The sequence below is a fragment of the Notolepis coatsorum genome, assembly GCF_963971535.1.
Source record: "Notolepis coatsorum genome assembly, chromosome: 3".
NCBI classification, from domain to species: domain Eukaryota; kingdom Metazoa; phylum Chordata; class Actinopteri; order Aulopiformes; family Paralepididae; genus Notolepis; species Notolepis coatsorum.
The window spans coordinates 92,397,409-92,541,587 of NC_140167.1; the positions used below are offsets into that span (position 1 = coordinate 92,397,409).

A 144,179-nucleotide genomic window follows, 5' to 3' on the forward strand; every position below is an offset into this window, starting at 1 on the left:
CCGCTCAACAGCGGACGATTCCCCGGAAGCAGAGGAACCAGAGCCAGGACCAGGCCATCGCAGAGGCGACGGCACCGGTGCACCAGCTCCTTGGAGAGGCAAACTACCCATCGGACGCCTACCGGGCGTGGCTGCCACGAGAGAGGCAACAGCCCTGCACCAGAACGCACGACGGAGGCGGAAATGGAGAACCGCTGGTGGAGAGTGGCTCTGCGACTCTCCGAAGTAGACATTATGACTTAGATTTTTCTATCGAATATTTATGAGAGAAGAAAAAAATAAGCACAATGTAAACACGTCTCAACTTTCTTCAGCTAACAACCTTGTCAAGTGGGGATCTACCGAAGGCACTTCCTTGTGGTGAAAGTGAAGAAGGAGGCGAGTAGGTGACCACACACCTGCTTATGAAGGTAAGCGGAAGGGGGTGTGGTCAGACGGATGTTGGGATGTAAAGGTACATTTTGGAATTTTTTATTCAGTGCATGTGCACGAAGTGAAGTACAGTGCAGACAGGTGCTGAGCAAGCCATTAACGACATAGAACTGTTCACTACATTTCACTGGAGCATTGCCAAACAACATGCCAAAATGAAATGAAAGCTGCATGATTCCATACAGAGGACATCAACCTTGTTTTCATAACATGCATATTTATTAGGACATTTCAGTTTACTTAGTTTGATTGATTGATTGATTGATTGATTGATTGATTGAAAACTTTATTAACAGATTGCAGAATGGGTACAGTACAGTACAGCTCAATAATGCAGACCAGAGAAAGACTTTCGTCTTGTTTACATCAGGGTCCCCCATTTTCAATTCATCATAACATATACACACGACATACAGATAGACAGTACTGCTACATCTATACATTTTTGACATACCAGATTTGCAAATACAGTACTGTTTGTGATACAAAAAGAGTCCAGAAAAGAGAGTATATACATTTGACGTAGAAACTGTACATTGGAGGAGGTTGGGTAGATGGGGTGGGGGGGGGGGGGGGGGACTGTACATTGGAGGAGGTTGGGTGGGGTTGGGTGGGTGGGGGGGGCACTGTACATTGGAGGTGGTTGGGTGGGTGGGGGGGGGGTGGGGTAGGAGGGGTGGGTGGGTGGGAGACACTGTACAACTGTACAAGCAAAACTGTACATTGGAATATTGACAAAACCATACTTGGTCATTTACTGTACATTGGAGCGTAGTTGTTCTTTGAGAGTGGTTTTGAAAGTGGGTAGTGATTCACATTCCTTTACAGCTTTGGGTAGGGCGTTCCACATTGATGTGGCATAATTGCGAAACGTGTTTAGTCCCTTGTTTGAGCCGAATCTGGGTTTAACATGATTTGTGGAGCTCCCTCTGGTGTTGTGATTGTGACTGACCTTTGGGAAGTATTTTGACATGTACATGGGTACCTTGGTCGTGTAGTGTATCTTGTAGATCAGGCCCATTGCAAGTTGCTGTACTCTGTTGTCTACTCTAAGCCATCCTAGGTTGTCAAAGTGGGCAGGGGTGAGGTGGGTTCTAGGAGTAAGGTCAAGCAGTAGTCTGACCAGTTTGTTACTTCTGCCAAGAAGGTAATGTTTTCCTCCCTGTCTGTTTGTGCACTGATCAGTGCACTGATGCACTACCCATCAACAGTTAAAATAGCCCTTACACAAACATTAAATAACAGACCTTTCATTATAATACTATAATAACAGTAGCCACTGCCAGAATAGTGACACATGTATCGCGTGTGGTGAGCACACGCATGCATGCACAACGAAGACAGAAGATTGCGTTGTCTCAATCATTTTAACTATAAAATGAGCTCAAAGTATGAGCTCACTGACTTAAATTTCCAACAAAAAGCATCAATTGTCAAATAATATTGATCACATTAACTAGACTAGATGTTTTTGAGGAAATTAGAAAGGGAACAACAACTTAACCCTTGTGTCTGATCAGATTCAAATTTTTTTGATAACTTTGCAGTGATTATGTTTGTAGCCAATGTGGCAAAGGTGTGTAATCTTTGAATTATCTTGGAATTATTTTGACTTTCTCTTTCATAAATTGTTTATTCAACTTCAGCCCCAATAATAACCACCACATATTGTTTTTTGTAATGTCAGATTTAACAACTCCTTTCAGAAAAGTGGGAGTGTGCCATCTGCCATTCCATTCGCCGCCTCCGCTGTCAATCAGTTGTATCGCCTGGTCCCGCCTCCACCAATCACAAGTGGCAGCACGGCTCCATTGTGTGTGTGTGATCCGCGTGAGGGAGAGAGTCAGATACAGTAGTTCTCCAACTCTGTCACAGACAGTGAAATCCTGGTTGTTCCCCACCCACCTAGGTTATCTAACTATCGCGCCGCGCCGCCACCACAACTAGAAACAATGACCTGGCAAAAAATAATAAAAAAAAAACAATAAAAAGAATATATACATTTTTTTTTAATATATATATAATTTTTTTTTGTATCTGTGCAGGCCAGGCCACCGGTGGGCACCTTTCCTTTTATAGTTGCCATAACGTAGAATACCTGGGTGGCTCCGCCTAGAGCGCCCTCCAGTGGGGACAGATATATATGCAACTAAGCAATCACTGGTGGAGACAATTGTCTACGCAGGTAAACAGTTACTAGTGTAAACAGTCATATGTGCAGTTAGACAGTTATAATAATATAATGCAGGACCTGCTCAGAGGTCTTTAATTGGCATGCAAGCAATTATCCTCAACACACACACCGGAACACACGCATGCATTGTCTCTGTAGGATCGCCGATGCGATTCGTCTCTGCGATTAACCCATCCCGTCGTCCTTCCCCCCCAAGGGCAGCCGGGAGCAGACAGTCGTCAACGTGAGCCGCGCCAGGGGACCAATCCAAGTGCTCCTGTCCGTCTTCGTCAAGGACGCCACAGCGTTAGCGATCTGTTGTTGTGCATGTTTTTCCATTGGGTTTATCTTATCGGGGGGAAACCCTTGCGAGCACAGGGAGAACATGCAAACTCCACACAGAAAGGCCTGGGAGATACCCCACCTGAGTACCTGGCATCATGGAAACCTGGTCCCCAAGCGGGAATCGAACCCTGGACCTTCTTGCTGTGAGGCGACAGTGTTAACCACTACACCACCGTGCCGCTGTTACTAACAATCCTATACAGAGTCTCTGATCTCAACACTCCCACTTTTTAGCATACTGGCTTACTTCCTGGAAAAACATTTTAACAAAGGAAATAATATATATAAACTCAAAAGCATCCATAGGGTATGACATTCAATACTTTCATGTTAAACATGACCTTTACAAATCACGTCAGTTTTAATTTGAAAACAGGCTCCCTCATAGTATCTATTACTCTGTTGTCCGTTGGACAGTAAACCGGTGTCATTCTTTCTTATCTGATGGCATATCTGATGAGATGATATTATTTATAATGACATGTTTACATCTATATTGACACCTTAGGTTCCTAGTAATCACAATGGTCCCCTGGTTGTCCTTATAAACAACAGTATCCATATATACACAATGTTCATCATTTAAACGGTTTAGACAGAACGCCCATTCTTCAAAAACACCATATTTGGTAGAGAGGATATATTTCAATTACCTACTGCATCTTGAACAATGCATTCATAACCTTTTCTTCATCACTTCGAGCAGTTGCTCTAGATAAACACATTTTAGAATAGAATAGAATAGAAATACTTTTATTATCCCGTGGGAAATTAGACACTGCAAATCGCTCAACATTTAAACATTTAGACAGGACAGGTCACAAATTAGAATAATAACACAAATCAAATCAAGTTGCCTAGGATAAGAGTAGAGTAAAATAAAATAGGATAAAATGAAATGAAATAAAATATACAGAAATAAATACAGTAAGAATATACTGAGCATACTGAGCATGGGGTAAACAATTTGGTCAATATAATTATAATTTAAATCTAACTAAATGAAATATGAAATATATATTCCAGTATTCAGTGTAACTAGGTGCAGTATGCTTTAGGTAGTGTATTGTCCTCCTTGGGTTCCAATAAGACTTAGATCAATGTCTGGCAGCCGTCGCTGCCCCCTGTTGTGCAGCCTGGAGGCCGCTAGTCGCGTCCTCCTGCCACTATTGAGCTGCCGCTCTGTGCTCAGTGATGCAGTGAGGCACAGTGATGCATTATATAGTCTGATGGCTGTTGGAATGAAGGACTTCCTGTGCCGTTCAGTGCTGCATTTGGGTAGTGTGAGCCTAGCACTGAACATGCTCCTCCTGTCAGCCAAGTCTGTGTATAGTGGGTGCGTGGGGTTTTCCCTGATGGCCTGGAGCTTAGCGAGGCTCCTCCTCTCCGACACCCTCGCTAGAGAGTCCAGCTCAACCCCAACCACGCTGCTGGCCTTCCTGACCAGCTTATCCAGCCTGGTTGTGTCCACTGCTCTCAGTCCGCTGCCCCAGCAGGTCACAGCGTATTTTCATCGTCATAGCTAGAGATATATACTCAGCTTCACAGGCTGATAGTTCAACACCATAGTCCCCAGTTTGTTACTTCTGCCAAGAAGGTAATGTTTTCCTCCCTGTCTGTTTGTGCACTGATCAGTGCACTGATGCACTACCCATCAACAGTTAAAATAGCCCTTACACAAACATTAAATAACAGACCTTTCATTATAATACTATAATAACAGTAGCCACTGCCAGAATAGTGACACATGTATCGCGTGTGGTGAGCACACGCATGCATGCACAACGAAGACAGAAGATTGCGTTGTCTCAATCATTTTAACTATAAAATGAGCTCAAAGTATGAGCTCACTGACTTAAATTTCCAACAAAAAGCATCAATTGTCAAATAATATTGATCACATTAACTAGACTAGATGTTTTTGAGGAAATTAGAAAGGGAACAACAACTTAACCCTTGTGTCTGATCAGATTCAAATTTTTTTGATAACTTTGCAGTGATTATGTTTGTAGCCAATGTGGCAAAGGTGTGTAATCTTTGAATTATCTTGGAATTATTTTGACTTTCTCTTTCATAAATTGTTTATTCAACTTCAGCCCCAATAATAACCACCACATATTGTTTTTTGTAATGTCAGATTTAACAACTCCTTTCAGAAAAGTGGGAGTGTGCCATCTGCCATTCCATTCGCCGCCTCCGCTGTCAATCAGTTGTATCGCCTGGTCCCGCCTCCACCAATCACAAGTGGCAGCACGGCTCCATTGTGTGTGTGTGATCCGCGTGAGGGAGAGAGTCAGATACAGTAGTTCTCCAACTCTGTCACAGACAGTGAAATCCTGGTTGTTCCCCACCCACCTAGGTTATCTAACTATCGCGCCGCGCCGCCACCACAACTAGAAACAATGACCTGGCAAAAAATAATAAAAAAAAAACAATAAAAAGAATATATACATTTTTTTTTAATATATATATAATTTTTTTTTGTATCTGTGCAGGCCAGGCCACCGGTGGGCACCTTTCCTTTTATAGTTGCCATAACGTAGAATACCTGGGTGGCTCCGCCTAGAGCGCCCTCCAGTGGGGACAGATATATATGCAACTAAGCAATCACTGGTGGAGACAATTGTCTACGCAGGTAAACAGTTACTAGTGTAAACAGTCATATGTGCAGTTAGACAGTTATAATAATATAATGCAGGACCTGCTCAGAGGTCTTTAATTGGCATGCAAGCAATTATCCTCAACACACACACCGGAACACACGCATGCATTGTCTCTGTAGGATCGCCGATGCGATTCGTCTCTGCGATTAACCCATCCCGTCGTCCTTCCCCCCCAAGGGCAGCCGGGAGCAGACAGTCGTCAACGTGAGCCGCGCCAGGGGACCAATCCAAGTGCTCCTGTCCGTCTTCGTCAAGGACGCCACAGCGTTAGCGATCTGTTGTTGTGCATGTTTTTCCATTGGGTTTATCTTATCGGGGGGAAACCCTTGCGAGCACAGGGAGAACATGCAAACTCCACACAGAAAGGCCTGGGAGATACCCCACCTGAGTACCTGGCATCATGGAAACCTGGTCCCCAAGCGGGAATCGAACCCTGGACCTTCTTGCTGTGAGGCGACAGTGTTAACCACTACACCACCGTGCCGCTGTTACTAACAATCCTATACAGAGTCTCTGATCTCAACACTCCCACTTTTTAGCATACTGGCTTACTTCCTGGAAAAACATTTTAACAAAGGAAATAATATATATAAACTCAAAAGCATCCATAGGGTATGACATTCAATACTTTCATGTTAAACATGACCTTTACAAATCACGTCAGTTTTAATTTGAAAACAGGCTCCCTCATAGTATCTATTACTCTGTTGTCCGTTGGACAGTAAACCGGTGTCATTCTTTCTTATCTGATGGCATATCTGATGAGATGATATTATTTATAATGACATGTTTACATCTATATTGACACCTTAGGTTCCTAGTAATCACAATGGTCCCCTGGTTGTCCTTATAAACAACAGTATCCATATATACACAATGTTCATCATTTAAACGGTTTAGACAGAACGCCCATTCTTCAAAAACACCATATTTGGTAGAGAGGATATATTTCAATTACCTACTGCATCTTGAACAATGCATTCATAACCTTTTCTTCATCACTTCGAGCAGTTGCTCTAGATAAACACATTTTAGAATAGAATAGAATAGAAATACTTTTATTATCCCGTGGGAAATTAGACACTGCAAATCGCTCAACATTTAAACATTTAGACAGGACAGGTCACAAATTAGAATAATAACACAAATCAAATCAAGTTGCCTAGGATAAGAGTAGAGTAAAATAAAATAGGATAAAATGAAATGAAATAAAATATACAGAAATAAATACAGTAAGAATATACTGAGCATACTGAGCATGGGGTAAACAATTTGGTCAATATAATTATAATTTAAATCTAACTAAATGAAATATGAAATATATATTCCAGTATTCAGTGTAACTAGGTGCAGTATGCTTTAGGTAGTGTATTGTCCTCCTTGGGTTCCAATAAGACTTAGATCAATGTCTGGCAGCCGTCGCTGCCCCCTGTTGTGCAGCCTGGAGGCCGCTAGTCGCGTCCTCCTGCCACTATTGAGCTGCCGCTCTGTGCTCAGTGATGCAGTGAGGCACAGTGATGCATTATATAGTCTGATGGCTGTTGGAATGAAGGACTTCCTGTGCCGTTCAGTGCTGCATTTGGGTAGTGTGAGCCTAGCACTGAACATGCTCCTCCTGTCAGCCAAGTCTGTGTATAGTGGGTGCGTGGGGTTTTCCCTGATGGCCTGGAGCTTAGCGAGGCTCCTCCTCTCCGACACCCTCGCTAGAGAGTCCAGCTCAACCCCAACCACGCTGCTGGCCTTCCTGACCAGCTTATCCAGCCTGGTTGTGTCCACTGCTCTCAGTCCGCTGCCCCAGCAGGTCACAGCGTATTTTCATCGTCATAGCTAGAGATATATACTCAGCTTCACAGGCTGATAGTTCAACACCATAGTCCCCAGTTTGTTACTTCTGCCAAGAAGGTAATGTTTTCCTCCCTGTCTGTTTGTGCACTGATCAGTGCACTGATGCACTACCCATCAACAGTTAAAATAGCCCTTACACAAACATTAAATAACAGACCTTTCATTATAATACTATAATAACAGTAGCCACTGCCAGAATAGTGACACATGTATCGCGTGTGGTGAGCACACGCATGCATGCACAACGAAGACAGAAGATTGCGTTGTCTCAATCATTTTAACTATAAAATGAGCTCAAAGTATGAGCTCACTGACTTAAATTTCCAACAAAAAGCATCAATTGTCAAATAATATTGATCACATTAACTAGACTAGATGTTTTTGAGGAAATTAGAAAGGGAACAACAACTTAACCCTTGTGTCTGATCAGATTCAAATTTTTTTGATAACTTTGCAGTGATTATGTTTGTAGCCAATGTGGCAAAGGTGTGTAATCTTTGAATTATCTTGGAATTATTTTGACTTTCTCTTTCATAAATTGTTTATTCAACTTCAGCCCCAATAATAACCACCACATATTGTTTTTTGTAATGTCAGATTTAACAACTCCTTTCAGAAAAGTGGGAGTGTGCCATCTGCCATTCCATTCGCCGCCTCCGCTGTCAATCAGTTGTATCGCCTGGTCCCGCCTCCACCAATCACAAGTGGCAGCACGGCTCCATTGTGTGTGTGTGATCTGCGTGAGGGAGAGAGTCAGATACAGTAGTTCTCCAACTCTGTCGCAGACAGTGAAATCCTGGTTGTTCCCCACCCACCTAGGTTATCTAACTATCGCGCTGCGCCGCCGCCACAACTAGAAACAATGACCTGGCAAAAAATAATAAAAAAAAAACAATAAAAAGAATATATAAATTTTTTTTTAATATATATATAATTTTTTTTTGTATCTGTGCAGGCCAGGCCACCGGTGGGCACCTTTCCTTTTATAGTTGCCATAACGTAGAATACCTGGGTGGCTCCGCCTAGAGCGCCCTCCAGTGGGGACAGATATATATGCAACTAAGCAATCACTGGTGGAGACAATTGTCTACGCAGGTAAACAGTTACTAGTGTAAACAGTCATATGTGCAGTTAGACAGTTATAATAATATAATGCAGGACCTGCTCAGAGGTCTTTAATTGGCATGCAAGCAATTATCCTCAACACACACACCGGAACACACACGCATGCATTGTCTCTGTAGGATCGCCGATGCGATTCGTCTCTGCGATTAACCCATCCCGTCGTCCTTCCCCCCCAAGGGCAGCCGGGAGCAGACAGTCGTCAACGTGAGCCGCGCCAGGGGACCAATCCAAGTGCTCCTGTCCGTCTTCGTCAAGGACGCCACAGCGTTAGCGATCTGTTGTTGTGCATGTTTTTCCATTGGGTTTATCTTATCGGGGGGAAACCCTTGCGAGCACAGGGAGAACATGCAAACTCCACACAGAAAGGCCTGGGAGATACCCCACCTGAGTACCTGGCATCATGGAAACCTGGTCCCCAAGCGGGAATCGAACCCTGGACCTTCTTGCTGTGAGGCGACAGTGTTAACCACTACACCACCGTGCCGCTGTTACTAACAATCCTATACAGAGTCTCTGATCTCAACACTCCCACTTTTTAGCATACTGGCTTACTTCCTGGAAAAACATTTTAACAAAGGAAATAATATATATAAACTCAAAAGCATCCATAGGGTATGACATTCAATACTTTCATGTTAAACATGACCTTTACAAATCACGTCAGTTTTAATTTGAAAACAGGCTCCCTCATAGTATCTATTACTCTGTTGTCCGTTGGACAGTAAACCGGTGTCATTCTTTCTTATCTGATGGCATATCTGATGAGATGATATTATTTATAATGACATGTTTACATCTATATTGACACCTTAGGTTCCTAGTAATCACAATGGTCCCCTGGTTGTCCTTATAAACAACAGTATCCACATATACACAATGTTCATCATTTAAACGGTTTAGACAGAACGCCCATTCTTCAAAAACACCATATTTGGTAGAGAGGATATATTTCAATTACCTACTGCATCTTGAACAATGCATTCATAACCTTTTCTTCATCACTTCGAGCGGTTGCTCTAGATAAACACATTTTAGAATAGAATAGAATAGGATAGAATAGAATAGAAATACTTTTATTATCCCGTGGGAAATTAGACACTGCAAATCGCTCAACATTTAAACATTTAGACAGGACAGGTCACAAATTAGAATAATAACACAAATCAAATCAAGTTGCCTAGGATAAGAGTAGAGTAAAATAAAATAGGATAAAATGAAATGAAATAAAATATACAGAAATAAATACAGTAAGAATATACTGAGCATACTGAGCATGGGGTAAACAATTTGGTCAATATAATTATAATTTAAATCTAACTAAATGAAATATGAAATATATATTCCAGTATTCAGTGTAACTAGGTGCAGTATGCTTTAGGTAGTGTATTGTCCTCCTTGGGTTCCAATAAGACGATCAATGTCTGGCAGCCGTCGCTGCCCCCTGTTGTGGAGCCTGGAGGCCGCTAGTCGCGTCCTCCTGCCACTATTGAGCTGCCGCTCTGTGCTCAGTGATGCAGTGAGGCACAGTGATGCATTATATAGTCTGATGGCTGTTGGAATGAAGGACTTCCTGTGCCGTTCAGTGCTGCATTTGGGTAGTGTGAGCCTAGCACTGAACATGCTCCTCCTGTCAGCCAAGTCTGTGTATAGTGGATGGGTGGGGTTTTCCCTGATGGCCTGGAGCTTAGCGAGGCTCCTCCTCTCCGACACCCTCGCTAGAGAGTCCAGCTCAACCCCAACCACGCTGCTGGCCTTCCTGACCAGCTTATCCAGCCTGGTTGTGTCCACTGCTCTCAGTCCGCTGCCCCAGCAGGTCACAGCGTATTTTCATCGTCATAGCTAGAGATATATACTCAGCTTCACAGGCTGATAGTTCAACACCATAGTCCCCACCAGACTGGTGGACAAGCTGATCGAGCTGGGTCTGAGCTCCGCCCTGAGCGCCTGGGTACTGGACTTTCTGAGTGAAAGACCCCAGGCGGTCAGGGTGGGGGGTCAGACCTCCAACACCATCACCCTGAGCATCGGGTCCCCCCAGGGCTGTGTTCTGAGCCCCCTGCTGTACTCACTCTATACACACGATTGTGTGGCCAAGTTCAGCTCCAACTCCATAGTGAAGTTCGCAGACGACACAGTGGTGGTGGGGCTGATCTCGGACAACGACGAGAAGGCCTACCGGGAGGAGGTTGAGGTACTGGAACGCTGGTGCCAGGACAACAGCCTGCTCCTGAACATTGGTAAAACCAAGGAGCTGATCGTGGATTATAGGAGAGGACAGCAGGAGACACACACACCACTGATGATTAACAGGGCTACCGTGGACAGGGTGAGCAGCTTTAAGTACCTGGGGGTCCACATCTCAGAGGATCTGACATGGTCAACACACATAGACACAGTAGTAAAGAAGGCGAAACAGCGCCTCTACCACCTGAGACAGTTAAGGAAGTTCAGAGTATCGGGGAAGATACTCCAGTCCTACTCAGGAGCTGTAGAGAGCATCTTGACCGGAAACATCACTGCCTGGTATGGAAACAGCACGGCACAGGACAAGAAGGCCCTACAGAGAGTGGTGCGCTCAGCCGAGCGTACCACGGGTATTGCACTACCTCCCCTGCAGGTTCTATACAACAAGAGGTGCAAATCCAGAGCCTGCAGAATAATGAAAGACCCCCACCACCCCAATAACAGCCTGTTTCAGCTGCTGAGGTCAGGCAGACGCCTGCGAACCCCAGCTACTAGGACAGAGAGGCTTAGGCTCAGCTTCTTCCCCCAGGCCATCAGAGTCTTGAACAATGAACATTGAGTACCACAGAACACTGAACTATCCACACATAAGCACACATGAGCACACACACGACACGCACGCTGTGCACGCTCACACACTAGCAGCCACTTTAACACTTTAACATGAGCGGGCACACACTCATGCCGCACACACCCACACTTATTGCCAAAAGGAAAGGCCACTTTAATTTAGTATTAGCAACAGTAACAGTGTATTGCCCTACCAAAGCTACCTAGCATGTCCTATATGCTCTGTAAATAACTATGTACAAATACCGAGATGTCACACCATGTTACCTGTGGCTGTTACCTGTTACCTGTTATTGCACAATGTTTTTGTATTGGATTCTATTATATGTTGTACCACTGTATTGCACATCGTTGCGGGCAAGACCACCCGCATTTCATTGTATACTCGTATGCCGTGACAAATAAAACTCTTGACTTGACTAGGCTCTTCTAAGCCCTTAAGCCTTTGCTGTCTTTTCTGAAAACACAGCTGTCCGTCTGTAGCACCTCTGGGATAACGAAAAACATATTTTTGACGTAGTTCAATGATTCTCTGTGGGATCAACAAAAATACTATGACATTCTTACTCACTACAGAACATAGGTCAGGGCAAGTACAGGTTGTCCAACAGAATGAAGTTACCCACAGTTTATCTATGCATTTCTTACTTCAGTCAAAACATCTCAGGACCTTCTCCCACATATCTCTTCTGGGATATTTTTACACAGTTGACAGACTGTTCGAAGTCCATACCTATAAAATGGTTTAACCTGCCTACGTCTTTCTTTTGTGGTCTGGAGCGATGATCAAATCCTCCACCTCTGTATTTTAAACATAGATCACCTCTGTACTTTAACATTGTAAATCACCCACCCTTGTACTTAAACATGGGATTAAACATATGATCCATTTCAGCATTCAATCAATTCTCCATGAACCATACTTTGTATTTACCGTGGTCTTCAATACCTTCCTGGATCGGATACCCCCATTTCCCTCCCACTGACTGCCTGCCCTCTTCGGGGGACATTGTGGCCTCTTTAAAGGTTGGGTTTACCCCACTGACTACCCTGTAGTAGTACTCAACGGGGGTAGGTGTATCGTCCTCCTCGTCACTCCCTTTCCTGGCATAGCCTGTCAGACATTCTGTTTTTTTTTTGTTCCCTTGTGGAATACCTCACTGCTTGAGGCACTTGACGTCACCCTCAGGTGCTTCTCGTCATCGCCCTCTGGTGGTTGCTGACTGTCTGTCTGCACAACTGTACTAAGTACACTGGGGTGATGTGTTTCTATTTCTACACACCTTGCTCTGGAGTCCAGCTCTGGCTCCTCTGTCTGTGTCCTCGCTCTCACAGGTTGCCTTCGTGACAAACTTGACTAGCATGTGTTTCTGCACTATCCCTTTACCGGGATGATAAACTAGGAGAGCAGGACTTCCTCTGTTCTACTGTAACTCTCTGGATAGTTACTCATCCCTACTGTTCCTCATACTACTGTAACTCTCTGGATAGTTACTCATCCCTACTGTTCCTCATACTACTGTAACTCTCTGGATAGTTACTCATCCCTACTGTTCCTCATACTACTGTAACTCTCTGGATAGTTACTCATCCCTACTGTTCCTCATACTACTGTAACTCTCTATTTGCGAACTCGGTTTCGTGGTCGGATCTCAAACATCTTACTGTACCATAAGGGGCTACGTCTGCCAGGAATTTTTCTGTGGCCTGGAGTTCTTTGATAAAGTAAACAAACACTGCCCCTGTACACACGTCTGTTAAAGACTGTACATATCTGAAACCTCCTATGGACTCGTTGCTTACTGGGCCGGCTAGGTCCATGTCAACTAGTGCAAGTGGTACCCCTACTCTGTCTGTGGGATTTCTGTATCTCGGTTGGGTAAACTTCCCCGTTTTGCACATTGCACAATTTTTGTCAGGTCTACGCTTCTCCCCCTCAATGTGCATACCCTCTGACACTACTTGCAGTTTCAGTAAATCCTCGTAATTACAATGACCCATAATCTCGTGCCATGTCTGAATATCGTGACTGGCCGTCCCGCTACACACATCATCATTATCGTTACACTGGTCGTAGTCATTACACTCCGTTTTCAGATAAAATACTCTCTGGTACATCTTTATGTCAAGGCGGGTAGGCCTCCCGTCAGGTTCTACAATATATTCTCTGGTACAGCTCTATATCAAATCGGGTACCGTCAGGTTCTACAAGAACATTTTTACCTTTATCGAAGAATACCTTGGCGCTGCTTGCAGTAGCAGCTATTACAGAGAATAGTCCTTGTAAGAACGATGGTCTGTATAGAGCGACCTTTAGCGTCACCGCACGCCGGCGCCCCCCACTGTCCGTGGGCACACCTGTGCGTCTCCCCTCTCCTGCGCCAATCCGTAGGTGCATCTCCCACCCGCTAGCTCCACGCAGTGCCTCTCTGGGTGGAAAGTGTCGTCAAAGTTCTTGAACCGACTCCTGTCGTTGATGTCATGGGACGACGCACCTGTGTCCAGCCCACGATCAGACCCGCTGTGGCTGGGCCGGTCCGGCGATGCCCGCCATCTGCACTCCAAAAGCACAGTCTTCTTGTCCCGTTATCCTCCGGGCGTCGTCTCGACTCGCCTCACGTCGATCGTCGTCGCCGTCGTGTCCGCTGTTGTCATCCTGTCCACAGCCGTCATCTTGTCCGTAGTCGCCATTTTGTCCGTGGCCTCCGACTCGTCTGTAGCCGCCATTTTGTCCATGCGCGTATCACGCGCTCTGGTCGAGTTTCTTCATGCACGCTCTGTCTGTGTGCCCCGTGGATTTGCAGAAGCCACACCAGACAGTCTCTGTGCATTCGCCTCTCCGATGGCTCCTATCTCTGCATCGCCAACACGCCAGTTCCGTCGTGGTCCTGGTTCTCTCTCTTGGCGTCGCTCGGGCCCTCAGCACCCTCTCCCCCTCCTCCGTGGCGGCTGGGTGGGTGTCTTCCGAGGCCTCGAAGTTCCTTAACTCAGCCTTGGACTGTCCCAACGTAATGTCCGTTGAACCGTGTGTTATCAGGAGTGTGAACGGTCTGTACAGCTCCGGTAGTCCTCTCACCATCATCGTCACCATTAGCCCGTCGCTTGGTGCTTCTCCGGCACCCCTCAATGGCGTCGTGATTTGCTCCGTTCTGTTGACGTATTCGGTCACAGTTTCGACGGTCCCCTTCCTCAGGCCCGTTAGTGCTGTGTAAAGGGCCACGACTCTGGGTCTTCCTCGCCCGATGAAATGCTCTCTCAGTACCGCCAGGCTTTCTCGGCCTGGCCCGTGCATGCAGCACAGCATGCGCTCTCCCCAGAGCTCACAGTTCTCTGCTTTTCCATCGAATGTCGGCCACTTGTCTCTTCTCCTGTTTTCCATCCTCTTCGTTAATGGTATGCTTAGCTTTTGCTCTTGTTGGCCTAGCGACTAGCCACATGGTGCTCCCGGTGCTATCCTAGCCTCTAACTTCAGCTAAGCTTGATACAGTACCTCCACTATTTCGCCCCGGCGTTATCTGGGCCCATAACCTGTTAACAGAACTCAGTTTAGGGCGACAATAATGTAGTCAAGGCATGGTTTCTATCTTGTGCCTGAACTGGCGTGGCTTCTTTTATTCACATGTCAGCAGCAGTAGTAGTACAACTCTTCTCTCTCTGAGAGACATTGGGGGAGAGAACAAAATGGGTGGGCACCTTTCCTTTTATAGTTGCCATAAGGTAGAATACCTGGGTGGCTCCACCTAGAGCGCCCTCCAGTGGGGACAGATATATATGCAACTAAGCAATCACTGGTGGAGACAATTGTCTACGCAGGTAAACAGTTACTAGTGTAAACAGTCATATGTACAGTTAGACAGTTACTAACAATCCTATACAGAGTCTCTGATCTGAGTTGTCTGTACTGTACGTGGCACCAAGACAAATCCCAATCAACAGTGTTGAAATGGCAATAAAGTTTCTATCTATCTATCTCAACATCCCTTAAACAAGGCTTTTACTGACATCATTGACTCTGTCGGTCTCATTCAAACCGTTCACCAACCCACTGACACCCTTGACTTAGTCCTAGCCTGCGGTCTCACTGTGTCAGACTCCGACTTGACCGTTCCTGCCATTTCAGACCATTACCTCATCAAATTTCAAATAGATTTGACGGCTTCTCGCCCAGATAGTGTAGAATCCTACATGAGCCGTCGTATTAACGCATCCACTGTCTCAACTCTTGTTAAATGCCTACCGGACACCCTCTCTCCCTTCCTCTCTTACTCTGGCCCCATTGATCTGTTCACAGATAAGCTTAACGCCGCCGCATGCTTGACACTGTTGCTCCTCTTAAAGGAACACGCCAACATTTTGGGAAATTTGCTTACCGTCTTCTCCAGAGACAGACAAGAAGATGGATACCAGTTTCCTCTCTGTGCCTTTAGTAGAAATCCATCTGGCTGCATGTTAGCCTAGCTTAGCACAATGAATGGAAGCGGACAGTGACGGGTAGCCTTCGGGAGAGGTGTTAGTTGGACAATGCCTAGGCTACCCGTCACTGTCCGCTTCCATTCATTGTGCTAAGCTAGGCTAACGTGCAGCCAGATAGCTTTCTACTGAAGGCACAGAGAGGAAACTGGTATCCATCTTCTTGTCTCTCTCTGCAGAAGACGATAAGCTCATTTCGGGTGAGGGGGACGAGGTGAGGAAGGGGGAGGGGGAGTTAGGAGATGGGGTGGGGGGCATGGTTTGGGGGGCGGGGGTTGAAGGTGAGAGACGAAAGGTGAATGGATGGGGGAGGGTAATGGGGTGGAGGGGGTTTACTATTCTGCCACAGTACCCCAGTTACTATTGCATATACATACTTGTGTTTTATTACACGTATACTATTCACCGGCTTTATTCTCCAGTCCACCCTGTTAGATCCTGATCAATCTGGCCAGTATCACGTCTTCTTGTGTTATCCTCCCTCCATCCAAATCCTCTGCGTTGTGTAATTTTAATGGTCCTGACGTCTCCGACACTGGCTGATAAGATCCTTATCTCTCCCCGTTAGTACAATCCGCAAACCATAATAATTCTCCACCTCCGTAAGAATTCGACACTTCGACAACGTGAAATACCTTACAAGGAAAAGCCTGGTTTATTTGATAAACAGAAACCTCAGCTCAGATGTTAACAGATTGTATTGTCCTTGAAGAGTCTATTCTAATGATCTTTCGGTGTGTTCAGTCTATTGTCCTTTTGCTTCTATTCCGTCCACTGGTGGTCAGGCCTGGTCGTCAGCCAAGACCATCCTCGTGGTAGCCGAAGCTAATAATGATGTGGCATTCTTCCCCCCCCCCCCCCCCCCTCCGTGATGAGAGGAGAGAGAGTCTCTTCTGGTTTCTTCCCTCTTAGTCTCAGTCAGATTTGAGTCTGCCTTACACCCGGAAACACCGTTCGACTTATAGATCTTCGTCGTAGCAACGACGGCCCACCCCTTTCTGGTTGTCATGTGCCGCGTTGTCATGACAACTGCGTTTAACCTTTACACACATTTCACGTTTCATTAAGATGAACCTCTCTCCCTCCTGCTCTGGGCCTACAGTACACTCGCTCTTATCAATGTTTTGTTACAAGGAATTCAAAACATTCTCTCGCTGGCAGTGTGCCTCACAACAATCACCCTGCTCTACTGAACCACCGTCTCCTGCTTCCACCGTCAGCATGCACTACGACCTCTCTGACCCGGCACCGTTTTAGCTGTGGTCATCTCCCCCCAATCTATACATCACATACATTGAAAAAGCACCCCAAATCCTTCATTCCCCCCTTTGATTCTTAATCAACCTTAAGAATCAACAGACTCCTTGGTTTTTCAATTAATTATACCCAAAAATAGACTCATTACAATGAGGGCCCCGCCATCTGCCAGTCTGTCTATTGTCGTCTCCACCGTGGTCGGTGTCTCCCCCCGCTGAAAGCAGAAACACAACACCAGCAGTCGTCTGTACATTCGACTTCCCTTGTTTTGCTATTAGTCTACCACCTTCTCCACACCTATTATCCATCTTACAGGGCGGTTCCCTGTTTGTTGTCTTCCGGCGTGACACCAGCAGCTAACCGATACCCACTCCGCGCAACTCTATCTCTTCGTCCCACGGGTGACCCCCAGCGCGCGCCAGTTCTTTCTGGTGACGTGTTTTCTATAGACCCTGCCTATCTATCAGGTGTGAGAAGGCCCCACTGGAGATCAAACTCCCTCTTATTTCATAATTAAACTTAATTAACTGCACCGCATCTCTCTGTGCAATTCTTATTTAACCCATTGTCTAATTAAACTCTATTTAATTAACCTGTATATCAATATTATAATAGATCTACTCCCTGTGCTCATTAGATTCTCTAACTTGAATCACTCCCCCAATCCGCCACTAGATGGTAGTACAGACCTATATCTAAATATTCCCCTATGGGTAATGAAAACTCCCCAGCACTACCCCCCCTCCGCCACTAGGTGGCGACCTACTCCTCCTCTATGGTGTTTTAGTTGACGTGTCACTTCCTGGTTCTTATCTGTTGTTATCTCCTCGTGGCTCTGCGGCCATCTTGTCTACATCCTCCTCGTGGCCCTTTGCGGCCAACTTGTCTCGGTGCAAATGGCTACTCTCTCAAACAAACGGCCGCTGCCCTTCCTTCCAAGGCCTAAAAACACTGCTGTTTTCCTCTCTTTCCTATCCATATCAGGGGACGCTTTCTCAGACTAATACTCTTGCCTGATCGGACATAATACACACTGGTACAATCTCCTTTCGACTTTCCTTCTGTCATGATGACAGTCCCGCCATAACAATTATTTTGATCTGGTTCAAGCGTTCCCCCCCCCCCTTTCCTCATCTCGCATTTACCCTCCTTAAACCAAAACTGTGCAGCCTGCCTCGTTTGCTTTTCATTCTCTGTAGATAACACCCTCGATTTTCACCATGGCTCTCTGCTCATATTATTACAGCTGGCATTCTCTCTTTGTCAAACTAGAAATGTTTACGGATGCACTATCTGTTCGTTTTTATTTGGCTTAAAAGATCAAAACAACCGTGTGTGCACAGTGAACTCACATCTTTCTCCTAAGCGCTGTTTCTCCTACAGCGCTGGTTCGCCTCATGACCGCTCGACTCGACGCTCTCTCCCAGGGCTGGCCGGCCTTGCTCGATCATGATTCTCCCACACACGATGACTGTTGTCCACTGTCGCCCCATTATTGAAAAAGTCTTTATCCCTTGTTCTTATCTCTTGCAAATCCGGCTGTCATCATCGGCAACCAACTGTTCCCGTTGTTTTTATCTCTTGCAAATCCGGCTGTCATCGGCAACCAACTGTTAGATCCTGATCAATCTGGCCAGTATCACGTCTTCTTGTGTTATCCTCCCTCCATCCAAATCCTCTGCGTTGTGTAATTTTAATGGTCCTGACGTCTCCGACATTGGCTGATAAGATCCTTATCTCTCCCCGTTAGTACAATCCGCAAACCATAATAATTCTCCACCTCCGTAAGAATTCGACACTTCGACAACGTGAAATACCTTACAAGGAAAAGCCTGGTTTATTTGATAAACAGAAACCTCAGCTCAGATGTTAACAGGTTGTATTGTCCTTGAAGATTCGAATGATCTTTCGGTGTGTTCAGTCTATTGTCCTTTTGCTTCTATTCCGTCCACTGGTGGTCAGGCCTGGTCGTCAGCCAAGACCATCCTCGTGGTAGCCGAAGCTAATAATGATGTGGCATTCTTCCCCCCCCCCCCTCCGTGATGAGAGGAGAGAGAGTCTCTTCTGGTTTCTTCCCTCTTAGTCTCAGTCAGATTTGAGTCTGCCTTACACCCGGAAACACCGCTCGACTTATAGATCTTCGTCGTAGCAACGACGGCCCACCCCTTTCTGGTTGTCATGTGCCGCGTTGTCATGACAACTGCGTTTAACCTTTACACACATTTCACGTTTCATTAAGATGAACCTCTCTCCCTCCTGCTCTGGGCCTACAGTACACTCGCTCTTATCAATGTTTTGTTACAAGGAATTCAAAACATTCTCTCGCTGGCAGTGTGCCTCACAACAATCACCCTGCTCTACTGAACCACCGTCTCCTGCTTCCACCGTCAGCATGCACTTCGACCTCTCTGACCCGGCACCGTTTTAGCTGTGGTCATCTCCCCCCAATCTATACATCACATACATTGAAAAAGCACCCCAAATCCTTCAACCCATAGCAACACTATATTATCACCGACATCCAAGTAGGGGGATCCCCCTTTGAACGGCCCTTCTAAGGTTTCTCTCCTCCACGTCGCATGTGGTGCTTTTTTCCTTCGTTTTTCCCTTACCTTCGCTGGGGTACGTCTGGGAGAGGATTTTATGGTGGTTTTTGTTTTTGATTTATTGGGATGTTTCTTCTTGACGTGTCCGGCCCATGGGGACATTACCTTGTTATTTCGGGCTTTTACAGATAAATTGTATTTGATTAGATTTGACCTCACAACTAATGGAACGCACCCATAATTAATGTTATTAATTACACCTGTGTTTACCCTGTGATGATATGACAAAGTGGCTGCTGTGAAAAGGGCCTATTGGTTTTGGTGACCTTTTGGACATTCTGTGACCTCATGACCTTTCCTCTAAAGCAGACCTGGGCATGATACGGCCCGCGGGATGATTCTGACCGGCCCGCGAAAGATTACATGATAATTAGATTTTTTTTTTTATGTCAACGTTCACACGCACAATATACGCTTACCTAGGATTTGACTTGATTCAACAACAAAGCAGTCGGGGCAAGCCGAAAACGGTCGAAAGTGTGGTTATTTGAAGTTTTGATTCTTTTTTCACAACTGAGGTAGGTAGATTACATTTTTAGAGAGTTAAGTACAAAAAAAAGGTACCGTTGGGTACCGGTATCGATTCACAGGTACCGGTACCGTATCGGTTCAAATGTGAACGGTACCCATCCCTATTGAACACACAACTGCAGCAAGGGCATTTTTGCTCATGAAATGCATAGCCATGTGAAAGCCTTCATGACAAAGTTGCAATTAATTTCAAGGCAACTAGGCAGCAACAATCTCAAACACATGAAAACCCTGAAAGAAGTCAAACCATCAGCTGATCACCGGCACAGGTACTCATCCATGTTGGGAGCACTGCATGATGAATTTTCAAGGCGTTTTCAAGATTTCAAAAAGGTTGAAGATGAAATGCAGCTGGTTTCCTCTCCCTTTACCTGCAGTGTTGATAGTTGTTCAGCTTGAACTCATTGACCTGCAGTCTGATTCACTACTGAAAGAGCACTTTAAGTCAGCATCACTGCTAGAGTTCTACTCTGCTCTCAAGGAGGAGAACTTTCCAAACACGAGGAGACATGCTCAGAAGATGTTGGTTCTCTTTGGATCCACCTACTGTGAACAGACATTCTCAGTCATGATGTTTACCAAGTCCAGGTACAGATCCTCTCTCACTGATGAACATCTGGCAGCTGTGCTTCACATCTCCACCTCAGACATGCAACCTGACTTTGATGGACTTGTTAAAGCTCAACAGAGACTGGATTTCTCACACTGAATGAAAAAAAAGAACTGAAGAACACTAAAATGTGGAAATATAACAAGTGAAATGGGACACTTGATATTTTTTTTCTTTTTTTTGCACAGTTCTGAAAACATTAAATGTTTAATAGTAGGCATGTAAAGTAAAAAAGGCTACAAAACTGGGACACTTTTCTTTACACAGTTCAGTGACATGTCTTGTTTATTTTGGCTATAAGATGATGTGATGTCTTTAGAAAGCTAAGAAAATCCTTGTTTCAATAGTATATGAAACTCAAAATGCCCTTTGTTATTAATGTTTCACATTTTGTTTATCATTTTGGAAATAAATTCTATTTGAATATATTATATTTTTGAAAGCTAACCTCACCTTTTAATTGCCAAATAATAACATACACTCTTACCAGGGGTCAAAACAATGCCATTTACTGCTTTTTATATAGAAATAAAATGTATATTATGCATAATTGAGTTTGGAATTTTGGCCCGGCCCTCCAACATATTTTCAGTTGCTCATTCGGCCCCCTGGGAAAAATAATTGCCCACCCCTGCTCTAAAGCCACCATCAGGCCAAACTTAAATTTTTTAAATTTTTTTATTATCTTTTTCCGTTTTTCTCCCATCCCAATGTCGTTATGCCAATTCCCAATCCCCTTCCCGGTCGTTGCGCACTATACCCCCTACCGTCGGTCTGGGAGGGCAGAGACTATCACATGCTTCCTCCGGCTCCAACACATGTGTAGCCAGCCCACCGCTTCTTTTCACCTGGCAGCGCGGACTCTCACTGGGAGAGTGTAACGTGTGGAAGGTCACACTACCTCTCCCAGATCCTTCCCTTGCTGTGCAGGCGCCCCGACCGCGTGAATATTTTCCCTAACGGGGTTGCACTTCCGCGTTCGGTTTGCGCCACTGACGTTTCTGGTCATGTGACATGTGCGCCAATCGTGTGACACCTGTTTCTATCACCGGTTAAGCTTAGGCACTCTTTCGAAGTTGGTTAAGGTTAGAGTTTGTCTTAGAACAGGGCGATAGAACACCAGCCCTGATTCCAAACTGTAACCTTAACCAACTTCGAAAGAGTCACCTAAGCTTAAAGAGGAACTCCAACATTTTGGGAAATTAGCTTATTTAACATCTTCCCTGGAGTTAGACAAGAAGATACATACATTTTTTGTCTCTGTGCATGCATTTTAGCTTTGGGAATAGACGCTCCGTTAGCATAGCTTAGCTTCATCACTGGAAGTGAGGCAGGACAGTAGCCTTACAGTGCCTTACAGTGTATTGCAAGGTCTGACATTGACCAAACTTGATATGCATGACCTTGGTGGGCTCTAGGTCAACTCCTGAAAAGGGGGTCAATGTCAGACTTTGCAATCAAAAGTTAGGGGGCTAATAACCCTTGCCATAATTTCAGTGCGCCCCCTAACTTTTGATTGCAAGGTCTGACATTGACCCCCTTTTCAGGAGTTGACCTAGAGCCCACCAAGGTCATGCATATCAAATTTGGTCAATGTCAGACCTTGCAATACACTGTAAGGCTACTGTCCTGCCTCACTTCCAGTGATGAAGCTAAGCTATGCTAACGGAGCGTCTATTCCCAAAGCTAAAATGCACGCACAGAGACAAAAAAGGTATGTATCTTCTTGTCTAACTCCAGGGAAGATGTTAAATAAGCTAATTTCCCAAAATGTTGGAGTTCCCCTTTAACCAGTGATAAACTAGGCGTTAGGTAGTTTGCAGGCTGTTCGCGGCGGAAATAGTCACAGAAACAGGCGTCACGCGATTGGCGCACATGTCACATGACCAGAAACGTCAGTGGCCAATCAGATTGTGCAAACCGAACGCGGAAGTGCAACCCCGTTAGGGAAAATATTCACGCGCCCCGACCAAACTGTAGGAGTCGCTGTTTACAACAACCAGGACCCACCACGCCGGCTTCCCACCCGCTAACACTGCCAATTGTGTTAGTATGGACGGTCGGCCAAGCCGGATTAGATCCCACTGGCTCTGTGGTGGTGGACAGACGCTTAGTCCGCTGCGCTACCCGGCCGCCCAAACTTTACATTTTCAAATGAACACATCTGACCCGTTTAGACATACATTACAGTCACACAATTTGCTGTGAATATTCATGACCCCTAGACTAGAGGAAGAAACCTATTAATCTTGGTGACCCCTCTGGCCAATCAGGCCACGCTTTCAAGTTTCAAAATTATGTTTACATGGTTGACAGGCCAAACAAAGATAAACTAGTCCATAAACAGGGCTACATGCAACACAACAACTAACAACAAAGACAAAGATATAAAAACACCACATGGACTCAATCACAACCAATATAAGATAAGATAAGATAAGATATTCCTTTATTGATCCCATTCATCAATCAGGGGGGACAGTTGCTCGGGAGGTAGAGCAGTCGTCTGCGTTCCCGGTTCGATTCCCGCTCCTCCTGGACAGCGTCCCGGGCAACCTGTCGAAGTGTCCTTGAGCAAGACACTTAACCCCTAACTGCTCCCAATGAGCAGGTTGGCACCTTGCATGGTTGTCTCCGCCGTCGGTGTGTGAATGAACGGGTAAAAATGTGAGGAACAAATTGTAAAATGTGCAATTTCTGATTGATTGGCGACCCCATTGAGGAGAAGAATGGATGCAGATGGAGGGACAGAGTTTTCCCCATTTTATAGTGAATAGTAAATTCTTTGATTACTCTGCATAGGAAGCGTATGGGTAGTCTGGTGTAAGAAAGGCTATCCTGTGAATATGTGACATGACAAATTCTGAATTACAGAGTGGCAATCTGATGATCTAAATTCCAAAATAAATGTTTTAACCTTTATCTACCCATGGTAGATTTGCTGAGCATGTATGCTCTTTTTCAGCAGTGCCCTGCTATGCAGTCATATATAGTTACTCACACGTATCCCTGAAGATTATGCAGTACTACAACCCCATACTGTATGTATTATTTAGGGTTAAGTGCCTTGCTCAAGGGCACCTCGTGATGGTGGGTGTTGAGGAAGGGGAGAGTATTGTTCACTTACTGCACTTCCCCTTATGGTCCAGGGATCAAACCGGCATCCTACCGATCACAAGTGTGTTTTTCTTACATTTAATTAAGTCACTGCTTCTCCAGATTATTGACAAACTTTAGTTTAGACCCACCAGCCAGGAAGCAATGAATGAATTGATGTATATATGTTGTGTGTGTGTGTGTGTGCGAGTGTGTATGCGCGTGCGTGTGTGTGTGTGTATGTATGTGCGTGCGGGGGGGGGTCATAATGTTATGATATACAGAACATATTTGACCAGATAGTTGGTCATTTCAGAATCTTTGGCTTGTATCCAACTAGTGAATGTAGACACCGTCTTCACTTTTACTGGACATCCCGTTGGCTGTGGATCTTAATGACTGCACGTGTTTTAGTCACCATATAAACGGATGGCCTATTGTTTCTAAGATAAGATCTTGGGCGGTAATGTAAACCATGTTCCCAGCAGCGTAAGGTGTGAGCTGCAGGAAGACACTAACTTCTTGTTGAGGAAATGGGAGTTAATTACAGCTTTAATGTTTCTCCTCCAGATTTGGGCTATTCCTGTTGACACTAATTCCAGTATACACTTGCATTAGGGGGGAAACGTCAACTACAATAATAATACAAATCAAAATTTTTAACTAAAATGAGATGCCTTCCCATCATAACGTTCATACAACGTGACGCCACTTGACATGGTTGACAATGGAACGTCGTTCAACTCTCTGCATAGGAGTGTGTGGTGACAGTTCATCTCCTGTCCAGTCAAAAGCTATATAATATACTATCTTCAGTACCTACAATATATTTGGTGGGACAGGAGATCAACTTTGAAGTAATTCTTCTCAGTTTCACAACATATTATGCAGGTATACCAGTACAGCTCCCTTTTTTTCTTTTTTTTTTTAACAGTACAATCCCTTTGGCTGGGTTTTAATTTTAAACGTTTCTTTATGTTAGTCTAAAAAAAAAGAAAACAGAAATGCTTGCTAGTCAATGGACACCTGCCAGAGTGTGAAGAGAAAGACAAAACACTGGGATGACACACCAGCTAAAACCTACGGGCTCAAAATGACCTCTAACACTTATAGGTATAGAAATACTGAGAACTGTTTTGTGGTTTATAAATTGAATCTAAAAACCACGTTAGACTAAAATATTCACATATTTAGTAAATGTACCCGCATGGCTTTTATTTCGACAAAGCTATAACGTTTCTAAATTCAACAACAGTCAAAATGAGTCTTTCTATAAGCAGGAAGGTAACTTCTAGTTTAGGAAACAGGAGGGAATTAGCTTTAATATTTCTCCCTATTATAATAATGATAATGATAATATAATAATAATAATGATGATCATAATGATAATGATGATCATAATAATAATGATAATTATTATAATAATGACTACTAATAATTAGGGATGGCCGATATTATCGGCCGACCGATATTATCGGCCGATATCGGCAGTAAAATGTGATATCGGAAAATATCGGTATCGGTAAAAAGATAAAAAAAAAAACAATAACAATATTGCATCCAGTGAAATTATTAGTTACCTGAAATTATTCCGTTTTTTTGGGGGGGAAACCCTGCATATATCGGTATCGGTTGATATCGGTTGATATCGGTATCGGAAATTAAGAGTTGGACAATATCGGAATATCGGTATCGGTAAAAAAGCCAATATCGAGCATCCCTACTAATAATAATAATAGTAATTCTTGTGACACTAATTCCAGTACACTTGCATTTGAGGGAAATGTCAACAATACATTAATAATAACAATATACATTTCAAAATGAGTAAGTAGATAATCATCTGAGATGACTTCCCATTATTACAGTTCTACAGCGTGATGCCATGTTGTTTCTATCATCTAATTGGTTGCATCGTGATGCATTGATATGGATGTGGAAGTCGGATCATATTGATCTGTAAAATTGGAATTTAATTTAAATTAATAGAAAATAACAATAACAAGAATTTATTAAACGTATTTTCTTTTTAATCCACTTTTTCTCCCCATTTTTCTATTTTTCTCCCATCCCAATTTCGTGTTTCCAATTCTTCCCTCCCCTGTCTTGAACGTTGCTAGACTATGCCTCCCACTGGTCGGCTGTAGTGAGGATAGAAGCCTTGCATCACGTGTCCCCTCCGGTACACGAGGAGGCAGTCTGTCGCATCTTTTCACCGCAACAGCTCGAACTCTCAGTGGCGAGGAGTAACGCGTGGGAGGCTCACGCTGCCCCCGATACTTCCTGTTTCCGCCGTACCGGCGCCACCCAACCGACCTGTAGGAGTCGCTGTCCACAATATCCAATCCCCACCCACCGGCTTTCCCACCCTCTAACACTGCCAATTGTGTTAGTATGACGGCCGGCCAAGCCGGTAGCAACGCAGAGAGCTGGGCTCGATACCAGCATCTCCTGCGTTAGTGGCGAGCGCCTTGCCCACTGCGCCACTCAGCCACCCTGAATTTATTAAACGTTTTTAAAATAAAGTGTGGATTGGCTTCTCCTCCTTTGTCTGGTTTCATCAACCTCAAGTCTGCCTCAACCAGGAATACTAGAGGTGCGGCAAGGGGGGACTGTACAATCCCTTTAAAAAAAAAAAGTGCATTTGGCCATGCCGTCTTTTCATATAGAGCATTCCACCAATGGAACTCAATACCTCAAACAATTAGAGTGTCCACATCATATCACTCATTCAAGTGCAGGGTTAAGGAATGGCTCATTGAAAACCAGCACTGTCAACACTGAGGTGTCTGTGTGTGTATATGTATGTGTGTGTGTGTGTGTGTGTGTGTGTGTGTGTGTGTGTGTGTGCGTGTGTGTGTGTGGATATGGTGCATTTGTCTATCTCTGGGTCTTCTAATATGTCATGGTGTGCTGTTTGTGTCCATGACTGTGTGCCCTGTATCCTATCATGTGCTTTTGTTGTGTTTTTATTCTAATGTTATTTATCTTGATTTTATTCTGTTTTTATTGCTAACCCTTTTTCCCACAGGATTTTAGCCTGTACCTTCTGGCAGGGGGACTGCCAATGGAAATTGGGTGCATTTACATTTGTAAAAGGTTTTATTAATGTACGCTGTCCCCCTTGATCAAATAAAGTAAACCTAAACCTATACATAATACTAGTATGAACTAATAACTTTTATTTGCATATATTCTGTTGCTGCCGAGTCCATAATTTCCATCACATTTATCATAACTACTAAATAGTACAATTAATCTAATTGAACCAAACTGAAATGCAAGTAAGTTACACCCCTACATAAAATCAAGTTTCTTTATTGTCGCCAAGAGACAGATTCTTGAGATCCAATTCAATAAAAAATAATTCTCTGCTATCTGGGACCCATTTCCTGCTTATGTGGATGAGGCCGGGAGAGGATGATTAACTCATCCTGCTAACATTCTCATACTGTAAGTACTTTGTACAATTGGTAGCCTTTTACTATAGTTTTATTTTATGTTGTTATTATACATTTTTTCTGCACATGTCTGACTGTTTTTGTTGTTTTGTAAAAACTTAAAAAAGAAAAAAGAAAATAACCATTAGCCAGATGTGAGGATTTCAGCAGAGTATGGGTGGGAATGTGTTTAAATTATCTTATCTCTACAGTTCATGGGCTGAAAAATGACTTTATTTTGACTTGTGAATAATAATGGACTCTAATTACAAACTACTTCTCTGTAAATAGTGCACAGCGCTTTCCGAGAACATGAGACCTTCTTCCTCTGCCAACTGACCTTCATCGCTGCAAATAATAGAAAGGTTATCAGGACATGAGAGCCTCTAGTTTTATGGAAAGCGGACGGAAGATGTTTTTCTTTTTTTTTGCCAACAGTAACCTGCCAGAATGTAATGTGACCATTACAACCATCCTCTATAAAAAGAAAAAATTGTTTCTTTCATCTGATTGCCCACATGAAGTCCACCACACTATGCATCTGAGCATACAGTACAATTAATTATCACTTTCATTGCATTTTAAGTGTTAATATGGTAAATGGTGCATTTATATAGCATTTTATTCAAAGCGCTTTACAATTTTGTTCCTCACCCATTCACTCACACATTCACACACCGACGGCGGAGGCAACCATGTAAGGTGCCAACCGGCTCACCGGGAGCAGTTAGGGGTTAATTAAGTGTCTTGCTCAAGGACCTTCTGATTACCAGACGACCTATACCTTCTGAACCACTGTCGCCCCTAATCTCTGGTGTTTCCAGTCAAATCTGACCAAATAGGAAATTAATGGGTGAGACTGTAATAAAGCATACAGCACTACAACTCTTAAAAAAATAAAAAGGGAAAAAAGCCTTTAAGGGTCAAGGGCTGCCGCTCTATCTCCTCTCGGCAGGGCGTCCCCTTTTTGAGTCGATGACCAAATTTGGTAACGGGAAGCTGCTGAAATTAGAGAGAGAAGGAAAGAAATAGCAAGAGCAGAGAAAGAGAGAGAGAAAAAGAGTCAGAGCCAGAGAGAGACCGAGACAGAAAGCAGAGAGACAGACAGAGAGAGAGAGAGAGAGAGAGAGAGAGAGAGAGAGAGAGAGAGAGAGAGAGAGAGAGAGAGAGAGAGAGAGAGAGAGAGAGAGAGAGAGAGAGAGAGAGAGAGAGAGAGAGAGAGAGAGAGAGAGAGAGAGACTGAAGGCTTGGCAGGAGTGGAGATGATGAGGGCTTGGCAGGAGTGGAGATTGCGCACTGATTTAATGTACTGACTGAGTGAAGACCCTATTTTCATATAAGTTGCATCGTTCTGAAATTACTATAATACTACATCCTATACATGTGCGTATGTATACGCACCACCAGACTCAAAGACAGTTTTTACAAACCGGGCCGTCAGGCTTCTCAACTCATAAACCTGCAATGTTTACAATGTTTACATACAAATGCACCATCAAACCACACCTGCTGCTATTAAACCAATGTGCAATACTGTTGTATACACTCATCTTTCATTCCTTTCTCCCATTCATATGTAAATGATGTATATTATATAGCGCTCTTATCCAAAGAGCTTTACAATTTTGTTCCTCACATTCACTCACACATTCCCACACCGATGACGGAGGCGACCATGCAAGGTGCCAACTTGCACCTCGGGAGCAATTAGGGGTTAAGTGTCTTGCTCAAGGACACTTCGACATGCTGCCCGGGAGGAGTGGGAAACTAACCTATATACATAGTGTTGTACTTTATATTTTACTTGTGTTACTTATAATTTTTTACTTAATGGCACATTTACTTATGCCATTTTTGTATATATATATATATATATATATATATATATATATATACAAAAAGCGATATATATCTTTTCTTTATGTTTCTATCTTTATATGACAAACACTCTATTGTGGCTAGTGCTTACTGCTGAGCCCGTTTCTCTTATTTTGACAAATTAAGTAAACGTAAAAAAAAAAGTGAAACTGAACTCCCTCTGAGAAACAGGATATGTTTTTGTCGTTTCAGATTGATCACACTTTCCTGTTTCAGTTTGCTTGCACATGGCCCATGACCTTGGATTCCTAAACATCTTGCTGTATTTTTAGTTACATGGGGGAAATTCCAGCCTTTAGGAATTCTTACCTCCACTACTCAGTGCTACATTTAGTATATTTTACATAAAATAAAAAGATAAATGGTACATTTATATTTTTTGTAGATGACACAACGGTGGCGGGCCTCATCAAAAACAATGAACAGGAAGACTAGAGCCGGTGTGCACACCCCCGTCCATATCAACGTGACAGAGGTTGAACGTGTCTCCGGCTTCTAATTCCTGGGAATCCACATCTCAGAGGACCTCAGCGCTGGTAAAGAAGGCTCACGAGCACCTCTTCTTCCTGAGGAGACTGATCCCACCTGTCTCCTCAGATTCTGGTGAACTTCTACCGATGCACCATAGAAAGCAACTGCAACTACCAACAGTCTGGTACGGCAACTGCACTGCCTCTCACCGGAAAGCACTGTAGAGGGTGGTGAAAACCTTGCAACGTATCACTGGTATACATGACTCCCTGCAATTGAGTCTATCCATCACAAACGGTGTCTGAGGAAGGCACGCAGCATTGTCAAGGACACCTCTCATCCCAATCATGGACCGTTTGCCCTCCCCCCAGCATGCCACAGCATAGAAGAGGACGCTGACCACTACAGACTGGTCATTTAGCAGTCTATTGCAAACATTGAAGGACCTGAGTCTCCTCTGGAAGAACAGCCTGCTCTGTCCCTTCCTGTAGAGGGCCTGTGTTGTCCGACCAGTGCAGTTTATTGTTCAGGTGTACCCCAAGGAACTTATATGACTCCACCACCTCCACAAAGCTCTGACTCCATTGCCTATCCCCTAGGCTAGGCTCTGTTACCCATACTGTATGAACTTTGAACGGTGTTGCCTAAACTCAATTTATACCTGCATACTACTTTCACTGTCTACAACTGCCCTACACGGTAATCATAGTAATCATAACTACCTACTTCAAACTATACCCATATAACTCTGTATGATAGCATATAGTGCATTTATATTTACTGCATATATGTCTGAATATACCTGCATATAATCCTTCTATATACACCTGTATATAACCCATATAACTCTTATGTATATAATGCTGTATATACCATATATATTTATTTATTCTTACCGTATATATATCTATTCACATCTTTCTGTACATACCTGGATATAATCCTTTTTACACCTGTAGATACTATATCTATATATGTACATATCCCTTACCTAGTTACACTGCTGGCCAGTATGACTTACTACCATAGTGTCTGAAATGTAATTGAGTAAAAGTACAAGTATACAAACCTAATAATAATACTTGAGTAAAGTACAAATCCCCAAAAACAGTACTTAAGTATTGAAACGAAGTACAATTACTCAAGTACTTTACACCCCTGCTAACCACTGTGTACAGTATTAGTCTGTAACCATTTTAGCTGAACTTTGTTTGTTTTTATCTTCGTTTTCTATCTTGTATTTTAGATGATTTCCCTTGTTTTTATCTTATTGTCTCATGTTGTCTCATTTATGTTAAATGTTTGTTTAGTCGTCATCATTGTATGTTTCACTGTGTAGCCTATTGTATTGTCTAATGGAATCTAGGCTGCCATGAAAATGAGGGCCCACCCTCAATTCCATTTCTGAGGCCTAAATAAAGGTTGATGTTGATAAGTGCCCCACAACTCAAGGCAAGTCTCTGTGGCATAGAAACCCTTTTTGTAGCCTATAGGTAACAACATCCTCTTGTGAAAGATGAAAAGTAACATAAGAGTAACAGCTTTAAAGGAAAACTCCAACATTTTGGGAAATTAGCTTATTTGCCATCTACCCTGGAGTTAGACAAGAAGATACATACCTTTTTCTTCTCTGTGCATGCAGTAGGAGTAGGAAGACGCGCACCGTTAGCCTAGCTTAGCGTCAGTCACTGGAAGTAGGTTCCATTAGCCTAGTTCCCAACGTCTTCCTACTCCTACTGCATGCACAGAGAAGAAAAGGTATGTATCTTCTTGTCTAACTCCAGGGTAGATGGCAAATAAGCAAATTTCCCAAAATGTTGGAGTGTTCCTTTAAGGAGGATACAGGGCACAGTTTCTGAGGTGGAATCAGCTAAATGCTATGTTTTTATGACCCAAAGTAATTAACTACTGGAAAGTACTACGATGAAAATGTATTTTAATTACAGTACCACCCAACTACTGTGAAATTTAGTTAAAACTAGTAATTTAACTATATGTAGTTCACGATTCCCAGTCCCCTTCCTGGTCGCTGCGCACTTACCCCCCACAGTCGGTCTGGGAGAGTGGAGGCTATCACATGCTTCCTCCGACACACGTCCAGCCAATCAACCGCTTCTTTTCACCTGGCAGCGCGGATTCTCATTGAGAGGGCGTAGCGTGTGGAAGGATCACATCCCACTCAAGTCCTATCCGCGCTTAGCAGGCGCCCCGACCGAACTGTAGGAGTCGCTGTTTACAACGACCCGGACCCACCCCGCCAGCTTCTCCCACCCTCTAATACAGCCAATTGTATTAGTGTGAACGGCCAGCCAAGCTGGTGACAACCCCGGAGCTGTGAGCTGGAGCTGTGAGCTGGAGGCGAATCCTAGCGTCTCCGGGGTTGGTGACGAACGCAATCTCCGCTACGCCACCTAACCGCCCCTTGACAAGTTTATTTTAACAATTTACATCTTCAGAAAGGCCAATACATGATATTTAAGTGACCCAGGGTCATCTTGGTCAGGACCCCTCATGATGCCATTAACTAACACATTCGACTCATATTCACACATTTAGTGAATAAACCTTTTAATCGAGATGAACATTTTCAAATAGGCTCTCCGCTCTATTTCTTGTCATCAGACCAGGTGATCTCATAGTCACTGAAGGCACTCTTGAGCTTCTCCACGGAGACAGAATGCTCTGCTTTACCAAAGCCCTGAAACATGGAGGGAAACAATGACCCAGTAAGTGCATTAAAATCAAATCTGTATGTATGTAAAGATGGTAAACTATTAATATATTGTATTCATGTACTTACAGTTGATTCCCCAAACACCCTTAGTTTTTTGTCTTTGCTGTTGTGCTCTATCTTCCCTCCTCCCAGGCATTTACACTCCAATCCCAACGCTTCAACTGCAGGACCAACCTTCTCAAATATATGAGCTAAAAGAAAACAATAACAAACAAACAACCAGAAGCTTGATAGTTAATGAATGTCCATCTGATCCAGATTCTATTTAAACCCAATCAAGACTAGATCCGTGTAGTTTTAAACTGAATTGGCTATAAGTGCAGTCAAGCCTACGTCAAATGTATATACACTCTTTTCTGGACACTTTTTGTATCACAAACAGTACTGTATTTGCAAATCTGGTATGTCATAAATGTACAGATGTAGCAGTACTGTCTATCTGTATATGTCATGTATGGTGTATGTCATATATGTTATGATGAATTGAAAATGGGGGACCCTGATGTAAACAAGACGAAAGTCTTTCTCTGGTCTGCATCCCCTTAACAATTGTGTGTATTGAGCTGTACTGTACCCATTCTGCAATCTGTTAATAAACTTTTCAATCAATCAATCAATCAATCAAGTACTGTACTGTTCATTCATTCATACCCATTCTGCAATCTGTTAATAAAGTTTTCAATCAGTCAATCAATCACCGTAGTGAGAAGCTTGATAAGACATTATGCAGAGTTTTGCAGACCTTATAACTTATAAGTTATAAATAAGGGTTCAGATATGGTACATGCTGCGCCTGCAACATGATGAAGCCTATGCGTTATCTTTCTTCTTGATGTTTGGTATTATTTTGCCAGTACAAAACAGAAGTGAGCCAGGCTAATAAAGCCCACACTATGGAGCAGCGCACGTCATTCACTTACTGTGATATTCAGCACTTTTTGTGCCTCGGACTATATCTTTGTGCGCATCTCCATCTTTTACCTTCACTCTCACTAATATATACTTAAAGGTTCCCTCGGGATCGATCTCTACATCGGCGACGTTAGCCAGAGCGTCTGCCATTGCAACGGAAAGGGAAAGGGACAGGTTATTAGCGCCGTCGAGACAGACAACATGGTGAAGACCGGGACCACAAAATGCCCTTATATGGATGAGGGCGGATGTTGAATCCGAGCCGATGGGATCTCAAAGCCTTTGGATCTTAAAGCGCCAGCGTTATATTATACTGTAATGTAAACGTTTAAATTTTTTTCAGATACTGCCTAGTCCTGGACGCGTCTATTCGAATCCTAACGCATTTATGCTTCCAAGTTCGCGTTTTGCGAATCTGATTGGCCACTGCCGTTTCTGGTGCGATCTGATTGGCCACTGACGTTTCTGGTCATGTGACATGTGCGCCCAATCGTGTGACGCGCCCATTTCCGCCTCGACCAGCAGCAAACTACCTAACGCTTATTTTATCACTGATTAAGCTTAGGCGATTCTTTCGAAGTTGGTTAAGGTTAGAGTTTGGAATCAGGGCTGGCGTTCTATCGCAATGCTCTAAGACAAACTCTAACCTTAACCAACTTCGAAAGAGTGCCTAAGCTTAACCGGCGAAAGAACTTGCCGTCACACGATTGGTGCGACCAGAAACATCAGTGGCCAATCAGAGCGCAAAACGCGAACGTGGAAGCATGAACCGGTTAGGCTTCGAATAGACACGTCCCGGACTCTAAAGGAAGGAAGGCCCTAAAAGGAAGCCTATTATTATAATGGCCAAATTTCACATCCATAAATGTACATTTACAGGTAAGAGACCGTGCTTTATTGCATTTAGCAATGAGTTCAATCATTCAATTCAACACAAATAAAACTGTAACAGCTTGTACTGTATTTTAATGTATATCCCCCCTAGCTAGTTAAACCAATAAGCTGGCTTGTTTTAGAACCAATAAGCTGGCTTGTTTTAGAACCAATAACCTGACTTGTTTTAGAACCAATAAGCTGGCTTGTTTTAGAACCAATAAGCTGGCTTGTTTTAGAACCAATACTGTTTTAGAACCAATAAGATGGCTTGTTTTAGAACCAATAAGCTGGCTTGTTTTAGAACCAATGCTGTTTTAGAACCAATAAACTGGCTTGTTTTAGAACCAATAAGATGGCTTGTTTTAGAACCAATAAGCTGGCTTGTTTTAGAACCAATAAGATGGCTTGTTTTAGAACCAATAAGCTGGCTTGTTTTAGAACCAATACGCTGGCTTGTTTTAGAACCAATAAGCTGGCTTGTTTTAGAACCAATAAGCTGGCTTGTTTTAGAACCAATAAGCTGGCTTGTTTTTTTTAGGAGATAGCTTTACCTGATGTCTTAACATTCTGTATACTCCCTTTGTCCTCAGGGTCAATGGTGACCCACCCTCACTAAATTCCTAAAATAATGCAGCTTCATTTCATTTTAAAACAGTCATTTAAAAACAGGCATCTGGCACACAACTTCTACTTCAGTGTGTTCAAACCTCTGTTACCAGGCGCCATCGGGAAATTCGGGAATGTTCCCGGTGGGCCGGACCAGTCCATCTCCACTTGTGAGGGCCGCCCAACCTCTCGTGTGTTTTTATGTCTATATCAGGGGTTCCCTAGGCATTTTAAATTGGCCCAGCAAAGTTCTATTAATCAAACACGAAATATATACTATATGTTTCTCCTATGACAATTTATTATGAAACAGGAAACACCTCCACCCATGCCTCCGCCTCGCCAGTGCACATCAACACACCCACCACAAGGGAAGCAGATGAGATTTGGTCACTTTAATCCAAAAACCTTACCTTGTATTTGATTGTGCTCTTGTAACTGATTGGAAATATATTCTGTGTTTTTGTGTGAAGAGCTATCATTGTATTGCATGGGTGGAACCGTAACCGTAACTAATGCTTATACTATAATGATCACAACGCTGTTATTGTAATGCCTTTTTTTTAGTAACAATACGTTTGTTTAAAGCATTTAGTAAAGCAGTCTGTTCTGTGATTTGAAGAGGTTGTTGCCCAGTAAATGGACTTGAGCTCAACCTAAACGTCTGCATTATTTGTCAAACCGAGAGGAGTTACACTGTGACTGAGTGTCATGTAACGTTTGTTGTTACATTACATGCAATATGATATGTGGACTCCAGTTTAATGAATCCAAACATAGACGATGTGGTTGAATTTATTCCACCACTTTGTAACACTTTCTTTTGTAACACTTTCTTTGAGCTTTGTTTGTGAAATTATGCCGCAATCGGCCTTATAGCATAACGGTCCCATATTGCAATGGGTTGTAAATCTAATAACGCATTATCAAAAAAATATATATGCAATTTAAACCAACAGGTGAACCAGAGGCAGAGAAAGACAGGGAAAGGTTCGAGGAGGGAGAAGCCTTTGCAGGGACTAGTATGGAAACAGGTGTGTGTGTGATGACCAACCAGTGCCACTGCACAACAGAGTTTAAAAGTAATTGCAGCATACAGTAGATATGTTCTGCACGCACAAATATATGAAAGAAAACCATTTGAAAATGAGACCCATTGTTTTGCATATTAACTTGACATAAAGGTAAATTAGCGGATTGTGTTTTGTTATTTGATGATTCGTTGATTGATTGATTGATTGATTGATTGATTGATTGATTGATTGATTGATATCTCGGACAAATGGGGGCCGCTTGACCCCAAATTCCCGGGCTGCTTTTTGTTGCCAGTCCGCCCCTGTCTGTTACTCTATTTTCATTAGCACTCAAAGTGATTTTTCTTTATTGTGTTAGCAACTTCAGAATGTTACCTTTCAAAAGAGACCTGACTCATGCATGCGCTATAAGTATAAAGTATAAAGTAAAGATTTGCAAAAAAAGGTATGTAATCGTTAAAAACAAAAATGGCCTCGTTTTTGCCTGATGCTTAGGAGGTTAACATAATAAACTGTTTTATTAACAGAGTTTCCTTTCCTTTTCAGTTTCCTGTGGAATAGAGTGGCTTTGATATATCATCATCATCATCATCATCCACTTTTTTCTCAGAATTTACAGCCACTGTCGTAGTTGATGGAGATGATATTATGCGTGTAAAGCATTATAATAACACAAGTGGTACTTTGATATAATTAAATGTATGGATAATATGGTTGCTATCCCTCAAGCTGCCATTGTTCATCACTGACACATTGTATTCAGAGTCCATTTGCAATGTCCTAATGAAATGATGTCCTAATGAAATGATGCCCTAATGAAATGCCTGTTGAAACTTGGGAGTTTTGTGTGTAATATTCAAGGGAAGTGTACCTTATTGTCGTCCACTTTCTAGGGTCAAGCCGGAAGGATATGAGGCATCACTTCTGGAAATGCTGGCAGCCAACAGGCGCCTCTGCCGCCATGTCCAAACCAATTGTCCTTCCTTCAGATGAGACGCTAAACCGAGGTCCTGGCTGAATCTCGGTCGTTAAAGAACCCAGGACGCCTATCGCAAAGAGTAGGGGGTTCCCAGACATTCCTGGCCAAATTCCCAATCAGTTCTCTGACATCAAGGCCACCTAATCATCCATTCCCCTTAATTGGCTGGTATCAATCCCTGTCTCCTGAGCCGTTCAGCCATTGTGTAGTAGTGTGATGTGTGCCTGGTGCCAGTGTATGGCAGCCATTGAGCCTGCATAGCCCAAGGTTGGGTGCTACCAGTGGTGGTGGTGAAGGAGGCAATTTCCCTAACCCTACGTTGTAAAGCACGTTGAGTCTGAGAAAAGCGCTATATAAATGTAATGAATTATTATTATAAGGATACCAGTGAAATGCGTTAATTGTCTTTGCATCGTTTACTTTTCCTAATTATTTTGCAGAGTGCATCCTTTGTCGAGAGGAAGATTTGTTTCACAGGGGTTAGAGTTATGGAAAGAAATGATCTGTGTTGTGGACTGTCAATCACCACTGACCACAGGAACTCCCTGAAGGCATCTTATGTCAAACTCACTCAAAGGATCTATCACTCTTGCTTATGGACCATAATTAATGACCTCACAAATGCAATGAAGGACCATTAATTAATTAATGAATTAATTATACGTTAACAAATATATTGATTGATTAATTAATTAATTCATTTGAAGTAGTTCCCTCTTTCTCTGTCTCTCTCCCTCTTCCACACTCAATCCACAATCAGCTCACATACAAGATGCCTTCCCAGTGAGTTAGTAGTTAATGACTATTTCCTATAAATGGTATAGTGACCCCCTTGCAGCACTGAACACCACAGGATGAAGCCCAGCCACAACAAGTGAAAGGGGTTGATTACCGGTTTTAAGGGAAGGAATTTCCACTGAAACTTCCACTGAAATGTGGCGAAAATGTGGGCGGAGCCCTGGAGGACCACAGCAGTATATAAGGAAGGGGAGCAGTGGGGATGGTATACTCTCCTCCTCAATCGGGTTAAGACTGGAACTATAATAGAGGATTACTTGCTGCGGAATATCTCACATACTGTAGACTAATAATGGTGAGTATGGGGAACACTTCATACAATAGCAACTAAAGACTTGTTGCTGCAATCTCTCTGTTTTTAATTCAATGCCTTTATTTCTCTGTGCTTAGTATAAGGTGTGTTCTTTTACGATGACTTTTATTCTTCATACAGACTTTGTATTTGTATTCCACAGGACGTTGGCTTTGGATCCCATCAATCCTGCAGATCAAAGATCTCGTGGATCACCCTCCTCTTTCTTTACTCAAGTATGCAGATCTGATATCAGATAAAAAACCTTTATAGCATTCCACTCACATTGTTTCCTTTATTTCTTTAATTTATGATTATTACTCGACTGACCCTGAAACGCGTCTGTCCTTCCTCAGTGCTGTGCAGGTGGAGTGTAGAATGCTGGTCCTACCATTATTCTGACGACACGATGAACTGGGACGAAGCCAGAGAATGGTGCCAGAAGAACTACACTGACATGGTGGCCATCCAGAACCAGGGGGAGATCTCCCATCTCAACAGTGTGCTTCCCAGGAAGAGCGGTTACTACTGGATAGGGATCCGCAAGGTCAACGATGTCTGGACCTGGGTCGGGACCAACAAGACTCTGACCGCAGAAGCAACCAACTGGGCAACGGACGAACCTAACAATCGCCGTGGAAAGAAAGAGGGGAAAAACGAGGATTGTGTGGAGATGTATATCAAGAGGGAAGCAGAGGCCGGCAAGTGGAACGATGAGCGGTGCATGAAGAAGAAGACAGCCCTATGTTACACAGGTTGGTGTCATCAATCTGTCTAAATCATCTTGGCTGATTTTGATATCCAAATCCTAGTCTATTAGGTTTTAATAGAAAATCTCTTAGATTCATCATTTCAAAATGTTGATTGGTGGTCTTAAAAAATTAAAAAAAATCAGAGACCAGTGAAGCTTTGGATTTCATACAGGTTGTTAAAATGTAATTGTCCTCTGCTCTCCCTATAGCCTCCTGTAAGCACGACTCGTGTCTCCATGGAGAATGTGTGGAGGAAATACACAGCCACAGTTGTGAGTGTTTCCACGGGTTCTACGGAGAGACGTGTGAACACGGTAAGAGATCACAGAGAATTGTACTGTTTTTAAGTATCAATTGTATAGCAAAGGACCGCCATATCTAATGGTCTGTTTTCTTTTTGTCCGCAGTTGTCCAATGTGATGGAAACGAGGTGACCGTTGCTGCAAAAGCCAGCGTCGTTTGCTCTCATCCATATGGGAACGACTCCTACGGCTCTGAGTGCCAGTATTCCTGTGAGGAGGAGGGCTATCAGCTGAGTGTATCAGAGGCCATGAGATGCACTGGCTCTGGGAACTGGTCACAGCAGCCTCCTACTTGTGAATGTAAGTTGAGACAAAAAATCAGTCCCAAAAGTACTTCGTATCTCAAATGCAACCTGTATAATATCTGGAGTGTGTGTTTATTTCATTGCCGTAACAATGGCTGTGTCGTTTTGATTGCTCTCCCCCTGCTCAGTGGTTCAATGTGAGGAGCTCGCTGGGCCAGAGAGAGGTGCTGTGAAGTGCTCCGACCCCCTGGCGTCCTCCAGCTTCCTGTCCGTCTGTGTGTTCTCCTGTGAGGAGGGCTCTGAGCTGCGAGGCTCCCAGTCAGGCAGCCTGGAGTGTGGAGCCTCCGGATCCTGGAACGACTCTGCGCCTTTCTGTGTCGGTAAGAAGACCCCACTGGATATGTTTTGAAACTGACTGACTGACTGTTATGCCATTATTAAGTCTGCACGTTTACATTGCACTACTTTCATTGTCTTTTATACCTATTCTTATGTATGCAATTTATGCATTGTTTTTTTAGTCTGTCAATCTGTGTGCTGAATGCATCCATTGTATTGTTTTGAAACTGCATACTTTTTTTTAAACAATCTGAATGCATTGTATTGTATTGTGAGGCCCATTGTGGTAATGAAACATATATTATGGTATGTACACTTGCCAAGTACTGAGATCTCTGCTCCTCTGTCTTCCAGCTGTGCGATGCCCTGCTCTCCAGGACCCAGAGAATGGAGTGGTCCAGTGTGGCGAGGAGGACCAGGACACGGTGTTCAGCTATAAGACCAGCTGCAGCTTCAGCTGTGCCCAGGGCCACCGTCTGCTGGGGGCTGCAAGCACAGTGACCTGCAAGTCAACGGCTGAGTGGAGTGAAGCGCTGCCACGCTGTGAAGGTGAGGACTTTCAACATCTTCCAAAGAGCTTTGATGAAAATGTCCTTTTGACGTGCCTTTGAGCTAAGCATGATACAAGGAGGAGTAAGTAACCCATCTCCATTTGGTCTGTTTCTCTTTCTCCCCTAGCCATCACCTGCCAGAGACCAGGGGGAGATAATCACCAGCTGCTCACTGAATGCAGCCACAACACGAACAAACTACGGCCAGATTCCACCTGCAGCTTCAGCTGTAATGCAGGTTTTGAACTGCAGGGGGCGCCTAGTATCCAGTGCTCTGAAGAGGGAGAGTGGAGTGCGCACTTGCCTACTTGCAAAGGTACGGCGAACCATACTAGAAATCAGTGCCAGTAACATTTACCCTGATCATTTTATTTGTATTTTTTTTTTTTTAACATTTTTGGTCCACTTTTTCTCCTTATTTTTATTTTTTTCTCCCATCCCAATTTCGCCTCGCCAATTATCCCTTCAATTCACCCCTCCCCTGTCTCGAACATTGCCAGACCATGCCTCCCACTGGTTGGCTGCAGTGAGGACCAAGCCTTGCATCACTTGTCCCCTCCGGTACACGAGGAGGCAGCCGTCGCATCTTTTCACCTGTACAGCGCGATCTCTCAGTGGCGAGGAGTAACGCGTGGGAGGCTCACGCTGCCCCCGATACTTCCTGATTCTGCTGCACAGGCGCACCAACCGACCTGTAGGAGTCGCCGTCCACAACGTCCGATCCCCACCCACCAGCTTTCCCACCCCTAACACTGCCAATTGTGTTAGTATGAACGACCAGCCGAGCTGGTAGCAACGCAGAGAGCTGGGCTCGAACCCAGCATCTCCTGCGTTAGTGGCGAGCGCCTTGCCCACTGCGCCACTTAGCCGCCCTTTACTCTGATCATTTAACAGTACATGGCTTCATGTCCTTCTACCAGAACCTATTGTCGGGTGAGTCTGATTTTGTGCTGCATACTAATTTTGGAATCTAAAATGTTCCTTTCAGCTTTGCAGTGTCCCTCTCCTGTTGTGCCTGCACGCGGCCGAGTCAGATGTGTGGCCCCTTCCCTCCCGTCCCCTGTTTCTGCCGGAGCCTCCCAGCCTGCGGGCTCCGTCTGTGTGTTCTCCTGTGAGGAGGGCTCTGAGCTGCGAGGCTCCCAGTCAGGCAGCCTGGAGTGTGGAGCCTCCGGATCCTGGAACGACTCTGCGCCTTTCTGTGTCGGTAAGAAGACCCCGTACTCACTGGATACGTTTTGAAACTGCATCGTTTTTCTTTTCTTTTCTTTGATTTGATTTGATCTTTATTTATCTCTAACATTTTCAACCATAAACACACACATTTGTAATAACAAAAAATTACTAAAACAAAACAAAAAATGGGGAAAAAAGTGATATAAAATACAAATAAAATTTAATATTTCTTCCTAGACATGGAAGCAATGATCAACACAGCTCAAGACAAATGGTTTTGTTCGAGAAGGGACAGAAAGAAGCAAAGCTTATCTGGTCCTGCCCCTTCCTTACAATATCATATTAATATGTAATAAATTATCTTATCAATATAAAAAAAAAATATACCTATCCACTACAGCAAAATATAAATAAATAATTACAAAAATACTAGTTCACGTTATTTTCTAGCTCCTCTAACTTATACTTGTCCAAGAATTCCTGTTTATATCTGGATTTAAACATTTCAATACTATTACCTTTTTTTTTATTGCTACATCAAGGCCATTCCAAATGGATACCCCACAAACTGAGATGCGCTTGCTTTTGAGAGTTGTACGGACAATCTGAATGTATTGTTTTGTATTGATGTAAAGCCTCACTTCAGGCCCATTGTGGTAATGAAACCTATATTATGGTATGTACACTTGCCAAGTACTGAGATCTCTGCTCCTCTGTCTTCCAGCTGTGCGATGCCCTGCTCTCCAGGACCCAGAGAATGGAGTGGTCCAGTGTGGCGAGGAGGACCAGGACATGGTGTTCAGCTATAAGACCAGCTGCAGCTTCAGCTGTGCCCAGGGCCACCGTCTGCTGGGGGCTGCAAGCACAGTGACCTGCAAGTCAACGGCTGAGTGGAGTGAAGCGCTGCCACGCTGTGAAGGTGAGGACTTTCAACATCTTCCAAAGAGCTTTGATGAAAATGTCCTTTTGACGTGCCTTTGAGCTAAGCATGATACAAGGAGGAGTAAGTAACCCATCTCCATTTGGTCTGTTTCTCTTTCTCCCCTAGCCATCACCTGCCAGAGACCAGGGGGAGATAATCACCAGCTGCTCACTGAATGCAGCCACAACACGAACAAACTACGGCCAGATTCCACCTGCAGCTTCAGCTGTAATGCAGGTTTTGAACTGCAGGGGGCGCCTAGTATCCAGTGCTCTGAAGAGGGAGAGTGGAGTGCGCACTTGCCTACTTGCAAAGGTACGGCGAACCATACTAGAAATCAGTGCCAGTAACATTTACTCTGATCATTTAACAGTACGTGGCTTCATGTCCTTCTACCAGATTCATATGCTGGATGGACACATCTCACGTCTCTGAAATAGGATATGTTTGAACCCTTTCACTGCCACACGACAGAAGGTTAACCCAATTACTATCTATACTATAGTAAAGGATTAACCTTCTGTCGTGTGGCAGTGAAAGGGTTAACCTGCTGTCGTGTGGCAGTGAAAGGGTTAACCTTCTGTGTATTGTCGCAGTGAAAGGGTTAACCGTTTGGTAGTGCGGCAGTGAAAGGGTTAACATGCTATATACTCTAGGTTGCTAAACATCCTCATGCCCTCTCTCTTATCTGACAGCGGTGAGATGCCCCTCGCCCGAGGCTCCTGTTAATGGCGACGTCAATTGTTCCGACTCCCTTGTATACAACACACAGTGCTACTTCACCTGTGACCAGGACCATTCCTTACAAGGACACGAGCTCATCACCTGTGATCGTCACGGCAACTGGACAGGAGAGACACCCATTTGCCAAGGTACACAGGATGGAACAAGAAAGGAGGTTGAATAAGACCTGAATGTTTTGACGTGTGTTTCATGTAGTTACACTACACCTCTAACATGTCCACCATTGGATGGTTGTTTCCACAGCTGAGCCTGTGCTGACGCAGGCTGCTACTGTAGGTCTGGCCGTCGGGGGCTCGTTGTCTTTATCCGCCTTGTCCTTGGCTGCTTGGCTGCTCAAGAGACTCAAGCGAAGAGGAAACAAGTTTGAGCTCAACAGGTGAGTTAATAAGCACCTGTTCACCTTTATGATGAATATAATTTTTTATTTATTTTTTTTGTTGGATATTGTGCTCAACTGCTTCTTCTCTTCTTCTCTTCTGTCTTTCAGTAGCGCAGAGTCAGAGGACCCTCCACAGTCGTACAGAAACAGTGTTGAAAGCCTCATTTAAAGGACGACCTGCAGGTAAACGTCCAGAATACTTCAGGGATGTGCCTGTGATAAGAGGGAAGCACGGGGCGACGTGTTTTACATGAGCAAACTGTATAACTGCTTAAAACGCACCTCTTTTCCCTGCAGGCCTTTGACCTGCCACCTGTACACTATACGTTTGCTGTTACTCCTGACTTTCTATCTATTTTCTTGTCTCTTTTATATTGCACCTTGCTCTTGTTTTCTTAGTGTACTATACCTTTTTTCATTTTCATTTTCATTTCAGTCATTTTAGTGTATTTTATTTGTTACTGCATTGTATGTGTTTTTTTTTTATCATGTCCCACCTGTAAAGCACTTTGGTTGGCTTTTAGTCGTTGTAAATGTGCTATATAAATAAAGCTGACTTGACTTGACTTGTAACAACGTGATGTTTACACACCTTCCCCAAAGGGACAATCCACGTCTTATCTGATCTCACCAGCTCATGTGCTCCATGTGTTCTATCTTTGCAGAAATCTCCTGAATCAACGTTTTGAGGTGGAATGAAAACTGCAATATTTGGAGCAGCTGGTTCTGTTTTCGGGGAAAGGAGGAGATTGCTATTTTATAATTTCCTGGCCTGTGATCCACCATTCGTAGTATATAGTGTTCTGGCCAATGTGACTGTGAACGAGTCAGAGATTGTTATGATAGAACCCTCTCTATGTCAGGGCTGGATCTGTATTGTTAGACACATTTTAATGCTGGAAAAGAAAAAAATAATAAAATATGTTTCCTCCCAAAGGGAGTTCAGTATGGAACACATTGTTCTACAGTAATAATGGGCAGATGATGTCTAGTTGTGTTTTATATTATATTTATTGAAGTAATATTCTATTGCTTGTGTAAACAGGAAATGTTAAATATGATTTGATATGTGAAATAATAATATTAGAAATGATATAATTCAGTAGTTTATATATTATTATTATTATTATTTGTTGGAAATATGATATACCATTTGATATGTGAAATCATATTTCTGTTGGTGTTATATATAACATTGTCTTATCATTACAAAACTAAATTATATCATATTTATATCATTGTTATTTACATACTATTTATTCTATAACTGTCATATTTATGTTGTTAAATCTTGAATTGTATATAATACAAGTTCAAAAGACTATTTTCTATGTGTCACTATTTAATGTCCATGCAGTGTTGCTGTACAATGAAGACAGTAGGCTATATCTACTGTAATTTCATGATACACCCACAGTTCAAAGTGGGAAGTATTTTAAGTTATCAATATTTTCAATATATTGTTATGGACAGAACACTTGTGGTGTATATCCCTCAACACCATCCATGATGGTGGCCTCCACCCACACATAGAACACTGACAACACCATCCATGATGGTGGCCTCCACCCACACGTAGAACACTGACAACACCCTCCATGATGGAGGCCTCCACCCACACGTAGAACACTGACAACACCATCCATGATGGAGGCCTCCACCCACACATGGAACACTGACAACACCCTCCATGATGGAGGCCTCCACCCACACATAGAACACTGACAACACCCTCCATGATGGAGGCCTCCACCCACACGTAGAACACTGACAACACCATCCATGATGGAGGCCTCCACCCACACGTAGAACACTGACAACACCATCCATGATGGTGGCCTCCACCCACACATAGAACACTGACAACACCCTCCATGATGGAGGCCTCCACCCACACATAGAACACTGACAACACCATCCATGATGGAGGCCTCCACCCACACATAGAACACTAACAACACCATCCATGATGGAGGCCTCCACCCACACATAGAACACTGACAACACCCTCCATGATGGAGGCCTCCACCCACACATGGAACACTGACAACACCCTCCATGATGGAGGCCTCCACCCACACGTAGAACACTGACAACACCATCCATGATGGAGGCCTCCACCCACACATAGAACACTGACAACACCATCCATGATGGAGGCCTCCACCCACACATAGAACACTAACAACACCATCCATGATGGAGGCCTCCACCCACACATGGAACACTGACAACACCCTCCATGATGGAGGCCTCCACCCACACATAGAACACTGACAACACCATCCATTATGGTGGCCTCCACCCACACGTAGAACACTGACAACACCATCCATGATGGTGGCCTCCACCCACACATGGAACACTGACAACACCATCCATGATGGTGGCCTACACCCACACATGGAACACTGACAACACCCTCCATGATGGAGGCCTCCACCCACACATAGAACACTGACAACACCCTCCATGATGGAGGCCTCCACCCACACATAGAACACTGACAACACCCTTCATGATGGAGGCCTCCACCCACACGTAGAACACTGACAACACCATCCATGATGGTGGCCTCCACCCACACGTAGAACACTGACAACACCCTCCATGATGGAGGCCTCCACCCACACATAGAACACTGACAACACCCTCCATGATGGAGGCCTCCACCCACACATAGAACACTGACAACACCATCCATTATGGTGGCCTCCACCCACACGTAGAACACTGACAACACCATCCATGATGGTGGCCTCCACCCACACATGGAACACTGACAACACCATCCATGATGGTGGCCTACACCCACACATAGAACACTGACAACACCCTCCATGATGGTGGCCTACACCCACACATAGAACACTGACAACACCATCCATGATGGAGGCCTCCACCCACACGTAGAACACTGACAACACCATCCATTATGGTGGCCTCCACCCACACGTAGAACACTGACAACACCATCCATGATGGAGGCCTACACCCACAACACTGCCATCTGTCTTGACCTGTCAGAACACAGGACTGTTTTGATGACTAAGGTCTTCTCAGGGGTCTAGTCTGGAACATCCATATCCTGTCTCTCTCTGTCACGACCCTGTCCAGGGGTCAAGACATGTTCTGAATGGTTGTATAACAGCAGGAGTTATGTGGTAGTCTTTCAAGACATGTTGCATTTGGTAATATGTCTCTTACACAGATAAAGGGAGACCTTGGCGTCGATCCCAGAAGGCCCGGTGTTGTGAGGTGGACATTGATCATCTTTCTTTGTGGGCGTTAGGTTTGTCTTGTCCATTCATGTAAACCTGTCATAGTAGTAACTAATAATATGTACATTGAGCTATACAGCTGGTTTACTCTTAAGAAAGCTATCCTTTTTGTGCCTATATGAAGCCTATTGTTTCAAGTTTGTTTTATTTGTCACATATAAGGTACAGTACATGTACATGCTTGGTTCTGTATGAGCCTCCTAAGATTGTGCTTCATACAGTAAAAAAGTAAAAGAATAAAGACCAACACTATACAAAATATAAAATATACAAAACCAAAATGTACAAAATGCTAAAAGAAAAAAAGATAAGAGTTTAGAAAAGGTCCCTGCAGCAGCATGCAGCCTGTGTGCGTCAGCTCTTCGTTCGCAGGATATTTATGAGTTCTCTCTACTTGACGTTTGTTATTATAGCGCCTGCCGTGTCCCTTTGGTTTTAACGACAGCTCATTAGATTGTTGTGTTTTTAACCAAACAAGGCCAGATTTATGACAGCTATACAACATGGGTCGGGAGCCGTGCTTCAAGAAAACAACAAAAGCTATAGCCTCTGTGTGCCCCCCCTACCCTCACTCCACCCACCCACCCAGCCACCTAAACTAAACCACCACTCACTCCTGTGTGTGCGTCTGCCCATACACAACAGAAGCAGGTAAGAAACCATCCTTTAGCAATGAGTCCAAACATTGAATTCAACACAATTAAAACTGTAACAGCTTGTACTGTGTAAAACATTTGTATATAGATCTTTATCCCCCCCCCTAGCGTTAAACTATAGTGTTAAAAAGTGTCTTTTACTATGTGTATCCTTTAGTACTTCTCATATAATACAAGTAATATGTTTAGTTAATACAAAAATAAATAAACAAACAAACCCCTCCCCATCTATTTGGTATCAGTTAAAATGATGTCACTTCTACGGGCGACGTCTGAAAGAGAACGCTATTTAAATCAAATGACCTCTTCAAACAGTCATTTAATATAATAGTGGAAAAGTTTCATTAACAGAGTGTAGAAGGGTGGATTATCCCTGCTTATGGGAGTAGTAGTACACAGCCACCTGGTAGCAGGATACTATAGAATTGGATCTATAAGTACCCCCGTCTTTGGCCCGGAACGTCGTTCTGGAGGGCGTGCAGCAGGAGTGGATGGGGCCCAGGATTTACTAACCTGGGGGGGGTGGTACTCTGGTCTCCCTCGCCTTCCAAGGCGGTCAGCAGTAGCTCCCCACACACCCTCACTTCCCCCAGTACCTCCGACAGCCCTCCCACACCCGGTGACTGTCAGTTCAATAGTGTTATTATTGGGCTTCCCTTTAAGCAGTACCCTTCCTTGACCACCTGTATAGACCCTTTAATTAATATGCTGTGAATGGGGTGGAAGGGTTAAATAGTAATACCAGTCACAAGTATTTACCCAGGGGTTAGGTTAGCATATGTAGAAGAAACAGACACACACACAGTGCTCCCAATTACGTCTACTTTATGTAAAGCCTGGTCAGTTTATCAGTTACAAGTTGTACTTCAGATTATTCATATAGCACGTATTCATAAACGGCACCGGGTGCTCTCACTGGTAATGTAGGGGAACACTATTCCCATCATAGGCACCGCATGCTCAATACATTAATAATAACCCCGCTTGGATTAGGGGAGACCCAGGTACAAAGTAGGTAGTTCATTGGGAATTCAAATAACAATACAATAATACAAAAATACAAAAGAAACCAGTTAAATGTGGGCCCACGTTACCAAATAAAACCTACACTAAAGCCGGCTTATATTGTTTGGGGTACCCCTTAGACACTGGTCGTTAGCGTTCGCTTGAATGGACATTGCTGTGGGCACACAAGGTACCGTTCGTACTTAGCCAAGATGGCGGACCCACTCTTATCACCTCTCGTCCAGGTGACAAGATGGCGTTGGGCGATCCCGCGAGCACAGCCAGCGGGCTGGGGTGAACAGCATGGGCAGTGGTGAAACTGGAGGAGCGTGCTGTGATGGCGACCTCTGCTGGTGGGAGGAGACGTCCACTGCTGGCTGCTGTTTGATGCTGGCGCGCGTGCTAATACTGTTTGGCTACCCTAAACACAGCTAAACTGCGGGTCTGAGTGCACCCTCCTGCTATCGTTTGTACTACTAACGCAACGTGGCTGACTGTACCACCGGTCTTCAGCGCTGCGCGCCCGGTAGTCTACTGGAGTCAAATGGAGCCGTTAGCAGCATGCTAATACACCGCACACTTATTACTATAACCCGTTAACTATGGACGTTAGTCCTTCTTTCCGTATCGCTTACTCACACACTATCGCTGGTACTTCTAGGATAACACGTCAACTAGCAAGTACTTCTTATCACCCGTCGCTCTCCAACGGGGCTCTTCAACATCACTCCTTCAACGGGGCTCGTTTGAACACACGCCCGTTGCAACTGTTCACGGTCGAGTTCACTGTCGAAGAGAGCTTCCTGGTGCTCCTGCTCCCAGGTAATCCTCTCTTCCTCGTTGCTTCCCTCTCTCCACCGCTCCACCTGCCACCACTGCCACCACTGCCCCCTGCTGGCAACCGCAACTGATCCCACTATAGGACCACTCCAGAAAGGGAGAAAGATGCTTCAATGTTATGTTAGTGATCCATAATGAAGCCGGAGAAGAGTAGCACCTCACCTCGTTATTAGACCGGGCGAGATATCAAAAGGAACACTGTTTATCACACTTTATACACACACAGGGAAAGTAACAGTTAGTCAGCACTTCTGAATACTTAGCAGAATATTCAGGATGCTACAAGAGTATGTATGGTTTTCCTTTCCTTTTCAGTTTCCTGTGGAATAGAGTGGCTTTGATATATCATCATCATCATCATCATCATCATTAGCTTTTTTCTCATTTTCTCATAGTTGATGGGCATGATATTATGCGTGTAATGCATTATAATAACACAAGTGTTACTTTGTTATAATTAAATGTATGGATAAGATGGTTGCTATCCCTCAAGCTGCCATTGTTCATCACTGACACATTGTATTCAGAGTTCTGTGTGTAATACTCCAGGGAAGTGTACCTTGTTTCAAGCCGGAAGGACATGAGGCATCACTTCTGGAAATGCTGGCAGCCAACAGGCGCCTCTGTTTTCAAACCTCTGCCCCCCTGGTCCCATAAGCATACCAGTAAAACTGTCTTTGCAATGTTTACTTTTCTTTCTTCTTTTGATGAGCACATCCTTTGTCATGAGACGGAGATTTGATTTATAAGTCAGAGTTTTGGAAAGAAATGATCTGTGTTCACTAGTTGACTGACACCCATTACCTTGACACTTTGTACAGTACATGCTGTCAATCACCAAGGACTCACTAAAGGTTTATTAAGATTTCACTTAATGTCTTAACTTAAAAATCTTAACTTAAGATGCTTCATGCAAAAGGCCACAGGCATCTAACCTTAACTTAACCCTAACCTTAAACTCACGCCCCAACTTAACTGACCGACTTGGCGGTACATGACACGGTACGTGATAAGCCTGTGAATCCCAAATCACAACACAAACTCGCTCAGGATCTTTTACTCATTATGCTTATGGACCATAATTAATTACCTCAGAAATGCAATGAAGGGCTATTAGCAGCGCTATCAAAGTAATTGAATATGTCACTGTTCCTACCTGGCTTCTCTCTCTCTCTCTCTCTCTCTCTCTCTCTCTCTCTCTCTCTCTCTCTCTCTCTCTCTCTCTCTCTCTCTTTCTCTCCCTCTCTCGTTAAGTCAGGTGGAGAGTACAGCTGCCAAGTAACAATATCTCAGAATATTGTAAGTTATAGTCTATTATGAGTCTGCTGCCCATTCCAGTAACAGATCAAATTGAAACGTGTGTTATTCTTCTAAAATGTCATACATTCATATATCCAATGAATGAGGGATTGTCTGGAATGGGTAGAATTTCCCAGACGTTATTCTGAAAGTTATTTCAGTAGTAATTGTAACAAGTCAGTCAGCTATAGTCAGTCTGTCATCACACCCATTAACTTTTCTGTACAGTAAACTCCACAGCATCCAGGTATTCTATGATAATTTGGAACTGAATGCACAAAAAAATAATATAAAAAGCCAAGCCTAACACGTAGTCCCTACCTGCAGCACAGAATACCTCTTACAACCATGGTGAGAACAACTTTCATAAACACCATCGACACTCTTGTTTCAACCAGTGAGGAAAATGTTTTCTTAGTATGTTAAGATTATGATTTTTCTTTTTAAAATGATGATACTATCTAATATTTTAATGTGTTATGTTTGTATGTCTCTTGCACAGATACAGGAGGTCCACAGTGCCCACCTCGGGAAGCCCATGCCAGGTGTTATGAGGACATTGATCCTCTTGCTTGGTGTGTATTAGCTTTTGAGCTTGCATGTCTTATTCATTCATGTGAACTTAGTAACTGAGTAAAGTAATAGTAAGGAACGAGGAAAATAAAGGTCACTATAAGGAAAGAACTGATGTGGTTCTTGTATATAGTATACTTTAGAAATAGCAAGTATAGCATAAGGATATAGAGTAAAAACTGTATAGTGTATAGTAGTGTACATAGGACCCAGTGCCTTAATCCGTAGCTAACATCTTAGGACTTGCATGTCTATTTTATCATGCCTATTTTATGCCTATTTTATTACCTGTTTATTATGTCTATTTTATTATTTAGTATTATTGCATTATTGCACATCAAAGCGGGCAATCATCAGTGCTCTCATACTATTTAACAGGTGCTTTGCTGGTCGAAGGCGCCATGGGCTGGAGGTACAATTACACCCATCAGATCATGAACTGGAGCAAGGCCAGACAGTGGTGCCAGCGGTACCACACGGACCTGGCAGCCATCCAGAACCAGGAGGAGAACGATTACCTGGTCTCCCTGCTGCCTGATCGAGCGGGCTCTCCATACTATTGGATCGGAATCACAAAGGTCCACGGGACCTGGACCTGGATTGGGAACAACAGCACGTGGATCGGTAACCAGTCTTGGGCAGCGAACGAACCCAACAATAACCACGAGACGGAGTACTGCGTCGAGATCTACGTGAACAGCGGCGGCAACCGAGGGAAGTGGAACGATGAGAAGTGCAACAGTAGAAAATACCCCGTGTGCTACCAAGGTGAGAGGTGATGATGATGATGATGATGATGATGATGATGATGATGATGATGATGATGATGATGATGATGATGATGATGATGATGAAACGTAACAGTAGAGAATACCCCGTGTGCTACCAAGGTGAGAGGTGATGATGATGATGATGATGATGATGGAGGTTGATGATAGATGATCACAGGACAAATATATCAACTAAAAATATCAACAAATAATACAAATGATAAAATCATGCTACGTTGATTTACGAATATATCACGTATTGCAGTATGTATTCTGTAATCATTTAATAAAGTGCCAATTATAGTTAAAAAAAAATCCCGGTTAGATTCCCGCTCCTCCCTTGAGCAAGCCACTTAACCCCTAATTGCTCCCGATGAGCAGGTTGGCACCTTGCATGGTTGCCTCCTTCGGTGTGGGAATGTTAAATTGTAAAGCGCTTTGTATAAAAGCTGTTATATAAATGCAATCCATGTTACGATAAATCAAATCAAATCAAATCAAATTTATTTATAAGGCCCGACAACACACGTTAATGTCCCCATGGGCCGTACAGGTCTTCTTTAAACAAGTCAAGAAGAAAACATAACAATAATTCAAGAACAGAACAAGAACACCATAAGGTCCAAAACATTTAAGATAAATGCAAATATAAAGAAATACACGGTACTTGAGGTGAATGTGTGCAACTCATTTTATTGCAAGGGAATCTTAATTTTTGAGAGAAAACTCAAATGAAGGTGCTTCATGCAAAAGGCCACAGGCATCTCATGTAAAATGTCATGTAAACCCATCCCTTAACTTAACCCTATAACCTTAACCTCACGCCTCAACTTAACCGTCCGACCGTGAATGTGTGAGTGAATGAGTGAATGTAAGGCATAAGTTGTAAAGCGCTTTGGATAAAAGCTGTTATAAACATGCAGTCCATTTACCATTTATATGTATACTGTATGTATACTGTATAATATAATATATTATATTACTCCGAAAGCAGGTAAAAATAAATAATATATGTATTCCCCGACAGCTCAATGCAACCCCACTATATGCAATAGAGGAGAGTGCTTGGAGACCATCAACAACATCACGTGTGACTGTGAACCAGGATTTGAGGGCGACAGGTGTCAAACAGGTGAGGAGAGCGAGACCACTGCTATACCTTTCAACTACAAGCAGCCAGAAGCAGTATTGTTCTTTTATGGATAGTAGGCCTTATAACTCCACATACTAGTAGGCTATGTACCTCAATGTCTTGTGTTTGTTGTTTTGTTTTGTTAATTGTGTAATTATGTCAGTATGGGGATAGACATTTGATACACATTTGCTCTTTGATGCACATACTCTGATCTGCATCTCTGTCAAACGTGAACGTGTGCATTTGAAATCAAATGTGTGATTTATTAGTACTTTTTGCATGTTTTATTCCACTGTATTTGACCTTTTATTTTATGTTATCCAACTGCATGTGCCTATTTTGTGCATCTTCTGTTGTATTTGTGCATGTCTTTACTTATTTTTCTTTATTTTTTTTTAATGTATTTTCTATATTTATATTCCTTGTGCTTTTCTTACTCTGCCATTTGCTGCTGCTGACAAAGCACTTTGCTCGCGCTGCTAAATGAAAAGGTCTCGTCTCTACAGCGGTGGAATGCGGGGAGCCGACCCCACCGCAGAATAGCGTTGTGCTGAGATGCATCGGTCCCCATGGAAACCATTCCTTTGACTCCGCCTGCAGCTTCCTGTGTGAGGAGGGATATGAATTGTCGGGACCGGCAAAGGTCAGGTGTAATTCCTCAGGACTCTGGGATAACAAAGAGACGGCCTGTAAAAGTAGGTACTGGATCTACCCCCCTGCACACATACACAATACATATTATTATCTGATGATAAGGTGTTCTGTGTGAACTTCCATGCCGTGACCTCTGCATAGCTCATCAACCCATACATCCTCTCAACACTCAAATCTTTTCGTTTGCCTTCCGCAGAGTGTTTCCATTGTTGATGGAGGCTTTAGGGTTCTGAGACCAGGGCCTGAGAGAATTATTCATGTTTTTGTGTTTGCACAATGTCTTGGTCCTGCTCCTGCTTTTTATTATTATTATTATAATTTTTTTATTCAGTTTAGTTTCAGTTAATTTCCAGAGTAGGTTTTGCTAGTTTCAGTTTAGTTTGTATGGTTTAAAAATGTTTAGTTTTAGTTGAGCTTTTATTAGTTTCAGTATTTCTTTTATTTATTTATTTTGATTTATAACAGAGTTATTTGTCAGGGGCAACATTTAAGAAGTTCAGAATAGGTCTTGTGTAACATCACTTTGTGAAGGCAGTTGACTCTGTCATGTAGACATTATGCACCGATACCTCCCCACACTGCGTTGACCAAATGGACAAAGACTAAAACTAAAGACATTTTCTGTACATTTGTATTTTTATTTTTGTTCATTTTGTATGCACACAATATAGTTTCAGTTAGTTTTGTGAGCACACAATATAGTTTAAGTTAGTTTTGTAAGCACACTACAGTATATAGTTTCAGTTCGTTTTATTTATTTCAGATAACAAAAGCTTTTCACACTTTAGTTGAATTTTATAGTTAAAGGTTCACTATGCAGTGCCAGGGGAGGGGGATTTGTTTACATTTGCATAAGCTGCAATTAGTGTACAAAAAATATTTACTATACATGTAATCCTTAGAATTATTGTATTTTATGTCATCATGAATCTAAACCATCATTTTTGAGGCTCTGTGAACCAAACGTAAGCCTTCTTTGAATGTTTGTAAACAGACGTGCAGGCCTCTGCCTTCGTAAACAACTGCAGTGAAACAACTCATCAGGCAGATTTGTAGCTTCAGTGTTCCTCTGTCTCTCCCAAAGCTGCACAGTAGGGGTGTAACGATGCATCGATTAATCGAAATGCATCGATTCTAATGTGACGATTCAACTGCATCGATTTGAAAATGTTAGAACCGATTATAATCGAAATTAATCGAAATAATTTTTTTTTTAAAGAAATCTTTTTTTTTTAATGTTTTTTTTTGTGTGTGTTGTTTTTATTGACCTATAGTCCATTCATGCTGAGTGAATCAGTTCCCCCAGCCACATTTGTGTATTCAAAATGTTTTGGGGAATTAACTGATTAATCGAATTATTTATAATTCGAATTGAATCGAATCGTGGTCAAATGAAGAGATTTCACGATGCATTGAATCGCCGCCTGAATAATCGTAATCGAAATTAATCGTTGTGAGGTCGCATCGCTACACCCCTATACTGCACACACAGTGCACCTTTAACAATAATACTCCTGACTCGCATGCCACCCTCATCCTGCACCTCCGAGGGGGTCATGTTGGTCCCACAGCATCTGCTTCCTCTGCTTCCCGGGCTCAGATCCAGAACACAAGTCAGTGTACTGGAGGCTATATTCCTGTGGAGTAAAGCACCTCCGGTGAGCCTCTGTGCAGTGGGAAGGTTTCATGACACACACGTTATATATATCACAGCTATGGGTGACAGACAGTGGGGAGACAAGGAGGTAGAGCAGTCCGGTTCGATTCCCGCTCCTCCCGGGACAGCGTGTCGAAGTGTCCTTGAGCAAGACACTTAACCCCTAAACTGCTCCTGATGAGCAGGTTGCCACCTTGCATGGTTGGTTGGATAAAAGAGATATATATATAAATGCACCATTTACCACAGCTAAACTTCAACCTGTGTGTGTGTGTGCGTGTGTGTGTGTGTGTGCGTGTGTGTGCGTGTGTGTGTGTGTGTGTGTGCGTGTGTGTGTGCATGTGTGTGTGTGCATGCATGTGTGTGTGTGCGTGTGTGTGTGTGTGCGCGTGTGTGTGTGTGTGTGTGTGTGTGTGTGTGTGTGTGCGTGTGTGCGCGTGTGTGTGTGTGTGTGTGTGTGCGTGCGTGTGTGTGTGTGTGTGTGTGTGTGTGTGTGTGTGTGTGTGTGTCTCCAGGTGTGGAGTGTCCCCCCCTGTCTCAGCCCCAGGTCGGGCTCCTGGAGGACGGGCTGCTGGACCTGGGCTGCTCAGGAGTGATGACCCACCGCCGTGTGTTCGGTGCCGCCTGTCGGCTCGGCTGCCCGCCGGGCTCCTGGCTGCTGGGGTCACCAGAGGTCACCTGCAGCAGCGCCGGAGTGTGGAGCGGGCCGAGGCCCACGTGTGCAAGTAATTAAAGTCCTGTTGTCCTCCCTCGTCATGCAGTCACTGTTGTTCGTTCTGTGTTAACCCTTTCACTGCCACACGGTCGCCGTTGGTTGTGTGATAGTAAATGGGTTAACCTTCTGTATCGTGTGGCAGTGAAAGGGTTAACCGGCTGTTGTGAGGCAGTGAAAGGGTTCTTAACCGGCTGTTGTGTGGCAGTGAAAGGGTTAACCGGCTGTTGTGTGGCAGTGAAAGGGTTAACCTTCTGTGAATTGTCGCAGTGAAAGGGTTAACCGTTTGGTAGTGTGGCAGTGAAAGGGTTAAGATGAGATAAGATATTCCTTTATTGATTGGGGAAATTCTGGCATCATAGCAGCATGGGGGGGGGGGGGGGGTACAGGTATGGGCATGTTAATAGTAGAAGACATAAATATAGGCAATACAATTATAGTACAGTAGAAAGGTAAACATAGGCAGTGAACAATATAATTAACTCTGAATATAAGAATATGAGCAAGTAGGCAGTGTGATCAAAGGTGCAGATGAGGGTCTGTATGCCCTATCAGCTATATTATATGTTACAATACATGGTCAATAACACTTAGAATCTGAATATATACTATGAGTAAGTAAAGTATACAGTATACACAGGTGCAGTATACTGTACATAAGGTACCCTAACTGGCATGATATATACATCATACTTTATACGTTGTAATCTGTGCAGTTTAGGTGGTTAAGTTAAGAGTCAGACACACACTCAGTGATCAGACATTCCTAGTAGTTCTTGAGTTCTGCTGCCGTTAGTCCTCCGGCTGCTGGCAGCGGTCCCGGCCCACTGTTGTGGAGCCTGATGGCCGCTGGTACGAAGGACTGGCCGAGGCAGTTAGGTGCTTTGTTTTGGAGATTTGGAGACCCTACACGCAGACCCTATTAGGTTCTGTCCAACAAAGTAGGTGCTGTGTGTGAACTGAGATTTAGCTTGTAATCAATTAATCGTTAATTGTTCTTGAAAATGAGTCATCATCATTTTGTGCTCAAGTGGTGTTATGAGACAAATATAATATTGCTACCGGTAACAAATTTGAAAATGATTTTGTTTTGTTTTCTCAGACTATAAACACGTTCTAATGGCCGTGGCTGGGTGTGGAGCCTTCTCCACCATATGCTGCGTCTGCTTTTGTTGTATAAAACACAGAAGACGTGAGTCTTATCGGTTACATTATTTGAAGAAATCGCTACCAATGTTATGCAACAGTCCTAAATCAATCTGTTCTTGTTTTTCTCACAGGAAAGAAACTTGCTCAACCAAGGTAAAGAAGTGTTGAAATGTAGCACCATACTACTGTAGCTCCACCCATGTCTTCTGCACGGATTTCAACATGTTTGTCAATCTGGTCCTACTTTATATCAGGCAACCAGAAGAGGCGTCAACTCCACCCAGAGACACGCAGGAGAACTGAGGGGCAGCTGCAACCTCACTTGTGTATTTAATATGGAGCCACAGTCGTGTTAAATATCCAAATATGCTTGTTGTTATACTGAACAAAAAATCGAAACGTAACACTTTTGTTTTTGCTCCAATTTCTCACGAGTTGAAATCAAAGATCTAAGACACAAAAGGCCTACTTCTCAAACATTCTGTTCACAGGCTTGTTTAAATCTGTGCTAGTGAGCACCTCTCCTTTGCCGAGATAATCCATCCACCTGACAGGTCTGGCACATCGAGATGCTGATTAGAGACAGCATGATTATTGCACAGGTGTGCCTTAGGCTGGTCACAATAAAAGGCCACTCTGAAATGTGCAGTTTGATCACACAGCACAATGCCACAGATGGTGCAAGTCTTGAGGGAGTGTGCACTTGGCATTCTGAATTGAATGTTCATTTCTCTACAATAAGCCGTCTCCAAATTTGTTTCTGAGAACCGGCCTCACAACCGCAGACCACGTGTAAACAGGCCAGCTGCAGGACCTCTACATCTGGCATCTTCACCAGGCCAGCCCAGGACCTCTACATCTGGCATCTTCACCAGGCCAGCTGCAGGTCCTCTACATCTGGCATCTTCACCAGGCCAGCTGCAGGTCCTCTACATCTGGCATCTTCACCAGGCCAGCCCAGGACCTCTACATCATCTTCACCAGGCCAGCCCAGGACCTCTACATCATCTTCACCAGGCCAGCTGCAGGACCTCTACACCATCTTCACCAGGCCAGCTGCAGGACCTCTACACCATCTTCACCAGGCCAGCTGCAGGACCTCTACACCATCTTCACCAGGCCAGCCCAGGACCTCTACATCATCTTCACCAGGCCAGCTGCAGGACCTCTACACCATCTTCACCAGGCCAGCCCAGGACCTCTACATCATCTTCACCAGGCCAGCCCAGGACCTCTACACCATCTTCACCAGGCCAGCCCAGGACCTCTACATCATCTTCACCAGGCCAGCCCAGGACCTCTACACCATCTTCACCAGGCCAGCCCAGGACCTCTACACCATCTTCACCAGGCCAGCCCAGGACCTCTACATCATCTTCACCAGGCCAGCCCAGGACCTCTACACCATCTTCACCAGGCCAGCTGCAGGACCTCTACACCATCTTCACCTGCAAGATCGTCTGAGACCAGCCACCCAAACAGCTGATGCAACATATTGGTTTGCATAACCAAAGACCTTCTGCACAAACGGTCAGAAACCGTCTCAGGGAAGCACATCTGCATGCTCATCATCGTCCTCACCGGCGTCTTGACCTGACTGCAGTTCGTCGTCGTAACCGACCAACTTGAGTGGGCAAATGCTCACCTTCGATGGCGTCTGGCACTTCGGAGACGTGTTCTCTTCACGGAGAGGCATCCCGGTTTTCACTGTACCGGGCAGATGGCAGACAGCGTGTGTGTGTGTGGTGCCATGTGGGTGAGCGGTTTGCTGATGTCAACGCTGTGAATAGAGTGGCCCGTGGTGGCGGTGGGGTTTACGGTATGGGGGCAGGCATTATGCTATGGACAGCGAACACAGGTGCATTTTAATGATGGCATTGTGAATATGCACGGAGATACGGTGCCGAGATCCTGAGGCCCATTGTTGTGCCCTTCATCCACCACCATCACCTCATGTTGCAGCGTGATGCTGCTCGGCCCCATGTTGCAAGGATCTGTGCACAATTCCTGGAAGCTGAAAACATCCCAGTTCTCGCATGGCCTGCATTCTCCCTGGACACGGCACCTACTCCCTGGACATGATGGTCCCCAGGATGCTCTGGATCGATGTATTGGCGTGTTCCAGTTCCTGCCAATATCCAGCAGCTTCGCACAGCCATTGAAGAGGAGTGGACCAACACTCCACAGCCATTGAAGAGGAGTGGACCAACACTCCACAGCCATTGAAGAGAAGTGGACCAACACTCCACAGCCATTGAAGAGGAGTGGACCAACACTCCACAGCCATTGAAGAGGAGTGGACCAACACTCCACAGCCATTGAAGAGGAGTGGACCAACACTCCACAGCCATTGAAGAGGAGTGGACCAACACTCCACAGCCATTGAAGAGGAGTGGACCAACACTCCACAGCCATTGAAGAGGAGTGGACCAACACTCCACAGCCATTGAAGAGGAGTGGACCAACACTCCACAGCCATTGAAGAGGAGTGGACCAACACTCCACAGCCATTGAAGAGGGGCGGTACATGTTTTTTTAAATAGGCCTTTTGTGTACATAGAAAAAGTAAAAGTCTTAGATCTTTGATTTGTCTTCTTGTTTACTTTTTATTTTTCTCTGTTTTTAATGTTGTTATCTGTTCTATGTGGACAATGACAATACAATAATGCATATACTTTGACTTGTATGTCCGTAGAAAAGTATAATAAACAAAAAAGTGGGGAAAAAATATCTTTGATTTCAACTGTTGAAAAATGTTTGCAAAAAGAAAAGTGTTGCGTTTATATTTTTGTTCAGTGTATATGTAATATAACACACTATATACCTACAGTATGTGTTAGGCTACTGGATGTATTTTCTGCTCACCATCACTTATTAGTGGATGGATTGTAGTTTCCATAGACCTGTACCTGATTTAGAATGCAACAGGTTAACATGGACCCTCCCTCCTTCCCACAAAAGGCCTTTGCTTTTTGGACAGGCTGCTTTTGTATATAATAATTTGTTCTTAATTGCTTGCCTGGATAAATAAAGGTTAAATAATTTTTTTCTGTTAGTTAGATATTTATGTGTTAGTTAAGAAATATATACAGTCGTAGCTGTAGTGGAATAATAAAGAAATAAAAAGAGTGAACATGTTTTGTATTGGAGCCAATATTACATAACAGCGGGTGAATCCTTTGTGATCAAAGGAAGACAAATACATACATTTAGTCTTTTGTCCCCTAGTAGGTTACTGGGCAGGTTTGTCCGTGAAAGTGAAATAAAACCTTTGTTTAAATTCTTATATTAATAAAAGGATGTATGTGTGCACACGTGTGTGTGTGTGTGTGTGTGTGTGTGTGTGTGTGTGTGTGTGTGTGTGTGTGTGTGTGTGTGTGTGTGTGTGTGTGTGTGTGTCTGTGTTTATATCAGTGTGTTAGGCGTGGCATAGTAATACTCTACTGAGAAAGGAAGTTATGGTCAAATACTGTAGATATTGCAAAATTGGGCATTGACTCACCCCCTGAAGGACACGTGAACGTGACTGACTCTCCATTGCTGTGAGTGGAAGGCGTGCAATGACAGCAGAGCATCTCTGTTCCATCAAGGATTAATGCAACGGTAAGACTATGACATTTCAATTCATATCATGCATTCATACAGTACTTCACGAGTAATTCACAGTGAGGCTGTTTCTCCCCAGATGTTCCAGGAACAGATCCATATCAGATGCCTGTGTCGTGGGCTGATGGTCGTTGTACTGGTGGCACTCACCCAAGGTAAATTTACAGAATCCTTTCAGCCAGAAAAGTCCTTGGGAGACTTTTAGCCTTTAGCTATTTTTTCCACACATTAACCATCACATAGTCAATGGGTCCTGTTGTTCAGCCTCACAATGCTATTGGATAGTAAATGTGTTTATAGGTCCCACCCTCTGGCCTCTGAAGTTGTTAATGTCTTTTTTATTTGGGCCTCAGGGTTAATTCACAAATCCCAATTAATTAATCGGAATTAGAAACAATTTAATTCGCTAAATAGGCTACAATGAATGTACAGGGATCTGTCTTGGTGACAATGGTGTTATGGTTTGTAACCGACCCCAATCGCACAACACAAGACAGGTATGATGGTTTGCCAAGAAACAGATATTTATTGAGAGACAGGGGAAAAAGGGCACTGTCCCTTTAAGGGAGAACACAAATACAGGAAATATAACAAGAGGGGAAAAACTAGGTGCCTTTAAGAGGCGGGCAGGAAAAGGGAACACTAAGGGAAGGTTAATGAACGCTAGGGGAAACATTAAAGGAATGCTAGGGGAAGGTTAAAGGAACAGAGGAACTAGAGACTAGGACAAGTCGGGACAAGGAGAGCTAGGGAACAGGAGAACTGGGGACTAGGAGAACTAGGGACAAGGAACTAGGTGGAACTAGAAGGGGAGAACTTGGGACCAGGAACTAGGTGGAACTAGAAAGGGGAGAACTAGGGACAGAGGGGACTGAGGCCCGCGGAGGCGGGCTGGGGACAGGGAGGAACTGGGGACTGGTGGGAAAACATCTGGGCCGCTCTGCAGAACAGAGGAGAGGGTTAATATTCAAAAGGGAACAAACAGAGCAGATGCAGAACAGTCCAAATAAACAAAGTAACAAGGTAATAATATCTTCGTGTGACAAACACACAGGGGGAGATGTAATGTCCAAAAATACTATCTAAGTGAGAACAAAAACAGAGTGGGAGAAGAAATGTCCAAACTACTAACTAAGTGAGAACAAAAAGGAGGCATTACGCTGGGTGAGTGACTTAACAATCAAAACTCACCCAAGCGTATGCGTAATGGTACAGGAACAGCAGCGGGACGAGGGCAAGAGGCATTACGCTGGGTGAGTGACATCACAATCAAAACTCACCCAGGCGTATGCGTAATGGTACAGGAACAGCAGCGGGACGAGGGCAAGAGGCATTACGCTGGGTGAGTGACATCACAATCAAAACTCACCCAGGCGTATGCGTAATGGTACAGGAACAGCAGCGGGACGAGGGCAAGAGGCATTACGCTGGGTGAGTGACATCACAATCAAAACTCACCCAGGCGTATGCGTAATGGTACAGGAACAGCAGCGGGACGAGGGCAAGAGGCATTACGCTGGGTGAGTGACATCACAATCAAAACTCACCCAGGCGTCACAACGCTGGGTGAGTGACTTAACAATCAAAACGCACCCAGGAGGCAACACGCTGGATGAGTGACTTAACAATCAAAACTCACCCAGGCGTATGCGTAATGGTGCAGGAACAGCAGCGGCGGCGAGGGTGTCGCCACCGGGTAGCTGGCTGTCCGAGCCGAGGAACAGAGTGCTGGAACAGCGGCGGTGGCGAGGGTGTCGTCACCGGGTAGCCGACTGTCGGAGCCGAGGAACTGAGTGCTGGAACAGCGGCGGTGGCGAGGGTGTCGTCACCGGGTAGCCGACTGTCGGAGCCGAGGAACAGAGTGCTGGAACAGCGGCGGTGGCGAGGGTGTCGTCACCGGGTAGCCGACTGTCGGAGCCGAGGAACAGAGTGCTGGAACAGGCGGCGGTGGCGAGGGTGTCGTCACCGGGTAGCCGACTGTCGGAGCCGAGGAACAGAGTGCTGGAACAGGCGGCGGTGGCGAGGGTGTCGTCACCGGGTAGCCGACTGTCGGAGCCGAGGAACAGAGTGCTGGAACAGGCGGCGGTGGCGAGGGTGTCGTCACCGGGTAGCCGACTGTCGGAGCCGAGGAACAGAGTGGTGCTGGAACAGGCGGCGGTGGCGAGGGTGTCGCCACCGGGTAGCCGGCTGTCCGAGCCGAGGACAGAGTGGTGCTGGAACAGGCGGCGGTGGCGAGGGTGTCGCCACCGGGTAGCCGGCTGTCCGAGCCGAGGACAGAGTGGTGCGCCACTGCTTGAGTGCGCGCCGGAACCGAGAGACGCATCTGGGTGCGTCTGCGTGGAGGAGTGTGCCAAGCACGAAGGTCTGGAAGATGCGCGTCTGCGCGCTGAGGTCTGGAGAGCGTGCCAAGCTCGAAGGTCTGGAAGATGCGCGTCTGCGCGCTGGTCCGGAGAGCGTGCCAAGCTCGAAGGTCTGGAAGATGCGCGTCTGCGCGCTGAGGTCTGGAGAGCGTGCCAAGCTCGAAGGTCTGGAAGATGCGCGGCTGCGCGCTGGTCTGGAGAGCGTGCCAAGCTCGAAGGTCTGGAAGATGCGCGGCTGCGCGCTGGTCTGGAGAGCGTGCCAAGCTCGAAGGTCTGGAAGATGCGCGGCTGCGCGCTGGTCTGGAGAGCGTCAGGACGAACAGCTGCGCGGGGGTCTGCAGTGGAACGCTGGGGTGCCTCCCGTGGAATGACAGGGAGCGCAGACCAGTCTCCCCCACAGGCAACGGCGACAGCTGGCGAAGGCTGGAGCAAACATCTCGACGCCGGAGAATGGAACAGCATAGGCAGACAGAGGATCTCCCGAAAGAGTCTAGATGTTTAGAGAATATGACTCGGCAAGTATACAACACGACCCCACGCCGAAACGAGGGGAAGCGCCCTGGTATTTAAAGCCCACAGGGGGACTAATTAGCCTGCCACCACAGGTGCGAGAGATAATAGATAATCGAACAGGTGTGGCCACTGAGGGTAAGGAACGAGAGGGTGGGGGCTAGGGAGAGTGAGTGAGAAGGGAAAATAAACAGTATAGGCTTAAAGAAACAGAGAAAAGGCGGTGAGCAGCGGGCAAAACCTCACAGTACCCCCCCCTCAACGGGAGCCACCCGGCGACCCAAAACAAATACAGACAGAGTGGCAGGGGGCAAAACAAGAGGTACTGGCCAAGCCAGCAGGGGAAGCCACCACAAGAGTGGGGCTAGCAAAAGAAACAGGGTCGCCGAGGGGTAACTAGGGTAGCAGAGGGGCAACTGGGGGAACTGGTCTAGAGGAACTGGGTCTAGAGAACTAGTCTAGCGAACTGGGCAAGAGAACTGGTCTAGAGAACTGGTTTAGAGAACTGGTCTAGAGAACCGGTCTAGAGAACTGGTCTAGAGGAACTGGTCTAGAGGAACTGAGGGGCAAGCAGGGTAGCTAAGGGGTAACCATGGTAGCACCGGGAAAGGGCTAGCAGAGGGAAGGTTAGCTGCCAGGGCACTGATAGCTACAGGGCCTATGCTAGCTGTACTGCTACATCAACATAGAGGCTGCGCAAGCTGCCGGAGCCAGGCTAGCAGAGGGAAAGGGTAGCTGCCAGGGCACTGATAGCTACAGGGCCTATGCTAGCTGTACTGCTACATCAACATAGAGGCTGCGCTAGCTGCCGGAGCTAGGCTGGCAGACAGGGCTGGACCAGCATGAGAGCACAAGCTAGCTGGAAGGACAGTCCTAGCTGTGTGAGATAAACTGACCTTGCTAGCTGAAAGGGCAGTCCTAGCAGTGGGATAAACTACACAAAAAAGTGGAGGCCATGCAGAGGGACCGGGTTAGCTGCTTGGGCCTGGCTAGCTACAGGGCCTATGCCAGCTGCAAGGCTGCATTAACATAGAGGCTGTGCTAACAGCCGGGGCCAAGCTAGCAGACCGGGGCCATGCAGAGGGAAACTGGGTTAGCTGCCAGGGCATGGCTAGCTACAGGGCCCATGCCAGCAGCAAGGGCTGCATAAACATAGAGGCTGTGCTAGCAGCCGGGGCTAAGCTAGCAGACAGGGGCTCTGCTGAGGGACTGGGTTAGCTGCCAGGGCATGGCTAGCTACAGGGGGGTCAAACAGGGCAAAACGGGAAGCAAACAGGGGAGCTAACCGGGGAGACTAACAAGCTAAACAGGGGAGTAACAGGCTAACAAGGGAGCTAAACAGGACTAACAAGGAAGCTAAACTGGGCTAACAGGGAAGCTAACAGGGCTAACAGGGGAGCTAGAGGGAACAAGAAAAAAAAAAGGCAAACTCAACATACACCGCCTGTGCTGGCTGGGGTCGTCGATTTGGTGGGGTCGTACTGTTATGGTTTGTAACCGACCCCAATCGCACAACACAAGACAGGTATGATGGTTTGCCAAGAAACAGATATTTATTGAGAGACAGGGAAAAAAGGGCACTGTCCCTTTAAGGGAGAACACAAATACAGGAAATATAACAAGAGGGGAAAAACTAGGTGCCTTTAAGAGGCGGGCAGGAAAAGGGAACACTAAGGGAAGGTTAATGAACGCTAGGGGAAACATTAAAGGAATGCTAGGGGAAGGTTAAAGGAACAGAGGAACTAGAGACTAGGACAAGTCGGGACAAGGAGAGCTAGGGAACAGGAGAACTGGGGACTAGGAGAACTAGGGACAAGGAACTAGGTGGAACTAGAAGGGGAGAACTTGGGACCAGGAACTAGGTGGAACTAGAAAGGGGAGAACTAGGGACAGAGGGGACTGAGGCCCGTGGAGGCGGGCTGGGGACAGGGAGGAACTGGGGACTGGTGGGAAAACATCTGGGCCGCTCTGCAGAACAGAGGAGAGGGTTAATATTCAAAAGGGAACAAACAGAGCAGATGCAGAACAGTCCAAATAAACAAAGTAACAAGGTAATAATATCTTCGTGTGACAAACACACAGGGGGAGATGTAATGTCCAAAAATACTATCTAAGTGAGAACAAAAACAGAGTGGGAGAAGAAATGTCCAAACTACTAACTAAGTGAGAACAAAAAGGAGGCATTACGCTGGGTGAGTGACTTAACAATCAAAACTCACCCAAGCGTATGCGTAATGGTACAGGAACAGCAGCGGGACGAGGGCAAGAGGCATTACGCTGGGTGAGTGACATCACAATCAAAACTCACCCAGGCGTATGCGTAATGGTACAGGAACAGCAGCGGGACGAGGGCAAGAGGCATTACGCTGGGTGAGTGACATCACAATCAAAACTCACCCAGGCGTATGCGTAATGGTACAGGAACAGCAGCGGGACGAGGGCAAGAGGCATTACGCTGGGTGAGTGACATCACAATCAAAACTCACCCAGGCGTATGCGTAATGGTACAGGAACAGCAGCGGGACGAGGGCAAGAGGCATTACGCTGGGTGAGTGACATCACAATCAAAACTCACCCAGGCGTCACAACGCTGGGTGAGTGACTTAACAATCAAAACTCACCCAGGAGGCAACACGCTGGATGAGTGACTTAACAATCAAAACTCACCCAGGCGTATGCGTAATGGTGCAGGAACAGCAGCGGCGGCGAGGGTGTCGCCACCGGGTAGCTGGCTGTCCGAGCCGAGGAACAGAGTGCTGGAACAGCGGCGGTGGCGAGGGTGTCGTCACCGGGTAGCCGACTGTCGGAGCCGAGGAACTGAGTGCTGGAACAGCGGCGGTGGCGAGGGTGTCGTCACCGGGTAGCCGACTGTCGGAGCCGAGGAACAGAGTGCTGGAACAGCGGCGGTGGCGAGGGTGTCGTCACCGGATAGCCGACTGTCGGAGCCGAGGAACAGAGTGCTGGAACAGGCGGCGGTGGCGAGGGTGTCGTCACCGGGTAGCCGACTGTCGGAGCCGAGGAACAGAGTGCTGGAACAGGCGGCGGTGGCGAGGGTGTCGTCACCGGGTAGCCGACTGTCGGAGCCGAGGAACAGAGTGCTGGAACAGGCGGCGGTGGCGAGGGTGTCGTCACCGGGTAGCCGACTGTCGGAGCCGAGGAACAGAGTGGTGCTGGAACAGGCGGCGGTGGCGAGGGTGTCGCCACCGGGTAGCCGGCTGTCCGAGCCGAGGACAGAGTGGTGCTGGAACAGGCGGCGGTGGCGAGGGTGTTGCCACCGGGTAGCCGGCTGTCCGAGCCGAGGACAGGGTGGTGCTGGAACAGGCGGCGGTGGCGAGGGTGTCGCCACCGGGTAGCCGGCTGTCCGAGCCGAGGACAGAGTGGTGCGCCACTGCTTGAGTGCGCGCCGGAACCGAGAGACGCATCTGGGTGCGTCTGCGTGGAGGAGTGTGCCAAGCACGAAGGTCTGGAAGATGCGCGTCTGCGCGCTGAGGTCTGGAGAGCGTGCCAAGCTCGAAGGTCTGGAAGATGCGCGTCTGCGCGCTGGTCCGGAGAGCGTGCCAAGCTCGAAGGTCTGGAAGATGCGCGTCTGCGCGCTGAGGTCTGGAGAGCGTGCCAAGCTCGAAGGTCTGGAAGATGCGCGGCTGCGCGCTGGTCTGGAGAGCGTGCCAAGCTCGAAGGTCTGGAAGATGCGCGGCTGCGCGCTGGTCTGGAGAGCGTGCCAAGCTCGAAGGTCTGGAAGATGCGCGGCTGCACGCTGGTCTGGAGAGCGTCAGGACGAACAGCTGCGCGGGGGTCTGCAGTGGAACGCTGGGGTGCCTCCCGTGGAATGACAGGGAGCGCAGACCAGTCTCCCCCACAGGCAACGGCGACAGCTGGCGAAGGCTGGAGCAAACATCTCGACGCCGGAGAATGGAACAGCATAGGCAGACAGAGGATCTCCCGAAAGAGTCTAGATGTTTAGAGAATATGACTCGGCAAGTATACAACACGACCCCACGCCGAAACGAGGGGAAGCGCCCTGGTATTTAAAGCCCACAGGGGGACTAATTAGCCTGCCACCACAGGTGCGAGAGATAATAGATAATCGAACAGGTGTGGCCACTGAGGGTAAGGAACGAGAGGGTGGGGGCTAGGGAGAGTGAGTGAGAAGGGAAAATAAACAGTATAGGCTTAAAGAAACAGAGAAAAGGCGGTGAGCAGCGGGCAAAACCTCACAGTACCCCCCCTCAACGGGAGCCACCCGGCGACCCAAAACAAATACAGACAGAGTGGCAGGGGGCAAAACAAGAGGTACTGGCCAAGCCAGCAGGGGAAGCCACCACAAGAGTGGGGCTAGCAAAAGAAACAGGGTCGCCGAGGGGTAACTAGGGTAGCAGAGGGGCAACTGGGGGAACTGGTCTAGAGGAACTGGGTCTAGAGAACTAGTCTAGCGAACTGGGCAAGAGAACTGGTCTAGAGAACTGGTTTAGAGAACTGGTCTAGAGAACCGGTCTAGAGAACTGGTCTAGAGGAACTGGTCTAGAGGAACTGAGGGGCAAGCAGGGTAGCTAAGGGGTAACCATGGTAGCACCGGGAAAGGGCTAGCAGAGGGAAGGTTAGCTGCCAGGGCACTGATAGCTACAGGGCCTATGCTAGCTGTACTGCTACATCAACATAGAGGCTGCGCAAGCTGCCGGAGCCAGGCTAGCAGAGGGAAAGGGTAGCTGCCAGGGCACTGATAGCTACAGGGCCTATGCTAGCTGTACTGCTACATCAACATAGAGGCTGCGCTAGCTGCCGGAGCTAGGCTGGCAGACAGGGCTGGACCAGCATGAGAGCACAAGCTAGCTGGAAGGACAGTCCTAGCTGTGTGAGATAAACTGACCTTGCTAGCTGAAAGGGCAGTCCTAGCAGTGGGATAAACTACACAAAAAAGTGGAGGCCATGCAGAGGGACCGGGTTAGCTGCTTGGGCCTGGCTAGCTACAGGGCCTATGCCAGCTGCAAGGCTGCATTAACATAGAGGCTGTGCTAACAGCCGGGGCCAAGCTAGCAGACCGGGGCCATGCAGAGGGAAACTGGGTTAGCTGCCAGGGCATGGCTAGCTACAGGGCCCATGCCAGCAGCAAGGGCTGCATAAACATAGAGGCTGTGCTAGCAGCCGGGGCTAAGCTAGCAGACAGGGGCTCTGCTGAGGGACTGGGTTAGCTGCCAGGGCATGGCTAGCTACAGGGGGGTCAAACAGGGCAAAACGGGAAGCAAACAGGGGAGCTAACCGGGGAGACTAACAAGCTAAACAGGGGAGTAACAGGCTAACAAGGGAGCTAAACAGGACTAACAAGGAAGCTAAACTGGGCTAACAGGGAAGCTAACAGGGCTAACAGGGGAGCTAGAGGGAACAAGAAAAAAAAAAGGCAAACTCAACATACACCGTCTGTGCTGGCTGGGGTCGTCGATTTGGTGGGGTCGTACTGTTATGGTTTGTAACCGACCCCAATCGCACAACACAAGACAGGTATGATGGTTTGCCAAGAAACAGATATTTATTGAGAGACAGGGAAAAAAGGGCACTGTCCCTTTAAGGGAGAACACAAATACAGGAAATATAACAAGAGGGGAAAAACTAGGTGCCTTTAAGAGGCGGGCAGGAAAAGGGAACACTAAGGGAAGGTTAATGAACGCTAGGGGAAACATTAAAGGAATGCTAGGGGAAGGTTAAAGGAACAGAGGAACTAGAGACTAGGACAAGTCGGGACAAGGAGAGCTAGGGAACAGGAGAACTGGGGACTAGGAGAACTAGGGACAAGGAACTAGGTGGAACTAGAAGGGGAGAACTTGGGACCAGGAACTAGGTGGAACTAGAAAGGGGAGAACTAGGGACAGAGGGGACTGAGGCCCGCGGAGGCGGGCTGGGGACAGGGAGGAACTGGGGACTGGTGGGAAAACATCTGGGCCGCTCTGCAGAACAGAGGAGAGGGTTAATATTCAAAAGGGAACAAACAGAGCAGATGCAGAACAGTCCAAATAAACAAAGTAACAAGGTAATAATATCTTCGTGTGACAAACACACAGGGGGAGATGTAATGTCCAAAAATACTATCTAAGTGAGAACAAAAACAGAGTGGGAGAAGAAATGTCCAAACTACTAACTAAGTGAGAACAAAAAGGAGGCATTACGCTGGGTGAGTGACTTAACAATCAAAACTCACCCAAGCGTATGCGTAATGGTACAGGAACAGCAGCGGGACGAGGGCAAGAGGCATTACGCTGGGTGAGTGACATCACAATCAAAACTCACCCAGGCGTATGCGTAATGGTACAGGAACAGCAGCGGGACGAGGGCAAGAGGCATTACGCTGGGTGAGTGACATCACAATCAAAACTCACCCAGGCGTATGCGTAATGGTACAGGAACAGCAGCGGGACGAGGGCAAGAGGCATTACGCTGGGTGAGTGACATCACAATCAAAACTCACCCAGGCGTATGCGTAATGGTACAGGAACAGCAGCGGGACGAGGGCAAGAGGCATTACGCTGGGTGAGTGACATCACAATCAAAACTCACCCAGGCGTCACAACGCTGGGTGAGTGACTTAACAATCAAAACTCACCCAGGAGGCAACACGCTGGATGAGTGACTTAACAATCAAAACTCACCCAGGCGTATGCGTAATGGTGCAGGAACAGCAGCGGCGGCGAGGGTGTCGCCACCGGGTAGCTGGCTGTCCGAGCCGAGGAACAGAGTGCTGGAACAGCGGCGGTGGCGAGGGTGTCGTCACCGGGTAGCCGACTGTCGGAGCCGAGGAACTGAGTGCTGGAACAGCGGCGGTGGCGAGGGTGTCGTCACCGGGTAGCCGACTGTCGGAGCCGAGGAACAGAGTGCTGGGACTGGAGAGCTGGTCTGGAGAGCGTCAGGACGAACAGCTGCGCGGGGGTCTGCAGTGGAACGCTGGGGTGCCTCCCGTGGAATGACAGGGAGCGCAGACCAGTCTCCCCCACAGGCAACGGCGACAGCTGGCGAAGGCTGGAGCAAACATCTCGACGCCGGAGAATGGAACAGCATAGGCAGACAGAGGATCTCCCGAAAGAGTCTAGATGTTTAGAGAATATGACTCGGCAAGTATACAACACGACCCCACGCCGAAACGAGGGGAAGCGCCCTGGTATTTAAAGCCCACAGGGGGACTAATTAGCCTGCCACCACAGGTGCGAGAGATAATAGATAATCGAACAGGTGTGGCCACTGAGGGTAAGGAACGAGAGGGTGGGGGCTAGGGAGAGTGAGTGAGAAGGGAAAATAAACAGTATAGGCTTAAAGAAACAGAGAAAAGGTGGTGAGCAGCGGGCAAAACCTCACAAATGGTGTATGAAGGCATATTAACTCGGACGATTCTACTGTATGATGGACACACGAGGCAGGCAATGGGACAGCATGAAAATAAATATCTGCCATTGAGAGTGTCATAGAGGCCTGACTCAATCCCCAAGTTCAAAGTGGCAAATAACAGTTTGGTACAGCAGTCTGGACATTCACTCCAAAAACAAACTGCAAAGAATACTCAATAAATCCTCCAAAATAATCCGCACCCCCCTCCCGTCACACCGCAAAAAGAACAATAAGAAGAGCAAGAAAAATCATCTCTGACCCCACTCACCCAGCACACCATGTGTTCCAGCTGTTGCCCTCCGGGAGGCGCTACAGATCTCTGACCACCAAAACATCCCGCTTTAAAAATAGTTTCTTCCCCACTGCCATAGATACGGACACTGAACTCTCTATAACAACCCCCCTACTTCTGCTGTTACGGACATAAATTGTGATATTGTGGTTTTTGTATTTATGTATCTATGTATTTAACTGCATGTAGTATGTATTGTAAGTGATGTTCTATGTTTGAACAATGTTATATGCACTGAAAACAAATTCCACCAGCCTGGCTCTGTGTGGTCATTAAAGAACCTAATCTAATCTAATAAACCCATTCTATTGAACTCAGACCTGAGCAGAGGAGGCGGATCCCAGGCGTGGACCTACCACTACAGCACAAGCCCGAGACGCAACTGGGTCTCGGCCCGCCAGTGGTGCAGAGAGCACTACACGGACATGGTGGCTATCCAGAACCAGGGGGAGATAGCCTTCCTCAACCGGCTGCTGCCCCTCAACCCCACCTACTACTGGATCGGCATCCGCAAGGTGGCTGGGGTCTGGACCTGGGTGGGCACCAACAAGACCCTGTCTAAGGAGGCGGAGAACTGGGCGAAAGGGGAACCTAATAACGCACACGATGAACAGGACTGCGTGGAGATCTACATCAAGAGGTCAAAGGACACGGCCCAGTGGAACGATGAGAGCTGCTTCAAGGGCAAGGGGGCTCTGTGCTATACAGGTAGCCACTGTCAGCATTCTACCAGCTGCCTCTAATCGTAGAATAGACTAGACTACTAGAGTGTCTAGTAGAGGAGAAATTTGTCAAAGTGTCTAATAGAGGTTCAAGTTTTATTTTATTTGTCACAGGCTACATGTACATTATAGTGAAATGCTTGGTTCTGTATGAGCCCCCTGAGGTTGCGCTCCATACAGTAAAAGAGTAAAAGACCAAACACTAAAATGTACAAAATGCAAAATTCCCTTTGACCGGCAAAAGTGCCAAAGACAGCCAAAAGTGTCTAGTAGAGTAGATGAATTCACCAGCCACCACAGTCAGAATCTACCAGCCGGTGTGCATCTCCCACCCTGTTCCTGCAGCCATAGATATATTCTATATAGATATCTATGCCTGCAGCTGAATCCTTCTTCTGCTCTCGTTGTACCTCCAGCCTCTTGTTCAGAGCGATCCTGCAGCGCCCATGCAGAGTGTGTGGAGACCATAGGGAACTACACCTGCCAATGTCAACCTGGCTTCCGAGGGCCTCACTGCGAAGAGGGTGAGTACTGTCTAGATCAGGGGTTCCCAAACTTTTCAGGCCAGGGCCCAGAAAATAAGGCGTCAGAGAGCCGCGGCCCAATGCACATCGTCTGGCTTTTTTTTTTTTTTTTTTGCCAGGCGACCGATTTTTTAAGCCAAATATCACTTCAATCCTATTAAGTTAGTTCAAGTTAGTTATTCATTTATATGTGCTATTTATGAGAGGGCTAACTTGTTGCAAAATAATAATGATAATAATAATAGCCTCATTAAAATACTATTGTTGCTTCGGTTGTTTTCAGCGTTTTATGTGCATGTTATTTAGTTTGAAATGTTCGTTGAAATAAGTAGATTTTTCGTTTTTGTTTATTTATTAAGTTAATATAAAACCATATAGGTAGTCACATTTTAGAATACAATAGAATAGAATTTTAGAATACAACTAGAAACACTGTCCTGGCCTGCTTCTAAGTTCAGTGGCCTGACAAAAAAAAATAATAAAAAAATATATATATATATATATTTTTTATTTTTTTTTAATCATCTCGCGGCCCACGCGTGGCTGCTCGCGGCCCACCTTTGGGTCGCGACCCCGACTTTGGGAACCACTGGTCTAGATGACATGATGGAAACCATTACGTCCGTGAACCTCATGGAAGATATAGAAGACACAAATCATCAGTAGCTAGCTGCACTATTCTTATTCTGCCTATTTGTATGCACTTCCTGTCAAATTCATGTGTCAGTTATATGCTAATTTCATCTGACTACCTCTTGTGCACTGTGCCACCTAAATTCATTACTCACAACTGTGATTATTGTATTGTAACTGAGGGCTATTTTATTTTATTGATTTATTTTACTGTAAATGAGAGTATTGTAGATTTTAGGTACAGTTTTATTGCACTATTGCATAATTCTACTTGTGACAATCTGCTCCTCACGTCCATCCAAAGACTCCTTTTGAACTGTCCTCTACCCCCATCCAGTGGACATCTGCCTGTACTGTCGCTGCTTGTGTTTTTCCTGATTGATTGATTGATTGATTGATTGATTGATTGAAAAGTTTATTAACAGATTGCAGAATGGGTACAATACAGTACAGCTCAATACATACAATTGTTAAGGGGATGCAGACCAGAGAAAGACTTTCGTCTTGTTTACATCAGGGTCCCCCATTTTCAATTCATCATAACATATATGACATACATGACATACAGATAGACAGTACTGCTACATCTATACATTTATGACATATCAGATTTGCAAATACAGTACTGTTTGTGATACAAAAGTGTCCAGAAAAAGAGTGTATATACATTTGACGTAGAAACTGTACATTGGAGGAGGTTGGGTGGGTGGGGTGGGGTTGGGTGGGTGGGTGAGGGCTGTATATTGGAGGTGGGGGGGGGGGGGGGGGATGGGTAGGGGACACACACACATTTTACACTGTACATTGGAATACTGACAAAGCCTTACTTGGTCATTTACTGTACAACTAGGTTAGGACATTTGTAGGGGCCAGTTTCGAATTGCAGTCTCACGTAGGTGTCCCTTGAGAGAGGTTTTGAAAGTGGGTAGTTGTTACAAAGGGTCAGATTAAACCGAATGTATATGTTTGTTGCCTGAGATCCCATGTGTGGTATTTGTATGTCGTTTGATATTCCCTGTATATTCCTTGTACAATGTGCACTGAATATCCCTTTGGTCTAGCAGGACAGACCATGGTATTCGTTCCCCTGTTGGAAGCGATCCTCTGGCGCCAGGTACCGAGTAAAGCCTTGCCCCCTCGAGCTGACTTGAAAGCTGCCGCCGGGACTTGTCTCAACATGCCCGCTTTCGCCCACGGCTACGAGACCGAGAGGCGACAGAAATGAGATAGGCACTATTTGTCCGCCGTGGATATAAATATGGCGCAAGAATACAGAACCCCCCTTGCAGTTCCCGTTCAGTTCGCCTTCAGTTCAGTCTGGTTCAGTTACCGAGTAAAGCCTCACCCACTACGCAACGTGTGGTGCAGAGTAGGGCTCGTATCGCCCAAGATAGAATCGTGTTATCCTAATACCTTTGTTCAAGGTACCGTTCGCTATTTACTAGTAAAAGCCTTCATTACGAGTCAAAGACCACGTGAAGGGAGTAATTGTGCGTCTATACAGAGCACTTATAGCCGCGTGCAAATAGGAGAAACCAACGTCAAGTTCAACTCTGAACCACCGCGCACTACCGCGCAACACGGAGGATTTACCCCGCCAGCAGAGCCACTTTTCCGGCAAGGATTATTCTTCAGTGCTTTGACTGTGGCGGCTGGAGCAGAACCGTCTGCCCCGCTGCTGCTGTGGGAACTACACATCTACCGTGAGGACCTCCACTCGAGCCCGTCTCTGCCGGAGCAGAGACTCCACGGCTCTCACCTACACAGCACGCATCCTGGGACCAGGTTGCCTATCCCCACTGCTCCAGGGGTGATATTGCCCCCGTGAACCATTGACTTGCATAGAGCTTTGGCCCCCTCTGCTGGCTTACAACCGGTAGTACCCCCCTTTCCCAGAGCACCATAGAGATCATCCTTAATATTTACTATTGATTACCTATGCACATTCTATTTGCCTTATAAGCGCAATTGACCAAAGTGATGTAATCTAATATCTCCCTTTTATGTAATAAATATTCTAACCGAGTATTTTGTGTGGAAAACCTGTTATTGTGCGAGTGTCGTCATCTAGAATACCTTTGTACGGTGTTGGCCAGTAATGTACAAGTCGGTAGTGATTCAATGATATCAGTACTTGATTAATACAGTCAGGGAATTGTACCCCTCAGTTACAATTGGTCCTTCGAGCCGGATAATAATTAGCGTAATATTAATATAATATTAATATGGAATTGGCCGATGACGAACACTCCACAAACGGTTCTCCTAAGCTAGATCGCCCGCAGCGCAGACGACAGCCACCTCCCTACCTAGAGGCATACTCTGTCAGTCCAATACCTAGCTTTAAAGGGAAGTTAAACGCGGAAAAAGTAGAAAGTAAAATTATGTCCGACCCTAGCAACCAGGTTACCCCGACCACAGAGGCCCTAGTGGGTGCTAATGTAACTGACCAAGCTCACGGTGGGGACCAGGAGGGAACTGACACGACTTTACCCCCAGACAATACCGAAGAAATAGTCCCCGATCAGCTCCGGGAGGAAGACAACCCTAAAGAGACGCGCACCCAGGAGACGGATCTCCTCGGTACGCAACAGGAGAATGGATCTCCAACCAGTACTGCCGGGAGCCGATCGCCCCGAACGGCGTCTTCCCCCAGCGAGGCGGACAAGATGCTGGCGCAAGCACTCATCGCCACCCTGGCAGCCTCCACCGAACGCGATCGACTTCAAGCGCAACAGACGTGCGAGCACGAACATTATGCAGGCGAGCGAGAGCGCTTCCAGGCGCAACAAAGGAGCGAAGACGACCGAATAAGACTGGAGACCAGACGCCTCCAGACAGAAGAGAACATCGAGCGAAGCTGCGCCGACGTCGCAAATGCACAGCTCCACGCCGCCCATGACAGCGCCAATGCCCAGCGCGACGTCGCCAACGCACAGCGCGACGCTGCCCAGACCAGCGCCAACGCCCAGCGCGACGCCGCCAATGCCCAGCGCGAAGCAGCGCGCGACGCAGCCCATGCCCGGCGCGAGGCAGAGCGCGACCGGATGCAGGCGGAGCTGATGGACAAACTGGTTGCCATGGCGACACCCCCTCACTCCGCACGGAGCTCTCAGAGGTCGTCAAGACATGGGTCTAGGACACATTCCCCTACCCGACGAAGCGACCCGGGACCCCGCCTACAGGAGGATCCTGTCCACGTCTCCGAACCCCGCCTACAGGAGGATCCTGTCCACGTCTCCGAACCCCGCCTACAGGAGGAGCCTGTCCACGTCTCCGAACCCCCTCCCCAGCCGGTCCATACGAGACCCAGCAACCGGGTAACGGAACCGAACCACGCCGAGAGACTGAACAGACGACTCCAGGTCCTAGCAGAGGGAGATGAGGAGGAAGAGGAGGAGTGTCAAGCCGACCAGCAGCAACGTGCTCTGGCCCAGGAGGCCCAGTACAGCCCCGACCCGCAGCAACGTACCCAGGACCAGGAGGTCCAGTACAGCCCAGAAGTCAGCCCCGAGGCCCTGCGCTACAAACCCCCGACTCAACTCACGGGTGAGTTTGACGCACCGCCAGCCCCGAGGAACAGCACCTGGGTACCCGACCTTCGGTACCCACCAAGTACCAGCCCAAGACGACACGCAAGAGGAGACTCGCCTAGGAGGCCTCTCCCCCAACGCTCACCGATGTATCAGTCACCCACAGCGTCATACATCGCCACGCCGTCAATTCCAGACTTCATCCATGAGAATCGAGCACAGTACACGGAGCTCCGGATGTGCTTAGAGACAATGATGGTGGATGTCGCTGATGAACGCCACAAGTATGCAATATTACTGAAGCACCTGAAAGTACCGCGAGCGCACAATATAGCGCTGGCCTACGCCTCCTCTTCGACACCATACACAGCGGCCCTTGCAGCGCTGGACCAGATATATGGACGTATATGGGATTACGTGATAGAAGAGATAAGGCATATTGACCGCCTACCCCCAGCCACAGACAATCGAGCACTGGACGACCTGTCCATCAGAGTGCAGTCCCTGGTAGGGATGCTGGGAGCGCAGAGGGAAAAGGGTAGGCATGAACTATACGCCAACTCAAATGTAGAGAGGATCTTGGAGAAGCTACCGCCCGCCCGACAGGAGCGCTTTAGGCGTCAGAGAGACCACAGAGACCCTAATGGCCCCGAACCGAACCTCCTCGATCTAGCCGACTTCCTGGCGAGAGAAGTCAGCAGCTTACGGCTAGATACATTCGGACGGAGCACCCCTGGCTCCAGAGAAGGAACCAGGAGAATAAATGATGGAAGAAGATCGGTGACTGTCATGCACCAATCAGAGTCAGTACCGCAGCACTCCAACCACAACACCCCCTCGACGAAAGAGGACCAGTGGAAGATTGAGTGCCAGTACTGTGCGGGAGAACATCGGCTCCATCAGTGCGAAGATTTCAAGAAGCTGACCACGGATGATGTGAGCCAGTGGGTCAAAGACCACCGCCGCTGCTTCCGCTGCGCGCGCAGCCACCTAGCAGCTGAGTGCCACCTGAAGAAAAAGTGCAGCAGGTGCGGTGGCACCCACCTGGAGGTCCTGCACGACATCAACAAGCGTCACCCAGGACAACAGAGTGGGCCCGTCGCGGTCATGTACCACGCCGAGGCGGTGGCACCAGAACCAAAGTTCCACCAGACCGCTCCCTTCTGTCCCGACTGCTACGGCAGACACTGGGAGACAAGGTGCGACTCGTACCACATAGAGTCTACGTCACCACCCACAGGAGTGCTCCACATTGACCAGCACAGCGAGACCCCCTGAGTGCTCCTCAAAGTGGTCAGAGTGCTCCTGAGCCACGGGGACAAAGTCATGGACACTTACGCCGTCCTTGATGACGGGTCAGAGAAGACCCTTCTGCTCGCGTCCGCTGCGGCCCAGCTGGGACTGCGGGGGAGCGAGAACCAAATGACGATTCGGACAATAAGAAGAGATTTAAAGACGATAAAGGGCGAGAATGTCTCCTTCACTATCGCAGCAAGCGGGCAGCCAGAGCGACGGTACAAGATCACAAATGCTTTCACCAGCCAAGAAATAGGACTATCACAGTACACCTACCCCATCCCACAGCTGATGGATAAGTGTGCGCACCTGCGTCAACTACCTATCCCGCTCATAGACGGCGCGACCCCGACCCTGCTGATAGGCTCCGACCATGCAGACCTCATCGTCCCGATAGACCGGGTCCATACCGGAACTAGAGGCTGTCCTGCAGCAGTCGAGACCCGCCTAGGATGGACATTGCAAGGCCCCCTCGCTAAATCTCTCAACCGAACAGCAGCCACTAGCGGCCTCCACTCCAGAGCGACAGAAGAAGACACCGGCCTCTCCCCCATACAGCAGAGGCTATTGACATTAAGCGAGAGGCCCGTGAGAGAACCGTGGGTACCAGAGGGAGTTCGGAACTCCACCCCCCTCAGCTGCGCCCCAGACGTAGCTAACCTCGAACCCAGCACCCCAAGCGACTCCTTGACGGGGCGGCCGGGACCGGCCCCTCCTCACACGGGGTACAGAGCGAACAAGAGAAACAGACGGAGGAGGAGAAAGCACAGCCAAGCCCAGATCAAAGCAGTCTCAGGCCCGCTTCCTCCTAAGCCCCCCTTCATCCCGTCCAGTCGTCATGACCATAGACCAGTCACCACCCCGAGTTGCGTGGCCGGCCGGCCGCGTAAGCAAAGTGACCACTGGTACCGACGGAAAGGTCAGAGTGGCAGAAGTGCTCGGCCAAGGGCGGATCTACAACCGACCCGTGGCGAGGCTGATCGAGCCGCCAAGGCTCCCCGACTTGCCTAATGACGACCATGACCCCTGACTTTGTGAACTGACCGACCCCTCACAGACATTGAGTGGTGGACAGTGCGGTTAATCTGTCCCTGCTTAGCTAATTAGGTGGGACTAATTAGGGGGCGGCTGTTACAAAGGGTCAGATTAAACCGAATGTATATGTTTGTTGCCTGAGATCCCATGTGTGGTATTTGTATGTCGTTTGATATTCCCTGTATATTCCTTGTACAATGTGCACTGAATATCCCTTTGGTCTAGCAGGACAGACCATGGTATTCGTTCCCCTGTTGGAAGCGATCCCCTGGCGCCAGGTACCGAGTAAAGCCTTGCCCCCTCGAGCTGACTTGAAAGCTGCCGCCGGGACTTGTCTCAACATGCCCGCTTTTGCCCACGGCTACGAGACCGAGAGGCGACAGAAATGAGATAGGCACTATTTGTCCGCCGTGGATATAAATATGGCGCAAGAATACAGAACCCCCCTTGCAGTTCCCGTTCAGTTCGCCTTCAGTTCAGTCTGGTTCAGTTACCGAGTAAAGCCTCACCCACTACGCAACGTGTGGTGCAGAGTAGGGCTCGTATCGCCCAAGATAGAATCGTGTTATCCTAATACCTTTGTTCAAGGTACCGTTCGCTATTTACTAGTAAAAGCCTTCATTACGAGTCAAAGACCACGTGAAGGGAGTAATTGTGCGTCTATACAGAGCACTTATAGCCGCGTGCAAATAGGAGAGACCAACGTCAAGTTCAACTCTGAACCACCGCGCACTACCGCGCAACACGGAGGATTTACCCCGCCAGCAGAGCCACTTTTCCGGCAAGGATTATTCTTCAGTGCTTTGACTGTGGCGGCTGGAGCAGAACCGTCTGCCCCGCTGCTGCTGTGGGAACTACACATCTACCGTGAGGACCTCCACTCGAGCCCGTCTCTGCCGGAGCAGAGACTCCACGGCTCTCACCTACACGGCGCGCATCCTGGGACCAGGTTGCCTATCCCCACTGCTCCAGGGGTGATATTGCCCCCGTGAACCATTGACTTGCATAGAGCTTTGGCCCCCTCTGCTGGCTTACAACCGGTAGTACCCCCCTTTCCCAGAGCACCATAGAGATCATCCTTAATATTTACTATTGATTACCTATGCACATTCTATTTGCCTTATAAGCGCAATTGACCAAAGTGATGTAATCTAATATCTCCCTTTTATGTAATAAATATTCTAACCGAGTATTTTGTGTGGAAAACCTGTTATTGTGCGAGTGTCGTCATCTAGAATACCTTTGTACGGTGTTGGCCAGTAATGTACAAGTCGGTAGTGATTCAATGATATCAGTACTTGATTAATACAGTCAGGGAATTGTACCCCTCAGTTACAGTAGTGATTCACATTCCTTTACAGCTGTGGGTAGGGCGTTCCACATTGATGTGGCATAATTGCGAAACGTGTTTAGTCCCTTGTTTGAGCCGAATCTGGGTTTTACATGATTTGTGGCGCTCCCTCTGGTGTTGTGATCGTGGTATTCACTGACCTTTGGGAAGTATTTTAACATGTACATGGGTACCTTCCTTGGTCGCGTAGTGTATCTTGTAGACCAGGCCCATTGCAAGTTGCTGTACTCTGTCGTCTACTCTAAGCCATCCTATAGGTAGTCAAAGTGTGCAGGGGTGAGGTGGGTTTTAAGGTCAAGCAGTAGTCAGCTTGTTTTGAGATGTTTGTAATTTGTTTTTTAGTGCCTTTGAGGTGCTTTGGTACCATGAGGTGCAAGCATAGTCGTAGTACCCTTGAATGAGTGCTCCTGCTAGAGTCTTCAGGGTATTCTTGTTTACCAGAGAGGAGATCCGGTACAAGAATCGCGTTCGTTGGTTGACTTTTTTTTATTACATTGGATGCCATTTTGTCACAGGAAAGATTAGCCTCTAGGATGGAACCCAGGTATGTAATTTCATCTTTCCTTGTGACAATATTGTCACCCACTGTAACCGAGAAGCCGTCGGTCTTGCTGAGTTTGTTATTTGAACCGAAGAGAATGGACTCTGTTTTGCCCATGTGTAATGATAGTTTGTTGTCGGCGAGCCATATGCAGATTTTGCCTAGTTCTGAGCTGAGGGCTTTTTCAACCTGTAACTTGTTCTTGTCAGAGACCAGCAGGGCTGACCCCTTTCGTGTCTTGCCCTGTCTGTGATCATTTAACCTGCTCTCTGTCGTGTTGTCGCTCCCTGTGTATCTGTTATCTGCTGGGTTCCCCTGTCTAGCCTAGCGTCATGTCTCCAGTGTGTCTGTGTGTATTGTTATTCAGTCCTGTCGTGTTCTAGTGTCGTGTCTAGTCTGTCTGTGGTCCCCCGCAGCTGTCGCTCGTTATAATTATGTTGTGTATTTAGGTGTGCGTCTCCCTCTCTTCCGTGTTGCATCATTACCCTGTACTTCCCCGTCATTCTGTCGTGCTGCTCGTTACCCCTGTGTTTCGGAATGTGAATCACTACCCACTTTCAAAAACACTCTCAAAAAACACCTACGGGAGACTGCAATTCGAAACTGGCCCCTGTAAATGACCTAACACAACCCCCTCCAATGTACAGTCAAAATTACCAAGTATGGTCTTGTCAATATTCCAATGTACAGTTTTGCTTGTACAGTTGTACAGTTTTATACTTATTTCATGTCTGCACTTTATGCATTGCTCTTGATCTGCCAATGTTGTGCTCATTTTATGCCTGTCTTTTCTACCGCTGTGAAGCACTTTGAGCTGCAATTCTTGTTGTATGAAAGGTGCTATACAAATATGTATTATTATTATTATTATGGTTGTCTCCGCGATTTAATGCTGAGGACAACAAAAGTGGTTGATTCTCTCGCTTTCTCTCTTGTCTTGTCAGCTATTAGTTGTGAAGCTGAAGACATAGTGGAGCCGGAGCATGGCTCTGTGGGCTGTGTTCACTCCTATGGACCCTTCCTCTTCAACTCGTCCTGCTGGTTCCGCTGTGCCTCGGGATACCAGGTGGCGGGGGCACCCAGACTGCTCTGCACTGCCGGGGGGCGCTGGGACCACCCTGCCCCTCTGTGCAGAGGTACGGGCACAGGATAATAACCATAGATATATATAGAACACTAGATAGCTTGCCCGCGCTGCCGGCCAATGGAGAGCGACGTCACTGAACCGCCGCCATCTTGCTCCAGTTAGCCTTGAGTGAGAGTGAGTGAGCTGCACAGACAAAAATACTCATAACTCGCTGAAATATTGACGGATTTACAAACGGTTTGGTTTATTACAAGCATTATTAACGTGGCTATGAGCGGTTTGTAAAAAAAAACATCTTACATTTTTTTTTTATAAGTATGCAGTATCATAACTACATCTTTGATGTTTATAGCAAACCAACCCGTTTGTAAATCCGTCAATATTTCAGCGAGTTATGAGTATTTTTGTCTGTGCAGCCCACTCACTCTCACTCAAGGCTAACTGGAGCAAGATGGCGGCGGTTCAGTGACGCTGGTGACTCCGCCTTAAGCTATCTAGTGTTCTATATATATCTATGATAATAACCCCTTTAAAACAACAAAGAAATACAATTGATTTCATCATCATAATTTTTATTTATTCGTACATGGAGTTGTATACAGTCCAACAGTACATATAGTTCTCTCTTTTTAAATAATTTTTTGTTCAAATTTTAAATTCATTTTTTATTTAAATTTTTTTAAGTCGAACAGTGTCCAGCTCTGAGCAGTGCCCCCAGTGGAGGAGGGATGAGCTGCAGCCACCCCATTGCTCCTCACAGCTACAACTCTACCTGCGTGTTCTGGTGCGAGGAGGGCTACACGCTCACTGGAGAGAACGAGAGTCAATGTGACCATACTGGCCAATGGACGGCCAGCGTCCCCACGTGTACAGGTAGGTACAGGTAGGCCACCTGATGGCGTCCTTTGGAAAGATGTAACATTAGGGATGTTACTAGAGACATCAGATGATTTTAGCATTTTTGCATTTTGTTGCATTTTGGACTTTAGTTTTGTATATTTTGTATAGTGTTTGGTCTTTATTCTTTTTACTTTCTTTAGCCCTTAGGGGGCTCATACAGAACCAATCATTTCACTGTAACATGTGCCTTATATGTGACAAATAAAACCGAAAAAAACTGAAAACTTGAAAAGATGGATCAGAGCATGTATATACCATTGATTGATTGATTGATTGATTGATTGATTGATTGATTGATTGATTGATTGATTGATTGATTGAAAACTTTATTAACAGATTGCAGAATGGGTACAGTACAGTACAGCTCAATACATACAATTGTTAAGGGGATGCAGACCAGAGAAAGACTTTCGTCTTGTTTACATCAGGGTCCCCATTTTCAATTCATCGTAATATGCATGGAGAACCTTAAACCTTGTTTTCAGTGGAAACCTGTGTAGATGTTTTAACCCCATCTAACCCCAACCCTGTCAACTAATCTACAACTGTCTTCTCTTCCCTTTAACTTCCTGTTTTGTGGAACTTTGTTACTATGGTGATGGACATACTTTCCTAATCCTTATCTGGCTGGAGTCGCATCCGGCTCAGACACAGCTAGGGGACGAGCCGATGGTCACACTTGTTATTGCTTTGTAGAACACTCTGTATAACACTCTGTATAACACTCTGGCAAGTCAACAGTATGTTGACGGCTGTTCAATGTGGATAAACAGTTTTTATTTCCCCTGGCTGTGTGCCGTGCCAACATGATCATTCATATTATTCTGCATCACACTGATATCATGAAAACAAAAGCTGGCTCAGAGGGAATGATAGAAATAGCCACATAGTCATACAAATCAATTGCACAGAGGTACGTTGGCCACTATCGGGTGCAATGTCTTTCACATGCCTTCTTACTGTCTTCTACTATCCTGCACTCTTCCACTAAGTAATCTCCCTTGCCTATATTACTACTATACTAATATGTCTCTACTACTATGCACTCAACACTGCAGCACCCAAGTTTTCAACACTGTTTGATGAACATTATTACTCAGCTGATAGAGTTGTGCCCTTCCTGCTGACTTGTCGTACAGAACTTGTAAGTCGCTTTGGATAAAAGCGTCAGCTGAATGACATCATGTAAAATGTAATGTTTTACATTTTGTTTGTGTTCCGCCACCGCAGTGGTAAAGTGCCCCCAGGTTTCCTCTCCTGCTATGGGCCACCTGACGTGTGTGGACCCCCTGGAGCCTTTCTCCTTCAGCTCCTCCTGTGACTTCGCTTGTAAGGAAGGCTACTCCTTGACTGGACGTAGCACCCTCGCCTGTCTGGCCTCTGGGGAATGGAGCACACACAGGCCCATGTGCACAGGTAATTCACAGGAAGTGTCACGCCTCTCGGCCCATGTGCACAGGTAATTCACAGGAAGTGTCACGCCTCTCGGCCCATGTGCACAGGTAATTCACAGGAAGTGTCACGCCTCTCGGCCCATGTGCACAGGTAATTCACAGGAAGTGTCACGCCTCTCGGCCCATGTGCACAGGTAATTAATTCACAGGAAGTGTCGCGCCTCTCGGCCCATGTGCACAGGTAATTCACAGGAAGTGTCGCGCCTCTCGGCCCATGTGCACAGGTAATTAATTCACAGGAAGTGTCACGCCTCTCGGCCCATGTGCACAGGTAATTCACAGGAAGTGTCACGCCTCTCGGCCCATGTGCACAGGTAATTAATTCACAGGAAGTGTCACACCTCTCGGCCCATGTGCACAGGTAATTAATTCACAGGAAGTGTCGTGCCTCTCCCTCTGAACATAAAACATGTGTCTGGGGGTGGGGTGGGGTGACTATACAAAACGTCTTGAAATTAAATGAATCTGTAATGGGATAAATCATTGCTGTTTTCTTTCTTTGCAGTTGTACAGTGCAGCGGTCTAAAAGCTCCACCCCATGCCTCCATGGATTGCCAGGACCCTCTGGGGAACTTTACCTATGGCTCTGCTTGTGTGATGCAGTGTGAAGAGGGGTTTCATCTGACCGGCAGCAACTCCACCCATTGCACCAGTCAAGGAAACTGGAGCCACAGTCTGCCTACCTGCAACGGTATGACCACAGAAAAGTACAGTATTGACTCCGATTCATATCAAATCAAATGTATTTGTAAGGCCCGACAAGTCCCTGTGTGGAAGAAACATCACAATAAATCAAGAACAAAACAAAAAACACTATGAAATCCAAAATAAAATGTTAAATAAATAAATGCAACACTCCCAGGCATACCCCACGCGAAGGTAAGGAAAAACTCACTAAAAACCTAGCAATAGGAAAAAAGCAGGCAATGTGGAGGGGAGAAACCTTAGAAGGGCCGTTCAAGGGGGGGATCTCCCTTCTTAGAGGTCGGTGATAGTAGTGTTGCTATAAAACTGGCGAAAAAAGTTGGTAAGTATTTACATATACGTGTAATAAAACACAAATATGTACATGCAATAGCAACTGGGGTACATAAGAACATTTTGAAAGATTGAAAATAGAATAGAGCTGATGACGGATCCATTTGAGGTATGGGGGGGGGGGCGACGTAGAGAGGATCGCATCCTCCCGGCCATCACCACGGGACGTCCACCACTCCGGCCATCACCACGGGACATCCACCACTCCGGTCATCACCACGGGACGTCCACCACTCCGGTCATCACCACGGGACGTCCACCACTCCGGTCATCACCACGGGACGTCCACCACTCCGGTCATCACCACGGGACGTCCACCACTCCGGTCATCACCACGGGACGTCCACCACTCCGGTCATCACCACGGGACGTCCACCACTCCGGTCATCACCACGGGACGTCCACCACTCCGGTCATCACCACGGGACGTCCACCACTCCGGTCATCACCACGGGACGTCCACCACTCCGGTCATCACCACGAGACATCCACTCACAGGGAGACAGGGAGATGGGGACAGGCGTTAGACAGTTTGCGTGTTTGTGATGGGTGGACATAGCAATAGATACATGTAGTAAGCATATATGTGAATAGAATAGATACATGTAGTAAGCATACAGTATATGTGAATAGAATCAGAGTATATAAGAGAATCGCGAAATCAAGTAATAAATAGAATTAAGAACAAATAGATCCGCTATCAGCTCTATCTTTAATCTTTCAAAATGTTCAGTTGCTATCACATGCACTTATCTGTGTCTCACCACACATATGAGTGCATGCTTACCAACTGTTTGCCTGTTTTACTGCAACACTACTATCACCGACATCTAAGAAGGTTTCTCTCCTCCACATTGCCTGTGGTGCATTCTTTCCTATTGCTAGGTTTTAGTGAGTTTTTCCTTACCTTCGCGTGGGGTATGTCTGGGATTGTTACATTTATTTAAAAAAAAATTGGACTTTATGGTGTTTTTGTTTTGTTCTTGACTTATTGTGATGTTTCTTCTTGACTTGTTTAAAGGGGAACTATTTTACTATTTCTTTCACTATTTGGGCACTTTTACACAATTCCTGTGAGTCTATGGAACACCTCTGTAATATATATTTTTTTTTTATTCATTGTTTTGTATTTCTAATCAAGTCCTCAAAAACAGCATTTTTCTACCTCAAGATTTCGAGCTGTTTTGAGCCTGGGCTGCTAAACCACTGCGGATCGTCGTCTATCTCAACATTAACATGCAGCAGTGACTATATGACATCACATATAGGCACATTTTCAAACGACTCAGTTCAGTGAGGGTGAATATTGTGAGAGGAGAATTGGAAGAATGCGCCAATATGAGAATTTTGAGACATAGATCATATTAATATAAGTTCACATAGCTAGGAAACAATGCTAAACACTCAAAAAGGCCATTTATAAGATAGTTCCCCTTTAAAGAAGACGTGTCCAGCCCATGGGGACATTAACATGTGTTGTCGGGCCTTACAAATAAATTTGATTTGATTTGATTACTAAGAAAAACTGCAAGCGTATGTATATAGGATGGGATACAAGACGATGGCTCAGGGCCATATGCCCCGGGGGGCAGGAGAAACCACTCAGAATAGCTCAAGGCAGAGCAGGTATGGTTCGACGCTCAGCTGCAGGTCAGACAGAAGGGCGGTATAAGCTGTTCCATGGGACTGGTGGTGCTCATGTCCAGTATGAGGTAGAAGGTCACTGGAATGTCTATATCGATAAATTCACTCAGAGAGACAGGGACATAAAAAAAAAAAAAAAAAAGCAGACATGGGAGCAGATAACAGACATCCTAACTAAACTAGACAGATTAAGCTAAGGGTCAGTCCCCGCCCAGGTGAGATCAGGGTAGGTTGAAGGAGTCGAGAGAGAGATGGGTCTTAAGCGAGGATTTAAAGGCTTCGACAGAGCAGGTGCCCCTGACGACGGCAGGTAATTTATTCCACAGGTAGGGAGCGCGGTAGACAAAGGCTCTGTGGCAGGCAGATTTCTTTTTAACCCAATCGATAGAAGCCCGCATTTTGTGAGCGCAGAGCATGAGCGGGCGAGTATCGTGAGATGAGATTGGATAGATAGAGCGGTGCGAGCCCATTTAAAATGTTGTAAGTGAGTAGTAGCACTTTAAAGTCAGATCTTGCTTGAATAGGAAACCAGTGTAGGGAGGACAAGACTGGTGTGATATGATAACATTTTCTAGTTTTAGTTGGTATCCATGCAGCTGCATTTTGCACGAGTTGAAGATTTTTTTACGCTTGAATTAGGTAGGCCTGAAAAAAGTGTGTTACAATAGTCTAGACGTGTTGAGACAAATGCATGAATTAGGGTTTCAGCATCAGCCAGAGTTAAAATAGGGCGAATTTTTGCGATATTAAGAAGATGGAAGAAGGACATTTTGGTGACATTTTTTATGTGCTTTAAATCAGAGGGAGGAATAAAAAATGACTCAGAGGTTTTTTGTGGTGGAGCTCTGAGATACATGACAAGTATCAAAGTTGAGGGAAATGTCCTCAAACAGGCCTCTGTGGTTTGGGGGGCCAATGACTAACATCTCAGTTTTATCTGCGTTAAGGAGTAGAACGTTTTGCGACATCCACTTTTTAATGGCAAGCAGGCAAGCCTCAAGATTTTGTAATTGGGAGGAATCGTTTGGCTTAATAGGTATGTATAATTGGGTGTCATTAGCGTAAAAATTTAAGTTAATGCCAAATTTGCTTATGATATTGCTGAGGGGTAGCATATAAATAGAAAATAGCAGAGGGCCCAGAACAGAGCCTTGTGGGACACCGCATTAAACCAAGCCATTGCGTGACCCTGAATGCCAACATGATTCTCGAGTTTGGTCGAACGCCATTTATGTTCAAGTTTGCAACATGCCTTTTTCAAGGTGCGAGTTTCCTCCGTAAACCAGGGAGTTTGTTTTTGCTGAGCACATTTCATTTTAGGCTTAAGGGGAGCAACAATGTCGAGCGTGCTATGAAGGGCGGCGTTAAGTTTATCTGTGAAGAGATCAAGGGGGACAGAGTAAGAGAGGAAGGGAGAGAGGGTGTCTGGTAGCCGGCATTTAACAAGAGTTGGGACAGTGGAAGCAATAATATGACGGCTCATGTAGGATTCTACACTATTTGGGCGAGGACGCTCAAATTAATTTGAAATTTCATGAGGTAGTGGTCTGAAAGGGCAGTGAGACTGCGGGCTAGGACTGAGTCCAGGGTGTTCCCACCACAGTGAGTGGGTTGGTGAACGATTTGAATGAGACCGACAGAGTCAATGATGTCGTTAAAAGCCTTGTTTAAAGGATCTAGAGTTTTGTTGGAATGAATGTTAAAATCACCAACAATTAATATGTTATCTGAGCGCGTAACAAGCTCAGAGATGAAAGTGGAAAACTCATCTAGGAAGAGGGAGTAAGGGCCTGGGGGGCGATAAAGGACAGCCATTACAAAGGATGCAGTGGAGGTAGGAATCAGACCGTCACACTTTCTGTTACGGGGAGAGTGATGCATCAGGAACACCTCAAAAGAGGAAAACTTACAGTTTGAGTCAGATATAAAGTTGTGCTTGTAGTCGTAAAAATCAGAGCAATATGTTTTTTCTCTTTTTCTCCCAAACTAAAGACCTTTCTTCTTGTGCCTTTCTTGTCCAGCGATGAAGTGCAATAATTTAATGCCTCCGCGTCACGGGTCCCTATCCTGCTCTGACCCCTATGGTCCCTTCAGCTTTGGTTCCGAGTGTGTGTCGACCTGTAAGGATGGTTTCTACCTGAACGGGACGGCTGAAACAGAGTGCAGCTCACTGGCTGCATGGAGCAGGGAAGTCCCACACTGCCTGGGTAATAATACAAAAGCTGCTGTTCAGATCAAGTTGATAATAATAATAATAATAATAATAATTATTATTATAATAATACATTCTTATTAATTAATTAATTAATTAATCAATTATTATTATTAATAGTATTATTATTACTGCTACTACTACTGTTACTACTACTATTATTATTACTATTATTATTATTGTTGTTGTTGTTGTTGTTGTTGTTGTTGTTGTTGTTGTTGTTGTTGTTATTATTATTATTAACACTGTTTTTAGAAGGTTTGGCTGATTTAGTCTGAAAATGATGATCTTTCGTTGAATGGCAACCCACAGCACGTCCCTGCCCCCTACTGGTCACCTCACCACAGCACGGCTGGATGAACTGCAGCCATCCCTACTCCCCTTTCAGCTACAGCTCACACTGTGACTTCAGCTGCAGTGAGGGCTTCTGGCTGAGAGGAGCAGCCAGCATGCAATGCAACACCTCAGGTCACTGGAACCAAGAGGTGCCTACCTGCCAAGGTGAGAACCAGAGATTAGCTTTAATCTATCATTCATTCAAGATCTGCTATTCTGACAACTCAACAAGTGATGCAATGTTATAGAACACTACACTTAATCTTCCTATTCAATTATACTTGACATATCAATCCTTCCTGCTGAATAGGGATATGGTTAGGGTTAGGGTTAGGCCCTTAGGCTTTCCTAGTACACTCCCAGGAAACAGTTTCATGTCCATTAGCCATCTATTGGTCGTTGGGCCAAGGTGCCCAGAAAACAACCCAGAATGGGGTTCAAATTAAAGTTTTTCCAACATCTGTCCTTAGACCAGTGTCGTTTCAACGTTCTTTGAGTGGTTTAGAGATATAAGATGATTTCAACAGCAAGCTAAGAATACAGCTACTTAGCAAGCGGGGGCCCGTATATAGGCCCTCTTGAGGACGATTTGCCCACCGGCACTTTGGCGACCACTAGTGGCTCGGGTGTGCATATTTTGTAATACAATATATATAGAATTAAAGCCTCATTTGTTGCCTGTCGATAGCCCTTTCAGGTGACAAAATCCGTAAAGCGGTTCTCGAGTTACATGCCGATATTTGAGGCTTGCGCAAAGTACACAGTATTGTGCAAATACCACTCCCGACTCTTGGGGTTCTAGTTCCGTCAATCATTTGGCAATCTCGAAAATGATTGGACGGGGTTGTAGCCAATGACAGCCATTCTGGGGAAATACTACTTCTGAAATACTAACTAGTACAGAAAAACTTGAGTAACAAGTTTTTCTACAACTCAAGTTCAGACCAATGTTACTCTATTTCATTAAAGGTGAGTTTTCCTTATTGTATCAGAAACCTCAGAATGTCATCTTTCAAAAGAGACCAGGCTCATGCATGTGGTATAAATATAAAGTATAGTATTCTGGTTTGCAAAAAAGGTATGCAGTCCTCAAAAACTAAAACTAAAACTAAAATGGCCAATTTTGGGGGTGCCTGTTACCCTCCCACTGCATCTTCAAAGCTTCAGGTAAAGTCTTCCTATGTCATCATTTCTGTTTGGGTTGCATGAATTCAGCTTCTATTAAAGGGGCACTTCACCAAAAAGCAATGCTGATTAATTTTGCACATAAATGAACAAGTAAATGAGTTTGAATATGGCCACTGGTGATGTCATCAGGGACAATGAATCGTTGTGTTGTGTTAATTATAGCTCAATTAAATGATAAGGTAGCAGTCAATATAAGACATGGTACTGTTTTGCTAATTTCCATTAAAATAATAGCATGGAGCTGTAAATAGCACAAGGATTCAATGTCCCCGATGACATCACTGGTGATCATATTCAAACAAATCTTCTCTCGATAACTGTCAAACTAAATGGATGTGTGCAAAACTGTTTGGAGTTTTTGGACATGTGTGAGATTATGCGCAAGATAAATCAGCAATGTTCTTTTTGGTGAACTGCCCCTTTAAAATAACCTGGGAGCTAGATCCTCATCTCTTCATTTGGATTTCAGTTCTAGGTTTGGGTCCATAGCACGTCCATAGAAGGTCCTCCTTAATACTTTGGTTGAGAAAATACAGTTGGTTTTAGTCTGAAAATAATGGTGGAATTTTGTCCAATCGCAACCCACAGCACGTCCCTGCCCCCTATTGGTCACCTCACCACAGCACGGCTGGATGAACTGCAGCCATCCCTACTCCCCTTTCAGCTACAGCTCACACTGTGACTTCAGCTGCAGTGAGGGCTTCTGGCTGAGAGGAGCAGCCAGCATGCAATGCAACACCTCAGGTCACTGGAACCAAGAGGTGCCTACCTGCCAAGGTGAGAACCAGAGATTAGCTTTAATTTATCATTCAATCAAGATAACATCATAGATCCATCCAGCTGTTCTGACATTTAACAAGTGATGCAATGTTATAGAACACTACACTTAATCTTCCTATTCAATTATACTTGATATATCAATCCTTCCTGCTGAATAGGGATATGGTTAGGGTTAGGGTTAGGCCCTTAGGCTTTCCTAGTACACTCCCAGGAAACAGTTTGATGTCCATTAGCCATCTATTGGTCGTTGGGCCAAGGTGCCCAGAAAACAACCCAGAATGGGGTTCAAATTAAAGTTTTTCCAACATCTGTCCTTAGACCAGTGTCGTTTCAACGTTCTTTGAGTGGTTTAGAGATATAAGATGATTTCAACAGCAAGCTAAGAATACAGCTACTTAGCAAGCGGGGGCCCGTATGTAGGCCCTCTTGAGGACGATTTACCCACCGGCACTTTGGCGACCACTAGTGGCTCGGTGTGCATATTTTGTAATACAATATATATATCGAATTAAAGCCCCATTTCTTGCCTGTCGATAGCCCTTTCAGGTGACAAAATCCGTTCAGCGGTTCTCGAGTTACATGCCGATATTTGAGGCTTGCGCAAAGTACACAGTATTGTGCAAATACCACTCCCGACTCTTGGGGTTCTAGTTCCGTCAATCATTTGGTAATCTCGAAAATGATTGGACAGGGTTGTAGCCAATGACAGCCATTCTGGGGAAATACTACTTCTGGAATACTAACTAGTACAGAAAAACTTGAGTAACAAGTTTTTCTACAACTCAAGTTCAGACCAATGTTACTCTATTTCATTAGCACTAAAGGTGAGTTTTCCTTGTTGTATCAGAAACTTCAGAATGTCATCTTTCAAAAGAGACCAGGCTCATGCATGTGGTATAAATATAAAGTATAGTATTCTGGTTTGCAAAAAAGGTATGCAGTCCTCAAAAACTAAAACTAAAATGGCCAATTTTGGGGGTGCCTGTTACCCTCCCACTGCATCTTCAAAGCTTCAGGTAAAGTCTTCCTATGTCATCATTTCTGTTTGGGTTGCATGAATTCAGCTTCTATTAAAGGGGCACTTCACCAAAAAGCAATGCTGATTAATTTTGCACATAAATGAACAAGTAAATTAGTTTGAATATGGCCACTGGTGATGTCATCAGGGACAATGAATCGTTGTGTTGTGTTAATTATAGCTCAATTAAATGATAAGGTAGCAGTCAATATAAGACATGGTACTGTTTTGCTAATTTCCATTAAAATAATAGCATGGAGCTGTAAATAGCACAAGGATTCAATGTCCCCGATGACATCACTGGTGATCATATTCAAACAAATCTTCTCTCGATAACTGTCAAACTAAATGGATGTGTGCAAAACTGTTTAGAGTTTTTGGACATGTGTGAGATTATGCGCAAGAAAAATCAGCAATGTTCTTTTTGGTGAACTGCCCCTTTAAAATAACCTGGGAGCTAGATCCTCATCTCTTCATTTGGATTTCAGTTCTAGGTTTGGGTCCATAGCACGTCCATAGAAGGTCCTCCTTAATACTTTGGTTGAGAAAGTACAGTTGGTTTTAGTCTGAAAATAATGGTGGAATTTTGTCCAATTGCAACCCACAGCACGTCCCTGCCCCCTATTGGTCACCTCACCACAGCACGGCTGGATGAACTGCAGCCATCCCTACTCCCCTTTCAGCTACAGCTCACACTGTGACTTCAGCTGCAGTGAGGGCTTCTGGCTGAGAGGAGCAGCCAGCATGCAATGCAACACCTCAGGTCACTGGAACCAAGAGGTGCCTACCTGCCAAGGTGAGAACCAGAGATTAGCTTTAATTTATCATTCAATTGTAGGAGTGCGGAACAAACAGACTGCCAGACGGTTGTTTAGATGCAATACACGTAACGTGTCATGTTTACTTCCTACTTCCTTAATACAAACTAATACGTCATCACGTCAACCCGTGTGACTACATAACGTCAATGCCCTCTAACCACACCCTGTGCATAACAATGAACATGGAGGTGACAGAATATGAATGCGAATTATATTGTCCATTATTGTCCCCCACATGCGCCCCCCCCAGAATTCACAAGAACTGGCAGCATGAGCCGTTGAGGACCCCGTAAAATCCTGCCGAAGCGGCTTCGGGTGTCCAGAGTCTGTGTAGCGACGGGACCAGTTACCACCAGAGGGTGGTCTGAGGACTTAACGGCCAGGGGGAAACCCTGCGTCATGGTGGAACCCGTAGACCCCGGAGGGCGGTCTGAGGTTTTGATGGCCGGAGGGCGGCCGCGCCACGGCGGCTGAGCTACAGGAACCGGACGGTCCAGGTCCACATGAGCCGGTTTCAGACGGTCCACTGAAATGTGGTCCGGTTTCCCTCCTATTTCGACTACAAATGACTTGTCCCCTGTCTCCAGAACACGAAAAGGCCCCTCATATGGTGGCCGTAGTGGCGACCGATGGGCATCATGGCGGACAAAGACGTACTTTGCTGTATGGAGATCAGGTGGAATATAAGCCTGGGGCACAATGTGCTGTGACGTAGGCACCGGCCTAAATACCTTGGCATTGTCCAGGAAAACAGACCGTTGCTGGCCAGCAGACCAAGGCGTTGTGGTGTTGGGCATGAAATCCCCGGGGACTCGCAATGGCTGCCCATAAACCAGTTCGGCTGAGGAGGACTGAAGATCTTCCTTAGGGGCTGATCAGAGGCCCAGCATGACCCACGGAAGTCTGTCAACCCACCCATTGTCCCAAAGACTGGCCCTGAATGCGGCCTTCATTGACCTATGAAACCTCTCGCACAGTCCATTGGCTTGAGGGTGATAAGCCGTTGTACGGTGCAGCTTTACCCCGAGACCCTGGGCCACAGCATTCCAGAGCTCCGATGTAAACTGAGGCCCCCGGTCGGAGGTTATATCCGATGGAGCACCAAAACGGGCAACCCAGGTGCCGATGAATGCTTGTGCAATGTCGGCAGATGTAGTTGAAGATAGTGGCACGGCCTCTGGCCAACGGGTTGTCCTGTCAATCATGGTAAGGAGGTGGGTGCAACCGTGTGATGGTGGCAGTGGCCCAACCAAGTCTATGTGCACATGATCAAACCGCCTTTCAGGCACATTGAAAGGGGTTAGTGGGGCCTTGGTGTGGCGGTGTACCTTGGCCCGTTGACACTCTAGACAAGAATTAGCCCAATCCCGAACATCCTTTTTAAGACCGTGCCAGACGAACTTGGCTGCCACCAACAGCTGAGATGGTTTCCTGCCCGGGTGAGAAAGGCAGTGAAGGGCGTCGAAAACACGCCTCCTCCAAGCGGCAGGGACAACAGGGCAAGGCTGCCCAAGTGAGATGTCACACAGGAGCGTAGAACCAGTGTCATTAAAAGAGATGTCCACCAACTGAAGACCTGTATCGGTGGTCCTACATGCCTGGACGTCCTTGTCGGAAAGCTGATCAGCTGCCATCTGTGCATAATCAATCCCGAGGTGGACCGTACTGATGATAGCACGAGAGAGGCAGTCGGCGACAGGGTTGTCCTTCCCGGCCACATGTTGGATGTCTGTTGTAAACTCCGAGATGGAGGACAACTGGCGTTGCTGGCGAGCGGACCATGGCTCTGAGACCTTGGCCATAGCAAAGGTCAACGGTTTGTGATCGACAAATGCTGTGAATGGTCGGCCCTCCAACAGGAAACGGAAATGCCGTACCGCCAGATAGAGGCTGAGGAGCTCCCGGTCAAAAGTGCTGTAATTGCGCTCACTGGCTCTGAGCTGCCGACTAAAAAAGGCAAGGGGTTGCCAGTGACCATCGACTAGCTGCTCATACACTGCCCCAACAGCATAATCCGATGCGTCGGTTGTGAGAGCGATCTGGCCTCAGGTAATGGGTGCGCCAACATGGCCGCTGTAGCCAGGGCTTGCTTAGTGTTTTTAAAAGCTCCCTCCATCTCCTCCGTCCAGGTGAGAGTGAGCTTAGCAGGTTTGCCCTTGAGTGCCTCGTAGAGGGGCTGCATGAGCTGGGCTGCGCCAGGCACAAAGCGATGATAAAAATTCACCATACCCAAAAATTCCTGTAGTGCCCGGACGGTGGAGGGCTGCGGAAACTCGCTCACAGCCTGCACTTTCGATGGCAGAGGCACTGCCCCATCCTTTGTGATGCGGTGCCCGAGGAAATCAATTATTCGCAGTCCAAACTGGCACTTGGCTGGGTTAAGAATCAAGCCATGCTGACTCAGGCGCTCAAAAAGTGTGCGGAGGTGAACCATGTGTTCAGCCCTGGAGGAGCTGGCGATGAGGATGTCATCTAAATAAATGAACAGGAAAGGCAGGTCCCTTAACACACTGTCCATGAGGCGCTGAAATGCTTGGGCAGCGATCTTGAGCCCAAAAGGCATGCGGAGGAACTCAAAAAGCCCAAAAGGGGTGATTACCGCGGTCTTGGAAATGTCCTGTGACTGCACCGGCACCTGGTGATAACCACGAACCAGGTCCACTTTAGAAAATATGACCTTCCCCGCAAGGCGAGATGAAAAGTCCTGAATGTGTGGTATAGGATAGCGGTCAGGGGTCGTAGCATCATTCAGGCGGCGATAATCACCACACGGGCGCCAACCTCCGGCGGCCTTTGGCACCATATGGAGTGGCGAGGCCCAGGGGCTATTGGACCGGTGCACTATGCCGAGGCACTCCATCGCCTCAAACTCCGCTTTAGCAATAGCCAGTTTACCTGGATCCAGGCGCCGTGCACGGGCATGTACTGGCGGGCCTGCAGTCGGTATATAATGTTCCACACCGTGCTTAGCTGTAGCTGCTGAAAAAGTTGGCATGGTAAGAACTGGGAACTCCGCCAACATACTTGAGAACTCAGAGGCAGTAAGGGTACTGGACAGCCTTGAGGAGCTAGAACCACTGAGTTCACATGGGAATGAGCTAAAAGTCTCTGCGCTGACCAAGCGCCGGTTTTTAATGTCCACCAGCAGCCCATGGGCACACAAAAAATCTGCACCTAACAATGGGTTAGACACCTCAGCGGTAACAAACGTCCATGAGAAATGTTGTCCCTCCAAACACAATGTCACATGCCGTTCACCATAGGTCCGTATGGGACTGCCGTTGGCCGCCTCTAGTGGTGAACCCCGTACCCCGGCTTGTATATCCAAAACAGATGCGGGTAAAACGCTCACAGTGGCCCCAGTGTCGCACAAAAAACGCCGCCCAGAAAGTGTGTCTCTAATAAATAATAAACTGCCTTCATGGCCAACACTCATGGCAGCTAGCGGGTGCTGGCCCTCTCGTTTCCCGACCCCTTGGCATGGGGGTAGTTACATGGGGGTAGGCATTTTCTAGCCTTAGAGCCAAACTGTGCATGGTAGAAACACATACCTGTGGGCTTTTGTCTCTGGGCCGGGGCGGGGGCTCTGGACAGGGCAGCAGCAACAGCAGGGGGCGGAGAGTCATCCACCTGGTACACAATATTGTTAGCCACCTGATAGTCAATGCCCGATAGTCTATAATGGGAGAGTTAGCCAAAGCCGACCGCACTTGCCATGGTAGCTGCTGCAGAAATAGCTCCTTAAAGATAAAACAGGGCTTGTGGTTGCCTGGTAGTAAAGCCAACATTCGATCCATTAGCTCCGATGGCTTAGCATCGCCCAAGCCCGGCAAAGACAGTAGCTGACGTGCACGCTCAGACTCCGTTTGACCAAAAGTTTCCAGCAGTACGTCTTTCAGTGTGTCGTACTTACTATCCTCCGGAGGATTCCCGAGCAGATGTGCTACTCAGGGGCGGAGCTAGGGGGTGGCTACCTGGGCTCAAGCCCCGGATGTATTCTGAAAAGCCCCGAATCTATTTTTTTTTTTTTTTTTTTTATTTTTTTTTTACAATTCATCATTGTTACATGAAAATATGTTTGCACCAGATTTAGCAGAAGCTAATTTCCATCTGTGGTCTATCCAGCTGCTAACTGTATTTGAGTGAGTTAAGTCTTGGTGTTATGGTAGACTCAGACCTAAGCTTTAAATCACAATCAACAAGTTGACAAAAACGTAATTCTTCCACCTTAGAAACATAGCTAAAGTACGGCCATTTATAAATCAAAAGGACGCTGAAAACCAGATCCATGCCTTTATCTCAAGCCAACTCGACTACTGTAATGCACTCCTTACCGGCCTCCCGAAAAAATACGATGATAACTATTTTATTGCAATGCACTATTGCATTATTTTATTCTATTTTACTAACTATTTTATTGCACTGCACTATTTTACTTTGTATCAGTGAATCATAGACGCCTGGCCATAAGAGCATTCGGAGCATCTCTGCTCTCCCACTATTGAACTTGGGGGAGCAAAGGTATGATCTTGCTCCACCACTTTTTGATTATATGAAAAATATGATATATCCCCCCCCAATATATAAATCTAACCATAACTACGTTATGGTTAACTGAGTTTTATAGTGAAAAGAGCAGCTTTATTGGTCAAGATTGAAGGCTCTATATTGCAGGAAATTGCACGTACAGGTTCATTAAATTCAAAGAAAATCTGTCGTGGTGGGGGTCATGCCGGACACCCTCCAAACCACCCCTTGCATGCCAAAAAAAAAAAAAAAAAAAAAAAAGGAAAAAAAATTATTAAAAAAAAGGGGCCCATCTGGGCTAAGCCCCGGATCTCCTACAATCCTAAATCCGCCCCTGGGAAAATGTAATCCAGTCTTTGGAAGCGTCCAAAAACGAACGTCAGGGTCACCAATGTAGGAGTGCGGAACAAACAGACTGCCAGACGGTTGTTTAGATGCAATACACGTAACGTGTCATGTTTACTTCCTACTTCCTTAATACAAACTAATACGTCATCACGTCAACCCGTGTGACTACATAACGTCAATGCCCTCTAACCACACCCTGTGCATAACAATGAACATGGAGGTGACAGAATATGAATGTGAATTCTATTGTCCATTATTGTGCCCCACACAATCAAGATAACATAGATCCATCCAGCTGTTCTGACATTTAACAAGTGATGCAATGTTATAGAACACTACACTTAATCTTCCTATTCAATTATACTTGATATATCAATCCTTCCTGCTGAATAGGGATATGGTTAGGGTTAGGGTTAGGCCCTTAAGCTTTCCTAGTACACTCCCAGGAAACAGTTTGATGTCCATTAGCCATCTATTGGTCGTTGGGCCAAGGTGCCCAGAAAACAACCCAGAATGGGGTTCAAATTAAAGTTTTTCCAACATCTGTCCTTAGACCAGTGTCGTTTCAACGTTCTTTGAGTGGTTTAGAGATATAAGATGATTTCAACAGCACGCTAAGAATACAGCTGTATGTAGGCCCTCTTGAGGACGATTTACCCACCGGCACTTTGGCGACCACTAGTGGCTCGGTGTGCATATTTTGTAATACAATATATATATCGAATTAAAGCCCCATTTATTGCCTGTCGATAGCCCTTTCAGGTGACAAAATCCGTTCAGCGGTTCTCGAGTTACATGCCGATATTTGAGGCTTGCGCAAAGTACACAGTATTGTGCAAATACCACTCCAGACTCTTGGGGTTCTAGTTCCGTCAATCATTTGGTAATCTCGAAAATGATTGGACAGGGTTGTAGCCAATGACAGCCATTCTGGGGAAATACTACTTCTGGAATACTAACTAGTACAGAAAAACTTGAGTAACAAGTTTTTCTACAACTCAAGTTCAGACCAATGTTACTCTATTTCATTAGCACTAAAGGTGAGTTTTCCTTATTGTATCAGAAACTTCAGAATGTCATCTTTCAAAAGAGACCAGGCTCATGCATGTGGTATAAATATAAAGTATAGTATTCTGGTTTGCAAAAAAGGTATGCAGTCCTCAAAAACTAAAACTAAAATGGCCAATTTTGGGGGTGCCTGTTACCCTCCCACTGCATCTTCAAAGCTTCAGGTAAAGTCTTCCTATGTCATCATTTCTGTTTGGGTTGCATGAATTCAGCTTCTATTAAAGGGGCACTTCACCAAAAAGCAATGCTGATTAATTTTGCACATAAATGAACAAGTAAATGAGTTTGAATATGGCCACTGGTGATGTCATCAGGGACAATGAATCGTTGTGTTGTGTTAATTATAGTTCAATTAAATGATAAGGTAGCAGTCAATATAAGACATGGTACTGTTTTGCTAATTTCCATTAAAATAATAGCATGGAGCTGTAAACAGCACAAGGATTCAATGTCCCCGATGACATCACTGGTGATCATATTCAAACAAATCTTCTCTCGATAACTGTCAAACTAAATGGATGTGTGCAAAACTGTTTAGAGTTTTTGGACATGTGTGAGATTATGCGCAAGAAAAATCAGCAATGTTCTTTTTGGTGAACTGCCCCCTTAAAATAACCTGGGAGCTAGATCCTCATCTCTTCATTTGGATTTCAGTTCTAGGTTTGGGTCCATAGCACGTCCATAGAAGGTCCTCCTTAATACTTTGGTTGAGAAAGTACAGTTGGTTTTAGTCTGAAAATAATGGTGGAATTTTGTCCAATTGCAACCCACAGCACGTCCCTGCCCCCTATTGGTCACCTCACCACAGCACGGCTGGATGAACTGCAGCCATCCCTACTCCCCTTTCAGCTACAGCTCACACTGTGACTTCAGCTGCAGTGAGGGCTTCTGGCTGAGAGGAGCAGCCAGCATGCAATGCAACACCTCAGGTCACTGGAACCAAGAGGTGCCTACCTGCCAAGGTGAGAACCAGAGATTAGCTTTAATTTATCATTCAATCAAGATAACATAGATCCATCCAGCTGTTCTGACATTTAACAAGTGATGCAATGTTATAGAACACTACACTTAATCTTCCTATTCAATTATACTTGATATATCAATCCTTCCTGCTGAATAGGGATATGGTTAGGGTTAGGGTTAGGCCCTTAGGCTTTCCTAGTACACTCCCAGGAAACAGTTTGATGTCCATTAGCCATCTATTGGTCGTTGGGCCAAGGTGCCCAGAAAACAACCCAGAATGGGGTTCAAATTAAAGTTTTTCCAACATCTGTCCTTAGACCAGTGTCGTTTCAACGTTCTTTGAGTGGTTTAGAGATATAAGATGATTTCAACAGCAAGCTAAGAATACAGCTACTTAGCAAGCGGGGGCCCGTATCTAGGCCCTCTTGAGGACGATTTACCCACCGGCACTTTGGCGACCACTAGTGGCTCGGTGTGCATATTTTGTAATACAATATATATATCGAATTAAAGCCCCATTTCTTGCCTGTCGATAGCCCTTTCAGGTGACAAAATCCGTTCAGCGGTTTTCGAGTTACATGCCGATATTTGAGGCTTGCGCAAAGTACACAGTATTGTGCAAATACCACTCCCGACTCTTGGGGTTCTAGTTCCGTCAATCATTTGGTAATCTCGAAAATGATTGGACAGGGTTGTAGCCAATGACAGCCATTCTGGGGAAATACTACTTCTGGAATACTAACTAGTACAGAAAAACTTGAGTAACAAGTTTTTCTACAACTCAAGTTCAGACCAATGTTACTCTATTTCATTAGCACTAAAGGTGAGTTTTCCTTATTGTATCAGAAACTTCAGAATGTCATCTTTCAAAAGAGACCAGGCTCATGCATGTGGTATAAATATAAAGTATAGTATTCTGGTTTGCAAAAAAGGTATGCAGTCCTCAAAAACTAAAACTAAAATGGCCAATTTTGGGGGTGCCTGTTACCCTCCCACTGCATCTTCAAAGCTTCAGGTAAAGTCTTCCTATGTCATCATTTCTGTTTGGGTTGCATGAATTCAGCTTCTATTAAAGGGGCACTTCACCAAAAAGCAATGCTGATAAATTTTGCATATAAATGAACAAGTAAATGAGTTTGAATATGGCCACTGGTGATGTCATCAGGGACAATGAATCGTTGTGTTGTGTTAATTATAGCTCAATAAAATTATAAGGTAGCAGTCAATATAAGACACGATACTGTATTGCAAATGTCTATTTAAATAATTGCATGGAGCTGTAAATAGCAGAAGGATTCAATGTCCCCGATGACATCACTGGTGATCATATTCAAACAAATATTCTCTCGATAACTGTCAAACTAAATGGATGTGTGCAAAACTGTTTGGATTTTTTGGACGCGTGTGAGATTATGCGCAAAATAAATCAGCAATGTTCTTTTTGGTGAAGTGCCCCTTTAAAATAACCTGGGAGCTAGATCCTCATCTCTTCATTTGGATTTCAGTTCTAGGTTTGGGTCCATAGCACGTCCATAGAAGGTCCTCCTTAATACTTTGGTTGAGAAAGTACAGTTGTTTTTAGTCTGAAAATAATGGTGGCATTTTGTCCAATCGCAACCCACAGCACGTCCCTGCCCCCTACTGGTCACCTCACCACAACACGGCTGGATGAACTGCAGCCATCCCTACTCCCCTTTCAGCTACAGCTCACACTGTGACTTCAGCTGCAATGAGGGCTTCTGGCTGAGAGGAGCAGCCAGCATGCAATGCAGCACCTCAGGTCACTGGAACCAAGAGGTGCCTACCTGCCAAGGTGAGAACCAGAGATTAGCTTTAATTTATCATTCAATCAAGATAACATAGATCCATCCAGCTGTTCTGACATTTAACAAGTGATGCAATGTTATAGAACACTACACTTAATCTTCCTATTAAATTATACTTGACATATCAATCCTTCCTGCTGAATAGGGATATGGTTAGGGTTAGGGTTAGGGTTATGCCCTTAGGCTTTCCTAGTACACTCCCAGGAAACAGTTTGATGTCCATTAGCCATCTATTGGACGTTGGGCCAAGGTGCCCAGAAAATGACCCAGAATGGGGTTCAAATTAAAGTTTTTTCAACATCTGTCCCTAGACCAGTGTCGTTTCAACGTTCTTTGAGATGCTTTAGAGATATAAGATGATTTCAACAGCAAGCTAAGAATACAGCTACTTAGCAAGCGGGGGCCCGTATGTAGGCCCTCTTGAGGACGATTTTCCCACCGACACTTTGGCGACCACTAGTGGCTTGGGTGTGCATATTTTGTAATACAATATATATAGAATTAAAGCCTAATTTGTTGCCTGTCGATCGCCCTTTCAGGTGACAAAATCCGTTAAGCGGTTCTCGAGTTACATGCTGATATTTGAGGCTTGCGCAAAGTACACAGTATTGTGCAAATACCACTCCCAACTCTTGGGGTTCTAGTTCCGTCAATCATTTGGCAATCTCGAAAATTATTGAACGGGGTTGTAGCCACTGACAGCCATTCTGGGGAAATACTACTTCTGGAATACTAACTAGTACAAAAAAACCTGAGTAACAAGTTTTTCTACAACTCAAGTTCAGACCAATGTTACTCTATTTCATTAGCACTAAAGGTGAGTTTTCCTTATTGTATCAGAAACTTCAGAATCTTTCATCTTTCAAAAGAGACCAGGCTCATGCATATGGTATAAGTATAAAGTATAGTATTCTGGTTTGCAAAAAAGGTATGCAGTCCTCAGAAGCTAAAACTAAAATGGGCAATTTTGCGGGCGCCTGTTACCCTCCCACTGCTTGATTGATTGATTGATTGATTGAAAATTGTATTAACAGATTGCAGAATGGGTACAATACAGTACAGCTCAATACACACAATTGTTAAGTGAATGCAGACCAGAGAAAGACTTTCGTCTTGTTTACATCAGGGTCCCCCATTTTCAATTCATCATAACATATACGACATACATGACATACATATAGACAGTACTGCTACATCTATACATTTATGACATACCAGATTTACAAATACAGTACAGTTTGTGATACAAAGAGAGTATATACATTTGACGAAGAAACTGTACATTGGAGGAGGTTGGGGGGGGGGGGCGGGAACTGTACATTGGAGGTGGTTGGGTGGGTGGGGGCTTCAGGTAAAGTCATCATTTCTGTTTGGGTTTCATGAATTCAGCTTCTATTAAAGGGGCACTTCACCAATAAGCAATGCTGATTAATTTTGCACATAAATGAACAAGTAAATGAGTTTGAATATGGCCACCGGTGATGTCATCACTTTCAGGGACAATGAATCGTTGTGTTGTGTTAATTACAGCTCAATAAAATGATACGGTAGCCGTCCCTATAAGACACTAATCTAGATAGATGCTAATTTCCATTTAAATAATTGCATGGAGCTGTAAATAGCACAAGGATTCAATGTCCCCGATGACATCACTGGTGAACATATTCAAACAAATCTTCTCTCGATAACTGTCAAACTAAATGGATGTGTGCAAAACTGTTTGGAGTTTTTTGACGCATGTGAGATTATGTGCAAAATAAATCAGCAATGTTTTTTTGGTGAAGTGCCCCTTTAACCCTCGAGTCAACCTTTAAAAAAAACCTAAACACCTTTAGCCCTTTGCCGAAAACTGGGACCTCAGTAAAACATATCCTTTTCATGTATTGTTCCAAATCTTTTTCATGAATATCATTATTAACTTCAGTCCTCACCATACATATCGAATATTTATTCACTTTCAGGGTTTTAACTATTTTTTTATTAGGGTTAGGGTTAGGGGGTTCGGGTTAGGGTTAGGGGGTTAGGGTTAGGGTTAGGGTTACCCTAACCCCCCAACCCTAACCCTAACCCTAACCCTAACAAAAAAATGCACAAAAGGCCTCATCCATCCTTTTATCATGTTACTTATGAATCATTCTAATTTGAAACTGTACAGGCTGTGTATTCAAAATATGTGTTTAACATGGAAGTCAACCTGTTCATTTCTGCGACTAGGGTGGAAGGTGTGACACTTTTATTCCACGCGCTTAATAGTAATTTTGGAAAAATACAAACATGGATTATTGTAATGTAGGTCAAATATGTGATACTGAGCTACTTTCCTGGCATATACATAAAATATAGCCAACGCTATCCAGAAACACACGTGAAGAAAACCCTAACCCTAACCCATTTGACGAGAATTGCGACAAGAGTCATCCCCACCTGTCTGAAGAAGTCCACCATCATCCCTGTACCCAAAAAATCTACGCCCGCTTGCCTCAACGACTACCGCCCTGTAGCCCTCACCTCCATAGCCATGAAGTGCTTTGAGAAGCTAGTGAAGGGCTACATCTGTTCCTCCCTCCCCATCAACCTGGACCCTCTGCAATTTGCATATCGCCCCAACAGGTCCACGGAGGACGCCATAGCCCATGTGCTGCACACAGCAGCATCACATCTGGACAAGAGGCAGGGGAACTATGTGAGAATGCTGTTCATCGACTACAGCTCAGCATTCAATACCATAGTCCCCTCCAAACTCATAGCCAAGCTCAGGGACCTGGGCTTGAACTATGACCTGTGCCAGTGGGTCCTGGACTTCCTGACGGGCAGACCCCAGGTGGTAAGAGCCGGCAACTGCACCTCCTCATCCATCACGCTCAACATAGGGGCCCCCCAGGGCTGTGTTCTGAGCCCCCTCCTCTACTCCCTGTACACACATGACTGCGTAGCACAGCGGAACAACAACACCATCATCAAATTTGCTGATGACACAGTAGTGGTGGGCCTGATCTCTGCCAACGACGAAAGGGCCTACCTGGAAGAGGTAGAGAACCTGTCACAGTGGTGTCAGGAGAACTGCCTCTCCCTGAACGTCAGCAAAACAAAAGAGATGATTGTGGACTTCAGGAGGTCGGGGGTCAAGGACTACAGCCCCCTCAGCATCGACGGGGCACCAGTTGAGAGAGTGAACAGTTTCAAGTACCTCGGAGCCCACATATCCGAGGACTTGACATGGACCACACACATTGACAGTGTTGTGAAGAAGGCACGACAACGCCTCTACTTCCTCAGGCGCCTAAGGAAGTTCCAAGTCAGTCAGAAGATCCTTAGGAACTTCTACTCATGTACAATAGAGAGCATCCTGACCGGCAACATCACCTCCTGGTTTGGGAATAGCACTGCAAAAGACCGTAGCAGACTACAAAGAGTGACACGTTCAGCCGAACGCACAATTAGAGGGGGGCTTCCCACCCTCCAGAACATTTACAACAAGCGGTGCAAGGGGAAGGCTAAGAGAATTATTAAGGACTCGAGCCACCCGAACAACTGCCTCTTTGAACTGCTGCCGTCAGGCAAGCGATACCGGAGTCTTATGGCGAGCACAGAAAGACTCAGAAGGAGCTTCTACCCCCAGGCCATCAGGCTGCTAAACGAACAATAATCGCTAAACGAACAATAATCACTATGCAACAACCATCAAATGCACACAGCACACACACCCACACGCACACACTCACTCAAACAAACAACACACTGCAGCACCCACTCTCCACACTTTAGATCACACAAACACACTTACACTTTATATTTATTGATAAAGGATTTGCACTACAACTCGTACACCTACTGTGAATTGTACCTAAACTGCACCTCGTCCATTTATGCCTTGCACTATATAGTATTGTATATTAGTACACTGCACAGTATTGTATATTGTATGGTAACTACGTCTACGAACATTGTACATATGTCTAAACTGAACACTGTGACCTCTTTTTTTACTTCTAATTTTTACTATTTTTACTATGTTTTTATTTCATACTTATCTTGTCATGCACAGTCTCTGGAGCGCAACAGTAAGAAGCATTTTGTACAAAAGTATTCTGTACTTCTGTATGACAACTATTAAAGAAACTTGAAACTTGAAAGAGTGACTGGAGGGTTAAAATAACCTGGGAGCTAGATCCTCATCTCTTCATTTGGATTTCAGTTCTAGGGTTGGGTCCATAGCACGTCTATAGAAGGTCCTCCCACATTGGTTGCCAGCAGGGGGTGCGCTATTTATCGCTTGAGTGCCAGCGCTTTAGTCAATGAGAGGACGGGATATTTGCGAACGCATAAACTATATCTTAAATTATGGCTATATGTCTAATACAACCGTCGCTTATCAATGACTTGCTTGCAGTCAACATGTACGAAACGGATTGTTTTTTCATCGGTACATTTCCGTTTTATACCGTTTTGAATACGAGTATAGTTTTGAAGATTTCTAGTGATTCCAGAAAAATCCGCGAAAATAGCCATTTACTGGAATACACAAAACACGTTGTCATTTTTCGGCCTATTTATGAATCGTTTTCAAATAAATGCTAGATTATCGATAGTATATGTGTACTTATGCACGCTATAGAAGCAGGCTGAAAAATCTATTATCTATGCCCTGCCTGGCGCTAACGTTACACACACATGAGACACGTTGTGAAATACGTGAAAAAACATCTGATTACCCCAAGACTGATCAAATAAAGTCCTTACCTCGCGTTAGATGTTCTGCAAAAAGATTAATCCAATTCCTGATCGCCATTCCAAATATCGATTGCGTTTATTGATCCAACGTTAGACCTCGAAACAGATCATCCACGCTGCTTTCGGTTGCCTCAATGAATGCAATAGTCTCAGGTTACATGGCTCAGAAGTAAAATGTGGAAACCGGAGTTGTTTTTTCTCATGCATTTTCATTGAGGGCGGTATTTGCCCTTTTCGAGATCACAGCCAGTCCCAATGATAACGTGAGGCTGGATGGATGAAAAATGAATGGATATCGCTAATAAAAGAAACAACGATTAAATAACGAGATTTCTCGTCATTGGCACTCAACGCACACCAATGTGTTAATACTTTGGTTGAGAAAGTACAGTTGGTTTTAGTCTTAAAATAATGGTGGTATTTTGTCCAATCGCAACCCACAGCACGTCCCTGCCCCCTACTGGTCACCTCACCACAGCACGGCTGGATGAACTGCAGCCATCCCTACTCCCCTTTCAGCTACAGCTCACACTGTGACTTCAGCTGCAGTGAGGGCTTCTGGCTGAGAGGAGCAGCCAGCATGCAATGCAGCACCTCAGGTCACTGGAACCAAGAGGTGCCTACCTGCCAAGGTGAGAACCAGAGATTAGCTTTAATTCATTCAAGATCTGCTATTCTGACAACTCAACAAGTGATGCAATGTTATAGAACACTACACTAGAACACTATCTAATCTTCCTATGCAATTATACTTGACATATCAATCCTTCCTGCTGGATAGGGATATGGTTAGGGTTAGGGTTAGACCCTTAGGCTTTCCTAGTACACTCCCAGGAAACTATTGGTCGTTGGGCCAAGGTGCTCAGAAAACGACCCAGAATGGGGTTAAAATTTACGTTTTTCCGGGGCGCCCCAGTGGCGAACCACATAGCGTGCTCAGCGTTCGATTCCCGAATCCGTTGTTATTTCCTGAATGTCTTCCCCCCACTCTGTCTCCCATTTCTCCTCTGTCTCTCCCTACTGGACTGCCCAGTAGTAATAAAGCGATAAAACGCCAAAAAATAAATCTTAAAAAAAAAAAATTTAAGTTTTTCCAACATCTGTCCTTAGACCAGTGTTGTTTCAACGTTCTTTGAGTGGTTTAGAGAGATACGATGATTTCAACAGCAAGCTAAGAATACAGCTACTTAAAGAACTGGTAAAGACTCTCCCACTGCATCTTCAAAGCTTCAAGTAAAGTCTTCCTATGTCATCATTTCTGTTTGGGTTGCATGAATTCAGCTTCTATTAAAGGGGCACTCCACCAAAAAGCAATGCTGATTCATTCTGCACATAAATGAACAAGTAAATTAGTTTGAATATCCGGTGATGTCATCAGGGACAATGAATCGTTGTGTTGTGTTAATTACAGCTCAATAAAATGATAAGGTAGCCGTCCCTATAAGACACAGTACTGTATTGCTAATTTCCTATTTAAATAATAGCATGGAGCTGTAAATAGCACAAGGATTCAATGTCCCCGATGACATCACTGGTGATCATATTCAAACAAATTTTCTCTCGATAACTGTCAAACTAAATGGATGTGTTCAAAATTGTTTGGATTTTCTTTGGACGCATGTGAGATTATGTGCAAAATAAATCAGCAATGTTCTTTTTGGTGAAGTGCCCCTTTAAAATAACCCGGGAGCTAGATCCTCATCTCTTCATTTGGATTTCAGTTCTAGGTTTTGGTCCATAGCACGTCCATAGAAGGTCCTCCTTAATACTTTGGTTGAGAAAGTACAGTTGTTTTTAATCTGAAAATAATGGTGGTATTTTGTCCAATCGCAACCCACAGCACGTCCCTGCCCCCTACTGGTCACCTCACCACAGCACGGCTGGATGAACTGCAGCCATCCCTACTCCCCTTTCAGCTACAGCTCACACTGTGACTTCAGCTGCAGTGAGGGCTTCTGGCTGAGAGGAGCAGCCAGCATGCAATGCAACACCTCAGGTCGCTGGAACCAAGAGGTGCCTACCTGCCAAGGTGAGAACCAGAGATTAGCTTTAATTTATCATTCAATCAAGATAACATAGATCCATCCAGTTGTTCTGGTCCTCTCTGGTAAACAAGAATACCCTGAAGACTCTGGCAGGAGCACTCATTCAAGGGTACTACGACTATGCTTGCACCTCATGGTACCAAAGCACCTCAATGGTGCTAAAAACAAAATTACAAACATCACAAAACAAACTGGTCAGACTACTGCTTGACCTTACTCCTAGAACCCACCTCACCCCTGCCCACTTTGACAACCTAGGATGGCTTAGAGTAGACGACAGAGTACAGCTACTTGCAATGGGCCTGGTCTACAAGATACACTACACGACTAAGGTACCCATGTGTTAACAGAATTGGCTATGGGGCGACAATAATATGTACAAGAGGCATGGTTTCTATCTTTGGCCTTGCTCTGCTGGCAGCGGTTTATTCATTCACATTGACTCATAACACAGCAGCTCATGTGATCTCCTCTCCGGGAGAGGCATGTGTGGGAAGAAGAAAGAGAAGGAGGGAACCAAGGCTTATATACTCCCAACCTGGCGTAGACAGTAGAAGCTCCGCCTATAGCGCCCTCCAGTGGACACAGATACATATGCAGTCATGGGAGCAGTAGAGGACAGTTACAGTTAGTTACAACCATACATACAACCTCTAGATTCAACACTCCCACTTATGGTTGCTTAGCACACTGTATGAACGCTTCAAAACAATTTACAAAGAAAATAACAGTCTTAGAACATCAAAAAGAGAATGGCAGTCAATATTTACACACCAAACATGACCTCTGCAAATCTCCTCAGTTTCAATTTTGAAGCAGGCTTCATCATAGCCTCTGCTACCATGTCATCTGTTGGACAATAAACCAGTGTCATCCTTTCTTCTCTGATGACAGATCTGATGAAATGGTACTCTATATCCATATGCTTACACCTCTGTCGGCACACAGGGTTTCTCGCAATGGCAATAGTACCCTGGTTGTCCTCATAAACAACAGTCTTCTTATATACATAGTTATCCATCCCTCCGAGCAGTTGTTCTAGATAAATACACTCCTGTATCGTCAGTGCCAGAGCCATGTATTCGGCTTCACAAGTTGACAGTGCCACTGTGGGCTGCTTCTTTGTTTTCCATGAAACCAGTGAGCTGTTTGTGTTTAAACTAACACAGTATCCTGTAGTACTCCTTCTATCTGTGATGTCAGCAGCCCAGTCTGCATCACTGTAGGCTTTAAGCCCTAAGCCTTCGCTGCTCTTTCTGAAACAAAGTAGTTTATCTACTGTACCTTTGAGATAACAAAAAACATGTTTTACCGTAATCCAGTGTTCCTCTGCGGGATCAGCAAAATGCTGTGACAACTTACTCACTACAAAACATAGGTCAGGGCGGGTACATGTTGTTAAGTAGATGAGGCTACCCACGGCTTCCCTGTACATTTTTACATCTGTCAGTTTCTGAGCATCCTCCTGGTAATCAAGTTTCTGATCACATGGTGTTTCCCTTGTTCTACATTCCTGCATGTCAAAACGTTTCAGGATCTTTTCCACATATCTCTTCTGGGATACTGTTACACAATTGGCTGACTGCTCAAAGTCCATGCCTAGGAAATGCTTTAACCTGCCAAGGTCTTTCATTTTTAATCTGGTGGAGCGCATACCTTTCACCTGATCTAGGTTCCTAGTGTTGTCTGCTGCGATGATCAAATCATCCACCCAAATGACGATTATCACTTTTCCTGACTCTTTTGACTCCCTTGAGTAAACACAGGGGTCTACTGGATTCTGTAGGAAGTGATCCTCGATGAGGCATGTGTGAAGCATCTCGTTCCAATTTTGCCCAGACTGTTTCAGGCCGTAAATGGATTTTTCTAGCTTGCACACTAGCTTTCCCCCTTTCTTTTCGTAACCTTCAGGTTGTTCCATATATATCTCCCTATCTATGGGTGCGTGCAGATAGGCTGTCTTCACATCCATCTGATGTAAAATCAGATTATCCTCAGCTGCTTTCTGAACCACTACCCTTACACTGGTCAGGTTGGCATTGGGGGAAAATGTTTCACCATAGTCTATCCCCTCCCTCTGACTGAAACCCTTAGCTACAAATCTCGCTTTGTACTTTTCGTGGCCTTCGATCCCTTCCTTGATTGAGTACACCCATTTCCCTCCCACTGTCTGTCTGCCCTTTGGCAATTTTGTGAGGGTAAAGGTGTGGTTGTCCTCTAAGGACCTCATCTCCTCGTCCATCGCTCTCTCCCACTTACTCGACTCTGGGGACACTATGGCTTCCTTAAAAGACTGAGGCACGCCACACACCACTCTGTAGCAGTAATCAATATTGGCGAGTGTACTGTCATCCTCGTCACTTCCTCTCCGGGCATAATCTATCAGATATTTTGGGGGTTTGTGTTCCCTTGAGGGATACCTCCCACTGCTTGGGGCACTTGACGTCACCCTCGGGTGCTCCTCGTCATCGCCCTCTGGGGGTGGCTGGCTGTCTGCTTGCACGCCTGTGCTCAGTACGCTAGGCTGTGGTGTCTCTGTCCCTCCATACCTTACCCCGGAGTCCAGTCATGGCTCCTCTGTCTGTGTCTCGATTTCGCACGTTGTCTTGGTGACAAATTTCACTAGTCTGTGCTTTTGCACCTTCCCTTTACCGGGATAGTAGACTAGGAGTGCTGGGCTCCCTCTGTCGTGTCCTACAAAGAGCCCTTTTTCACATCTGGACTCAAGCTTGCCTCTGTCCTGTTGGTAAGCATAGCACACTGATCCGAATTTGTGCATTCTGGCTAGATTACATCTTTTCCCAGTCATTGCTGTATATGGGGTGGTGCCCGTGTGTTTATTAAAACACCTGTTTCTGGTGTAAGCGGCTTCTTGTACCGCATAATGCCACAGGCTCTTCGGTATGTTACTATCGTCTAGCTTACACCTGGCCATTTCAAAAAGGGTGCGCCATTCCCTCTCTGCTACCCCGTTCTGATGTGGGGAGTAGGGACATGACGTCTCGTGTCTGATCCTGTTCTTTCTCAGCAGTGATTGGAACTCACTGTTTGTAAACTCGGTCCCGTTGTCTGACCTCAAATATTTTACGTCCCCATAGGGGGCTACATCGGCAAGGAACTTTTCCGTGGCTTGGAGTGCATCACTCTTTGCTTTAAGGAAATAGACGAACACTACGCCTGTACCCACATCTGTAAAGGACTGTACATAGTTAAAGCCACCTATGGACTCGTTCCTTACTGGACCGGCTAGGTCGGTGTTAACTAGCTCCAGTGGTATATCTGTATGTCATGTATGTCATATATGTTATGATGAATTGAAAATGGGGGACCCTGATGTAAACAAGACGAAAGTCTTTCTCTGGTCTGCATCCCCTTAACAATTGTGTGTATTGAGCTGTACTGTATTGTACCCATTCTGCAATCTGTTAATACAATTTTCAATCAATCAATCAATCAATCAATCAATCAATCAATCAATCAATCAATCAATCTGACATTTAACAAGTGATGCAATGTTATAGAACACTACACTTAATCTTCCTATTAAATTATACTTGACATATCAATCATTCCTGCTGGTTAGCGTTAGGGTTAGGGTTAGGGTTAGGGTTAGGCCCTTAGGCTTTCCTAGTACACTCCCAGGACACATTTTGATGTCCATTAGCCATCTATTGGTCGTTGGGCCAAGTCAAGGTGCCCAGAAAACTACTCAGAATGGGGTTCAAATTAAAGTTTTTCCAACATCTGTCCTTAGACCAGTGTTGTTTCAACGTTCTTTGAGTGGTTTAGAGAGATAAGATGATTTCAACAGCAAGCTAAGAATACAGCAAGTGGGGGCCCGTATGTGGGCCCTCTTGAGGACGATTTGCCTACCGGCACTTTGGCGACCACTAGTGGCTCGGTGTGCATATTTTGTAATACAATATATAGATCGAATTAAAGCCCCATTTGTTGCCTGTCGATAGCCCTTTCAGGGGACAAAATCCGTTCAGCGGTTCTCGAGTTACATGCTGATATTTGAGGCTTGCGCAAAGTACACAGTATTGTGCAAATACCACTCCCGACTCTTTGGGTTCTAGTTCCGTCAATCATTTGGCAATCTCGAAAATGATTGGACAGGGTTGTAGCCAATGACAGCCATTCTGGGGAAATACTACTTCTGGAATACTAACTAGTACAGAAAACTTGAGTAACAAGTTTTTCTACAACTCAAGTTCAGACCAATGTTACTCTATTTCATTAGCACTAAAGGTGAGTTTTTCTTATTGTATCAGAAACTTCAGAATGTCATCTTTCAAAAGAGACCAGGCTCATGCATGTGTATAAATATAAAGTATAGTATTCTGGTTTGCAAAAAAGGTATGCAGTCCTCAAAAACTAAAACTAAAATGGCCAATTTTGGGGGTGCCTGTTACCCTCCCACTGCATCTTCAAAGCTTCAGGTAAAGTCTTCCTATGTCATCATTTCTGTTTGGGTTGCATGAATTCAGCTTCTATTAAAGGGGCACTTCACCAAAAAGCAATGCTGATTAATTTTGCACATAAATGAACAAGTAAATGAGTTTGAATATGGCCACTGGTGATGTCACCAGGGACAATGAATCGTTGTGTTGTGTTAATTATAGTTCAATAAAATGATAAGGTAGCAGTCAATATAAGACACGGTACTGTGTTGCTAATTTTCAATTTAAATAATTGCATGGAGCTGTAAATAGCACAAGGATTCAATGTCCCCGATGACATCACTGGTGATCATATTCAAACAAATTTTATCTCGCTAACTGTCAAACTAAATGGATGTGTGCAAAACTGTTTGGATTTTTTTTGGACGCGTGTGAGATTATGTGCAAAATAAATCAGCAATGTTCTTTTTGGTGAAGTGCCCCTTTAAAATAACCCGGGAGCTAGATCCTCATCTCTTCATTTGGATTTCAGTTCTAGGTTTGGGTCCATAGCACGTCCATAGAAGGTCCTCCATTGGTTGAGAAAGTACAGTTGTTTTTAGTCTGAAAATAATGGTGGTATTTTGTCCAATCGCAACCCACAGCACGTCCCTGCCCCCTACTGGTCACCTCACCACAGCACGGCTGGATGAACTGCAGCCATCCCTACTCCCCTTTCAGCTACAGCTCACACTGTGACTTCAGCTGCAGTGAGGGCTTCTGGCTGAGAGGAGCAGCCAGCATGCAATGCAGCACCTCAGGTCACTGGAACCAAGAGGTGCCTACCTGCCAAGGTGAGAACCAGAGATTAGCACTAGAGGCTCCCAGAAACAGTCAAAAGAAGATTGGTGATGCAGCCATTGTAAACTACGCCCCAAAACTATGGAACAAACTGCCCAAAAACATCAGGGAAGCCAACTCGCTAAATGTCTTCAAAAGACAGCTTAGAACCTATCTCTTCGCTCAGGCATTTAAAATGAGATATCAGGGAGGACAACGCTTTAATTATCCTGTTAATATTTTGGATAATTTTAATGCAGTTAATATTTAGGATAATTTAAATGTTTCTGAATTAAGAGTGCCCAACATGTTGATACGTGCACTATAAAGATAATAATTAATACTTAAAGGTAATATAGAAGACAATCAGCTGCACTCTTTTTACTCTGCCTTATTTGTATGCACTTCCTTTCAAATTCGTGTGTCAGTTGAACAGTTATATGCTAATTTTATCTTACTACCTCTTATGCATTGTTTGTGACTCATTACATCAACACTGTTAGACAAATGTAACGTGATTACAGTAATGCATTTCATTACCTTGATTATTGTATTGTAAATTAGGGCTTTTTTATGTCTATTTTTTTTTTTTTTTTTTATTTATTTATTGCACTATTGCATTATTTTACTCTGTCTATTCTATTTTACTCTTTTATCATGTGTCATGATTTGTCCTAGTATCAGTGATAATCAAACCGTAAAAATGGTAAAATGGTAAATGGTGCATTTATATAGCAGCTTTTATCCAAACAAACTGGTAAAAAAAAGCAAGCTCTGTGGTGGGAGCGGACCTGGACAGTCTGGAGGTGGTGGCAGAGGGGAGGACGAGGAGGAAGCTGCATGCTATCCTTGAGAACCCCTGCCACTAGGACCGCTACTCTTCCTAATTTATGCAAATGACATGTCGTCAGCCTGTGACTGCAACTTGTTCCTGTTTGCGGACGACTCAGCCCTGCTGGTCTCTGACAAGAACAAATTGCAGGTTGAAAAAACCCTCAGCACGGAACTAGGCAAAATCTGCATATGGCTCGCTGATAACAAACTATCATTACACATGGGCAAAACAGAGTCCATTCTCTTCGGTTCAAATAACAAACTCAGCAAGACCGACGGCTTCTCAGTTACAGTGGGTGACAATATTGTCACAAGGAAAGACGAAATTACCTACCTGGGTTCCATCCTAGAGGCAAATCTTTCCTGTGACAAAATGGCATCCAATGTAATAAAAAAAGTCAACCAACGAACTAGATTCTTGTACCGGATCTCCTCTCTGGTAAACAAGAATACCCTGAAGACTCTGGCAGGAGCACTCATTCAAGGGTACTATGACTATGCGTGCACCTCATGGTACCAAAGCACCTCAAAGGCGCTTAAAACAAAATTACAAACATCACAAAACAAACTGGTCAGACTACTACTTGACCTGAACCCCAGAACCCACCTCACCCCTGCCCACTTTGCCAACCTAGGATGGCTTAGAGTAGACGACAGAGTACAGCAACTTGCAATGGGCCTGGTCTACAAGATACACTATACGACCGGGGTGCCCATGTACATGTCAAAATACTTCCCAAAGGTCAGTGAATACCACAACCACTACACCAGAGGAAGCTCAACAAATCATGTTAAACCCAGATTCGGCTCAAACAAGGGACTAAACACGTTTCGCAATTATGCCACAACAATGTGGAACGCCCTACCCAAAGCTGTAAAGGAATGTGAATCCCTGCCCACATTCAAAACCGCCCTTAAAGAGCACCTACGGGAGGCTGCAATTCGAAACTGGCCACCGTAAATGCCCAAAACCCCCACCACCTCCTAATAGACAGTCTCCTCCCCACCGCATGTATATATTCCCTCCCCGCCGTATGTATATTTCCCTCCCACCCACCCACCCCCTCCTAATGTACAGTCCCCTCCCCATCATATGTATATACTCTGTCAGGATCTAGGGGTTACAGTACTGTATATTTGAATACCGCCTATGTCACAAATGTATCAGTACTAAATACCTATATGTCCCTATGCCATAAATGTCATGTATGTTGTGTATGTCATAAATGTCTATATGAATTGAAAATGGGGGACCCTGATGGAAACAAGACAAACGTCTTTCTCAGGTCTGCATCCCCTTAACAATTGTATGTATTGAGCCGTACTGTATTGTACCCATTCTGCAATCTGTTAAATAAAGTTTTCATTCATTCATTCATTCATTTCACCCCCTCTATGATGAGCTGACCGCAATGCGGTCCACGTTTAGCCACAGACTCACCCCCCCCGACATACCACAAAGCGCTTTGGGCAGTCCTTTGTGCCGGTGGCAATCAGGCTCCACAACCAAGCAGGGCCAGGACGGGCCAACTGCCGTGGACTGGATGAGCTGGGTTGTGGACTGTAACAATTAATTAAATTATTTAACAACACATTCATGATTGGACTTGTTTCTTTTTCACCACTCTTTTTTAGCTCTTTTTAGTCCTATTTTAGCTATTTTTATCCCTGTGTACTTGTCCATCTTGTTTTAACACATGTATGTTATGTATAAACTGTTTTTTAATTGCTGTTTTTAAATTGCTGTTACGCTGCTTATGCTGTAAAGGACATCTTAATCTCCCCTCGGGGATAAATAAAGGTTTTCATTCATTCATTTACAATTTGTTCCTCACATTTTACCCATTCACTCACACATTCACACACCGACGGCGGAGGCAACCATGCAAGGAGCCACCTTGCTCATTGGGAGCAGTTAGGGGTTAAGTGTATTGCTCAAGGACACTACGACACGCTACCCGGGAGGAGCAGTAATCGAACCGGGAACCTCCGGATTACCAGACGACTGCTCTACCTCCCGAGCCACTGTCGCCCCGTAAACAAAGAGGCCTATTAAGACGTTAGATCCTAATATGAAAAACTATGTGATTTAATGTTCCATGCCTTGACCTTGACTCTGTCTATTTTGCTGCTATCTATTTTATACTTATTTTATGTCTGCACTTTTTTGTCTGCAATTTTGTGCAAATGTTATGCCTTTCTTTTCTTTACCGCTGTGATGCACTTTGAGCTGCAATTATTGTATGAAAGGTGCTATACAAAATAAAGTGTATTATTAACCTACCATTTGAGACCATACTTTAATATAACAATAATATAATACCATGGACATGGCCTGCTCAATAACCGATGCTATGTTAATTATTATTATTATATTATTATTATATATGTGAAGAATCCTGTACTTCCGTAGCCCTCTTCACAGTGCGTTCTTCTTCCCTCTCCTCCTCACCCAGTGGTCCAGTGTGAGCCCCTCCCTCCCTCGTCCTCGCCTCTCTCCATGAACTGCTCCCACCCTCTGGGGAACTTCAGCTTCGGCTCCCAGTGTCTCTTCACCTGTGAAGATGGATTCTCCGCCAACGGGACAGAAGCGCTGTCCTGCTCGTCCACCGGGCTCTGGAGCAGCATGCGACCCGCCTGCACAGGTAGAGTGAACCCTGCAGGTATGTCACTGATAGGGGTGGAACGGTACACAAGAACCACGGTACGGTACGTACCTCGGTTTTGAAGTCACGGTTCGGTACGGGTTTTCGGTACAGTGGGGGAAAGTTTGGCTTTCCATGTTCCACTCGGGGGTGATGTAGTGTGCAGTAACTAATTGTACTTGTAGGGCTGTCAACGAATATTCTATATTGAAATTAATGATCGACTTGTAAAAAAATAAAAATAAAAAAAATTATAATAATTATATTAGATTGTGAAAAAAACAGCCCCCGGTGGGCGGTCGTTAGTGGTTAACATACCGTTTTATTCGTTCGGTACACTACACAGCCGTTCGGTACGGTACGGTACACACTGAAACGGTTCGGTTCGGTACGGATACGTGTACCTTTACACCCCTAGTCACTGATGACCACTCGTGCAAACAGTATTAAACGCAGTCTCACTTAGGTGTTATTTGTATATGCATGATAGTGTGTGACCACTTTACTCCATGTCTTGTTTGTTCTGGCGTGCCCGCTGTGCGCTCCAGAGGTGGACATGGCGTTGGGGGTGGCCATGCTGATGTATACTGGTGTGGGAGCGGCCTCCGGTGTTGCTGTGCTTTCCCTGATCGGATTGGGTCTATTAATCGCAAGAAGGTTTAATCGCAAGAAAGGTGAGACTAAAGCGACTGGATTTATCCAGATTAATCCAGTACACTGTAGTTGAAAGAGTGTGAAATGTGTTTACTGTAAGTCTGTCTCAGTTTTGATCCTTATTATTATTATTTTTTTTTTACCTCCCCCAGGTTTCATGGACTTGGATGACCCGGCATGGGAAGAAACAAACAATCTTGGTTTTGAATCTTGAATATTTGCCATTGTTAATTGAGAGTTGAAAATATTTGACTGTAAATGATGTGATTTTTGTTGGAGAATCTGAAGAATCAGTTTTTTGAAGAATCAGTTTTTGCCATTGTAAAAGTATAATTTCCGCATTAAAGCCTGTCTTTCTCTGACTGTATGAGTACAATATGAACCAACCATGCACCACTGTATACCTCTAGTTACCAGGACAGATACCCCCTTTTGCTCTAGTTTCTTTGCCCATCACCAGGCATTACAACAACTGTCCATGCCAGGCTCGGCTTTCTCTCACCGTTGTCTGTCTGTCTGGTGTGGTGAGGTGTGGTGTGGTGTGGTGTGGTGTGGTGTGGTGTGGTGTGGTGAGGTGAGGTGTGGTGTGGTGTGGTGTGGTGTGGTCTGGTGTGGTGTGGTGTGGTGTGGTGTGGTGCGGTGTGGTGAGGTGCGGTGTGGTGCGGTGTGGTGACTTTTACTTGAGTAAGATGTGGTGTGGTGCGGTGTGGTGCGTACCCAGAGTACCCAGAAATTATACTTAAGTGAAAGTATGGGTACCGTCTCAAAATCTTACTCAAGTAAAAGTCAGAGTATGTGGCTAAAAACACACTTCAAAAAGTTTCTACTTTTAAATGTACTTAAGTAGTAAAAAGTAAAAGTAAAATTTTTTTCTGACTGTTCTTCTGATAGATCCCCACTTTCTAGTCTTGCAAAAGGACCAATCAGCATGGGTATGAAGGGTTAATTTTCCATTGATGGGGATTTGATTGGCTGTTTTTAAATAAAGTGCGGTCGCAGGATTAATAACGTTAACGTTAGTTCGGCCAGAGAAACACATATACTAATTAAAATAGTTGGACCTGCGAGATTTGTACTGTGTACTTTGCAGGTCTGCATTTTAAATGTAAGGAGTAAAAAGTATGTTTTTTTTCTCTGAAATGTAATTGAGTAAAAGTACAAGTATACAAACCTAATAATACTTTGAGTAAAGTGCAAATCCCCCAAAACAGTACTTAAGTATTGTAAGGAAGTACAATTACTTAAGTACTTTACACCCCTGGGTGTGGTGGTGTGTTGTGGTGCGGTCTGGTCTTGCTGGTGCCCCATCATACTACCTGAGTTGCCCACCTCTCGCCCTCTGCATGGGCACCGGGGCTGCGGGGTCACTTACTAAGACCGACACAAAGCCTGGACGATCGCCAGACTGCCATAAAGTGTCAACTTAGCTCACATTATTGGCCAGAATATCACTGTCACCGGGTGGTGAGGAGGTGATCTATTATCACGGCTCCTCATGTGATACGTACCGGGCACTGGTCCCAGGTCAGTTCACCATCCATTCCATCAACTCAGGAGGAGGTATAACAGACATTCAATTTAAATGTATGAATTAGAACTGCATGTGAATGTCTTGATTAGCATGCTATAGCATGCTGTACAATTCTTTGACTCTGGTTGGCAGTGGTATACCACGGTGACAGACAGTTAGATTGTTCCTGACCATTGACTTCCCCTTAATTGGCTGATATCAATCCCTGTCTCCTGAGCCGTTCAGCCATTGTGTAGTGTGATGTGTGCCGGGTGCCAGTGTATGGCAGCCATTGAGCCTGCGTAGCCCAAGGTTGTGTGCTACCTACCAGTGGTGGTGAAGGAGGCAATTTCCACCCTACATTGTGGGGAGCGCTTTGAGTGTCTAGAAAAGCGCTATATAAATGTAATGAATGAATTATTATTATTGATTCTATGAGGTTGGATTTATATGATGGTATTATTGATTATTCAGGCAGCTTGCATATGTCCCTTGAGATAAGGAGACGGAGGTTAAGATGGCTCGGTCATGTATTGAGGATGCCCAATGAAAGGTTACCCAAAGTTGCCTTGAGATGGACCCCAGTTGGGAAGAGAAAGAGGGGTAGACCAAAGAACACCTGGCGAAGGACAGTGATGATGGAGCTGAAGGAGATGGGTCTTTCCTGGGACGAAGCGCAGGCCAAAGCATGAGACAGGATTCAGTGGCAGTGTATGATTGCGGCCTTATGCCCCAACCGGGACGAAGAGGATAAGTAAGTAAGTAAGTATTATTGATTATTGGATCTATTTTGTCCTTTTTTATTGAACACTTTGCCTGCCCACTATCATTATATCTACACTGTAAGAAAAAAAGCTGCAAGAAAACTGTAAATGTCTGGCATCAATGGTTGCCAAATATTTTGATAAAGGGTAATTTACTGTATTTTTATGGCATTTACACTTAAAGTAGAAAAACAAAAGTAATCTGTAAAATAATACAGTGAATTTCCTGTGGAAAAAAACATAAATTTTTTACAGTGTATGCCAATACACCTTAAAATATGGACCAAGCCAGACTCTAAATATGCACTGAAACGGGCCTAATGGAGATTCTTCAGCAAAGCATGTGCATCTGTCTTGGCGTTAAAGCAGCATGAAGCCAATTATAACAGTTAAAAGACAGAGGGTTTGTGGCCCACGGCTGGCAAGGGGGATGCAATAAATAACCGAACTGTTGACAGGAAACTGTTTGGCTACCATCAGAATAATAATGAGGTTATTGCTACCTGCTGTGACCGTATGATCACAGTTTGATTATATTTCTCAACCCAGCGAATGCTGCTGGCAACCTCATCTCTGTGCCAAATGAGCACAGACTTGCACTCGGGAAGGGGAAGGTGCGCAGGTGAGCCTCTTGGCGCGGTTCCCTGATATTTAAGTCTGGCTTCACCTATTTTCTATATGCAGCAAAAAGGAAGTTCATTATTATATTTTGCTGCGACAAAAAAGATGATGTCCAGTTTAATTTCTCCTTAAACCTCTCCACACGCACGCACGCACACACACGCACGCACACACGCACGCACGCACGCACGCACGCACGCACGCACGCACGAACGCACACACACGCACACACACACACACACACACACACACACACACACACACACACACACACACACACACACAGACAGACACTGTATAGCATGCGGAACAATTCTTTGACTCTGGTTGGCAGTGGTAGACCACGGTGACAGACAGTTAGATTGTTCCTGACCATTGGCTTGCGCTCTCTGCTCTCCAAGGTCTGATTTCAAAGTAGGAAATGTGAGCCGGTATCCAGGGGAGGGTTCACGGCTGGGGCAAGGAGGCACTCCATAGTCCATACAGTGGGGCTTCATATCTCTGTGTCTTCCGAGGCATTCTTCGCAAGCAGGACCCTCCCCGGGAGCGGTGCATTCCAGCTGGGCACGGCGCCTGGGTGGTCCCCCCCTCCTGGACTGGAAGGAAAGGAAAAGGCAGAAAAATGCGCCAGCGAGGGCCTTTTGACCGGGAGGAGCACAATGTGAGCGTTGACGACGGCGGCGCTGATGTGACGCTTTACCCGCCACTGACCTATACCGCCGCTGTCACAGCCTCGCATTTACCGTCTGACGGTCCATCTGACGGACGCTCTGGAAGACGCCCCCCGCTCACCTGTCACCTAGATCGGACGGATAAGCGCTGTGGACGGAGTGACCCGGCAGTAACCCTCAGAATGAATACCCCGGCCCCATACCGACGGATCAGGGATGATCTATATCATCCACTACAGTCCCGCGGTATAGACAGGAACCCGTAAGAGAGACCACATCACCCCTGTCCTTGCCTCCCTTCATTGGCTTCCAGTACGCGTCTACAGGATAGATTTTAAGGTCCTCCTGTTAGTTTTTAAAGCCCTTAATGGTCAGCCCCCCTCCTACATCGCAGACCTCCTATCCCCCTATTGCAACACCAGGTCCCTCAGGTCAGCCGATCAGAGGCTCCTGACAGTCCGGAGGTCTAACCTTAAGCTCAGGGGGGGGGGGGGGGGGGACCGTGCCTTTGCTGTCGCAGCCCCTGAACTGTGGAACAGCATCCCCTCCTCCATTACGCTTGACCCCTCGACAGATGCCTTCAAGTCTAGACTAAAAACCCACTTCTACTTATTAGCTTTTCCCGATGTTCACTGACTCGTGCCCTGTTTGCTTGTGTGTCCGCCCCGTAAAAAACTGAGATGTGATTGTTGTCTATATGTTGTCTAGATGTATCTATGTGTATCTACTACCCTCAGCACTTTGGTTGACATGTGTCATGTTTAAACGTGCTCTATAAATAAATCTGATTGATGATTGATTGAGACAGCACGACACACACTTCAGACTCCATGTTCACAGTATTATGATTTCCACAATTTATTCAGTGTCGGTTTGTTGAGGACAAACAGCATACATACATGATAATATCAATAAATACAGATACACACCAGGACAGCTATTTACATACAGCAGATACACAATATATTCACATCCGACCTTGGAACACATTAACCCTTTCACTACCACACTACAGAAGGTTAACCCTTTCACTACCACACTACAGGCGGTTAACAGTCTAGTAGTGTGGTAGTGGAAGGGTTAACCCTTTGTTGTGTGGCAGTGAAAGGGTCATCCTTCTGTAGTGTCGCCGTGAAAGGGTTAACCCTTTTGGTAGTGTGGCAGTGAAAGGGTTATCCTTCTGTAGTGTCGCCGTGAAAGGGTTAACCCTTTGGTAGTGCGGCAGTGAAAGGGTTAAGGGATGTCCGACAACACCGTGCGCTCCACAGGGCACCTCTCCCAGGGCACCTCTCCCAGGGCACCTCTCCCAGGCCTGTGTTGTTGTACAGTGGGACTGTAAAGCACTTGAGGTTCCCCCGCTTGGAAGGTGACCCAGGGGGGCCAGGCCTCTAGTCAGCTGGACCCAGGGGAGGCCTCTAGTCAGCTGGACCCAGGGAGGCCAGGCCTCTAGTCAGCTGGACCCAGGGGAGGCCTCTAGTCAGCTGGACCCAGGGGAGGCCTCTAGTCAGCTGGACCCAGGGGAGGCCTCTAGTCAGCTGGACCCAGGGGAGGCCTCTAGTCAGCTGGACCCAGGGGAGGCCTCTAGTCAGCTGGACCCAGGGGGGCCTCTAGTCAGCTGGACCCAGGGGAGGCCTCTAGTCAGCTGGACCCAGGGGGGCCAGGCCTCTAGTCAGCTGGACCCAGGGGAGGCCTCTAGTCAGCTGGACCCAGGGAGGCCTCTAGTCAGCTGGACCCAGGGGAGGCCTCTAGTCAGCTGGACCCAGGGAGGCCAGGCCTCTAGTCAGCTGGACCCAGGGAGGCCTCTAGTCAGCTGGACCCAGGGAGGCCTCTAGTCAGCTGGACCCAGGGAGGCCTCTAGTCAGCTGGACCCAGGGAGGCCTCTAGTCAGCTGGACCCAGGGGAGGCCTCTAGTCAGCTGGACCCAGGGGAGGCCTCTAGTCAGCTGGACCCAGGGGAGGCCTCTAGTCAGCTGGACCCAGGGGAGGCCTCTAGTCAGCTGGACCCAGCGGAGGCCTCTAGTCATCTGGACCCAGGGGAGCCTCTAGTCAGCTGGACCCAGGGGAGGCCTCTAGTCAGCTGGACCCAGGGGGGCCTCTAGTCAGCTGGACCCAGGGGAGCCTCTAGTCAGCTGGACCCAGGGGAGGCCTCTAGTCAGCTGGACCCAGGGAGGCCAGGCCTCTGGTCTCAGGAGGTGAAGTAGGAGTCTTGCATGGAGTATAGACGGTCGATGGGGGTGAGCAGAGAGGAGTCTGCCAGGGTCAGGCAGTCAGTGTCTGTGAGGTCACACAGGGGGTCTCCATCCAGGTCTCCATACAGACCCTTGAAGCCTAAAGGGGGAGTAAAGGTAGGACCTCCTGTCAGCGAACAATTACCTGATTAAATGTCAATCAACTGGGTGAGTGATTCATCTGAGGGAAATCATTACGTTACAATAAACCAAAACATTTGTTATTATATCCCCCGAACGACAAAGACAAAGTGTCCATCCGCTGCGATTTTTCACATGAATAGCTTTCATTAGAATCCTTTCAAATTTGAGGTGCACATTCATGTCCTATAGAGGATGAACCCTATATTGGTTTTGGTGACCCCATGAGCTTTCCTCTAGCGCCACCATCAGGCCAAGCTTTCAATATCAGAATTAAGTGTGTATCTCGAATACCTTTTGTTCTAACCTTTTTTCATTTGCTGGGCACACTCATGGCCCCTAGAGGAATAACTCTTTTGATGTTGGTGACTCCATGACCTTTCCTCTAGCGCCACCATCAGGCCAATTAGTTTATCTCCTGATCTGCTACTCATACAGTCATGAAACTGGTATCCAAAGATGCGTGTACTCATGTACTCATGCTCAACAACTTTGCCATAAGGACCTATGAAGTCCACCATATTGGAATTCCTGCCATCTTGAATTATAAAAAAAAAAATGTCCCCCCCCTACTCCCCCCTAGCCTGTTCATGAGGTTACCAAACAACCTGGGGGTCCTGACCCCCACTAGGGATCGCCAACCTCCATGGGGATGGGGGCACGAAACCCTCTTGATTTTAAGGGTGTAGAAAAAGAAATTTTTTAAATAAATAAAGATAACCTATACATTTTTTAAACAGAGCGAAGCTAGCATAGCAAGCTGATGGAAAAATCAGTGTCAGAGAGAAGGAATCACCAAGACAGTTATAAAATATACATAATCAACGCAAGATCGATAACATAGAGTCCTTACCTTGTAAATGATGTACTGCAAAAAGAATAATCCAATTATCTGATCGCCATTCCAAATACTGGTCGCGTTCGTGTATCCAGCGTTATCCAGCATTGCATATAAACGGGGGGGGGAGCCTAGTCCATGCATCATTCGAAGCGCCTGCCTTGCCGGAGTATTCAGACCCCGGCTGCACGGCTCAGCTCGGCCAAGAAAACAAACCACATCGTTTCAAATGGGGTGCAATAGGGGCCGCAAGGCCTTAGGCGGCGGTATTGGCCGTTTGCTATCTCAGAGCCATTCCCAATGATAACATCAGGCTGGAATTATGAATGGATATAGCTAATAAAATAAATAACGATTAAAACCCGACTTTTCTCGTGATTGGCGCTCAACGCCCGGCGAGATAACCTGACTTTTTTCGTCATTGGCGCTGAAACAGTTAAAATCGAAGAAAAGAAAAAACGATCTAAGAACGAGTTAACTCGTCTTTGGCGCTCAACGCATGGCGGACAATAACGACTTAACTCGTCTTTGGCGTCCAATGTGTTAAGAAAAAGGTTGGGAACCACTTTATTATCTAATTATCTAAATTTTAGATAATTGATCGGCTAAACCACATGAAAAACACATGGTTAACAGGAAATTATGTGTTACTTGTGAATGAAGTACGATTTCCACCAAACTTGACAATGTGTTTGCCTTACAATAGCAAGGAGGCCTGGGAAGTTCAGAGTCATCTTGCGTCTGTCACAATGTGTTACATTAACACACCCTTCCTGGACTATTATATTTGCACATACTCAAACCTGTGAGCATCTGAACATGACCCTGTTCATATTCTTTGCACAATACTGCACAATTGCACAGCTCTGTTATATATTCTATTCCACTGTATTCTTATTGTAATTTAGTGTATATATTCTACAACAATCCTGCACAATTGTACAGCCCTGTTATATATTCTATTCCACGGTATTCTTATTGTAATTTAGTGTATATATTCTACAACAATCCTGCACAATTGTACAGCCCTGTCCTATATTATATTGTATTTCCTATTCTAATTTAGTTTATATATTCCATTTTATTTTATTCTACTTTAAATAAAAAACTATTATAATTTTCTCATAAAACTAAAAACATGAACTTCTCCTCAGCGGCTCATATTAGGGGCGTGGTCAAAAGGTGGATTGAGAATTCAGGCCGTTTGGGGGTACGTCACATGTTGCGTTTCCTACTGTCTTGTACCGTTTGGGGGACATTGTAGGGTCATAATTCCCCATGACTGAATGAATAAATGAATGAAAACTTTATTTAACAGATTGCAGAATAGGTACAATACAGTACGGCTCAATACACACAATCGTAACACATCCTGCGCCAAAAACGTTGTACAACGTGTTTCAAGGTCATGCTAATTCTGCCATTCCACGGCGTACGACGTTATTGAGATCATATTTCATTTTTTCGCCATGGTATTCAGAATGCCCTCACCCAGCCTTGGCTGATACAGTGGGAGCCTGCACAACTCTGCAACGCTTCAATACTGCCGCCTGGTGGATGATCGGCGAGTTACAACCGGAAATGGATCTCTGGAGATCTCCGTGCATCTGGCAAATGCGTCCGGCACTCACATATTGTTGCGGGACTCTAGACACACGTCCGTGTGTAGCGATCGCTGCCATAACGCAATAATCGATATGATTTGGGCGTTTATTATGATTATACAAACCGGAAATGGATCTAGGAGATCGCCGTCAAATAAGTGGGATCTTTTTCCTCCAGTCTCATCGGCGAACAGTAAGAGGACGCTGACGTAATTTTCAGCGTGTTTGTTTATTATTATTAATGCAAACTGCTCTGATCAATATATCACCCATACTACATAAAGCATTTAACGATGATCACGGAATTATAAAAGACCCCCCCCCCCCCTCCCCTGTTCATTCGCGCATGATAAGTCATAACGTTTAGGATCATGTACAGTTGAAATCTTTAATATAGCGTGTATCGCCAACAAACGGCAGTTGATAATCTATATATGCGTTTATGCCTATAACTCACGTTCTAGGAATTACTGCAGAAAACGATAAAAACATATTTATATTCTAGACGGTATTTTCGTATGAATCTATGAATGAAAAAGTATAACGTTCCCACATCCTGAACGATAGATAATCGATGTTGAATGGGCCATAGTAATGTCAATTTAGCAATACAATTTAAAAAGTTATAGCCCTGCAAAGAAGGTAAACATCTCCATAGGCTTAGAGTGGTGGCAGAGAGTGGTATGAGAGGGGCAAACTGCGTGGCAGTTAATGTGTTAAGGGGATGCAGACCGGAGAAAGAGACGTTTGTCTCGTTTACATCAGGGTCCCCCATTTTCAATTCATAGCGACATTTATGATGACATACACAACATACATGACATCATGACATTTATGGCATAGGGACATACAGTACATGACATACAGGTATATAGTGCTGTTACATTTGTGACATATATACGATATGCAAATATACAGTACTGTTACCCATAGATCCTGACAGAATATATACACGAGGTGAGGTGCGGAGGTCTGTACCGTAAGGGTGCATGTGGTCCCCAGGCATCTGAGGTGGGGTGAGGCCCTGTCTGAAGGGCTCCATGTCATAGTCCTGCTGCTCCAGAGCGGTGACCCCCAGCTGCTGCTGCTGCCCGAGGCAGGGGTAGGCGGGGCCCACGGAGTCCAGGTCAGAGGTCAGCCCACCACAGGAGGCTGCTGGGAGACAGGAATGTCACGAGTCATGCTAGCTCAAAGACGACGGCTTTGGCCGCCCGCACCCACCATCAAGGATTCTGATCAAATGTTCAACAACAACTAGATTTGAAGTGTTAACCCTTTCACTGCCACACGACAGAAGGTTAACCCTTTACTATCACACAACCGACGGGGTGGCAGTGAAAGGGTTAACCTTCTGTGTGTTGTCGCAGTGAAAAGGGTTAACCGTTTTGGTAGTGAAAGGGTTCATATATGTTTTCAATTAGTCATGAAGTGGATACCTTTTTTATCAGTATCTTTTTACTCAGGTTGTGTGCATAAGTACAATTTTGAGGTATTTTGCACTTTACTTTTTCATCATCATCATTTTAGGGAACTTTGTACTTTTACTCCACTACATTTATCTGAACAAGTCAGTTACTAGTTACTAGTTACATATATTTTGCGAAGAAAACACATCAAAAACTGATGGAGATGTAGCATAACTGGACCACATACCACTTTAACAAAACCTTTAATCAGAGCACCATAACTGGATCACATACCACTTTAACAAAACCTTTAATCAGAGCACCATAACTGGATCACATACCACTTTAACATAACCTTTAATCAGAGCAGCATAACTGGACCACATACCACTTTAACAACACCTTTAATCAGAGCACCATAACTGGATCACATACCACTTTAACATAACCTTTAATCAGAGCAGCATAACTGGACCACATACCACTTTAACAACACCTTTAATCAGAGCAGCATAACTGGACCACATACCACTTTAACAACAACTTTAATCAGAGCACCATAACTGGATCACATACCACTTTAACATAACCTTTAATCAGAGCAGCATAACTGGACCACATACCACTTTAACAACACCTTTAATCAGAGCAGCATAACTGGACCACATACCACTTTAACAACACCTTTAATCAGAGCAGCATAACTGGACCACATACCACTTTAACAACACCTTTAATCAGAGCAGCATAACTGGACCACTTTAACATGACCTCTAGAGGCCAATGATTCGGGGTTATCTGGGCATTTCTAGTTTTACTTAAGTTAAGGAACTGTGTAGCTACTTCTTCCACCGCCCATGGTTAGATATACAGTACCTATATCTGTCTGTGTTTGCACTGAATAGTGTTTTGTAGTGTTTTCAGCAGGGGTGTAAAAAGTACCCAGAATTTATACTTAAGTGAACGTATGGGTACCGTCTCAAAATCGTACTTTTTACATTTTAAAGTTAAATGCATCAATCTGGTGCACTTTGAGAGCAAAATAAAGAGGCTAGATCTATGATGATTGTACATGTCAAAATACTTCCCAAAGGTCAGTGAATACCACAACCACTACACCAGAGGAAGCTCAACAAATCATGTAAAACCCAGATTCGGCTCAAACAAGGGACTAAACACGTTTCGCAATTATGCCACAACAATGTGGAACGCCCTACCCAAAGCTGTAAAGGAATGTGAATCACTACCCACATTCAAAACCGCTCTTAAAGAGGACCTACGGGAGGCTGCAATTCAAAACTGGCCACCGTAAATGCCCAAAACCCCCACCACCTCCTAATAGACAGTTTCCTCCCCACCGCATGTATATATTCCCTCCCCGCCGTATGTATATTTCTCTCCCACCCACCCACCCCCTCCTAATGTACAGTCCCCTCCCCATCATATGTATATACTCTGTCAGGATCTAGGGGTAACAGTACTGTATATTTGAATACCGTTTATGTCACAAATGTATCAGTACTAAATACCTATATGTCCCTATGCCATAAATGTCATGTATGTTGTGTATGTCATAAATGTCTATATGAATTGAAAATGGGGGACCCTGATGGAAACAAGACAAACGTCTTTCTCAGGTCTGCATCCCCTTAACAATTGTATGTATTGAGCCGTACTGTATTGTACCCATTCTGCAATCTGTTAAATAAAGTTTTCATTCATTCATTCATTCGTACTCAAGTAAAAGTCACAGTATCTGGCTAAAAGTTTCTACTTTTAAATGTACTTAAGTACTAAAAAGTAAAAGTTCTAACTTTTTTTTATTCCGTGGGCAATGAAATGTTCCGTACTTCATCACTCGTACTATCGTTTGTGGCCATCTTCTGTAGCTTGTCACTCTGACGGTCTATTCTTCTGATAGCAGGTGTTTAATCAAAGATCCCCGCTTTCTAGTCTTGCACAAGGACCAATCAGCATGGGTATGGGCGGGTTAATTTTCCATTGATGGGGATTTGATTTTGATTTTGATTTGATCTGTTTTTAAAGCGCGGCCGCAGGATTAATAACGTTAACGTTAGTTCGGCCGGAGAAACAAATATACTAATTAAAATAGTTGGACCTGCGAGATTTGTACTTTGTACTTTGTAGGTCTGCATTTTAAATGTAGGGAGTACAAAGTATGTTTTTTTCTCTTCTCTGCAATGTAATTGAGTAAAAGTACAAGTATACAAACCTAATAAATACTTGAGTAAAGTACAAATCCCCAAAAACAGTACTTAAGTATTGTAACATTTACATTTTACATTTACATTAAAGTCATTTAACTGACGCTTTTATCCAAAGCGACTTACAAGTTCTGTACGACAAGTCATCAGGAAGGGCACAACTCTATCAGCTGAGTAACAATATTCATAAAGTGTTGAGTGCTACAGTGTAGGTTAGTTTATTAGGACAAGTGCATGACAGTAAGGTTAGTTATGGTTATATTTTTTTATTTATTTATTTTTTCAGGTAATGGTTGAAGAAGTGCAAAGAAGTGTAACGAAGTACAATTACTCGAGTACTTCACACCCCTGGTTGTCAGTACCTGAGTGATGTGGTGGGTGCTGCTGCTCCTGGGTCTGGTGCTGCTCCTGGTGCTGCTCTTGCTGCTGTTGCTGCTGCTGCTGTCTCCTGGCCAGCTTCTTCATCTGAAAGCACGACATAGTGGTGGACTTACATCAGACCTCACCCCATAACCGTAGTCAGAATTCCATCTCACTCGACAGTCCCCCCGTTGCCACCCAGGCTTCAGCCATTCCTACTATGGACAGACAGGGTCCTCATGAGAACGTGTTCACTCAATTGAAACGCATTAATAGTGAGGAAAGGACATATTTCATAGGAGAGCGCGTGGGGGGGGTGGGGTTGGGGGGGGGGCAGGGGAACCACACACGCGCACCCGCTTTGTAAGGAAATACAGGCCTAATCTACAGAGATCTAGCAGTGACATGTCATCGGTTTCCTGTATGAAGAGATAACCTGACTGATTTCCATACTGGCAGCGTAGCATGGTGCCGAAAGAATCCTTTTATTAGTGGTGTATATGACTCTGTGTGCGTGTGTGTGTGCGTGTGTGTGTGTGTGTGTGTGTGTGTGTGTGTGTGTGTGTGTGTGTGTGTGTGTGTGTGTGTGTGTGTGTGTGTGTGTGTGTGTGTGTGTGTGTGTGTGTGTGCGTGCGTGCGTGCGTGCGTGCGTGCGTGCGTGCGTGTGTGTGTGTGTGTGTGCGTGCGTGCGTGCGTGCGTGCGTGCGTGCGTGCGTGCGTGCGTGCGTGCGTGCGTGCGTGCGTGCGTGCGTGCGTGCGTGCGTGCGTGTGTGTGTGTGTGTGTGTGTGTGTGTGTGTGTGTGTGTGTTACCTTGGCCCGTTGGTTCTGGAACCAAACCTGTACAACCCGGACGCTCAGGCCCGTCTCTGCTGCCAAGGTCTCTCTTACCTTGAACAGAAAAGGAAAAGGAGAGGAAGGAGGGAAGGAAAAAGGGAAGGAGGGAGAGAGAGATCAGGAGTGAGACGGGAGGTGAACGAAGGTGACCCTCGTGGTCTGGTCTGCAGGCCACGTCGTGACGTGAAGCAAAGAGTCCACTTCTGAGCAGAAGGGAAAAAAGACAATCTTTCTGCGAAAATATTAATTCCACCAAGTAAAAGATGAATTCCACCAATTCGAGAAAAATCTTAAAATGTGAATTGTATTTGCCGTCTCCCAGTGGTTTGGGTATATATCTTTTTTTTTGGATATACTACTTTTGGATATTGCAACTACTACAGAAAAACGTGAGTAACAAGTTTTTCTAACACTCAAGTTCAGACCTATGTTACTCTATTTCATTAGCACTAAAAGTGATCTTTCTTTATTGTACCTGAAACTTCAGAATGTTATCTTTCAAAAGAGACCAGGCTTATGCATGTGCTATAAGTATAAAGTATAGTATTTTGGTTAGCAAAAAAAGTATGCAGTCCTCAAAAAAGACGGGGGGGGGGGGGGGGGGGGGGGGAATGGCCACTTTTTGGGGCGCCTGTTAACCCTTTCACTGCCACACGACAGAAGGTTAGCCCTTTACTATCACGCGGAGCTAATGATGCTAATGATGGGGCATCACCATCGGTTGTGTGATAGTAAAGGGCTAACCTTCTGTATTGTCACAGTGAAAGGGTTAACCGGCTGTCGTGTGGCAGTGAAAGGGAGGTTAAGCTCAAAGGAGCGCGCAGCAGCTACCTTCCTGCAGGGCTTGGAGGAGACCTCGAAGGAGGCCTTGAAGGCCCGTCTCTGCTGAGTGGTCAGGATGGTGCGCGGGCGCTTGGGCCGCTTGTCCCGCTCCACGTTTCCCGCTCCGTTACGTCTCACCGACGACTTCTCCCTGTCCTCCTCTTCGTCCTCCTCCTCGTCATCACTTTTACCTAGCGCACAGAGGAGAACACTGTGGTTTAGCCCTTTCATATGTCCGATTTCACATGGAGAAGAATAGAATGCTGAAGAACTCAAAGATACAATTCTGAGAAGGCATTCCGTTAAAAAGATTTTACAAAAAAAGAAACAGCATAATATGGGGAGTGACAGTGGCTTGGGAGGTAGAGCAGTCGTCTGGTAATCTCGAGGTTCCTGGTTCAATTCCCGCTCCTCCTGGGCAGTGTGTCCTTGAGCAAGACACTTAAACCCCTAATTGCTCCCCCGTTGAGCAGATTTGCATGGTCGCCTCCGCTGTCAGTGTGTGTGTGTGACTGGGGGTGAATGTGAGGAACAAATTGTAAAGCGCTTTGGATAAAAGCTGCTATAGAAATGCACCATTTACCGTTTAACACCATTTCAGACGCACGATTTCACATGTGGGAATATTGCGCCGAAGGGGTCTAGAATAGAATAGAATTGATCTTTATTTGTCATTGTTGGTACAACGAAAATTTGTTAGGAACATCACCACTGGCATACAAACATAAAATATAGCATGTGCAAAATAATAATGTCAATAATAATAGTAATAAAGTAAAGTATCAATGTCCCAATGTCCTCAATAATAATAACATACCATCATTGTCCCAAGTGCATTTAGTGCTAGTGCAAATAAATAAATATAAATATTTCAGTGACAGTCCAGTGAGTTAATGGAAGGAGGGGGGGGGGGGGGGGCGTTGACTTTCAATGGATGAAATAGTGCAGTGGTTCTCAAACGTTTTACACCAAGTACCACCTGAGAACGTAGCTGGCTCTCCAAGTACCACCATATGACCGGTGTTAAAATACAGTCTATTCAGCTATGCACAGTTCACGCAGGAGGCAAATGTATTCCTAATACCATTATTTATTGTTAACTTTTGTCAGACACAGCCACAATGTACAAAGGGATAGCACTAGAACTAGCAAACTCTTCCACACAACTCATACAATGCAAGGGGCATTGAGACCATAATAACTAACATTCTCACATAGCAAGTGAGAAAATTAAGAACAACTGTATTTCAGCAAATGTACTTAATTCTCTCTCTCTATCTCTCTCTCTCTCTCTCTCTCTCTCTCACACACAGCAAGAAATTGTCCTTCATTCTCTCACACTCACACACACACAATTATTTTGTTACAAAAACTTAATTTCCTGCATTCTGGTGCAGGCATTTTTGAATGTTTACCCTTTAAACGCCAGTGTTTGTGATGGGCATCACACATTATTGTAAACAATAAAAGAAAACACATATTCAATACATTTTTGAAATTTTACTCTTTAAATGCCAGTTTGTGTGATGGCATCACAAATTATTGTTAAAAAAAACACACAAAAAGTTAAATATTTTCAATATATCAAATGCAAAGTACATTTTCCTGGGGGAGATTATTACAGGCTAGGCATGTGTCAATGATTAGCAACAACACAGATTTTGATGGATTTTTTGTAATATCAGATTTAACACCAACTCTTTTCAGAAAAGTGGGAGTATTTCATTTTTTATCTGACATTACAAAAAATCTAAAATAAATAAATGGTTATGATCAGGGCTGAAGTTGAATTAAAGATTTATGACTGTTTAGACTGCATTACTCTCTGTCACAGTGATCTCCTGGTTGTTCCCCACTTAGGTTATCTAACTATCGCGCCGCCGCAACCAGAAACACTGGCCTGCTGCTTCTAAGTTCAGTGGCCTGACTGCAAAAAAAAAAAAATATATATATATTTTCTTTATTTTTTTTTGTGCTTTTTTGTAAATGTTTTCAAGTACCACCAGCAGTACCACCAAGTACCACTAGTGGTACGCGTACCACAGTTTGAGAACCACTGAAATAGTGTATAGTGCAGCAATGCAAGTCCGGTTCACAGTTATTGTTGTAATGTGGAAGTGGGAGTTATGTCACCGGGGGTTGGGGACGGGGGTGCGAGGGGACGGGGGGGGGGGGGGGGGGTGCAGGGCGGCAAGTTGATGTTGATCGTTGAGCAGCCTGACAGCCCGTGGATAGAGGCTGTTGGTCAGTCTGCTAGTTCCGGACTGGATGGATCTGTACCTTCGACCAGAGGGCAGCAGTTGAAAAAGATGGTGTGCTGGGTGGCACTGGTCTTGTAAGATGTTATTTACACGACGTAGGCAAGCGGGAGGTAAAGACTGTGGAGATATCTGGGAGGCTAGCTCCAGTGATCCTCCTTGCAGCCTTGACTCTGTGGAGGCTATGTCTAGAATTCGAAGATACAATTCTGAGAAGGCATTCCGTTAAAAAAAAAGTTACAAAAAAGAACAGCATAATATCAATTCATACAGTGACAGAGATACACAATGACCCACAGATGACACACACTCTCACTATACCTCCCTTTCCCCTTCCCTACTTTCTCTCCCTCTCCTGCCCCCCCCCCCCACCCCACCCCTCCCCTCGGTTTCCTTACTCTGTATCTGTTCATTTGTTTTGCTCATTGTCAGCGTCTTTGGGTTCCTGAAAAGCGCTTTATAAATACAATGTATTATTATTATTATTATTATTATTATTATTATTATTATTATTATTATTATTATTATTATTATTATTATTATTATTATTATTACTACTACCTGTGTCTCTGGAGGAGGCTGGGCTGGACAGGCCCTGGTGGTGGTCTCTGGCACACAGCAGCAGTCCGTCCCTGAGGACACAGCGGTCTCCGGTCTGCAGGCGGCAGCAGCACACGCTGCAGGTGAAGCAGCGCAGGTGGAACACGGCGGGACCGGCCCTCAGCACCAGCTCCACCGGGGAGATGGCCTCCGCACAGCCCCCACACCGCACCGCAAACAACCTGGTGGAGAGAGGGGGAGAGGGGGGGAGAGAGAGAGAGAGAGAGAGAGAGAGGAGAGAGAGAGAGAGGAGAGAGAGAGAGAGAGAGAGAGAGAGAGAGGAGAGAGAGAGAGAGAGAGAGGAGAGAGGAAGAGAGAGAGGGGGGGAGAGGGGGGAGAGAGAGAGGGGGGGGAGAGAGAGAGGGGAGAGAGAGAGAGAGGGAGAGGGAGAGGGAGAGGGGGAGAGAGGGGAGAGAGAGAGAGAGAGAGAGAGAGAGAGAGAGAGAGAGAGAGAGAGAGAGAGAGAGAGAGAGAGAGGGGGAGAGAGGAGAGAGAGAGAGAGAGGGGGAGAGAGAGAGAGAGAGGGGGAGAGAGAGAGAGGGGGAGAGAGAGAGAGGAGAACTCAGTGAACAGTGAGGAGCAGCATTTTTTTGTTTTGTTCAGAACCGCTTGAGTATAAGCTCGTCTGACCCAGGCGCCTGAGGTACAAACACACACACACACACTCACACACACGCGCACACACACACACACACACACACACACACACACACACGCACACACACGCACATACGCACACACACACACACACACACACACACGCACACACACACACGCACACACACGCACATACGCACACACACACACACACACACACACGCACACACACACACACACACAAAAAAGACTCCAAGATAGCATGGCAGTTTCTGGGAATGGAGCTGAGTCGAGCTGTCAGTCAAGATGACTGCCCCGCCCCCTTCCCCTTTCACTTCCACCGCTCCCTCCCTCCCTCCCGTCCTCCACCCGTCCCAGGCCACAGACACATACCCCCAGAGTGGCCGGGTGTGCGTCTTAGCGCCTAGCAACCAGGACCCAGGGGCTAAGCCTCGGAGACTGTTACCGCGGCTCCGGCTGCCGTGTCTGAGGCCGTGGTCCTGGGGAGGCGGGAGAAAAGGCTACTCGGCAGGCCGTGGCTCCAACCAGAGGGGGGGAATCAGGTGTCCCGGTGGGAGAGGCTGGGCTGCTGGCCCCGGGAATTATCCGCGGAATTATCCCTAAGTCTGCTTAACCAGAGCGGGACAAAGGCAGAGCCGGCCCCCAAGCAGCACGGCTATTGTCTGCCGGCCGGGCACCGCGGGCATTCTGGGGTTCTGTCACGCAGGATGATGCGTCATCATTGGGCCGCCGCCGCTTGTCTCCGGGCCTCGAGGGGTCGACAGAGCCCAGTCAGCGCCGAGCCGTGAGACGACGGTGATGACAGCTTCTGCACCTCTTTGTTGGTGCAAACAAACACTCCATGAGGGGAGGCTTCCATGATCCATACACACATCTCTGACATGATCTCGTCGTTGTTTTGCTTTTTATTTCTTTTATTTCGTTTATTAATAAGGGAACATTTTAGATTCGGTCATTTATCTGTCACTTCTGTCACAGGACAACATTAGGAATTGACCTGAACTCATTCAGGGGGTACGCTGGAATGATGTACAGTACAGGAAGGGTTTAAAGACATACAGTAAATGTTTACATTTAACAACGTAGTCACGAGGCCCTCAATAAGCACTTATTTAAACGTAACTCACAAAGCATCATGTCTACACAGACAAACACACTCGACACACAAACGCAAACACAAAAGCAAAACACTCAAAGACACAGATTGAAAAAGCCATTGTGGGATTTGTAACTTCAACATCCTGTTGAAGTCCAACATTGCTGGGACCTACTGGCGTTGCCGTGGGGTTGCTAAGGTAACGGTGAACACCCATTCTGAGAGGCTCAAGGAGGAGGGTCAGCAGGGCTGCTTGACCAACCCAAGCCGTTTGCCCCACAGCCCTGCCTGATGGTATGTGCTTCCATGTTGTCAGCAGAGCGTCAGCGGTATGTGCATCCCTCCTTCCCCTCGCCGCCATAGACGCATCAAAGAGGAGCGTTTCAAGGGGCGGCTGGGTGGCGCAGCGGACTAAGCGCTCGTCACCAACGCGAAAGACACTGGTAATCGAATCCGGCTGTCAGTGTTGCCTCCGGCTTGGGCCAGCCGGCCGTCATACTGGCTCAATTGGCAGAGTCAGCGGGAGGGAAGCTGGTGGGTGGTATTCTGGTCGTTGTAAACAGCGACTCCTACAGGTCGGTCAGGGCGCCTGCACAGCGAGGGAGGGAGATGGTGAGGGTAGTGTGACCTCCCACACGTTACACCTCACCAATGAGAGTCCGCGCTGGCAGGTGAAAAGATGCTGCTGGCTGTCTCCTATGTCTCGGAGGAAGCATCTGATAGACTTCAGGGCTCCCTAGACCGACCAGTGGGGGGCACATGTGAGCAACGACCAGGAAGGGGAGGGGGGAATTGGCATGACTAAAATTGGGATGGGAGAAAAACACAGAAAAACAGGAGGAGAAAAAGTGGATAAAAAAAAGAGGAGTGTGGCAGGGTAATTACTCTGTGATGTGCTGAAGTGCTTTAACCCTTTCACTCTACCGAAGGGTTAACCCTTTCACTGCCACACTACAGAAGGTTAACCCTTTCACTGCCACACAACAGGAGGTTAACCCTTTCACAACCGCACTACAGCACGTGTGGTATAGTGAAAGGTTAACCTTCTGTCGTGTGGTAGTGAATGGGTTAATTAATCGCACAATAAACGAGTACCTCAGAGACGAAGAACCATATAACTCTGTTTGACGTTTTCAGAGGAACAATGGTTTTAATCTTTATTATCTAAAGATGGTTAAGTTGGAGTATTATGTTATTTCTTGGTTAAAGACAGTAGAGGTTGAGTACTTTCTGGTGATAAATCACATTCACACTCCAAGTGATTTGGATTGATTTCACAACTGCAAATACATGGGCCGTCCAAAGAATTTCAAAACGGACTTATATGGGCGGCTGGGTTAGCGCAGCGGACTAAGCGCCTGCCTACCACCGCAGAGACTCTGGGATCGAATCCAGCTGTCAGCGGTACCTCCGGCTTGGTCAGTCGTCCATACTAACACAATTGGCAAGTCAAGTCAAGTCAAGAGTTTTAATTGTCACGGCATACAGGTATACAATGAAATGCGGGTGGTCTTGCCCGCAACGATGTGCAATACAGTGGTACATATAATAGAATCAAAAGAAGAAAACAACATTGTGCAGTAACAGGTAGCAGGTAACATGGAGTGACATCTCGGTATCTGTACATAGTTATTTACAGAGCATGTGTGACATGCTAGTTAGCTTTGGTAGTGCAATACACTGTTCCTGTTATTCTAATTTAAAGTGTCCTTTCCTTTGGCCATAAGTGTGCGTGTGTGCGACATGAGTGTGTGCCCGCTCATGTTAAAGTGTTAAGTGGCTGCTCGTGTGTGAGCGTGCACAGTGTGCGTGTCGTGTGTGTGTTCATGTGTGCTTGTGTGTGGACAGTTCAATGTTCTGAGCACTCAATGTTCATTGTTCATGGCTCTGATGGCCTGGGGGAAGAAGCTGAGCCTAAGCCGCTCTGTCCTAGTAGCTGGGGTTCGCAGGCGTCTGCCTGACCTCAGCAGCTGAAACAGGCTGTTATTGGGGTGGTGAGGGTCTTTCATTATCCTGCAGGCTCTGGATTTGCACCTCTTGTTGTATAGAACCTGCAGGGGGGGTAGTGCAATACCCGTGGTACGCTCGGCTGAGCGCACCACTTTCTGTAGGGCCTTCTTGTCCTGTGCCGTGCTGTTTCCATACCAGGCAGTGATGTTTCCGGTCAGGATGCTCTCTACAGCTCCTGAGTAGAAGGACTGGAGTATCTTCCCCGATACTCTGAACTTCCTTAACTGTCTCAGGTGGTAGAGACGCTGTTTCGCCTTCTTTACTACTGTGTCTATGTGTATTGACCATGTCAGGTCCTCTGAGATGTGGACCCCCAGGTACTTGAAGCTGCTCACCCTGTCCACGGTAGCCCCGTTTATCATCAGTGGTGTGTGTGTCTCCTGCTGTCCTCTCATATAATCCACGATCAGTTCCTTGGTTTTGCCAATGTTCAGGAGCAGGCTGTTGTCCTGGCACCAGCGTTCCAGTACCTCAACCTCCTCCCGGTAGGCCTTCTCGTCGTTGTCCGAGATCAGCCCCACCACCACCGTGTCATCTGCGAACTTCACTATGGAGTTGGAGCTGAACTTGGCCACACAGTCGTGTGTGTAGAGTGAGTACAGCAGGGGGCTCAGAACACAGCCCTGGGGGGACCCGATGCTCAGGGTGATGGTGTTGGAGGTCTGACCCCCCACCCTGACCGCCTGGGGTCTTTCGCTCAGAAAGTCCAGTACCCAGGCGCTCAGGGCGGAGCTCAGACCTAGCTCGATCAGCTTGTCCACCAGTCTGGTGGGGACTATGGTGTTGAACGCTGAGCTGTAGTCAATGAACAACAGTCTCACATAGCCCCCCTTCTGATGGTCAAGGTGCGAGAGGGTGCTGTGCAGTACCTGGGAGACCGCGTCGTCGGTGGACCTGTTTGTCCTGTATGCAAATTGCATAGGGTCCATATCACTGGGGAGGGAGGCACAAATGTGGTCCTTGACCAGCCTCTCGAAACATTTCATGACCACAGAGGTGAGTGCCACCGGTCTGTAGTCATTTGGACATGCTGGGGAGGGTTTCTTCGGCACAGGGATGATGGTAGACATCTTGAAGCAGGCAGGGACCACTGACTCCGCCAGTGATTGATTAAATATGGCGGTGAACACAGGGGCCAGCTGGTTGGCACAGGTCTTGAGTATACGTCCTGTTATGCCATCTGGGCCAGCAGCCTTCCTGGTGTTCACCTGCATAAATGCTCTTCTCACACTGTGTTCCGACAACGAGAGAGCGTCCCCCCCCCCCTCGCGGTTGCCCCCCCCCCCTCCACAACAGCCGGCGCGCCAGTGACGTCACTAGCCGGAGAGCCAGCAGCGCCACTGTCTACACCAAACCGAGCGTAGAAGGTGTTGAGCTTGTCCGCGAGGGAGGCGTCGTCGCTCCCCATTGAGGGGGCGCTGACTTTATAGTCAGTTATTGTCTTCAGTCCCTGCCATAATCCTCTTGTGTCGTTTTGTGCCATTTGTGTCTCCAGTTTATCAGCATATGTCCTCTTAGCAAGTTTGACAGCTTTGCGTAGAGTATAGACTGAAGCCTTATACTCCTCCATGTTTCCTGACTCTCTACCCAGGTTGTAGGCGGTGGTACGAGAGTTCAGAGCTGCTCTAATAGTGCTATCCACCCACGGTTTCTGGTTTGGGAAAATCCGCACCGTTTTCCTGAGGACAATACCATCAGCTATTGTTGTTATGTAGCACACCACTGTGTCTGCTAGTTCACTGACGTCACTGGCGCTTCCTATGAACATATCCCAATCCGTGTCTGCAAGCATGTCCTTGAGCGTGGCCTCTGATTCGTCGGTCCACTTCTTTGTCTCACGTGACAAGACGGCGTCACGTGATCTCTGTTGATATGCCGGAAATAGCAAGATGGAGTCATGATCGCTCGAGCTTGTGGACCCCGTTAATGGCGGAGCGGCTACTGCCTTGTAACCCGCTTTGAACGGGGAATAGCAGTGGTCGAGTGTGTTCTTCCCTCTGGTGGAGCAAGCGATGTGCTGGAAAAAGGACGGCATCACTTTCTTCAGGTTGGCCTGGTTGAAATCGCCGGCCACTACCATCGCTGCGTCTGGGTGTTTGATCTGGTGTCTGTTGAGATGATCGTGTAGTTCGCCCAGCGCTTTGCCCGTATTCGCGTGTGGGGGAATATACACGGCAGTCATGACGACTGCTGTGAACTCCCTCGGGAGGTGAAACGGACGACATAGGATAGAAAGATGTTCCAAGTCCGGCGAACACGAGTTTGAGAGGACCTGCACCCCCTCGGGATTAACCCAGGAATTGTTCGTGATGAGGCAGACTCCGCCGCCGATGGTCTTTCCTGAGCCAGCGTTGCGATCTGCACGTGGCAGTGTTAGCGGGTGGGAAGCCGGTGGGGTGTGTATCCTGGTCGTTGTAAACAGCGACTCCTACAGGTCAGTCGGGGCGCCTGCTCAGCAAGGAAGGGAACTGGAGGAGATAGTGTGATCCTCCCACGCGTTACACTCCCCCGTGAGAGTCCTCGCTGTCAGGTGAAAAGAAGCAGTTGGTTGACTCCACATGTATCGGAGGAAGACATGTGGTAGTCTTCACCCTCCCCAGACCAACAGTAGGGGGCAAGAGCGCAACGACCAGGAAGGGAATTGGCATAAAAGGAAAAGGGGGGAGAAAAGATAAAAAAACAAAAAAAAAAACTGACTTGTGCAAGGGTTCGATTGTAAATGTATTATTAATCAATAATCAATACATTAAACTAGTGCATTTGACGTCAATGAAGGACAAAACTCAGGCATTCATGTTGTGTGTGTGACTGACTCTCACTAAACTGCACGAACTGCAACGTATAACGTATTATGTATATCATGGCAGTCAGGGTACCATATACTGCACCTGTGTATACTGTATACTTTACTTACTCATAGTATATATTCATATTCTAAGTGTTTATTGTCCATATTTATTGTAACATAGGGCTTACATACAGACCCTCATCTGCACCTTTGATTACATTGTTTACTTTCTCATATTCTTAAATTCAGAGTTAATTATATTGTTTACACTGCACATCTGTATCTTTACTATAGTTTTATTGCTTATATTTATGTCTCCCACTATTACCATGCCCATACCTCCCGTCCCCCATGCTGCTATGACGCCCCGAATTTCCCCAAGGGGATCAATAGGGAGGTATATCTTATCTTATCTTCTCTTTAAATTGCTTTTCCATTCTAAGCAATTGTAATGTGTTACAGTAAGTAGCACGGGAGTCAAGCACTGCTGTTAATGTGCAGATACAAGCTGCTTAATGTGTTTAATATTTCAGTGTTTCCACTGAGATGATTGGCCCAGTGGTCCTGCTAGGAGAGCGGGAGCACTCAACCTGAGCACTCAACCTGAGCACTCAACCTGAGCACTCAACCTGAGCACTCAACCCGAGCACTCAACCTGAGCACTCAACCACCTGAGCACTCAACCTGAGCACTCAACCTGAGCACTCAACCTGAGCACTCAACCTGAGCACTCAACCTGAGCACTCAACCTGAGCACTCAACCCGAGCACTCAACCTGAGCACTCAACCACCTGAGCACTCAACCTGAGCACTCAACCTGAGCACTCAACCTGAGCACTCAAACTGAGCACTCAACCTGAGCACTCAACCTGAGCACTCAACCTGAGCACACTCAACCTGAGCACTCAACCTGAGGCACTCAACCTGAGCACTCAACCTGAGGCACTCAACCTGAGCACTCAACCTGAGCACACTCAACCTGAGCACTCAACCTGAGCACTCAACCTGAGCACTCAACCTGAGCACTCAACCTGAGCACACTCAACCTGAGCACTCAACCTGAGCACTCAACCTGAGCACTTAACCTGAGCACTCAACCTGAGCACTCAACCTGAGCACTCAACCTGAGCACTCAACCTGAGCACTCAACCCGAGCACTCAACCTGAGCACTCAACCACCTGAGCACTCAACATGAGCACTCAACCTGAGCACTCAACCTGAGCACTCAACCTGAGCACTCAACCTGAGCACTCAACCTGAGCACTCAACCCGAGCACTCAACCTGAGCACTCAACCACCTGAGCACTCAACCTGAGCACTCAACCTGAGCACTCAACCTGAGCACTCAAACTGAGCACTCAACCTGAGCACTCAACCTGAGCACTCAACCTGAGCACACTCAACCTGAGCACTCAACCTGAGGCACTCAACCTGAGCACTCAACCTGAGGCACTCAACCTGAGCACTCAACCTGAGCACACTCAACCTGAGCACTCAACCTGAGCACTCAACCTGAGCACTCAACCTGAGCACTCAACCTGAGCACACTCAACCTGAGCACTCAACCTGAGCACTCAACCTGAGCACTCAAACTGAGCACTCAACCTGAGCACTCAACCTGAGCACTCAACCTGAGCACACTCAACCTGAGCACTCAACCTGAGGCACTCAACCTGAGCACTCAACCTGAGGCACTCAACCTGAGCACTCAACCTGAGCACACTCAACCTGAGCACTCAACCTGAGCACTCAACCTGAGCACTCAACCTGAGCACACTCAACCTGAGCACTCAACCTGAGCACTCAACCTGAGCACTTAACCTGAGCACTCAACCTGAGCACTCAACCTGAGCACTCAACCTGAGCACTCAACCTGAGCACTCAACCTGAGCACTCAACCCGAGCACTCAACCTGAGCACTCAACCACCTGAGCACTCAACCTGAGCACTCAACCTGAGCACTCAACCTGAGCACTCAACCTGAGCACTCAACCTGAGCACTCAACCTGAGCACTCAACCCGAGCACTCAACCTGAGCACTCAACCACCTGAGCACTCAACCTGAGCACTCAACCTGAGCACTCAACCTGAGCACTCAAACTGAGCACTCAACCTGAGCACTCAACCTGAGCACTCAACCTGAGCACACTCAACCTGAGCACTCAACCTGAGGCACTCAACCTGAGCACTCAACCTGAGGCACTCAACCTGAGCACTCAACCTGAGCACACTCAACCTGAGCACTCAACCTGAGCACTCAACCTGAGCACTCAACCTGAGCACTCAACCTGAGCACACTCAACCTGAGCACTCAACCTGAGCACTCAACCTGAGCACTTAACCTGAGCACTCAACCTGAGCACTCAACCTGAGCACTCAACCTGAGCACTCAACCTGAGCGAGAAAAACGGTTGCGGTGGATTTAAACAAAGCAATTGAACATTGCAAAAAAAAATATTTAAGTCAGCAAAACTGGACCTTGCTTTCATGGTTTCTCTAACGCACTCTCAGGCGGGATGCACTGTGTGGCAGAATGAACATTTGAGATCA

The 144,179-nt window shown here is 45.7% G+C and overlaps 4 protein-coding genes across 4 annotated transcripts in view; 2 read left to right on the forward strand and 2 right to left on the reverse strand.

The window, feature by feature from the left end:
- Nucleotides 1-32,307: 32,307 nt before the first annotated feature.
- On the reverse strand, nucleotides 32,308-33,608 carry LOC311225013 (14 kDa phosphohistidine phosphatase). Its single transcript, XM_084310201.1, has 3 exons — nucleotides 33,411-33,608; nucleotides 32,557-32,681; nucleotides 32,308-32,454 (listed from the first exon to the last, which is right to left on the reverse strand). Exons 1-3 carry the CDS (start codon nucleotides 33,550-33,552, stop codon nucleotides 32,362-32,364), a joined length of 360 nt encoding a protein of 119 aa, XP_084166327.1. The 5' UTR covers nucleotides 33,553-33,608; the 3' UTR covers nucleotides 32,308-32,361.
- A 4,308-nt stretch (nucleotides 33,609-37,916) lies between these two features.
- Nucleotides 37,917-44,703, forward strand: sele (selectin E). The gene is made up of 15 exons (XM_084310196.1): nucleotides 37,917-37,990; nucleotides 38,151-38,223; nucleotides 38,344-38,742; nucleotides 38,949-39,053; nucleotides 39,147-39,341; nucleotides 39,475-39,666; nucleotides 39,980-40,174; nucleotides 40,304-40,492; nucleotides 41,165-41,380; nucleotides 42,074-42,268; nucleotides 42,398-42,586; nucleotides 42,967-43,143; nucleotides 43,259-43,391; nucleotides 43,503-43,577; nucleotides 44,060-44,703. Exons 1-14 carry the CDS (start codon nucleotides 37,988-37,990, stop codon nucleotides 43,561-43,563), a joined length of 2,322 nt encoding a protein of 773 aa, XP_084166322.1. The 5' UTR covers nucleotides 37,917-37,987; the 3' UTR covers nucleotides 43,564-43,577; nucleotides 44,060-44,703.
- Nucleotides 44,704-60,635: 15,932 nt separating this feature from the next.
- Nucleotides 60,636-118,513, forward strand: selp (selectin P). The gene is made up of 20 exons (XM_084310195.1): nucleotides 60,636-60,728; nucleotides 60,811-60,886; nucleotides 71,577-71,966; nucleotides 72,397-72,504; nucleotides 81,838-82,029; nucleotides 82,665-82,853; nucleotides 84,111-84,296; nucleotides 84,840-85,025; nucleotides 89,038-89,223; nucleotides 89,541-89,729; nucleotides 91,341-91,529; nucleotides 93,158-93,346; nucleotides 100,088-100,276; nucleotides 101,902-102,090; nucleotides 107,278-107,466; nucleotides 108,675-108,863; nucleotides 113,927-114,115; nucleotides 117,392-117,580; nucleotides 118,129-118,254; nucleotides 118,387-118,513. Exons 2-20 carry the CDS (start codon nucleotides 60,811-60,813, stop codon nucleotides 118,446-118,448), a joined length of 3,402 nt encoding a protein of 1,133 aa, XP_084166321.1. The 5' UTR covers nucleotides 60,636-60,728; the 3' UTR covers nucleotides 118,449-118,513.
- Nucleotides 118,514-123,984: 5,471 nt separating this feature from the next.
- lmx1a (LIM homeobox transcription factor 1, alpha) overlaps nucleotides 123,985-144,179 on the reverse strand; it is a gene marked incomplete at both ends in the record, with an annotated part of 28,410 nt that continues 8,215 nt past the window's right edge. The window contains 6 exons of the mRNA XM_084310200.1: nucleotides 123,985-124,127; nucleotides 127,589-127,765; nucleotides 130,604-130,706; nucleotides 131,413-131,490; nucleotides 132,268-132,449; nucleotides 135,078-135,298. Coding sequence (XP_084166326.1) covers nucleotides 123,985-124,127; nucleotides 127,589-127,765; nucleotides 130,604-130,706; nucleotides 131,413-131,490; nucleotides 132,268-132,449; nucleotides 135,078-135,298 — 904 coding nt within the window. The remainder of the gene's footprint in view (nucleotides 124,128-127,588; nucleotides 127,766-130,603; nucleotides 130,707-131,412; nucleotides 131,491-132,267; nucleotides 132,450-135,077; nucleotides 135,299-144,179) is intronic.

Coding starts and splice junctions, on each gene's coding strand:
- LOC311225013 (XM_084310201.1), bottom strand. CDS start 33,552: ATGGCAGACGCTCTGGCTAACGTCGCCGATGTAGAGATCGATCCCGAG. Junction 32,682..33,410: donor AAAAAGTGCTGAATATCACA/GTAAGTGAATGA, acceptor GTTTTCTTTTAG/CTCATATATTTGAGAAGGTT. Junction 32,455..32,556: donor GGGTGTTTGGGGAATCAACT/GTAAGTACATGA, acceptor TCCATGTTTCAG/GGCTTTGGTAAAGCAGAGCA.
- sele (XM_084310196.1), top strand. Junction 39,667..39,979: donor CTCTGCGCCTTTCTGTGTCG/GTAAGAAGACCC, acceptor TCTGTCTTCCAG/CTGTGCGATGCCCTGCTCTC. Junction 43,144..43,258: donor AGAGACACCCATTTGCCAAG/GTACACAGGATG, acceptor TTGTTTCCACAG/CTGAGCCTGTGCTGACGCAG.
- selp (XM_084310195.1), top strand. CDS start 60,811: ATGTTCCAGGAACAGATCCATATCAGATGCCTGTGTCGTGGGCTGATG. Junction 84,297..84,839: donor ACACAGGCCCATGTGCACAG/GTAATTCACAGG, acceptor CTTTCTTTGCAG/TTGTACAGTGCAGCGGTCTA. Junction 114,116..117,391: donor AGAGGTGCCTACCTGCCAAG/GTGAGAACCAGA, acceptor CTCCTCACCCAG/TGGTCCAGTGTGAGCCCCTC.